This window comes from Coregonus clupeaformis, chromosome 7 (genome assembly GCF_020615455.1).
Source record: "Coregonus clupeaformis isolate EN_2021a chromosome 7, ASM2061545v1, whole genome shotgun sequence".
NCBI lineage: Eukaryota > Metazoa > Chordata > Actinopteri > Salmoniformes > Salmonidae > Coregonus > Coregonus clupeaformis.
In genome coordinates, this window is record NC_059198.1 from 37,280,675 (window position 1) to 37,423,971 (window position 143,297).

Sequence of the window (143,297 nt, forward strand, 5' to 3'; positions counted from 1 at the left end):
AATCCCAGTGGGGGTCCAGTGGGAGAAAAGTCCTCCCAGCCTCAAAATGTACCCTGAAATCAACACCCCTACATCCCTTGGTAGTACCCCGAACCCCTCTTCCAGACAGCTCTCCGTACAAACCAGCAACGCCCCAACATCCCTCAGTAGCCACAGACCCTTCTATAGTTCCTGCTCACTCAATACCACCAGCTCTATGAACCAAACCTCCCACAACACCCCAAAATCTCCACCCCCAGTTGTCAGAAGCCAGATCCCCATCGTGCAAAACACCCACACCCCCACATCCCAACTGCTGTCCCCTAAAACCGCCTACACCCCTACCACAATCCCTCAACAACTCATACTTAAATCCAGCTACGTCCCCAGTATCCCCACCCCCTACACCCGACAGTTGTCCCCAGCCAGCTACACCCTCACATCTCGCAGCTGCACCCCAATATCCCTGAGTATGACCACCACCCAGGACCCACCTACTCCTCCCCTCACCCCACTCAGCGCACCCCCTCTTGGGAAGAGCACGTTCACAGGCAGCCTGGCCCGCTCCCCTAAGAAACACCAGTCCCCGGTGGAAGAGAGGGTTACAGCACATAGAGCATTGCAGGAGTCTCTGGAGCCACAATGCTCTGAGGAAACTAGTAGGAGGCTGTCACAGTCTCTTTCACATCAGAGCCCAGCTGACCTGACCATCTCTACGGCCCCAACCAGGCCCCTCCGTAGTGTAGGGTGTCCCGCCATCTTCTCCTCCCTGAGATTGGGGAGCCCCACCGGGGCTATGTCACCTCTGTCTCCCCCAACCCCCAGGACCACCAAACCACAAGTCTGGAGGGGAGACTCAATGCATAACTTATCCATAATGTCTAATACAATGGTGAAGGAGGGAGGGCAAGCTCTCTCGCGTGTTGGCGACCACACTTCACGGTTCACATTCGACCATACAGGAACAGACTCGACCGCACTAGGACCACAGAGGAAGACCTTTGCCCCTCTCTCCCTTCCTGATTTTGGGAGCTTTTACAAGCCTCGGTTTAGCTCCCCACCCTACACCACCCTCAAGTCTTCACGCAAAACACTGGGTGAGGTCACACATACAACCTCACCCCAAACCCCTCTCTCACCCTCTACCTCACCCCAACGCTACCCCTTCTACAGCCATCGCAGGACTGGGTCACAGGACAGTTCAATGGTTGTGGCCTTGGAAACTGATAGTGTCAACAACAACTCCAAACAGACCAGTCAAGACAATGTTGAGACACTTGTGTACAGGATTTCTCAGGTCGATTCCTCCGCCATATTGGACAGTATTAGGCCTGCACAGCCCCGTTTTCCTCAACACACTCCAGACTCACGAGTCGTCACAGATATCAAGTCAAATGAACTCTCCCGTCTCACCTCTGACCTCTCACAATCATCACAACACAGCCAGGTGATAGGAAGTCCCAGCTGTGAATCATACCAAAGCTCCAATGACAGTGGAGCATTAGACACTGAGAAAGTTGTGTGTAAAATCGAGAGTTTCCCTAAGAGCGCAGTGGCCCCATTACAAACTCAGAGCCCAAAGAAAGTGGCAGAGAAGGGGCAGAAGGGAGGTAACAAAATTGACCTGGTGCTGAGTCGACTCCGGCAGACCTTCAGAGTCAACCGTCTCGATGACGAGAGGAGGAAGAGAACATCCCAGCCTCCCTCTGTCAGCACACCAAGTGACATTAGTGGTCTCACTGACAGTAGCGAATCTAGCGACCGAGCAGAGGAGGACAGAAAGGAGAGATGGAGGGAGAATGGTGGGGTTCTCAAACCTTCAAACTCTTTCTGGGCCGGCAGTGAGCGCACATCAGATACGACTAAGGACAATGTTAGACATGAACACTCACAGGGTTTTAAAGACAATAAAGAGGCTAGAAACAGAGACCAGCCTCATTTTATGGACCTTCCTCAATTTAAGGCTTACAAAGACAAAAGCGTCACTGAACCCAGAAACCAACCTTCTCGTCGAGAGATCAGCCCAACAAGGCGACAGTTTGAAGCTTACAAAGAGGGGAGGATCAGTAGAGCCAGAAACCAACCTCCTCAGAGAGACTTCAGCCCCGTTAGGCATCAACCCTGGGACCCCAGCCACTCTGCAAGCCTCCCTGCCTACAGAACCTCCTCAGGCAGCCCGAGGAACACTTTCTCCATCTTCCACTTCAGCCATGAGGACTCCAAGAACGACAATGTCTTCCACTTCAACCACGAGGACTCCAAGAACAACAACATGTTACTCAGCCCCAGGCTTCCTCAGAGGAAGAAGACCACCTTTCACTGTGAGCCAGGGGAAGGAGGGTTTGGTTCCAGGGTGGGTCAGCGTGGCAGTGAGGGACGTCTGGCCTCCTTCTCCCCCTGTGCTGATCTCAAATACGGTCTGGAGGCCGGACGTTCCATCTCTGTGAGCTCCGTGCTCTCCAGCCGACCTTCTGGTCCTGGACGCATCTCCACCGGCCCCAGGGTCAGCAGTGTCAGTGACCTCACTGACCACGCTCTGACCTTTGGAGAAGAAGTCATGACTTGGGATGACCTCAGGGTCAAAGGTAATTGGATAATACCAACGTGGGACTCACACACAACCACTAGCCACAAAACCACTGGTGACAGCCAAGCTGTAAAAACCCCAGGTGACAGCCAAGCTGGAAATGACTGGTCCGTCATTAGTGACCAGACATCCAAAAATGAGCGCAAAACAATCACAGCTAACTTTATAGCTAACAAGTCTAGATCCAAATCCTTACCCAGAAATGTATCCTGGGGTTCAGAGGTCACTGGCCCATCTCCAACCACCACCTCCACCACCACCAGCCGCATGTGGAATCCCGGCAGCCTGGAGACCTCTCACTTCCTGTGGGATACAGAGGGTCCTGCAACCCCCTCTCCATCCCCTCTCTGGTCCCCAGCCTCCAGACGCATATCTCGCCCCCCCAGCTCCTCCTCCTCTGCCTCCCCCACCCCCACAGACCGCAGGCTGTCACAGGACAGTTTGTCCCCCAGGGGATGCCTACCCTCCAGGGGATACGTCTCTAGCCTGGCTGCCTTCGAGGAGTCAGACTCAGACTCAGCCTCTGACATGGACTCTGACACAACCACAGACGATGAATACTGCCTGGCAGGTGACGGAGGTGAGCAGGAGACAGAGCTGTGAGAGGAGACACTGTATGAGATAACTCTCAATAGTCTAAAGTGGATCTGTATGGCTCCTTTTGGTCTCACCAAATAGAAAGGATACCTATTAAACTACCTATTTGATTCAGAGGTTGAATGCATTCAGTTGTGCAACTGACTAGGTCTCTACCTTTCCTTTCCCTATTTATGCTCAGTAAAAACAGACTTCATTTGGTGTCCATGGCTGACAGTAAATAAGACGGCACTGTCAGAATGAACATGACATCATATCACAGGTTAAATGTCATCGGGCTCTTATCCTGGGATTCAAAAAAAGCAGCTTATCACATGAACTCACCACTTCCAAGACCATGACACTTTGTTTGTTTTGTCATGATGTCACAGGTTGCTTAGATATTGGCCTCTCACTTGACTTTCTGATGTACTGATATTCGGGAAGTGTACACTGAGTATACAAAACATTAAGAACACTTTCCCAATACTTTGTTGCCCCCCCCCCCCCTTTTCCCTCACCTGGTCAGTCTATGTCATGGAAAGAGTGTTCATAATGTTTTGTACACTCATTGTATATGCTGGGTTGACTGTACTACTGCTACACAGAATGAGTTAACAAAGGGCCCTGTAAAGCTATCCTAACTTGTTCTGACCAGAGCCTGTATTCACAAAGTATCTCAGAGTAGGAGTGCTGATCTAGGGTCAGGTCCCCCCGGGTACATATGATCATATTCATTGTGATCTGAAAGCCAAAACGGATCCTAGATCAACACTCCTTAACAGACTCCCTGTGAATACAGGCCCTTTTGTGGTAGAGCCCTGCACCTGGTGAAAGGTACACCTGCCATACTCAGTATGGGCGGCGTCACATTTAATTGCTGCTTATCAACAGGCTTTAAGACAACATCCTATATGATATACAGGGTAAATATCTTTGATGTTTTAGTTGTAACGGGAATGATTGTCTGTGCTTCTAGTTTGGTTATACTTGAAGGCTTTTCGTGAAATGCATGTGTGTGCATTATAAACAGATCATTGTTATTCAACTTTTGTGAATTACTTTTTGTATATGGTTAGCGGCAGTGTAAAGTAACTAAGTAAAAATACTTTAAAGTACTTCAGTAGTTTTTTGGGGTATCTGTACTTTATTTTACTATTTATATTTTCGATTACTTTTACTTTTACTACACTACATTCCTAGAGCAAATATGTACTTTTTACTCCATACATTTTCCCAGACACCCAAAAGTACTCGTTACCTTTCTAATGCTCAATCAAGACAGCAATATAACACGCTGCCATCGCTACTGCCTCTGATCTGGTGGGCTCATTAAACACAAATACTGTGCTTGTAAGTGTTGGAGTGTGCCCCTGGCTGTCTGTAAATAAATAAAAACAAGAAATGTGTGCCGTCTGGTTTGCTTAATATAAGGAATTTCATATATAGTATTTACTTGTACTTTTTACTTTTACTCAGGTATGACAATTTAGTACTTTTCCCACCACTGTACTTAAGTACATTTGAAACCAGATACTTTTAGACTTTTACTCAAGTAATATTTTACTGGGTGACTTTAACTTTTAATTGAGTTATTTTCTTTACACAGTCATTTACTTAGTCAATTACTCAGTAATTATATTTCCTTTTACTTATGTATGACAATTGAGTACTGTTTCCATCACTGATCATTAGTTAAGGTATTATGTGGATTAACAATAAACCATTTCTAATTGAGTATCTGCCCAATGTATGATATTTATATCAAACTCAATTAGTATGTCCAACAAGATATTTATATCAAACTGTTATGTCCAACAAGATATTTATATCAAACTGTTATGTCCAACAAGATATTTATATCAAACAGTTATATCCAACAAGATATTTATATCAAACTGTTATATCCAACAAGATATTTATATCAAACTGTTATGTCCAACAAGATATTTATATCAAACTGTTATGTCAAACAAGATATTTATATCAAACAGTTATATCCAACAAGATATTTATATCAAACTGTTATATCCAACAAGATATTTATATCAAACTGTTATATCCAACAAGATATTTATATCAAACTGTTATATCCAACAAGATATTTATATCAAACTGTTATATCCAACAAGATATTTATATCAAACTGTTACTGTATGCTCAACAAGAATGTGTGCTGTGACAGTAGTAGTTTGTTTTGACTTTCCCCTTGCATACAACAAGAGCAGGCGTACCAAACCACATTCCAGCTATGATAATGGACCTAGACTAACAATATCGAACACAAAGCCTCACCACATACTTGCTGCTTTAAATAGTGCCTTTAATGAGTGCAGGAGGGTCTATTTAACTGTATTGTACTAAAGAGGGTGTTTTTCTCTGTATTCCAGTTACATGGATGCTGCCTTATGCTGTGATGCAGCTGTTTGTCTGTGTGGATAGGTTAGACAGATTATAGAATGCAGCTAGTCACAGTTCCCTCTGGCCATTTTCTATGATGTCACTTGGGAAGGGACACACATGGCTGCACACCCAGAGCAATGTGTGCAAGCTGTAATGGTTTTGTCATGCATTAGTCATCTTGACTGCAGAACAGAAGAGTCAAGACAAACCCCCGAGGTCCATATTGAAAAGGGCTTTGTCTTCATTTTGTCTTCAATGTGTCTCTTCAAAGCCTGCCTGTTTGTGTCTGTTTCTATAGTGTTTTGCACAGTAATTATTAATAAATCATGCAATGTTATGAAAGTATGGCTCTCGGGCGTCGTTACATAAATATTCAGTGGGTGTAGGTGCTATCAACAGTACTCATGCCGTTTCATACATGCACCTGCTTGTCTTTGTCTCTACACTTTGAAGGACTTCTCCCCACTGCAGTTCAACCTGTCAACACAACATTCGAATGGGTGTCTTCTAATAGTTATTGCATAATGATGGGTTATTTAAAATGTCAATAAAAATTGTCATTTATCAAATCTGATCTTGTCAGTAATGGGCTTGAACATTTTGGCAGAGTTTTGGACTTGAGTGCTGCCATGGTTAGGCCTTCCCTTCCCATCCTCCCTTTCCATCTACCTCACACCCTGGCAAGGTTTCTCTCTCTTTCTCTCTCTGTCTCTCTTTCTCTCTCTGTCTCTCTTTCTCTCTCTCTCTCTCCGGGCGTATCCCCAGAGGTAGGTGGGCATATGCATGGCCACCACTACACCTGCACCACTGGGTGAGATTTGAAGCTGGCAGTGTTGACAGTGACACTACATATACAGTATAGACAGGCACAACACTGCTGTCCTTCCCTGCCTTGTGTGCATTGCTCTGTATATACTAGAGTATAATGACATACAGTATTTTCCTATTTTTCTAGAGAGGGACAGGGGCAGTGTGTAACGTGTGATTACGTAAATTGACTTTGTATTTGTATAGAATCTTCATTCTCCATAGAGAAGCTGGATGCAGAGATCCAGTGTTACGTGAATTATTTAACAAACTATTTTAGTGTCTCTGTGCGTCTCCCAAAAGGTTGTAAGTCTTTTGGGATTTAAGTAACGGCCAGAGTCCCGGTCTGCATAGTCAGAGATATTTATTCATTGAGAATTCTGCCATCACAATTTCAGAGTCCATCTTTTATACTCATACGTCATACAAAAATAAATCCCTTCCCTCTGTAGGCGGCCTGTAGTTTTCCACTCTAAAACTGCTCTACTGACCTTCAGTTCACACACACACACACACATGCATACACACATACATACACACACACACACATATCCTACTCCCTGCTTTACTCAGTTATTGCCGTTCTCACAATATTCTGCACCATGTTTTCATAACAGTTTCTCCCCTCCCTAAATTGGGAGGCCTCTTTATCTTAGTTTCTCAGTTGTCTTTGTTGTCTGGCCTAACTCTTACTCACATTGCTAAATAGTGGCTCAATGCCATAGCCTTTACTGGTCCTACACTCACACATTTCTAACACATTATACACAGTTTCAGGGTGTAATAATTAGTCATTAATAATTAATCTATCAATTCCACCCTTTGACTAAATATTACACACATACAAAATATATGTTGTTATAGAAATGAATCACACTCATTGAAGTATATAAGTTGGTTTGCATATTAAAACATTACAGGTTCATCAGTGTTACCCCATGATTAAAAGCATAACGTTACTTTTTTAGCAATGGTAACTAGTACATCATACTTAAAATGAGACTTTAATACACAAAAGATCATTACAATAACTTTTAAACTAGAGATTTATAGTTCTAGGAAAACATCCAGTCTCAAATTATCTGGATCGCCGTCGTCCTCCACCAAGCCTGGTAGGTCATATCCTTCAGTCGGAGTCCGGGATTGGGCCGTATCTCACCATCTGTTGGGAAACCGCCTTGCTCACCAACCCTCAGACACAGGGAATAAGACAACATCCACAAAGAACAAGTATACCCATAGAAGCTATAACTTCACCCAGAATAGTTACAACAATAGTTTTCCATTTACCAAATATGTTATCAAACTAACCGTTTATGGAGCTATCAATACAAGAGTTCTCAGCCAGTTCGTTCGCCAGCGTGGTGAGTCCCTGAAGCGCTTTGGTCACGGACCCGTCCGGTGCTGTATTGTTTGGGGATGAAAGTACAGCACATAGATCCAAACAGAACACAAACCCCGTCCCGCTCAGCCAAAAGCATATCTAAAGCTATTCTATTCTGCCATGCTATTAAGCTAGTTGCCGCTGTCTGCTCAACTAATCCCTTTATTGCATCACGAGTGTGGTTTATAAATCTTTGCTGGTTATAGTAAATATCATTCATCCAATCTACGTTTTTATTAATTGTTGACCACCAGAAAAGACTTGATTCAAACCCAGCTGCGATCTGATTCCTAGCTTTGAATTGTTCTGGAACCCCTCGAGGTACTCCTATCCCATCAATATATATATATATCCTTTCATCAAAGGATCCCGGGAGGAGGTTCTACTTTCTACGTGACAACTCACCAGTCTCTGACACGTTTGATTGTTTGCGTATGTAGGTGAGTTCACAATCAGTTATCACCACACAACCATCAGATGTCAGCACGGGCCTGGTTTTGGTTCCTAAAATCCTCTGGCTGCAACAAAGAGGAGAGATTAGTCATGGTCTCTTTTAGTTGTGATATTCTCTGTGTGGGAGCAGGAGCTAAGAGGCCCTACCCTGTATCCTATCTTACTAGTCCTAGAAAAACAATTAGAATCCCCTGTGATTTCAAACTGAGGCAACCCAGGTCGGGATGACTTTGTTATCGGGGGAAACAGATAGTGCAAGTTACCATAAGACTCTTTCACCACATTCCCAGGTGGCTTGCATGGAGGATAAACCTGACACAGAGTTAAAGCCTGTCAAGGGGAACAGAGTAGTTGTTAACCTTGGTTTGGCTGTCCTACAGGCATAACAGTCCTCTTTAGACCGTATACTGAATCCATTCCAACCACAGGTTAAAATCTATTTACTCCGTCTCCATCTGTACTACTTCCTTCAGGTCTATAGTTTGCACTGTCTCACTACCTCCCTCAGAGAGGTTTACTCTATAGGGTGCCCCAGTTGAAGAAGATATCTCACTTGTCAGGTCTGTAATCTGTTTTAGCATAATTCAGACTTTCAGACAGTACCTACCCTCATATGGGTCGCACTGCCATTTCTGATAATTCCCTACTTTCACAATACTACACCTGTCCCTAAACTGTGTATGGAGATTGACATATCCCCCCCCGCTTGGTATAAGCAACTACATAGTCCCAGGATGTACATGGTGACATACATATGGTGATGTCCTTCCCTAAAGTCCCTAGTATTTCCCCTTTCTAGCTGTCTCCTATGCCTTTTCAACTTGTGTTAGGTTAACTACCACTTCTGGCTGAAACAGGAGGGTCCGTGTGTGTTAGGAATATGGCCCCCACAATCAGACAGCTACCTACCGTCGGGAGACCTGTGAATCCCCACCCTCGCCCTGAGAACATGTCAGACGCCAGAGGCCAACCTATTGCTTCACCTTCTATCGAACTCACACAGGGATGATCAGAAAGGGTAAGGGAATCTTCGTTAAGGAGCCAACCCCCGAGCCCTAGTGATGATCGGTTCTTTCTCCTAACTCTGTGTTTGTTCGTCAGGTGTAGCTGGGTTTACCTTTTTGCAGTGAGTGACATGCACCCAGATGGATCTCTCAGCTATTCTGCTGGCAAAGGCAGTACTTGGTAGGGCCCTTCCTGCCAGGCCTGCTTCAGTCTCCTGGTTAGATAGAGTGGGTCACCTTTTCCTTTAGTTCACCTGTGGGGCACAAAACCTCTGACATACAGGTGTGGTTAATAAACTACCTTCTCACGTGTTCTGCTAGGGTGCTCTCTAGTTCTATGTCTGCCTGTCTGGTCCTGCCAACTGTGGCATTCTGTAAGGTCTTCCAAACACTTTCTCAAAGGGGGATAACCCATCTTTATCTGGGGTTACTCTAAATTTCTTCCCTTCACTCCGTGATAACTCTATAAAATCCATTTCCAATTGCTGGAAAGGGTACTTAGCCGGAGGATACTCACCCTGAGGTGCCCTTTGTCTGCCCTGGTGATTATTTTGAGCACAGATAACACATCTTGAACATTTTTTATTTTATATACAGTGGGGAAAAAAGTATTTAGTCAGTCACCAATTGTGCAAGTTCTCCCACTTAAAAAGATGAGAGAGGCCTGTAATTTTCATCATAGGTACACGTCAACTATGACAGACAAAATGAGAAGAAAAAAAATCCAGAAAATCACATTGTAGGATTTTTTATGAATTTATTTGCAAATTATGGTGGAAAATAAGTATTTGGTCAATAACAAAAGTTTCTCAATACTTTGTTATATACCCTTTGTTGGCAATGACACAGGTCAAACGTTTTCTGTAAGTCTTCACAAGGTTTTCACACACTGTTGCTGGTATTTTGGCCCATTCCTCCATGCAGATCTCCTCTAGAGCAGTGATGTTTTGGGGCTGTCGCTGGGCAACACAGACTTTCAACTCCCTCCAAAGATTTTCTATGGGGTTGAGATCTGGAGACTCCAGGACCTTGAAATGCTTCTTACGAAGCCACTCCTTCATTGCCCGGGCGGTGTGTTTGGGATCATTGTCATGCTGAAAGACCCAGCCACGTTTCATCTTCAATGCCCTTGCTGATGGAAGGAGGTTTTCACTCAAAATCTCACGATACATGGCCCCATTCATTCTTTCCTTTACACGGATCAGTCGTCCTGGTCCCTTTGCAGAAAAACAGCCCCAAAGTATGATGTTTTCACTCCCATGCTTCACAGTAGGTATGGTGTTCTTTGGATGCAACTCAGCATTCTTTGTCCTCCAAACACGACGAGTTGAGTTTTTACCAAAAAGTTATATTTTGGTTTCATCTGACCATATGACATTCTCCCAATCCTCTTCTGGATGCACTCTAGCAAACTTCAGACGGGCCTGGACATGTACTGGCTTAAGCAGGGGGACACGTCTAGCACTGCAGGATTTGAGTCCCTGGCGGCGTAGTGTGTTACTGATGGTAGGCTTTGTTACTTTGGTCCCAGCTCTCTGCAGGTCATTCACTAGGTCCCCCGTGTGGTTCTGGGATTTTTGCTCACCGTTCTTGTGATCATTTTGACCCCACGGGGTGAGATCTTGCGTGGAGCCCCAGATCGAGGGAGATTATCAGTGGTCTTGTTTGTCTTCCATTTCCTAATAATTGCTCTCACAGTTGATTTCTTCAAACCAAGCTGCTTACCCATTGCAGATTCAGTCTTCCCAGCCTGGTGCAGGTCTACAATTTTGTTTCTGGTGTCCTTTGACAGCTCTTTGGTCTTGGCCATAGTGGAGTTTGGAGTGTGACTGTTTGAGGTTGTGGACAGGTGTCTTTTATACTGATAACAAGTTCAAACAGGTGCCATTAATACAGGTAACGAGTGGAGGACAGAGGAGCTTCTTAAATAAGAAGTTACAGGTCTGTGAGAGCCAGAAATCTTGCTTGTTTGTAGGTGACCAAATACTTATTTTCCACCATAATTTGCAGATAAATTCATTAAAAATCCTACAATGTGATTTTCTGGATTTTTTTTTCTCAATTTGTCTGTCATAGTTGACGTGTACCTATGATGAAAATGACAGGCCTCTCTCATCTTTTTAAGTGGGAGAACATGCATAATTGGTGGCTGACTAAATACTTTTTTTCCCCACTGTATATATTTTTTTATAATGAGTAATCCCATATGCCACAAAGTGTTGTCTAATTTTTTTATAATGAGTAATCCCATATGCCACAAAGTGTTGTCTAATCTGTTCTACCATCCATCCCTCCTTTTGACACATGTCACTGCCCATGTGTCAATATTATCACCTACCTAACAATCACTTAGGTAATATTGGTAATTTATCATCCAATTGCCATCCCTTATTTTTATTTATTGGTAAAATAAACTATCTTAAAGTCCTCCTCTCATGCCTTTAGAATTTACCAGTGTGGATGATTAATTAACACCAGAAAGTTAAAACAGAGTTCAGAGGCAATTGAAATTCCATCCCATAGTATACCAAACATTACCATTATTCTAAGTATTTAATAAATGTTACTTATCCCAAGTGTTCATTAATCCTCATGACATTCATTCTCATAAGAAATCATATATACCCCAAACTCAGTCAACACCGAAAACTCCATAAAATTCACTGTGCGTGCTCCTCCAAGACCTATCACCCTTGACCTGCTGAAAACCCCCCAAAATTGTAACAACAAGACTTTATAAACATCATACTAGGTGTGTTGTTTTTTCTTTGAAAAACCCCATTTAAAAAACAACAACCAAACAGCCAGGTCATGAGGACTCCTGATTTCTCTCTTCCCCTTCTGCCTACAGTTTCTTAACTGGTGCCCTTTCCTTGCACAGTAACTACACGGTTCCTCACATTCTCTAGCAAAATGTCCCGTTTTGTCACAATTGTAACACTTCCACTCACTCCTGTCTCCACTATTACCATTTCCTTCTTGTCTGTCTTTGCTACCGTAACCTCTCTTCTCTCCTAGGTATTGACTAATAGTCTCACTGTCTCTAATTCAACCCAAAACCCCATCATCCAATGCACTCCCAGCAGAACTGAAAAAAAAAAAAAACAGACTGTGATTTCCAGGACACTGCACCTTTGTTTCTGGCCTCACTATCTCCCCGGGAATTGGCCCTCCCTCAAGGTCCCTCCCAATCTGCTCTTGGTAAACTGCAAACCTTTTATTGCTTCTGGTTTCATAGGGTATTGCTTCTGATATGGCCTATGATTAGATTTGGGTATCACCTGTACTGGAATTACCCCTTTTATTAATCCTACGTCTGCTGGACCCCGGGACCACAAATGCTCTGGAACTTCTTTTAAGTCTGACTCCTGTTGTTCTGTCAACAGGTATTCCTCTCCTCAGCATCTGCTATTCTCATGTACTATCTGTGGATGGGCTGTGTTGATCGCCACTCACAATATTGACCCAATCAGTGATCCTCTTACCCTTGGATACCCACTGGCCCATGTCTTTCCAGTCCTCTGCTGGCTCCTTTGCTAGGGACACATGTGGGCTCCATATGTCCCTGAACAGTCTCTGACTTTGGGGCCCTATTTCCACCTCCACTACTGCGTGGGTGTTGTTATAGTGAAACCATTTCAAGGCTATAGTCCTTTCTGTGGTTTTAAATAATGCTTTCTCATAGATTGCATCTGGACCTGGGTGTTTGTTATACCAGAGAGTACAGTGTAGGTCATCGGGGGACATTTTAGTGGGGCCTGGTACTACATCATCAGCAAGTTCCATCAAGGTTCGGGGAATATCAGTTATTCCCCCCCTAAACAAATCTTGCCTATACCAATAACATGGCTCCCCTTCCCCACAGACCACCATATTGTCTCTGACTATGTGTACTTTCATTCCCCTCTCAGCGGAAATGACAGCCACATTCAATTTAGTCATTACATCACGTCCTAGTAAATTTACCCGACACAGCTTAGATATCAGGATGGGTATGGTTGCCTCTCATCCTGATTGGTCATGTTTTAGGGTTATTGGGGCTGATAACCTTTCAATAAATTGATGACCAGAGGCAGATCGCCTCTGATTTTCTCCCCATCAATCCTGACTCCATCTGGCTTGTCTGTTGCACAGGTTGCTGTCCTGCAGGCTCCCGTATCACAAAGGAATTTAATTTTCATACCCATTACTGTCAATGTCAAATAAGGTTTATGTTCCTGTTGAAGTGCTAAGTCAATAGTAGCCAATTCAAACACCTCACAATTTGGATCAAAGGGTTCCTTAGTCTTCCCCCCACTAGAGTCTACTATTTTTCCCTCAAGGACTAGTCACGCCTTATCTTCCTCTTCCTCACGCTCAAAGCTGGGGGATGGACTTCTCTCTCTCTCTTCTCTCTTTTCTCTCCTGTCTGACTTTATCTGCCCTTGTCCTGTACTCCTCTATCTCTGGCTCTTCCTCACCTTCATCTTCCCTTCCTCCTCCAGCCCCTTCTTCCTCATAGGGAGGTGGGGCCGGTGGGGGCAACATTATTCCCCTGCACTCTCCTTCTCCTCCCTACGTATTCATCATCTGGATTTTCTCTCCATGCCTGGTCTGCCAAGTTTGGATATAACCTTTCTGCCCTCTGCTCTGGGGGAGGCACGGAGACCTCAACCTTCACTTCTCTTTCCCTCTCACTCACTTCTCTTTTCTTCCTGCCTTCTTTCTTGGCTCTGTCCTGTCTGTTATTCTGCTCATGATGGATTGCATGTCTCTCTGAGGCTATTACACAATTCAGTTATTTTCCCAACATACTCTCCGTGATCGGCCCATGGCAAAAGTGTCCTCTGGGCATCCCCTGAAACCCACTGCCCTCTAACGGCAGCCCAAACCTTACTATTCCTGTTTTGGGGTGGGTCATTCCTTCTACCGCTCTGGCCACGTCCTCTGTGTTCATGGCCTGTCTGCTAAATGGCATTATTATTATTACTGTATACATCTAAGGTTGCTGGGGCCCCTTTCATTCCCCGCCAATAGATTGGGTAAGGCTATCAGTGGGTACTGGCCCCCTCCTACTCTCTCTCTCTCTCACTGCTTATTTCTCCTTTACACACCTTATGTATCTGTTTAAGCATGGATTCGAGTTTATCTGCGTCTAGACGTCCCTCAAAACCATACCTCTCCCTCCACCTGGTTACATAATGGAGATTTCTTCTATCCCTGGATTCCATTTTAATTACATCAAGCATTTCTCGTCCCCAGTAAATTCTGGGACCTCTTGTGAGGATTTGCCCCCCATGGTTGGTACTGTTAAAAATCCCTTAGCCACCTCTTCTATATAACAAGTCAATTTAACAAGTAATTCAAAATAGCTTCACACAACAACACCTTGAATCACCCCTTCCTGTATATGTAATCTTGACTAGTCCCCCAGAATTATCTCATACTTTTACAGAGGGATTGATCCCCACAATGTAATCTTGATAATTCCTGACAGTCTCATACAACAGGAATGGGTTCTCCCTCCTCTATACAACCACCCGGAATTATTCATGTGACTTTTGAGCAAACATTAGGTCTCACACGTATACAACCTTACATGATTATTGGTGTTGTATCGGTAACCTGGAGTTTATAAGGCTCCAGAACGGATAGAGTTACAGCAAAATCTACAGTTGTTTGTGACTTTTGACTTTACTAATATTCTATTTCTCACACATGCTACTTTAATTCCTTCTGGTGTACTTTTTGTATTTGTTTAACCCGGATTATTTGTTGACTGTTCAATAATCTCTTACAGGTTACATCCCATAGGTGTACTTTTAATAGTTCCTTCTATTTCAACACCGGGTAGTTTCTTTTGGTAATGGCCTATTACCGTGAATCATTACGGACCCACCACCAGGTTGACTAGTCCCCCAGAATTATCTCATACTTTACGGAGGAGTCTATCCTCACAATGTAATCTTGATAATTCCTGACAGTCAACCCCACATTTCACTTAAAATGGCTACGCATTGATCAATTTGCTACTTTTCAATATTTTAGCAAGTCCTCAAATCAATTTCACCAAGTTAATGAATAAAGACTACTGACCTTATCCTTGCAGCCGAGATTCAATGTAGGTTTGGATTCCGTCACCGTCTCTGTCATTAATCAGGTGTCCTCTGGCCTGTTTTAACCCTTAATGTCAAAGGGCAGGACTTTCTATTTACGAATGTATCATTCGCCCGTCGACGGTTTTCAGAGTTACCTGGAATGACAGAAACAGGGTATTGGAGTCCGGCTCAGAAGGACCAAGCTGTTACGTGAATTATTTAACAAACTATTTTAGTGTCTCTGTGCGTCTCCCAAAAGGTTGTAAGTCTTTTGGGATTTAAGTAACGGCCAGAGTCCCGGTCTGCATAGTCAGAGATATTTATTCATTGAGAATTCTGCCATCACAATTTCAGAGTCCATCTTTTATACTCATACGTCATACAAAAATAAATCCCTTCCCTCGGTAGGCGGCCTGTAGTTTTCCACTCTAAAACTGCTCTACTGACCTTCAGTTCACACACACACACACACACACACATGCATACACACATACATACACACACACACACACACACACACACATATCCTACTCCCTGCTTTACTCAGTTATTGCCGTTCTCACAATATTCTGCACCATGTTTTCATAACAGTTTCTCCCCTCCCTAAATTGGGAGGCCTCTTTATCTTAGTTTCTCAGTTGTCTTTGTTGTCTGGCCTAACTCTTACTCACATTGCTAAATAGTGGCTCAATGCCATAGCCTTTACTGGTCCTACACTCACACATTTCTAACACATTATACACAGTTTCAGGGTGTAATAATTAGTCATTAATAATTAATCTATCATCCAGTCCCTTACAATCCTACACATTAAGGTTGAGGTACTGCCTTACCTCCATAACTTGCTACATTTGCACACACTGTATATATATTTTCTGTTGTATTTTTTTGACTTTATGTTTTTTTTACCCCATATGTAACTCAGTGTTGTTGTTTTTATCGCACTACTTTGCTTTATCTTGGCCAGGTCGCAGTTGTAAATGAGAACTTGTTCTCGACTGGCTTACCTGGTTAAATAAAGGTGAAATAAAAAATAAATAAAAAAATGAAGTAGAGAAGAACATCCATAGACATGGAGCTGCTGCTGCAGTAGACAGACCACTTCCTGGACCACATGGTCATAACAGAAAGGCTTCAAGTCTGCACAGATAATCTTATTAGCTTTATTTATGTTTATTTGTGTGTGTGTGTGTGTGTGTGTGTGTGTGTGTGTGTGTGTGTGTGTGTGTGTGTGTGTGTGTGTGTGTGTGTGTGTGTGTGTGTGTGTGTGTGTGTGTGTGTGTGTGTGTGTGTGTGTGTGTGTGTGTGTGTGTGTGTGTTTGTCAGTTGTTTTAGTCTGCCCTACTCATAATCCTCATAAAAGTGTGAATGTGTGTTTTCTTGTGACAGATAAGTGTGTTCATTGTTCTATGAAGTTGATGTGTTCTCAGTTGTGTTTGATTTAATCTCGTTCCCAGACACTTCCGCCCAAATGCGCGAAGAGTCTGGTGGGCCAATGCCTCAAACTTGGCCTTCATTAGCCAATACAGCGTGCAGGGAGAATCTCACGGTGGATAGGCATTGGTTTAATCAGCTAAATCTACCAACCAATCATCTTCCACAACACCTTCCCCCTAACCCTCCCCTGTACGCTAGCACACCACAAGCAAAAAGGCATGCCTTGCAGTCATGTTTTTAAGTTATGTACCCAGTAGGTCCCTCAAGTCCTCTGGCACTGGCCCTTTAACTATCCCAAAGCCTAGGACCAAGAGGCATGGGAAGGCAGCTTTTAGTTACTGTGCCCACAGCCTCTGGAATAGTCTGCCAGAGAACCCGAGGGGGTCCGAAACTGTGGACATTTTTAGAAGAGATCTTAAAACACACCTTTTTAGCTTTGCTTTTCCTCAGGGTGCTTTTTAGTCGTTCAGTTTTTATTATTATTCTGTTTTTTATCCTCTTATGTTTTGTTGTGTAGTAAATGTTTTCGATTTTATTTTCATAGTTTATTTTATTTTCTCCTGTGAAGCACATTGTGTTGCATTCCATGTCTGAAGATGAATGGGGAAAGAATACGGTTTTGGGATAAATGCCAAAAATAAAGTCTGAGGTTAACACAAGTTTAGGAGATCTTGTATGGGGGTGCTAAAATGCCAGGGCATCATTTTTGTCCCAGTCCGCCCATGGGTGAAGGTGCAAGGTGATGAGCTTGATGCTCCTTTCCAATAAATATCGAGGGGTCTTATTCTGGTGACATGATCATCGATGCTTGGCTGCGTTTGACAAATACAATTAATCTAGCTTTTTTGTCAATAGTAATCTCATCATGTAGGCTATACCCGCACTATATCGGCTAGCTGTTGGCTAGAGCGCACGTACCAATACCAGAGTGGGCAAACTCGCTTTATAACGCAACATTTTTTGTCAGAAAACCTTCAATAGAGTTGAAAATACGATGGAAACCCATTTAACTTGTCTTTTTTTTATTCGGTACATGGGAATTTAACCGCAAATTTTATTTGTATGTGCACTACGTCATCACGCACATACTTTTTTATCCACAACAAAGTATATTTGATGGAAACACATCTGTGGTAGGAAGTAGAGCATTTTGTTTTTATGCGAATTTTTGCGTATTCGCGTGAAAAAATATGTCGCCAATTGGATGGAAACCTAGCTAATGACACGCTCTGCATGTTGCTTGGTAACCAAATGGCGTTTGCGCAAACAGGAAAATCCTGACATGGATTCACTAACTGTTACCTATATATCAAAGGGCCAGCGTTCTGTTTTGAACAGACACATTTAGGGTAAGTTCTGTGCGTAATTGGAATAGGTGGATCATCATAGTGCGACGAGGGTAGACAGTTCGTTTTCCTGCGCAGTTGCTGGCCGAGTCACTTGTCTGTGTCTGTCTTTTGCCAGTGTTTTTTTTAACGCATATCTGTGTTCTGTTTTGCTGCATAGTGTCTCTGTCCGTTGTGACCATTGCATAACAACAGTTCTTTAATGTTCTTTGTATTTACAGGCACAGGTCCAGTTCATAAGCATGGAGAAGAAAATTGACAATTACGCAATAGAAAGGTTAGCAGAAGTTTATTCTCAAACTCAACATTAAATGGATATATAGGCCTCCACCACCTAACACCTAAAGTTACCATGCCTCAGTATTTTAGAGCAGGTATAAGAGAGGTGCCACCACTCCAGCAGTAAACGTGAAGGTTCATAGTACCAGTCGCACCACCCCACTTCAACCACTGATCTCAGCCCACCATAGGGACCCCTTTAAACTTTAACCCCCCCCTTCCAGTGCCCCTTCATCCCCCCTAGTGGAGAATATGGTGGAGCTGGACGGCCGGCAGCAGAGAGTCTACCACAGGGCTGCCAGGATGATACAGAGGACATGGAGGAGACATGTGGTGGGTGGAACCACAACACAACACACACACACACACACACACTAGCATGCACAGACTGTGTAACTTCTCTATCTCCTATGTGTAGGATACACGCGTGTTCCAGTACTTCAAGAACCTTGTGAGGTTCCGTAACCAGGGAGACCCTCGACTCCTGCTCAAATACGTCAACCCCAGAGAGGTTAGACACCTTACACACACACACATACATACACACACACACACACAGACACACACATTGACCATAATGAATGTTACTATGGTTGTTGCAGGCAGATATTCTGGATGCTGCGGCAGGAGTCCACATCAGATTCAGACTGGGAGGGGTAAGTTCATTTTGTCAGTGCTAAAATGCAGATTATAAACTGGGTGGTTCAAGCCCCGAATGCTGATTGGCTGACAGCCGTGTTATATCAGAGCTTCTGAAAAAGAACAGGAGAGCCTCTCACTTTAGGAGCTCAGATGCGATCATTTAATAACCAACGTTTGGACAGACAAGCTGTCTTCATCAGACCGTATACCATGGGTATGACAAAAAAATCATTGGTATTGCTCTAATTATGTTGGTAACCAGTTTTCAATAGCAATAAGGCACCTCGGGGGTTTGTGGTATGTGGCCAATATACCACGGCTAAGGGCTGTATCCAGGCACACTGCGTTGCATCGTGCATAAGAACAGCCTTAGCCGTGGTATATTGGCCATATACCCCCCCGAGCCCTATTGCTTAAATAAACACCCATCACTCGCAATACTAATACCTGAATTTATTTCAAAACCTATCTGCGATGATTTATGCAATACAAATAGATGTGTGCATGCTAATGTGAGATTTGTTTTTCTCTCCCCTCATAGACCACCTTTCCACCGAGCATCTACTATAAGATCTACACCCACCGACCCATCGTGGACATGTGTGCCAACAGCCCCAAGGACTACACCCACCCCAGGCAGAAGAGGCCCGTCCCCAGGCAGATACACAATGGGAAGCCCCAGGTGCAGGACGACCATGCTGGCTGGTACCGCCGCGTGGAGAACAACGGCTGGAGACTGCTGTCTGGGAAGGTGGTGCAGAAGTTCTAAATCCATGATATCACACTGTATCAGATGTGGGTTCAGTATGATATGGTTGGAACCGCGAACAGAGATACTTTGTTGCCTTCGTTGCTTTAGTGCAGGACTCAGCGACTCTGTGAAAGAAGAATCATTTGAGAAGCGCTGTGCTCTCTCTCTCTGTATTGGTTCAGGCTGCTCTGTTAGGTGACATCATCACGTTGGAGACCAATGGCAGGAAGGTGGAGTTTCACCATTCCAAACTGCAGCGTCGTCAGGACGTGGACAGGAGGAAGAAGAGGAGGAAGATGGAATGGCTGAAGCAGATGTGAGTTAGTGTGCGTCCTTACCTGCAACAGCACTACTCACCTGTCCCCTCACCTGTATGCTCAAACTGCATCATTATTGCTAACCTCTAATAGCCTCACCTGTCCCTCTACCTGTCCGCCTCACCCTCACCTGTCCCTCTACCTACTGTCTGCAGGTATGACCTTGGCTGTCTGCATGCGCGTACAGAGTATAGTGAGACAGCCATGCTGGTGGAGCGGTCAGCCCAGGGCATGATGGACGCCATGGAGCAGCTGGGACCCAACCACATCGTAGAGTGGGAGGTGGACGAACTACTGGAGTGGACCAACGCTCTCAACTTTGACGAGTAACTAACCACCATAATATGTATATTTTTTTATGATCCTTTATTATAACAGGTGATCCCATTGAGACAGTTGGAATACGGTGTTACCCAAAGCAACAATGTTTTTTAAATATTTCTGCAGGTATATTAATGACTGGAGGGATGTGGGCACCAGTAATTCCTCTGAGTCTTGTAAAGGTAAAATGATTTATTCCTTGACCTGACTCAGCACATAATAACCACACCAACAACATCAGTGGGATTATAGCACCCCCTCTGGTCAAAGGGAGTAATAAGTCTCTTTCACTCTATTTCTCCTTCTGCCAAGATAAGAGGCTGGTACCGTCCAAGCTGGAGCCTTGTGTTGAGTTCACTGTGCTGGGGCAGGAGGACAGCCAGGTGGACACTTACAGCAGTATCCTCCACCCTTTGGTCTCCAGCCTCATCAAGTCAGAACACTCCAAGGCCAATTTCTCTGACTGACTGACTGACTGACTGACTGACTGACTGGCTGGCTGACTGCATTGAATCGCTGACCACACCAGAAAAGTACAATACCGACCATTAGACACTACTACTATGACACTATGCATTGAGATTCAATTTTAATGTGATGAGCAATAAAGCAAAGTGGTGAATGTAACTTTATGTTGATAATACATATTTATATATATTGTTGTAGCTAAGCGTAGGAGTGTTTTTTCGAACCTGTGATGGGCCTAATGACACCAGATGTAGGCAAGCCAGATACAATGTGCTTCTAAAGATTATACCTATTGATGTTCAAACATGATCACACAAAATGAGGGGGCACCCGGATTTGAACCGGGGACCTCTTGATCTGCAGTCAAATGCTCTACCACTGAGCTATACCCCCGTACTCCTAATACATGAAAATTATTTGCTATATAAATCTTCAACCAAGTGTATTGTACATATAATATTAGTATGATAAACGATATATGATTCGGAAGTGTCGTCAAACAGTAAGAGAGAGTCGGAGGTCGGAAATGCCCGCGTGTAGTGCGGACGAAATGGAGAAAAGGCTGGTGAAGCAACAGCTGTGTTGGAATGCGAACCATATGGGGGTCAGTTCTGATGGTATGCTGCGATAGGATGAGGGTCATGGACCAGAAAGGTCGGTAGTGGAAAGACATAGGAAGAAGAGAGATCATGATACAGAAAGCAGTGGAGCGTCTAGTATAGAAAGCATAAAGAGGGCCAAGGTAGGAATCAAGAGTAGTGATGTATTGGAGTGGAAAGTGGTGATAGTGTTTGATGAGACCACAGGGCCTCACTTACACCCTATCCGACTAACTAATGACATAGAGAAAGAGGTAGTTTGGTTCATTGGAAAAGGAAGATTGTTAATATTGTGTGGTAGCCAGGCTCAACAAGAGAAGATTCTGAAAATGGAAAAGCTTAATGGGAAGAAGATTAAAAGCCATGTCCCTGGTGCTTAAACTAGATTGAGGGGAGTCATCACTGGGGTCCACAGATGATAAAGAAAATGTGAAGGGAGGCAGAGTGATTGAGGCCAAAAGGTTGATAAGAGGGTCAAAGTGAAAAGCTTATCAGTGATGTTGAGGTTTGAGAAAGTCTTGCTGGGAAAAGCACAGATAGGATTCCTTAGTTTCAATGTTAGAGAATTTGTCCCATATGCATTGTGGTGTATTAAATGCCAAAGAATGGGACATGTACAGTGGGGGAAAAAAGTATTTAGTCAGCCACCAACTGTGCAAGTTCTCCCACTTAAAAAGATGAGAGAGGCCTGTAATTTTCATCATAGGTAGGTCAACTATGACAGACAAAATTAGATTTTTTTTCTCCAGAAAATCACATTGTAGGATTTTTAATGAGTTTATTTGCAAATTATGGTGGAAAATAAGTATTTGGTCAATAACAAAAGTTTCTCAATACTTTGTTATATACCCTTTGTTGGCAATGACACAGGTCAAACGTTTTCTGTAAGTCTTCACAAGGTTTTCACACACTGTTGCAGGTATTTTGGCCCATTCCTCCATGCAGATCTCCTCTAGAGCAGTGATTTTTTGGGGCTGTCGCTGGGCAACACGGACTTTCAACTCCCTCCAAAGATGTTCTATGGGGTTGAGATCTGGAGACTGGCTAGGCCACTCCAGGACCTTGAAATGCTTCTTACGAGGGGGGGGGGGGGGTAGAAGGATTACTTTATCCTATCCCAGGTATTCCTTAAAGAGGTGGGGTTTCAAATGTCTCCGGAAGGTGGTGAGTGACTCCGCTGTCCTGGCGTCTTGAGGGAGCTTGTTCCACCATTGGGGTGCCAGAACAGCGAACAGTTTTGACTGGGCTGAGCGGGAACTATGCTTCCGCAGAGGAAGGGGAGCCAGCAGGCCAGAGGTGGATGAACGCAATGCCCTCGTTTGGGTGTAGGGATCAGAGCCTGAAGGTACGGAGGTGCCGTTCCCGTTTCATCTTCAATGCCCTTGCTGATGGAAGGAGGTTTCACTCAAAATCTTACGATACATGGCCCCATTCATTCTTTCCTTTACACGGATCAGTCGTCCTGGTCCCTTTGCAGAAAAACAGCCCCAAAGCATGATGTTTCCACCCCCATACTTCACAGTAGGTATGGTGTTCTTTGGATGCAACTCAGCATTCTTTGTCCTCCAAACACGACGAGAGTTGAGTTTTTACCAAAAAGTTCTATTTTGGTTTCATCTGACCATATGACATTCTCCCAATCCTCTTCTGGATCATCCAAATGCACTCTAGCAAACTTCAGACGGGCCTGGACATGTACTGGCTTAAACAGGGGGACGCGTCTGGCACTGCAGGATTTGAGTCCCTGGCGGCGTAGTGTGTTACTGATGGTAGGCTTTGTTACTTTGGTCCCAGCTCTCTGCAGGTCATTCACTAGGTCCCCCCGTGTGGTTCTGGGATTTTTGCTCACCGTTCTTGTGATCATTTTGACCCCACGGGGTGAGATCTTGCGTGGAGCCCCAGATCGAGGGAGATTATCAGTGGTCTTGTATGTCTTCCATTTCCTAATAATTGCTCCCACAGTTGATTTATTCAAACCAAGCTGCTTACCTATTGCAGATGCAGTCTTCCCAGCCTGGTGCAGGTCTACAATTTTGTTTCTGGTGTCCTTTGACAGCTCTTTGGTCTTGGCCATAGTGGAGTTTGGAGTGTGACTGTTTGAGGTTGTGGACAGGTGTCTTTTATACTGATAACAAGTTCAAACAGGTGCCATTAATACAGGTAACGAGTGGAGGACAGAGGAGCCTCTTAAAGAAGAGGTTACAGGTCTGTGAGAGCCAGAAATCTTGCTTGTTTGTAGGTGACCAAATACTTATTTCCACCATAATTTGCAAATAAATTCATTAAACTTTTTTTTTTCTCATTTTGTCTGTCATAGTTGAGGTGTACCTATGATGAAAATTACAGGCCTCTCTCATCTTTTTAAGTGGGAGAACTTGCACAATTAGTGGCTGACTAAATACTTTTTCCCCACTATAGCTGCTCAGTGTAAAGGAAAGAAAAGATGTGCCAAGTGTAGAGGGGCACATGATTACGGTGAATGGGAAGCAATGTGAAGGTTAAGTGCTGTAATTGTGGGGGAGAACACAGTGCAGCATTTGGCGGATGCCAGGTACAGAGAGAGGCTCAGAGATATAGGATCAGTCATGATGTATGTTATGCAGAGGCCGTAAAACAGATTAGTAGAACTACAGTGCGGACTGATGGAGCTTCCTGTAGTAAGTGGACCTACTGTCGGGGCTGGTGCTTCTGATGGTTCTGGCATGGTTTCGAGGCCTATTCAGAGATCTTGTGCTCATGAATGTGCGGTGTCAAAGGACACTTTGATAATGAATAAAGTTGACTTCATAGCTGTTATTGGTAAGGTTATCAATATGACTCGGGTTGTGGAAAGCAGAAATGCCAGGTTGAAGGTTATTGTGGAGACGGCAAAATAGATATATTGGGTAACAACAGATGTTACTGTTGAAATGGTTGTTGAGATGCGGAACAATCCTAATGGTGGAGTGTTTCAGCGTGATATAGATCAAGTTTGATGGGGTTGGGGAGTTTTTTGGGGGGGACGGTGCGGTAGAATTTAGGGATTTTTTTGGTTTTTAATGTTATTTTAATGGTAGTACAGAATTGGGAAAATCATGGTTGATCGTACATTCCAGCACAGTAGGTGGCGGCATGCACTGTAAACGTTTGTTTGTGGACCGCCATGACATCATAGAAGAAGATGAAAAATAAGAAGTGTCGTCAAACTAACGCGACCCTGACCGGAAGTTTTGTACTAAGAGTGGAAACAGCCGCATCACAGCGACAATGGTAGCTATCAAATTACCAACATTTGTTGTTTAATTCATACATTAAATGTGTGTTTGATAGATAACTATGTTGTCTATACGAAATACCAATGAATCGTGCGGTTTTGTTAATTTATTGCTTGCTGTATTTGTAGAGATGTTTGGATTTTGATTAGTCACTCATGCCAGTGAGCTAGCGCTAATCAGCAGTGAAGATGTAGCCAACGTTAGTTCTAACTAGCTATTTGTGTTGGTTTGTGTCAGTCAGTTTGGTTAATTAATCTAAGTTGGCGCCAATCATCTTGCCTACCTTTTGTTTCGTGCCAGCTAGGTAGTTAACAATGTAGCAGTTAGCTGAAGTTAGTTCGGCTTTTTGGGATGCAGAAATGTGTTAGCTAGTAGGTATTCATCATGCCTCTACTATAATGTTAGCTAATTGAGTTGTGTTCTTTTGTTCGTTTCCAGAATACTCGTGGACTCCGATCACAGCTAAAGGACAGTGTACCGGTGACGGGCATGGGTCCACAGGTTGGGGCTTATGGCGTTCAGGACACACTCAGGAGCGGGTGAGAGAACAGTCTCTGCTGGTCACTCATTCAACTCAAAGTATATAACAGTTTGTGAGACATAACTGATATTTGAACTCTTCCCTCTCTCAGGTTCAGCAGTGTGAAAAATGAGCTGCTCCCCAGCCATGCGTTGGAGCTGTCAGAAAAGAATGTGAGTGACACAAGACGCTGTTGTTCTGAGCTAAAGGCATATGTTCTGGAAGTTAAAACAAGTCTTCAGGTCTCATACAACTTCTTTCTTCTAACCACTTCTGCTACTTTAGCTCCAACATTGCATTTTGTCCTCCCCTTGCAGTTTCAGCTGAACCAGGACAAGATGAACTTCTCCACCCTCAGAAACATCCAGGGCCTCCACGCTCCCCTGAAACTACAGATGGAGTACAGGGCAGCCAGACAGGTAGACGCATGTCTCTCTGATCTTCATTGAAAACAAAGAATAGTGTCGGAGAAAATGCAATAAGCAACTTTCCCACTTATCCCTTATCTCTCTCCCTTCTCAGATCCAGCGCCTTCCTTTCCTGCAGAGCTCACACCTGGCCCTGGACACTCTCAAAGGGAATGATGAGAGCATCAGCTTTGAGGACATCCTCAATGGTAAGAGACACTGTATACAGAGGAGACAACAGCAGAAAGAACACAGTTGAAGTTAAACTAATGTGAACTTAGCACTATTTTGTGTCTATCTCCCTGCAGACCCAGCCCAAAGTGAGATGGTGGGTGAGCCCCACATCATGGTGGAGTATAAGCTGGGCCTGATGTGAGAGCCATCAGACCCCAGGATGTTTGTGTTTACCCTCTGTTCACTTCCTCATGAGACAGCACTCAAGACTTTCGTATTGTTGGATTCCTTTGTTTCTAATAAATCCTATAACTCAACCGTGTTGTTGCTGTATTACAGGTGTGTGGTAGTGTTTTTGGTGTATGCTTGCTTGCTTCATTGAATTTCTAGAAACAAGATGCATTACAACTATTTTTATTTTTCAAACAAAGATAACATTTGTGTTTAGGTTTAACTCTTATGATGCTTATCCATCATGACCACACATAAATATGTCTGTCAGATGCCCCTGACAGTAGGTATTCTCCCTTTTGGTCAAAAACAACGCTGCGCCAGGTCCTCGTGATTCAGCACACACGCCACTTGCGAGTACGCCCAATCCACCACTCTCACCTCGTCCCCAGCAACTGCCAGCGTCCGGCCCGACGGGCTGAAAGCCATCCGGTTGCTAGGCTGCGGCCCCGTCTCCACAGTGAACACGTCTGCTGCCCTCCTGAAGTCCCACAGCATGACAGCGCCACGGGAATCGCAGGACGCGATGAGGTCACCAGTGGGGCTGAGTGAGGCGTGGTTGATGGCGCTGCGGTGGCCGTAGATTGTCTGGGCAAACGGCGGTCCGGGTGTCCCACAGGGACAGGGTATTTTCAGCCAAGGAGGTGAGCAGGGTAGTGTAGAAGGGGGGAACTCTACACTGTTGAGAGAACCGGGGTGGCCGTGTAGTCACCTCTCACTCTGCAGGTCCCACACCTTTTATAAATGGATAATCATGATGTCTACAAATATGATGGCACACTACCTCAGTCAGAGTATGTTTGGCAGGAGAACAGGAAATATTGATTTCCTAACTAACCTTGACCGTGTCATCCAAGGAGCAGGAGGCCACAAAGTCTCCGCCAGAGTGGAAGGAGCAGCTCCAGTGTGGCCCTCCAGGGTCCGCACACAGCAGCCCTCAGAAAGGTCCCATATCTGGACGCTGGTGGCCCCCAGCTTAGCCCCGTCAGGGTGAAGGCTATCCCCAGAGAGCCAGTCGCTGTGCCCCTGGCCTGTAGCAATTAGCACTCCTTCAGGAAGCCTCCAGAGCTGGTCATCACTAGCTGAGGCAACCACTAGTTTGCTTCGGTGAAGAGCCAGGAAGCTGACAGGCAGGGTGTGGGCCTAGATATGTTTTATTGTGAAAAAATAAAGAACAGTAACCATGATAACATACAATAACTTTTAGTAGTTTGAGTTGCTATTAGGGAAATAAAATGCCTTGATATATAAAGGGTGAGCAGGGTATTCATCACAACATCTTACCTTGAGGGTGTTGGTGAGGCGGAAGATGGCTACCTTGAAGGACCCTGAGCAGACAGACATTTTCCCTCTGTGGGCCAGCTGGGGGTTAACACAAGTGTCTGGGGGAAACTGGGTCTTTGGAGGGGGTGTAAAGACTGACCCCATCCCCCTGGTGCTTGTGGTTACCCCTGTCTTGTTTGGGGTGAGGCTACACTCAGAGGTGGGGTGGGGAGGTTGAGAAGGAAGGGTGTTGTGTAATGTGACATCTAGGCTGTGGGCTTGCCCTAACGCCTTGTCCCTCTCCAAGCTGACCAGCATTTTCTGCTTCAGAGCTGCCTGGTATTTCTCGTTCATCTGTTTCAATGCTGGATCATAGGAAGCGCCGTGTGTCTTCAGCTTTCTAATGTCTTCTATCAGTCTTTTCTTCTCCTGGCCCACTCGCTTGTGGAAATCTCTAGCTTTTCGGAGCTTGACCAGAGTCTGTCCCGCTGCTGAGGCTGTTTGCCTGTATTCTCCCCTCTCCCTCTGCGCGTTTTTCAGCTCGCTGCTAAGAAAATGCTTTTGCGTGTACACATCTGGAACTAGCCCCACATCCTCCGCATTAAACAGACATTTGTGCGCCATCTCATTCCACTCCGTTTGAAAGCAGTTCAGCGTTTTGTCCATGCCCATGCTGACGAGGAAGTTGCGTGGAAAGTCGTTCACCACTTCGGCTATGCGATAAACCGTTTTCGATTGGAGCTTCGCGGTAGTGAAAGCCATAATCGGAGTCTGTGGGTATTGTAACAGACTAGAGGTAAAATATATCGGATGCTGGTTGTTGTCTTTGTGGACATTTTTAAGCACTCAAAAGATGACAGTCCCGTGTGGAATGCTTCGTGTTGCCATGGGCAACTAGACTGCTGGAAGAGAACGTGATACTTTGGTAATCTAATGACGTTGTCTGTCTCTACCGTCATTGGTCTGTACTCACAAACATGGCGGACTACCGCGAAGCGCCCTTGGTCACTCGGCCAAAAACGCTGGACCCAGCTGAATATTTCAACCTTTCGCTGGACCAGAGACGTGCGGAGGAAGAGAGGGCTGGTTTAAGGGCCCAGCTGAAGAGACAATATCAGATGCAGCTAAACAACCCGCACAGAAAAGAGCTTATAGTAAGTAGAGTGAGCTAACATGCTAACGCTAGCTAGCTTGCTAATGTCAGACCCACAGTTCACCCAGGGGTAATGCTATTGATGGGTTTTGCTAACGTTACTTTTGTTGATGTGACCTTGATGTTACAATTTCATAGTAATTTTGCTATTTAAACTAATTTGTGATGCATTGTTGTATTCAGTTAAATGTATTCTGGGGGGACATGACTGTTTCTGCATTCAACCGTTTTTGCCACGATAGTAGTTGACTGCAATAAGACTGACAAAGACTGGCACCAACTCTCAAAAATTGGCCATCATTATTGACATGCTGTTTTTTGTATTTACAGGAAGACCCTGCCTTGACACGCTGGGTGTACGCACGCACCAACCCCTACAACTACTTCAGAGCCACCAAGAAGACGTCGCTGCTAGGTGGGCTCTTTGGAGTGGTTCCCCTCTTCGTCCTGTACTATGTACTGAAGACGGACAGGGTATGGATGAGATGACACAAACCCTTTATCCTACTCATTCCCTGACATTAGGGGTCTATTCCAAATCCACCCTAGCCTCTATACCAGTGGTCCCCTGTAGCTCAGTTGGTAGAGCATGGCGCTTGCAACGCCAGGGTTGTGGGTTCGTTTCCCATGGGGGGCCAGTATGAAAATATATGCACTCACTAACTGTAAGTCGCTCTGGATAAGAGCATCTGCTAAATGACTAAAATGTAAAAATGTCACCAACCTTTTCTGAGTCAAGATCACTTTGAGTCAAAATGCAAACCGAGATCTACCGCTCAGGGTTTTTTAAAAACATGACTTAAACGTAAGCCTTTGCAACATTAACCAATTAAAAACAGTTCTGTAGCAATGAGGTTTGTGCAGTAGGCTATAGGCCACATACATTATCACTGTATATTGCTATGCCTGAATTACCCTGCTAATGTTGTTCTTCTTGGACCATTTACAATATATATGTTTTAATGTAGGTATATGATTACACTGGTAATAGATCATTTGTTGTATTACTTGTAAGGCACAGCTGAGTGGGCATAAAATATATATATATATCTTCTTTTTTTTACTGGACAGATGGCCTGCACCTGAGGGGAGGGAGGGAGCAGAGGTGAGGCTGCCTCTCACCTGACTCACCGTCCCTCCTCGCTGCCTCCCTCCTCTGAGAAAAGGGGACACAGTCTTCCAGCTGATGGCGAAACTCAAGTCGCACTGCATTATTTCTGTCTCATTCACCAATTCATGTTGTCACTGCTATGACCAGAGAACGTGAAGAAATATTCCTAGATTATAACCCCCCCCCACACACACACACATATAAAAAAAAAAAAGAATAAAAACAACAAGCTTATCGGAACACTTTGCTATACTCCTTCAGTGCAGCAGCAGTGCTGGTTGTAGCGTGAGTGGAAGTAGGGAGAACGCACATTTTATGGCTTAAAGTGTTGACAGTGCTGAATAACAACTTAAACATGAACTTACTCATAAAAACAGCAGCTCTTTGCTGTATACGTTTAGTCTCTAGTCATGGTTTAGACATTTCACAGTATCAACTTTGCTGTGCGTTCAAGGTTTCTTTTTACAGTCTATGGCTTGTGCAGACACGGTGATCTGAGCTATCTGATTGGCTTATAGGTGCACTTGATTTGCACTCTGGGCCTGCTGGTTAGGCAGAGTTTTACTTTCAGACACTAGGGATGCTGAATCAAGTGCACCTACCGCCAACAGTGCTAGGGGTGCTGAATCAAGTGCACCTACCACCAACAGTGCTAGGGGTGCTGAATCAAGTGCACCTACCACCAACAGTGCTAGGGGTGCTGAATCAAGTGCACCTACCGCCAACAGTGCTAGGGGTGCTGAATCAAGTGCACCTACCACCAACAGTGCTAGGGGTGCTGAATCAAGTGCACCTACCGCCAACAGTGCTAGGGGTGCTGAATCAAGTGCACCTACCGCCAACAGTGCTAGGGGTGCTGAATCAAGTGCACCTACCGCCAACAGTGCTAGGGGTGCTGAATCAAGTGCACCTACCGCCAACAGTGCTAGGGGTGCTGAATCAAGTGCACCTACCACCAACAGTGCTAGGGGTGCTGAATCAAGTGCACCTATAAGCCAACAGTGCTAGGGGTGCTGAATCAAGTGCACCTACCACCAACAGTGCTAGGGGTGCTGAATCAAGTGCACCTACCACCAACAGTGCTAGGGGTGCTGAATCAAGTGCACCTACCACCAACAGTGCTAGGGGTGCTGAATCAAGTGCACCTACCACCAACAGTGCTAGGGGTGCTGAATCAAGTGCACCTACCGCCAACAGTGCTAGGGGTGCTGAATCAAGTGCACCTACCGCCAACAGTGCTAGGGGTGCTGAATCAAGTGCACCTACCGCCAACAGCGTGTGCAAATGAATAGGAACGCAGGGCTTTATCGTTGGGTTTTTTACAGAAATGTTTGGTGATCGACCAGTCAATCGCGATCAACCGGTTGGTGACCACTGCTCTATACTAAGGCCCTTTGTTTAGATATGAAGGGATTGGGTGATCTGGTGGACATTCTTCCCATCAGAGGGCTTGTGAAGTTATTGCCATATTGATCATACTGAAGTAGTCCTTTGCCTTGGTGTAGGGGTTAGGGATTGATTTGTAACTGTTGTGTAGTGTGCGGAAGATGAATCGTACATCAAACATGTACATCTACACTGAGTGGACAAAACATTAAGAACTCTTTCATGACAGACTGACCAGGTGAAAGCTATGACACATTAAAGATTTTTCAACCTTGAGACATGGATTGAGTATGTGTGCCATTTAGAGGGTGAATGGGCAAGACAAAATATTTGTTCCTTTGAACAGGGTATTGTAGTAGGTGCCAGGCGCACCGGTTTGTGTCAAGAACTGCAACACTGCTGGGTTTTTCACGCTCAACATTTTCCCGTGTGTATCAAGAACGGCCCACCACCCAAGCATTGGAGTCAACATGGGCCAGCATAATAATATAATAATAATAATATGCCATTTAGCAGACGCTTTTATCCAAAGCGACTTACAGTCATATCCCTGTGGAACGCTTTCAACACCTTGTAGAGTCCATGCCCCAACGAATTGAGGATGTTCTGAGGGCAAAAGGGGGTGAAACGAAATATTAGGAAGGTGCTCCTAATGTTTTGTACACTCAGTGTATCTATGATATGAAGGTACATTCGTACAGGGCCACCATACTGTGCCCACTAAGGTCATCCATTGAACTTAGACACAAATGCAGTCTAAGACAGCATTGATGGGTGTATGAGCCCTCAGACAGAGCCAGTATTAAGTCTCAGTTCATTCATCTTAGCTCATCGACATGGTGAAATTACCAATTTGCATTATGGGAAGAAAATCCACTTTGATGCTTTTGTCTGACTCAATAATAGTTGAGGTTTCTGCCAAATGTTTTTTGTGAGAAACTAAAGTCAGGGGGAAGAACATGCGCAATGCTATCTAAGCTCATCTTCTACTGTAGTGTCTCAGTGACAGTCTACATGGCAGCCTGTCGTTCTCCCTCCATTGTTATTGAATCAGAGAGAGCTGTCGCAGACCTGGGTACAGAGGCTCACACTGTGCTGTAACTCCTCTCTGCTGTTTCTCCACTGAGAGGAAGAAAAACCAACCTGGATTTATTAATGAGACGTTAGTTCATATTATAAATGTATTGATGGATGAGGAGTCCCCTGTAGCTCAGTTGGTAGAGCGTGGCGCTTGCAAAGCCAGGGTTGTGGGTTCGTTTCCCACGGGGGGCCAGTATGAAAATTTATGCACTCACTAACTGTAAGTCGCTCTGGATAAGAGCGTCTGCTAAATGACTAAACTGTAATGAGGTTGCTTACAGCAGGGCTTCCCAAACTCAGTCCCCCCACCGGGTGCACGTTTAGGTTTTTACCCAAGCACTACACTGCTGATTCAAATAACCAACTCATTATCAAGCTTTGATTATTTGAATCAGCTGTGTAGTGTTAGGGCAAAAACCAAAACGTCAACCAGAACAGAGTTTGGGAAACCCTGGCTTAGGTGACGATGCTGTCTCTCTGTTGCCTCGTGACCTCATTAACCCCCCCTCTCTCTCTGTCTGCAGGACAAGAAGGAGGAGCAGATCAAAGCTGGGACCTACGACCGCAAGTTCAAGCTTGCTTACTGACTTTGCTCGTCACAGACTTCCATTGTAAAGTGTTGTAGAGAAAATGTCAGAGTGTGTCTATTATTGAGAACTGAATAAAACTTCCTTTATTGTTGAAAAGCAGTTGAGTGTCTGCCTGTCATTACACATTCAAGGGCTGTGAATGGATGAAAACATGCTAATAAGTCTTCCAGGGGATTTTTATTCATTCACTTTTGTCCAGTACATTTTTTTTTTAAATCAATGAACTGGTCAGTCAAAGAAAAACAAGCATGGACCAATTAGAATGTATTGAGCCACGGTATAGTATATTACACCGAAGAGGTCCAGGATGTTGACTTCGTGGGCCTTTGCGCCACGCCTTGAAAGTGATCTAGGGGAAGCAATGACTGTGTTCTGACTCTCTGCTCTACTGTTTGCTCGGTCTCCAGTTGGGGTCGAAGTGTTTGCGGAGCGGCTCCCAGCACTGGTAGTAGTTCTTATCCAGTCTCTTACACGTCTCCAGGCCCCACTTAGTTACCGCCATGCTGAACGACGACTCAAACATGAAGGCCTGAGAGAGAGGGATGTTACTTGACGGCTCACTCTGATATTTGCAGTTGTTTTTATAATTTCATCACGTGTGTGCTCCCATATGTTACCATGGTCCCCTCGGCCACCCTCTCTGGTTTGAGGGGAGCGGTGCTGCTCTTCTCGAAGCAGTCTCTGTCAGGGCCATGAGGGGTCATCATGCTGTGGAGACTGCCCCCTCCTGGCTGGAAGCCCTCCTCCTTGGCCTCATAGTGGCCCTTGATCAGCCCCATGAACTCACTCATACAGTTCCCTGGAACACAGACAGGGGGAGCTCTGACACAACACACACACTACTGCAAAACACTTTACAGAGAGACCCGGGACAGGTTAGGGTAGTCACTAGATGGCCATGCTAGAAAGGACAAAGGTCTCGGTAACATCAGAACTGAAGACGAGCAAGTACTTGAGTTATTTGTTCTTAGGGTAAGGGTTAGAGGTGTGTGTGCTGTCATACTGTGGTAGTAAGGGTTAGAAGTGTGTGTGCTGTCATACTGTGGTAGTAAGGGTTAGAAGTGTGTGTGCTGTCATACTGTGGTAGTAAAGGTTAGAAGTGTGTGTGCTGTCATACTGTGGTAGTAAGGGTTAGAAGTGTGTGTGCTGTCATACTGTGGTAGTAAGGGTTAGAAGTGTGTGTGCTGTCATACTGTGGTAGTAAAGGTTAGAAGTGTGTGTGCTGTCATACTGTGGTAGTAAGGGTTAGAAGTGTGTGTGCTGTCATACTGTGGTAGTAAAGGTTAGAAGTGTGTGTGCTGTCATACTGTGGTAGTAAAGGTTAGAAGTGTGTGTGCTGTCATACTGTGGTAGTAAGGGTTAGAAGTGTGTGTGCTGTCATACTGTGGTAGTAAGGGTTAGAAGTGTGTGTGCTGTCATACTGTGGTAGTAAGGGTTAGAAGTGTGTGTGCTGTCATACTGTGGTAGTAAGGGTTAGAAGTGTGTGTGCTGTCATACTGTGGTAGTAAGGGTTAGAAGTGTGTGTGCTGTCATACTGTGGTAGTAAGGGTTAGAAGTGTGTGTGCTGTCATACTGTGGTAGTAAGGGTTAGAAGTGTGTGTGCTGTCATACTGTGGTAGTAAGGGTTAGAAGTGTGTGTGCTGTCATACTGTGGTAGTAAGGGTTAGAAGTGTGTGTGCTGTCATACTGTGGTAGTAAAGGTTAGAAGTGTGTGTGCTGTCATACTGTGGTAGTAAAGGTTAGAAGTGTGTGTGCTGTCATACTGTGGTAGTAAAGGTTAGAAGTGTGTGTGCTGTCATACTGTGGTAGTAAGGGTTAGAAGTGTGTGTGCTGTCATACTGTGGTAGTAAGGGTTAGAAGTGTGTGTGCTGTCATACTGTGGTAGTAAGGGTTAGAAGTGTGTGTGCTGTCATACTGTGGTAGTAAAGGTTAGAAGTGTGTGTGCTGTCATACTGTGGTAGTAAGGGTTAGAAGTGTGTGTGCTGTCATACTGTGGTAGTAAGGGTTAGAAGTGTGTGTGCTGTCATACTGTGGTAGTAAGGGTTAGAAGTGTGTGTGCTGTCATACTGTGGTAGTAAGGGTTAGAAGTGTGTGTGCTGTCATACTGTGGTAGTAAAGGTTAGAAGTGTGTGTGCTGTCATACTGTGGTAGTAAGGGTTAGAAGTGTGTGTGCTGTCATACTGTGGTAGTAAGGGTTAGAAGTGTGTGTGCTGTCATACTGTGGTAGTAAGGGTTAGAAGTGTGTGTGCTGTCATACTGTGGTAGTAAGGGTTAGAAGTGTGTGTGCTGTCATACTGTGGTAGTAAGGGTTAGAAGTGTGTGTGCTGTCATACTGTGGTAGTAAAGGTTAGAAGTGTGTGTGCTGTCATACTGTGGTAGTAAAGGTTAGAAGTGTGTGTGCTGTCATACTGTGGTAGTAAAGGTTAGAAGTGTGTGTGCTGTCATACTGTGGTAGTAAGGGTTAGAAGTGTGTGTGCTGTCATACTGTGGTAGTAAGGGTTAGAAGTGTGTGTGCTGTCATACTGTGGTAGTAAGGGTTAGAAGTGTGTGTGCTGTCATACTGTGGTAGTAAAGGTTAGAAGTGTGTGTGCTGTCATACTGTGGTAGTAAGGGTTAGAAGTGTGTGTGCTGTCATACTGTGGTAGTAAAGGTTAGAAGTGTGTGTGCTGTCATACTGTGGTAGTAAAGGTTAGAAGTGTGTGTGCTGTCATACTGTGGTAGTAAGGGTTAGAAGTGTGTGTGCTGTCATACTGTGGTAGTAAGGGTTAGAAGTGTGTGTGCTGTCATACTGTGGTAGTAAGGGTTAGAAGTGTGTGTGCTGTCATACTGTGGTAGTAAGGGTTAGAAGTGTGTGTGCTGTCATACTGTGGTAGTAAGGGTTAGAAGTGTGTGTGCTGTCATACTGTGGTAGTAAGGGTTAGAAGTGTGTGTGCTGTCATACTGTGGTAGTAAGGGTTAGAAGTGTGTGTGCTGTCATACTGTGGTAGTAAAGGTTAGAAGTGTGTGTGCTGTCATACTGTGGTAGTAAGGGGGTCTGAAGGTGTGGTCAGCCACTCCCCAGCGCGGGGGGAAGATGACAAAGTCAGCCATGGCAACTCCTGGACGAGTGGACTTGGCCGTCAACACTGTGAAGATGGAAGGATCCTGGTGCACAGATGGAGGAAAGGAAGGGTTAGGGTGTGTGTGTGTGCTTGTGTGTGTGTGCACATGCATGCATTTGTGCGTGTGTGAGGTTCTCACCGCATGATCGAAGGCCACACAGTTGATGACCATGAAGTTCTCCAGGTTGTATTTGTATGGTGTGTAGTTTCCATGCCATGCCACCACATTGAAGGGAGAGAAATCCTGCCATCACACACACAAGAAGAAATTGAATAATGTTCAAATATATAGTAGGGGTGAGGCAGGTGGCAGCACCCCCTGGCCCACCGCACCTGTTCAAATATATAGTAGGTCTGCTAAATGACGTAAATGGGTGAGGCAGGTGGCAGCACCCCCTGGCCCACCGCACCTGTTCAAATGTATAGTAGGTCTGCTAAATGACGTAAATGGGTGAGGCAGGTGGCAGCACCCCCTGGCCCACCACACCTGTTCAAATGTATAGTAGGTCTGCTAAATGACGTAAATGGGTGAGGCAGGTGGCAGCACCCCCTGGCCCACTGCACCTTTGAACTTGAGATATAGCCGTACCTCAAGCCAATTTTCATTTTAGGGAAGAGGGCCCTTTGGTATTCAGAATTGAAAAACACGTAGAGCAGCATACAAATAAAAAAGAAAGAACTCAAGAGGATGAGGGCTGATTCTGAACGGTGTTCCTCCTTTCATCCTCTGCTCTTGTTTTCATTCACCCCATTCTTTGTGATCTTCAGCTTCAGGTATTATGCAGTAATTGGTTTCACAATCAAACTTTTCCAAACTTCCAGCGCCCTCGGCTCGGAGAGAGATGGGGGGAGAGGGAGAGAGACGGAGACGGTGTAGAGATATTTCTTCATCTTGATTGTTAAAACCACAGCAATTTTATATAGCAGTGCTTTTCTGATAACTTCACTGTGAAAGAGACATTCAATGGTAGTTCTAAAATCAATATAATTCATTACAGCTAAAGCTGTCTTCAGGACTGACCCATGTACCCTGTCACACACGTGCGCAAGCACACATACATTCTCCCACACACACACATATTCTCCAATTCCCACAGACATACACCATAAAAGACACACTAACATACTTGCATACAGTGCAAGCACACACAGAAACACACACATACACAGTCACCAGGGGGTCTGAGTACCCCAAGGCAGGTAATCTCTTGGGCATTTACAGTTCCTGTGATAACTCTGCCAGACTCGATTAAAAACAGAGCGCAAGAAAAAAACACACAACACAAACATATTGGCCCAGTCAAGCAAATAATAAGTTAATTTGAGCAATTTCATCTCTCTGCAGGGGGACCAAACAGCAGGACGGGACTGAGGTGGAGATGGAACCTGCCCCCCCCACTTACAATATGTGTGTCACACACACACACACACACACACACACACACTCCCTCCAGTTTCAGGTTAGGTGGGGGGAGAGAAAGTGCAAGATGGAGACGGAGAGAAAGAGAGGGGTGGATGGAGAGGTAGAGCGAGATTAACGAAAGAAAGAGTGGACCGATGTATATCCCATGCATATACCGTGCATTCACAAAGTATTCAGACCCCTTAACTTTTTCCACATTTTGTTACATTACAGACTTTTTCTAAAATTGATTAAATTAATGTTTTTCCTCTTTATTCTACACACAATACCCCTTAGTGACAAAGCGAAAACAGATTTTTTTTTTATAATACCTGATTTACACAAGTATTCAGCCCCTTTGCTATGAGACTCGAAATTGAGGTCAGGTGCATCCTGTTTCCATTGATCATCCTTGAGATGTTTCTACAACTTGATTGGAGTCCAACTGTGGTAAATTCAATTGATTGGACATGATTTGGAAAGGCACACACCTGTCTATATAAGGTCCCACAGTTGACAGTGCATGTCAGAGCAAAAACCAAGCCATGAGGGCCTTGGTCAGGGAGGTGACAGAGCTCTAGTTCCTCTGTGGAGATAAGAGAACCTTCCAGAAGGACAACCATCTCTGCAGCAATCCACCAATCAGGCCTTTATGGTAGAGTATCCAGACGGAAGCCACTCCTCAGTAAAAGGCACATGACAGCCCAGTTGGAGTTTGCCAAAAGGCACCTAAAGGACTCTCAGACCATGAGAAATAAGATTCTCTGGTCTGATTAAACCAAGACTGAACTCTTTGGCCTAAATTCCAAGCGTCACGTCTGCAGGAAACCTGGCACCATCCCTACGGTGAAGCATGGTGGTGGCAGCATCATGCTGTGGGGATGTTTTTCAGCGGCAGGGACTGGGAGACTAGTCAGGATCGAGTGGAAAGATGAACGGAGCAAAGTACAGAGATCCTTGATGAAAACCTGCTACACAGTGCCCAGGACCTCAGACTGGGGCGAAGGTTCACCTTCCAACAGGACAATGACCATAAGCACACAGCCAAGACAACGCAGGAGTGGCTACGGGACAAGTCTCTGAATGTCCTTGAGTGGCCCAGCCAGAACCCAGACTTGAACCCGATTTAACATCTCTGGAGAGACCTGAAAATAGCTGTGCAGCGACGCTCCCCATCCAACCTGACAGAGCTTGAGAGGATCTAAATGGGAGAAACTCCCCAAATACAGGTGTGCCAAGCTTGTAGCGTCATACCCAAGACGACTCGAGGCTGTAATCGCTGCCAAAGGTGCTTCAACAAAGTATTGAGTAAAGGGTCAGAATACTTATGTAAATGTGATATCAGTTTTTTATTTGTAATACATTTTTTTTTTAAATCTAAAAACCTGTTTTTGCTTTGTCATTATTTACATTTACATTTACATTTACGTCAATTAGCAGACGCTCTTATCCAGAGCGACTTACAAATTGGTGCATTCACCTTATAGCCAGTGGGATAACCACTTTACAATGCGGGGGTAGAAGGATTACTTTATCCTATCCCAGGTATTCCTTAAAGAGGTGGGGTTTCAAATGTCTCCGGAAGGTGGTGAGTGACTCCGCTGTCCTGGCGTCGTGAGGGAGCTTGTTCTACCATTGGGGTGCCAGAGCAGCGTGTTCCACCATTGGGGTGGTATTGTGCGTAGATTGATGAGGGAAATTTTTTTTAAAATACATTTTAGAATAAGGCTGTAAGGTAACAATGTGGAAAAAGGTGAAGGGGTCTGAATACTTTCCCAATGCACTGTATCCCCTCTAACACAGGTGTTTCCACGGTTACCTCCCTCACACACACACACAAAGACACACACCCTCTGTCCTCCCCTTCCCTGTCTCTTTAAAATCCCCTCCTGTCAGACAATATGAGTCGATCCAATTACCTGCTCGACAGGATGCTTTCAGAGCGGGGCAGGAAATCATTCCCCGGTAAAATATGCTGAAATTAATACTTAACTCGAGCTAGGTTTTCGCCCCTTCTGAAAGGACAGGTAGGTATCTGGCGGAAACTCCAGGACGCGTTAACTAATTATGATTAAGGCTGGTAAGTAAGCCGAGACGGGAGCCTGCTGATCAGAACAGTCAGGCGTTTTACATTAAATCATCGGGGAGGGCAGTTCAATGTTAACGTGCAGCTAACTGCTAATAGACTTCACTCTAATACTGTGCATCCAGCTATTCTCAGTGTTGGGACGGCTAGATAGCTAAACGCTAACATTAGTGGTGTCTCATGTATATATTACAAGCTACTATCATGAATTATAATGCTGTGTATGGTAATGTCTGTGACAGAACATGTACATATGCACCCAAAGACACACACACACACACACGCACAGACATACACGTACACACCTGTTGGCTGGAGAACAGTTTGCCCTGATACTTGTTGATGACGGTATAGCCTGTGGCCACCTCACGGTCCTCATACCACGCCACCGGAGTCAGGAAGTCCCTGGGATTGGCCAGTCCGTTGGCCCCTAGGAAGATGATTGGTTCACAAATGTTATGGTGTTGAAAGGTGGGAGGGTCAAGGGGTGTCATGTGGTGGAGGAGGAAAGGTGTCACACGCACCTATGGGTCCCAGGTCGGGAAGCTCAAAGTGGGCTCCGTACACCTCCAACACGTAACCTCTGGTCTCCCCGAACACATCCACACTGAAACGCATCCCTTGCTGCAACACACAAGGGACATACAGATATAGGCGAGGGGACAGGTGAAGGTTGAAAGTTACAGGTGAAGGTTGACAGTTACAGGTGAAGGTTGAAAGTTGCAGGTGAAAGTTGAAAGTTGCAGGTGAAGGTTGACCGTTACAGGTGAAGGTTGAAAGTTGCAGGTGAAGGTTGACAGTTACAGGTGAAGGTTGAAAGTTGCAGGTGAAGCTTGACAGTTACAGGTGAAGAATTGACAGTTACAGGTGAAGGTTGAAAATGACAGGTGTAGGTTAAAAGTTACAGGTGAAGCTTGACAATGAGAGCTGTCAAGATTGACAGGCTTAAGTTCTCTGGTGCTGCCATCTCACCTGGATGACACAGATCTCGTTGGGTTCCACCATCATCCTCCCAAACTCTGTAGTGACCAGAATCTCACCATGCTGGGGCACTGAGAGAGAGTATGGGGGGGGGGGGGTACTTACTTACTGCTTATTAACTTAATATGTTTAACTTTACTTAAAAAAATCTGCATATTGGACTGACCAATGAGGAAATCTCCATCTGAATTGTTGAAACACCTGAAAAGCAGAGACCACATAAAAAAGTTGACATGTGGCCCAGAGTTGTAAAGCTCAATTATGGGAGAGATGATGTCAAATCTACACACACACAAACACACACACACACACCTGTCAACCATGGAGGTGTTGCAGGTGAACATGTGGATGCCGATCCCATTGCGGGACTTGGTGTCTCCTGCTCCACATAGGGTGTGCAGACCCTATGATTGACAGATGGGAGAACCAATCAGACCCAGGACAGATGACAGGCTATGCAGCAGAAACAGCTATTTTCTACCAAGTTAACCAGAGGACTGAGTGATGGAGGGATGATGTTTTACCATCACAAAGTCCACTTTCTTCTCTGAGGATTTGGGGATGGTGAATGGCAGCCATCGGAGCTACGAAAAGGAAACATTAAAAAATGTTTACACTTAATCTCTCTGTTTATCTTCTCTCTCTCTCTCTTTCTCTCTCTGTACCTGGTTAGGGTCAGGTTCCACTTCGTCCCATTTCTCTGTTAGGTTCCCACAGTGCATTGCAGTGAAGGGCTTGTGGCGGACGGACGGCAGGATACGGTATAACCAGCTGTAGAACCGAGGAAAGAAAGTTACGAAAGAGAGTGTGTTTGTCTGTGTGCATGTGTATGAAAATGTACATGAAATTGCTTTGCTGTACACGTGCAATCTGAGGACCATTGAAAGGAGGATACATTCCTGTCAATCACTATTAAATGACTGGATACCTCCTCTTATTGGTTGCCCGTGGGCAGGTGAAGGCGGAGCCGGAGAGTTGTTCAGCGTAGAGGCCATAGGGACACACCTGAGGGTTGTTCTGGAGAGACAACAGAGCTGAGTTCAACATCCCAGAGGGGGTAACGTGGGCGTGAGGGGTGTTGTACAGGTGTGGTTTGAGGGGTGTTGTTGGATAACAGGTGAGGTGTAGGCCTAGTGTGGAACGTTACCTGTCCTTCAGGTAAGGACCCTGGGCAGCGAGGGTCTTCAGAGGAGAACTCGTTCCCAAACCCACTCAGATACTGGAGAAGACAGAGAGAGATGCTGATACTTTACATCTGGCTTCAGTATCGGATTATATTATGACATCATCATGTCTGTGTTGCTTTTGATTCGATTGGTTCGATTGTTGTTTAGTCCTTATACACTGAACAAAAATATAAATGCAACATGCAGTTCATATAAGGAAATCAATCAATTGAAATAAAATCATTAGGCCCCTATTCTATGGATTTCACATGACTGGGAATAAAGATATGCATCTGTTGGTCACAGATACCTTTTTTAAAAAAGGTAGGTGTTTGGATCAGAAAACCAGTCAGTATCTGGTGTGACTACCATTTGGCTCATGCAGCGCAACACATCTCCTTCGCATAGAGTTGATCAGGCTGTTGATTGTTGCCTGTGGAAACTTGTCCCACTCCTCTTCAATGGCTGTGCAAAGTTGCTGGATTTTGGCGTGAACTGGAGCACGCTGTCATACCTGTCTATCCAGAGCATCCCAAACATGCTCAATGGGTGACATGTCTGGTGAGTATGCAGGCCATGGAAGAACTGGGACATTTTCAGCTTCCAGGAATTGTGTACAGATCCTTGCGACATGTGGCCATGTATCATGTTTATGGAACATTTCTGGGATCTTTTATTTCAGCTCATGAAACATGTGACCAACATTTTACATAAAATGTTGTGTTTATAATTTTGCTCAGTGTACTTGTGTCATCTGTTTGCATACTTGGCACACAATGCAAACCTACGTGACTTTTCTGATGTTGCCATGCAACACCACAGCAGCACGACCCCTTTTACTCTCTTTCTCCTCTCACAGTAGCCTACGCTCAGAACGCACGCACAAACCAAAGAAATGGTGCTGAGTCATCGCGGGTCTGCAAAAGCGTACGGGTCTTTTTCCAGTAATGCGCACGCTCACGTGATTACATTCCTTGCAGTGTAGTTTACTTGGTGTGGATGAAGGATGCCCAAATTCTCAATAAACGACAGTGGCTGAATGAAACACGAGTGTCACAAAGGCTGTCAACTGATTAAAGTGTTAACCGTGATCAGAACTCTGCGTTCCACAAGCGGCTCGGGCGCATCTGGGCAGCTGCTGAATCCAGCGCGCTGATTGGACATAAGGGAACTCCCCTTCAGCACACCGCTTGACTGCGGCAGTAGGCTCCAGATTTATAAAACACAGTTTAGTCTTACATTGCATATCATAAGATTTCGGACATTTGTTGATGCGATTGATAGCTCTGTGACATAACGTATAACATTCCTAATGCTTCTCGTTCCCATATGTCAGCATTTCCTATTTTAAATTAAGAACAATTTATGAAAAATAACAGCCCTCTGCAAAAATATAACCTGAACTTTGATTCATCATACATGGAAGTAATTTATACTGAAGTTATTCCTCCTTAGTTCTTACCTTGAGCCCAGCCATTGTGCTTCCTTATGAAACTTTCCAACTGAAGAAAATACGTTTTCAATGTCCAACAGGCTGGTTAAAACGTAACTATTTCTCTCCAGTGCCTCAGTCTGCGATCCCTAACCAATATGCCACACAACCCCCACGTCCCGAGATGGAGAGAGTGAAAAAAAAGAGGAGAGAGGAGGGCTGGATTTATGCTCTTTCTCAATATGGCTTTAATTAAGACCAGGCCGATCCGTGACGTATGGGGGGGTGGAGGTTCTCTCTGGGAGAAAGGGGTGGATATGCATAGAAAAATAGAGGCTGAGGTCGGGTGGCCCAAAAGTGAGCAAACAAGGACCCAAGCCAAAGCAAATACAACCCCAAGCCACCTTTTAGATACAACATGGGTCCAATGGCCATGACGCGTCAAGTTTGACCTTCCATCAACATTGACAGCTATGGATGCACTGCGCTGATGGTGAAGCCCCAAGAAATTGAATGAATAGTGATGCACAGCAGCGCACTGAAACCATAGAGATCTTATTCAATTACCATTCTATTTCCCAATTCTATGACTAAAACCAATGAGATGATGACTCCATTACTTAGCTGGCCATGTTGGAAAGGACAACTGCAGCAATATAGTCAGGCCTGTTGAGCATGTGGTATACTTAAGCAATAAGGCCCAAGGGGGTGTGGTATATGGCCAGTATACCACGGCTAAGGGCTGTTTGTACACAAGATGCAATGCAGAGTGCCTGGATATATATTGGTCATATACCACAAACCCCCGAGGTGCCTTATTGCTATTATAAACTGATTACCAATGTAATTAGAGCAGTAAAAATAAATGTTTTGTCATACCCGTGGTATACAGTGTGATATACCACGGCTGTCAGCCAATCAACATTCAGTGCTCAAACCATCCAGTTTATAAAGGCCTATGAATGATTGAGCTTGGCATAGGACCTAATCTATGAATCACACGTATAGGCCTATATCATTGTGGATAAAATCGAAAGGATAGACCAATCTGTGGGATAGAGATTAAGAAATGATTTCTTATTTGTTTTATCTGCTTTGATTTGCTTTAAACCACTTTTTTTTTAATTCAGAATAAAATTAAATAAATATTAAACATTTAATCGAATTTTCATCTGAACAAAGGACGAAGAATATATACACTATAGGCCAAATTTATTCAGTTCATTTTGTCAAAAGGAGAGGACCAAACTGGGCGCACCTAATGTCCCAGCAGTATCAAAAATAATCAATTTCCTTTCTCATTCTTCCTCCCAATTTCCTCTCTTCTGTATTTCTTTTCTTTTAGAGAGGTGTTGGGCTAAGGTAAATGATGGCAATTCTCATAGCGAGGAGCAAATAAACTCGTCCCGACAGAAGTAACTGTTCTCTAGCGGTGCCCCGCTGTGAGGCAGTTGGGTGCTGCATTGCAGACGAGAAAGCCCAATGGCGAAAAATATCGCGACCCTGTGTGCGGAAATTGATCTTCTCCTTGGAATGAGAAAGAAATTAGTGATTTTAATATCGCCTCCGAGTTTGATGATAGAATTCTAGAGTATTTGTCCCCTCTCCGGGTAGTGTTTTAGGAGGGGCTGAAAGACTGAAGAATGGAGGAAAGTAACCTATTGCATCCGCAGTTGTATCTATGCATGAGTAAGTGGGTAGTAAATGATTTGTTCTTAGTGGCCTGCTGGACTCAATGGCCTGATGGAAAATGGCATGTATATCTTAACTCACCTGCTACAAACCCCAATCCACCCACCCAGCACACATCCAGTGTAAGGACCAGTCTGCATTTGAACCTGCATGGTTGAAACAGTGAAAATATTGAAACACATTATTGAAACACATTTCCTTGTTGTCTGTCACCGTTATATGGCGTAAATCGCTCTGGATAAGAGTGTCTGCTAAATGACTAAAATGTCAACGTAAAATACAAAATGTGATCACAACAAAACAATTGTGTTGAGAGAAGGCCTTGCCATAGGCTATACCAAAGACAGGATCTCTTCTATTCTGTATGCAGAAAACATCCACAGCTGTACACACACACACAACACAATACACCAATCCACAAATATCTTCTGATGTATATAATTGGTAAATCCGCGGATTAACCAGCAGCACGAGTTGTCCATTGTACACACACACACACACACACACACACACACAGCCACACCCTGCAGCTCCACTTAACGCTGATTAGATTTGCAAGGACATCCAGAATACCCTCTCTGTCTCTCCTGCTCTGAAATCAACTCTCTCTCTCTCTCTCTCTCTCTCTCTCTCTCTCTCTCTCTCTCTCTCTCTCTCTCTCTCTCTCTCTCTCTCTCTCTCTCTCTCTCTCTCTCTCTCTCTCTCTCTCTCTCTCTCTGTCTGTCTGTCTGTCTCTCTCAATTCAATTCAATTTGCTTTATTGGCATGACGTGGGCGGCAGGTAGCTTAGTGGTTAAGAGTGTTGTGCCAGTAACCGAAAGGTCGCTGGTTCTAATCCCCGAGCCGACTAGGTGAAAAATCTGTCGATGTGCCCTTGAGCAAGGCACTTAACCCTAATTGCTCATGTAAATCGCTCTGGATAAGAGCGTCTGCTAAATGACTAAAATGTAAATGACGTAACAATGTACATATTCCCAAAGCTTACTTTGGATATTTACACTATCAAATCAAATGTTATTGGCCACATGCGCCGAATACAACAGGTGCAGACATTACAGTGAAATGCTTATTTACAGCCCTTAACCAACAGTGCATTTATTTTTAATTATTTTTAATAAAAAAAGTAGAATAAAACAAAAAAGTGTTGAGAAAAAAAGAGCAGAAGTAAAATAAAATAACAGTAGGGAGGCTATATATACAGGGGGGTACCGGTGCAGAGTCAATGTGCGGGGGCACCGGCTAGTTGAGGTAGTTGAAGTAATATGTACATGTGAGTAGAGTTAAAGTGACTATGCATAAATAATTAACAGAGTAGCAGCAGCGTAAAAAGATGGGGTGGGGGGGTGCAGTGGTTGCACAGCCTTTCCTCTACAGGGAGCCAGGTTTCCCTGTGTCTACCTTCTCTATGGCAAGGCTGTGCTCACTAAGCCTGTACTTTGTCAAGGTTTTTCTAAGGTTTTGATCAGTAACCATGGTCAAATAGTTAGCCACGGCGTACTGTCGATTTAGGGCCAGAAAGCACTGCATTTTACTTTGTGCTTGTGCTTGTGTTTCCCAATAAGCAATGTAGTTTTGTTTTGACTGTGTTGTAATTTGGTTTATTCTGATTGATTGGATGTTCTGGTCCTGAGGCTTCAGTGTGTTAGTAGAACAGGTTCGTGAACTCAGCCCCAGGACCAGCTGGATGAGGGGACTCTTTTCTTTGCTCAGCTCTTGGCATTGCAGGGCTTGGTAATGATATGAGAGAGGGTCACTGTATTTTAGATGTTTCTAAAACTTAATTGCTCTTTTTTGAGTTTTTGTTATTAGTGGATATTGGCCTAATTCTGCCCTGCATGCATTGTTTGTAGTCTGGACATGTAGGTAAATCTTACAGAACTCTGCATGCAGGGTTTCAATGGGATGTTTGTCCCATTTGGTGAAATCTTGTTTTGCAAGTGGACCCCACACCTCGCTGCCATAAAGTGCAATTGGTTCAATGACACATTCAATTAGTTTTAGCCAAATTTTAATAGGTATTTCAATTTCAATTTGTTTTTTAATGGCGTAGAATGCCCTGCGTGCTTTCTTTCTCAGTTCATTCACTGCATCATTAAGGTGTCCAGTTGAGCTTATTTTTAAACCTAAGTAATTATAGTGTGTTCAGTACTCTATATATTTTGTACCAATTGAGAACTTTGGTCTAATTCCCTGAAATCTTGATCTTCTCTGGAAAATCATTATTTTAGTCTTTTTGGGGTTTACTGCCAGGGCCCAGGTCTGGCAGTACTGCTCTAGCAGATCCATGTGCTGTGGGTGACAGCAGGCACAGGTCATCTGCGAAGAGCAGGCATTTAACCTCTGAATTGTGGAGACTAACACCAGGGGCTGGTGATTTTTCTAGAATAGTGGCCAATTCGTTGATGTAAATATTGAGGGCTCAGATTGCAACCCTGGTGAAGACCCCGCCCCTGGTTAAAGAATTCTGTTATTTTCTTGCCAATTATGATGCTGCTCCTATTGCCAGTATACATTGATTTAATTATGTCATATGTTTTACCCCCTACACCACTTTCAATAACTTTGTAGAACAGTCCTGTGTGCCAAATAGAATCAAATGCTTTTTGGGAGTCAATAAAGCAAGGGTACATTTTGGTATTATTTTGGTGGACATGTTTATCTATCAGGGTGTGTAGAGTGTAAATATGATAGTCATACGATGTTTTGGTATAAATCCAATTAGGCTTTTACCCAATACATTGTGCTTACTAAGGAAGTTTAGAACTCTTACATTTATAATACTACGGAAAACCTTCCCCAGGTTACTGTTCACACAAATGCCTCTGTAATTGTTAGGGTCAAATTTGTCTCCATTCTTAAAGATTGGGGTTATGAGTCCTTGATTCCAGATGTCAGGGAAATAACCTACACTCAGGATCAAATTAAACAGTTTTAATATATTGACATTTTGCACGAGTGAATTTGAGCATGTCATTTAGGATGCCATCAGGTCTGCATGCTTTTTTTATTTTGATTTGAGGGCCTGAAGTTTCTTATAGAGCTCCTGGTCAGTAATTGGGGAGTCCAATGGATTTTGATTGTCCTTTATAGCTTTTTCTAATCCATTCAACTTCTCATGAATTTGGCATTGTTCTGCGTTTGTGTCAATTTGAACGGTGTTGTAGTTTGTTTTAAAATGGGTTGTCCACATGTCACCATTTTGTATCGCTAATTTCTCTTGTTTTGATTTTTTTAGTTTTTTCAAATTTTGCCAGAAGTTGTTTGTGTTTATGGACCCCTCAATCAGTGTCAGCTGCTTGCTGTTGTACTGTGCTTTCTTAGTTCTGAGTGGATGTTTATAGAGTTTTAAAGTCTCACAGTAATGAAGGTGTAATTCACCATTATTTGGGTCACTGTGCTTTTGGTTTGATATTGTTCTAAGTTTTTTCCTTATAATTTTACAATCTGCATCAAACCAGTTGTCATCTGTGGTCTGTTTTGTTTTACATTTCAGTTGTGCTTCTTTTGCCGTTTGCCTGAATATATAGTTGATGTTTTTTACTGCTAGATTGATGCCTTCTTTACTGTGAGTGAATGTGGTATCCAGAAAGTTATCTAAGAGTGTTTGGATATTTTGGTTACTGGTTGCTTTCTGGTATTCTTCTGTGCTATTTTGGGCCCATCTGTATGAATTTCTTATGTTGTACAGCTTACTGGGCTGTGAATGTGTGGTTGTTTCCATGTCTGTTCTTTTGAGGAACAACGCAATTTGGCTGTGATCAGACAGAGGTGTTAGTGGCTTGACGGTGAATGAGCTGAGAAAGAAAGAGTCTGTAATCATATAGTCTACTGTGCTGTGGCCAAGAGGTGAGCTGTAATGAACCAATGTAATGAAACAGGCAGGGAGCAGGTCTCGAACCCTCAACCTTCTAGCCCGAAGACCAGCGCGCCCTCGACTGTGCCCCAAAAGCATTCTCTCTCTCTGAGTTGAGTCTACTCCACTAATGTTATGCAAATGGTTTAATATGACGATAAAGACTGTTGCCGTGCGTTACTCTCCTGGTTCATGCCCTCAGGTTTCCACAACGATAGTTCTAACGAGCAGCGAATTATTCAGGAGTCATTAAACGGTGCCCTCTCTGAGACACCCACACACACTTAAAAGCACCTCTACCCTGCGATGGCCATTACAGCTCCTTACACACACACACACACACACACACACACACACACTCTACAGACGCCTTTTAGCACCGGCTCCCAGTTTCTAACACATCACAGTGTCACAGTATCGAAAATTACACTCTCCACACACAGAGAAAATTGCTTTGGAATTGCTTGGTTGTAAAGATGTGCTTGAAAAAAAGACAAGTAATGCAACAAAAACACAACCGACTTTAGTGCTCTGTGGACAACTTGTGCTGCTGGTTAATCAGTGGATTTACCAATTATTTCTATCAGAAGATCTTTGTGGATTGGTACAGTATGTTGTATGTTGTGTAGGTGTGTCCGTGAGTGTGGGGGTGTACAGTTGAAGTCGGAAGTTTACATACACTTAGGTTGGAGGCATTAAAACTCATTTTTCAATTGTGAAAAACTGAGTTTAAATGTATTTGGCTAAGGTGTATGTGAACTTCCGACTTCAACAGTACATTTAAACTCAGTTTTTCACAATTCCTGACATTTAATCCTAGTAAAAAGTCCCTGTCTTAGGTCAGTTAGGATCACCACTTTATTTTAAGAATGTGAAATGTCAGAATAATAGTAGAGAGAATGATTTATTTCAGCTTTTATTTCTTTCATCACTTTCCCAGTGGGTCAGAAGTTTACATACACTCAATTAGTATTTGGTAGCATTGCCTTTAAATTGTTTAACTTGGGTCAAACGTTTTGGGTAGCCTTCCACAAGCTTCCCACAATAAGTTGGGTGAATTGTGGCCCATTCCTCCTGACAGAGCTGGTGTAACGGAGTCAGGTTTGTAGGCCTCCTTGCTCGCACACATTTTCTATAGGATTGAGGTCAGGGCTTTGTGATGGCCACTCCAATACGTTGACTTTGTTGTCCTTAAGCCATTTTGCCACAACTTTGGAAGTATGTTTGGGGTCATTGTCCATTTGGAAGACCCATTTGCGACCAAGCTTTAACTTCCTGACTGATGTCTTGAGATGTTGCTTCAATATATCCACATAATTTCCCTTCCTCATGATGCCATCTATTTTGTGAAGTACACCAGATCCTCCTGCAGCAAAGCACCCCCACAGCATGATGCTGCCACCCCCGTGCTTCACGGTTGGGATGGTGTTCTTCGGCTTGCAAGCAACCCCCTTTTTCCTCCAAACATAACGATGGTCATTATTGCCAAACAGTTCTATTTTTGTTTCATCAGACCAGAGGACATTTCTCCAAAAAGTACGATCTTTGTCCCCATGTGCAGTTGCAAACCGTAGTCTGGCTTTTTTATGGCGGTTTTGGAGCAGTGGCTTCTTCCTTGCTGAACGGCCTTACAGGTTATGTCGATATAGGACTCGTTTTACTGTGGATATAGATACTTTTGTACCGGTTTCCTCCAGCATCTTCAGAAGGTCCTTTGCTGTTGTTCTTGGATTGATTTTCACTTTTCGCACCAAAGTACGTTCATCTCTGGGAGACAGAACACGTCTCCTTCCTGAGCGGTATGACAGCTGCGTGGTCCCATGGTGTTTATACTTGCGTACTATTGTTAGTACAGATGAACGTGGTACCTTCAGGTGTTTGGAAATTGCTCCCAAGGATGAACCAGACTTGTGGAGGTCAACAATTCTTTTTCTGAGGTCTTGGCTGATTTCTTTAGATTTTCCCATGATGTCAGGCAAAGAGGCACTGAGTTTGAAGGTAGGCCTTGAGATACATCCACAGGTACACCTCCAATTGACTCAAATGATGTCAATTAGCCTATCAGAAGCTTCTAAAGCCATGACATCATTTCCTGGAATTTTCCAAGCTGTTTAAAGGCACAGTCAATTTAGTGTATGTAAACTTCTGACCCACTGGAATTGTGATACAGTGAATTATAAGTCAAATAATCTGTCTGTAAACAATTGTTGGAAAAAGGACTTGTGTCATGCACAAAGTAGATGTCCTAACCGACTTGCCAAAACTATAATTTGTTAACAAGAAATTTGTGGAGTGGTTGAAAAACAAGTTTTAATGACTCCAACCTAAGTGTACTTAAACTTCCGACTTCCAACTGTAGGTAGAGTTAAAGTGACTATGTATAGATAATAAACAGAGAGTAGCAGCAGCGTAAAGGGGGGGGGGAATGCATATAGTCCGGGTAGCCATTTGATTAGCTGTTCAGGGGTCTTATGGCTTGGGGGTAGAAGCTGTTAAGAAGCCTTTTGGACCTAGACTTGGTGCTCCGGTAACGCTTGCCATGCAGTAGCAGAGAGAACAGTCTATGACTAGGGTGGCTGGAGTCTTTGAACATTTTTAGGGGCTTCCTCTGACACCGCTTGGTATAGAGGTCCTGGATGGCAGGAAGCTTGGCCCCAGTGATGTACTGGGCTGTACGCACTACCCTTTGTAGTGCCTTGTGGTCGGAGGCCGAGCAGTTGCCATACCAGGCAGTGATGCAACCAGTCAGAATGCTCTCAATGGTGCAGCTGTAGAACTTTTTGAGGATCTGAGGACCCATGCCAAATCTTTTCAGTCTCCTGAGGGGGAATAGGCTTTGTCGTGCCCTCTTCACAACTTGGTGTGTTTGAACCATGATAGTTTGTTGGTGATGTGGACACCAAGGAACTTGAAGCTCTCAACCTGCTCCACTACAGCCCCGTCGATGAGAATTGGGGCGTGCTCAGTCCTCTTTTATCTGTAGTCCACAATCATCTCCTTTGTCTTGATCACATTGAGGGAGAGGTTGTTATCCTGGCACCACACGGCCAGGTCTCTGACCTCCTCCCTATAGGCTGTCTCATCGTTGTCGGTGATCAGGCCTACCACTGTTGTGTCGTCGGCAAACTTAATGATGGTGTTGGAGTCGTGCCTGGCCATGCAGTCATGGGAGTACAGAAGGGGACTGAGCACGCACCCCTGAGGGGCCCCTGTGTTGAGGATCAGCGTGGCAGATGTGTTGTTACCTACCTTGTTTTTTTGTTTTTTTTTACTAACGACATGCCACTGGCTTTGAGTAAAGCGGATGACTCAACACTATACACGTCAGCTACTACAGCAACTGAAATAACTGCAACACTTAACAAAGAGTTGCAGTTAGTTTCGGAATGGGTGGCAAGGAATAAGTTAGTCCTGAATATTTCCAAAACTAAAAGTATTGTATTTGGGTCAAATCATTCACTAAACCCTAAACCTCAACTACATCTTGTAATGAATTGTGGAAATTGAGCAAGTTGAGGTGACTAAACTGCTTGGAGTAACCCTGGATTGTAGACTGTCATGGTCAAAGTATATTGATACAACAGTAGCTAAGATGGGGAGAAGTATGTCCATAATTAAGCGCTGCTCTGCCTTCTTAACAACACTATCAACAAGGCAGGTCCTACAGGCCCTAGTTTTGTCGTACCTAGACTACTGTTCAGTAGTGTGGTCAGGTGCCACAAAGAGGGACTTGGGAAAACTGCAGTTGGCTCAGAACAGGGCAGCATGGCTGGCCCTTAAAAGTACACGTAGAGATAACATTAATGACATGCATGTCAGTCTCTCCTGGCTCAGAGTGGAAGACTTCATCACTGCTTGTTTTTGTGAGAGGTGTCGACGAGCTGAATGTACCGAGCTGTCTGTTTGGAATACTGGGACACAGCTCGGACACCCATGCATATGCCACAAGACATGCCACCAGAGGTCTCTTCACAGTCCCCAAGTCCAGAACGGACTATGGGAGGCGCACGGTACTACATAGAGCCATGACTACATGGAACTCTATTCCACATCAGGTAACTGATGCAAGCAGTAGAATCAGATATAAAAAAAACAGGTAAAAATACACCTTGTGGAACAGCGGGGACTGTGAAGAGACACACACACAGGTACATACACACATACATATAGACACTCACTCTACACACACATACACATGGATGTTGTATTGCAAATATGTGATAGTGGAGTAGTGGCCTGACGGAACACACTAAATGTATTGGGTAAAGTGTTATGAAATATAATGTAATGTAATATTTTAAATTGTATATAACTGCCTTAATGTTGCAGAACCCCAGGAAGAGTAGCTGCTGCCTTGGCAGCAGCTAATGGGGATCCTTAATAAACACAAATACAAATACCTTTACCACCTGGGGGCAGCCCGTCAAGACGTCCAGGATCTTAGCGATGAGCTTTGAGGGCACTATGGTGTTGAACGCTGAGCTGTAGTCAATGAATAGCATTCTCACGTAGGTGTTCCTTTTGTCCAACTGGAACGAATTGCAAAAATCTCTGAAGCTGGAGACTCTTATGTCCCTCACTAACTTTAAGCATCAGTTGTCAGAGCACCTTACTGATCACTGCACCTGTACACAGCCCATCTGAAATTAGCCCACCCAACTACCTCATCCCCATATTGTTATTTATTTTGCTCATTTGCACCCCAGTATCTCTATTTGCACATCATCTCTTGCACATCTATCATTCCAGTGTTAATACTAATTGTAATGATTTTGCACTATGGCCTATTTATTGCCTTACCTCCATAACTTGCTACATTTGCACACACTGTATATATATTTTCTGTTGTATTTTTGACTTTATGTTTTGTTTTACCCCATATGTAACTATGTGTTGTTGTTTTTATCGCACTGCTTTGCTTTATCTTGGCCAGGTCGCAGTTGTAAATGAGAACTTGTTCTCAACTGGCTTACCTGGTTAAATAAAGGTGAAATAAGAAATACAATTTAAAAAAGGGTAGTGTCGAGACCAATAGAGATTGCATCATCTGTGGATCTTTTGGGGCGATATGAAATTGGAGTGGGTCTAAGGTTTCTGGGATAACGGTGTTGATGTGAGCCATGATCAGCCTTTCAAAGCACTTCATGGCTACAGACGTGAGTGATACGGGTCGGTAGTCATTTAGGCAGGTTACCTTAGTGTTCTTGGGCACAGTCACGCCCCCAGGGATCCTCCAGGAACCTGTTTCTACATTGAACCGTTGAAGGTTCCTCCAAGAACCCCTCAACTAATCGAAGGTTCAAATATGAACCATTGACTAGAAACGGTTCCTTGAGGGACTATAGGGTTCCTGGGGTAACCACTAATTCTAAAAATGTATGATTAGCCATTTTCTTATAAAATGATTTTTTATCAGATTATAGTGCAATTTATCCTATCACACCAATTGTTTCTATAATTTACATAAAACTCAGACAAGGTCAGATAGCAGTGAGGTCCTTAATTTGTCCTAATCAAATCAACCATAATTTGCATCACGCCATCCACATGAGTTGTTGCCGCTAACTGAATAAATGGGCTTCTTCAGACTGGAGAGGGCAGGAACGTTTTGATAAGCTCGTGAGGTAATTAATTTGCATACATTACTTTGATTATCTCATTAAGGGGAGAGGTGATTCTTCCGCTGAATTTTTTGGCAATCTTGCTTGCACGCAGTCGAATTAACCAACGCCCGCAAAGGTGCAATCAATAAAAGGGCAAATGTGCACAAGCTCGTGAGTTCAGTCACCCGTGTCCCCCGATTCGAGCTTGCCTCATAGTAGAGAGACTAAAATATCAGTAAACAATGTTTATGGACTTACACTGAATGGTCCTCTGTAGCTCAGCTGGTAGAGCATGGCACTTGTAACGCCAGGGTAGTGGGTTCGATCCCTGGGACCACCCATACGTAAAAATGTATGCGCACATGACTGTAAGTCGCTTTGGATAAAAGCGTCTGCTAAATGGCATATTATTATTAAGGACACCTGCTCTTTCCATGACATAGACTGACAGGTGAATCCAGATGAAATCTATGATCCCTTATTGATGTCACTTGTTAAATCCACTTCAATCAGTGTAGATGAAGGGGAGGAGACAGGTTAAAGCAGGATTTTTAAGCCTTGAGAAAATTGAGACATGGATTGCGTACAGTGGGGAAAAAAAGTATTTAGTCAGCCACCAACTGTGCAAGTTCTCCCACTTAAAAAGATGAGAGAGGCCTGTAATTTTCATCATAGGTACACGTCAACTATGACAGACAAAATGAGATTTTTTTTCTCCAGAAAATCACATTGTAGGATTTTTAATGAATTTATTTGCAAATTATGGTGGAAAATAAGTATTTGGTCAATAACAAAAGTTTCTCAATACTTTGTTATATACCCTTTGTTGGCAATGACACAGGTCAAACGTTTTCTGTAAGTCTTCACAAGGTTTTCACACACTGTTGCTGGTATTTTGGCCCATTCCTCCATGCAGATCTCCTCTAGAGCAGTGATGTTTTGGGGCTGTCGCTGGGCAACACGGACTTTCAACTCCCTCCAAAGATTTTCTATGGGGTTGAGATCTGGAGACTGGCTAGGCCACTCCAGGACCTTGAAATGCTTCTTACGAAGCCACTCCTTCGTTGCCCGGGCGGTGTGTTTGGGATCATTGTCATGCTGAAAGACCCAGCCACGTTTCATCTTCAATGCCCTTGCTGATGGAAGGAGGTTTTCACTCAAAATCTCACGATACATGGCCCCATTCATTCTTTCCTTTACACGGATCAGTCGTCCTGGTCCCTTTGCAGAAAAACAGCCCCAAAGCATGATGTTTCCACCCCCATGCTCCACAGTAGGTATGGTGTTCTTTGGATGCAACTCAGCATTCTTTGTCCTCCAAACACGACGAGTTGAGTTTTTACCAAAAAGTTCCATTTTGGTTTCATCTGACCATATGACATTCTCCCAATCCTCTTCTGGATTATCCAAATGCACTCTAGCAAACTTCAGACGGGCCTGGACATGTACTGGCTTAAGCAGGGGGACACGTCTGGCACTGCAGGATTTGAGTCCCTGGCGGCGTAGTGTGTTACTGATGGTAGGCTTTGTTACTTTGGTCCCAGCTCTCTGCAGGTCATTCACTAGGTCCCCCCGTGTGGTTCTGGGATTTTGACCCCACGGGGTGAGATCTTGCGTGGAGCCCCAGATCGAGGGAGATTATCAGTGGTCTTGTATGTCTTCCATTTCCTAATAATTGCTCCCACAGTTGATTTCTTCAAACCAAGCTGCTTACCTATTGCAGATTCAGTCTTCCCAGCCTGGTGCAGGTCTACAATTTTGTTTCTGGTGTCCTTTGACAGCTCTTTGGTGTTGGCCATAGTGGAGTTTGGAGTGTGACTGTTTGAGGTTGTGGACAGGTGTCTTTTATACTGATAACAAGTTCAAACAGGTGCCATTAATACAGGTAACGAGTGGAGGACAGAGGAGCCTCTTAAAGAAGAAGTTACAGGTCTGTGAGAGCCAGAAATCTTGCTTGTTTGTAGGTGACCAAATACTTATTTTCCACCATAATTTGCAAATAAATTCATTAAAAATCCTACAATGTGATTTTCTGAAGAAAACATTTCTCAATTTGTCTGTCATAGTTGACGTGTACCTATGATAAAAATTATAGGCCTCTCTCATCTTTTTAAGTGGGAGAACTTGCACAATTGGTGGCAGACTAAATACTTTTTTCCCCCACTGTATGTGTGCCATTCAGAGAGTGAATGGGAAGACAAAATATTTAAGTGCCTTTGAACGGGGTATGGTAGTATGTGCCAGGTGCACCGGTTTGTGTCAGGAACTGCAATGCTGCTGGGTTTTTGACGCTCAACCGTTTCCGATGTGTATCAAGAATGGTCCACCACCCAAAGGACATATAGCCAACTTGACATAACTGCGGGAAGCATTGGAGTCAACATGAGCCAGCATCCCTGTGTAAATCTTTCTGTAGAGTCCATGGCCCAACTAATTGAGGCAATATTAGGAAGATGACCTTAATGTTCTGTACACTCAGTGTATTTTGGCAAGTGGCTCGAGCCTCTTGGCCTTGATTCATGCTATCAAAGCAGCAATCAATGGAGTGGAGACAAAGATTGCTGATGCTCAAGTGTCTGACCTATCCCCCGGCAGTGGATTTAACAGCAGGCCATTTCACGGCTCTAGTTCATTTAAAATTCCTTGGAATCGATAGGAATACACCATAGTGCCCTCAAAGCTCATCACTAAGCTAAGGATCCTGGGACTAAACACCTCCCTCTGCAACTGGATCCTGGACTTCCTGACGGGCCGCCCCCAGGTGGTAAGGGTAGGTAACAACACATCTGCCACACTGATCCTCAACACGGGGGCCCCTCAGGGGTGCGTGCTCAGTCCCCTCCTGTACTCCCTGTTCACCCATGACTGCATGGCCAGGCACGACTCCAACACCATCATTAAGTTTGCCGACGACACAACAGTGGTAGGCCTGATCACCAACAACGATGAGACAGCCTATAGGGAGGAGGTCAGAGACCTGGCCGTGTGGTGCCAGGATAACAACCTCTCCCTCAACGTGACCAAGACAAAGGAGATGATTGTGGACTACAGGAAAAAAGAGGACTGAGCACGCCCCCATTCTCATCGACGGGGCTGTAGTGGAACAGGTTGAGAGCTTCAAGTTCCTTGGTGTCCACATCACCAACGAACTATCATGGTCCAAACACACAAAGACAGTCGTGAAGAGGGCACGACAAAGCCTATTCCCCTTCAGGAGACTGAAAAGATTTGGCATGGGTCCTCAGATCCTCAAAAAATTATACAGCTGCACCATCGAGAGCATCCTGACTGGTTGCATCACCGCCTAGTATGGCAACTGCTTGGCCTCTGACCGCAAGGCACTACAGAGGGTAGTGCGTACGGCCCAGTACATCACTGGGGCCAAGCTTCCTGCCATCCAGGACCTCTATACCAGTCGGTGTCAGAGGAAGGCACTCAAAATTGTCAAAGACTCCAGCCACCCTAGTCATAGACTGTTCTCTCTGCTACCGCACGGCAAGCGGTACCGGAGTGCCAAGTCTAGGTCCAAAAGACTTCTCAACAGCTTCTACCCCCAAGCCATAAGACTCCTGAACAGCTAATCATGGCTACCCGGACTATTTGCACTGCCCCCCCACCCCATCCTTTTACGCTGCTGCTACTCTGTTAATTATTTATGCATAGTCACTTTAACTCTACCCACATGTACATATTACTTCAACTACCTCAACTAGCCGGTGCCCCCGCACATTGACTCTGCACCGGTACCCCCCTGTATATATAGCCTCCCTACTGTTATTTAATTTTACTTCTGCTCTTTTTTTCTCAACACTTTTTTTGTTGTTGTTTTATTTTTTAAATGCACTGTTGGTTAAGGGCTGTAAGTAAGCATTTCACTGTAATGTCTGCACCTGTTGTATTCGGCGCATGTGGCCAATAAAAATTGATTTGATTTGAATGGAAACTTGTGTTGACCCCACGGACATCTTTCCTCCTGCTCATCTGTAGGATCCCTTAGGATTGCGCCAAAGTTTCCTGCATAAATTCGTGATACTTTAGGCTTGAAACAAGCAGTAAAATGCCAGAGGAGGAAGTGACTCTGATGCACATGGGGATATATTTGGTTTATCTCTATGGCATTCAGAAACGGAGATGTGACCTTCTAAATTCGAGGAGTCAAAGAAATTGGACTTTGCTTGGGAAGTAATCATTAAATGTGTGACTGTCGGTATTAATTTATTCTATACACTTTCTGTAAAAGAGAATATGTATAATTAAATTGAGGGTTCAAATCAATTAAAATAATAAAACAGGCCTATTTGGTAGCAGGCCAGCACCACGCCTAAACAGGTGTTCTACTCCGCTAGCCAACACCTCTCCTAAACAGGTGTTCTACTCCGCTAGCCAGCACCTCTCCTAAACAGGTGTTCTACTCTGCTAGCCAACACCTCTCCTAAACAGGTGTTCTACTCCGCTAGCCAACACCTCTCCTAAACAGGTGTTCTACTCCGCTAGCCAGCACCACGCCTAAACAGGTGTTCTACTCCGCTAGCCAACACCTCTCCTAAACAGGTGTTCTACTCCGCTAGCCAACACCTCTCCTAAACAGGTGTTCTACTCCGCTAGCTAGCTCCTCTCCTAAACAGGTGTTCTACTCCGCTAGCCAGCACCTCGCCTAAACAGGTGTTCTACTCCGCTAGCCAACACCTCTCCTAAACAGGTGTTCTACTCCGCTAGCCAGCACCACGCCTAAACAGGTGTTCTACTCTGCTAGCCAGCACCACGCCTAAACAGGTGTTCTACTCCGCTAGCCAACACCTCTCCTAAACAGGTGTTCTACTCCGCTAGCCAACACCTCTCCTAACCAGGTGTTCTACTCCGCTAGCCAGCACCTCTCCTAAACAGGTGTTCTACTCCGCTAGCCGGCACCTCTCCTAAACAGGTGTTCTACTCCGCTAGCCAACACCTCTCCTAAACAGGTGTTCTACTCCGCTAGCCAACACCTCTCCTAAACAGGTGTTCTACTCCGCTAGCCAGCACCACGCCTAAACAGGTGTTCTACTCCGCTAGCCAACACCTCTCCTAAACAGGTGTTCTACTCCGCTAGCCAACACCTCTCCTAAACAGGTGTTCTACTCCGCTAGCCAGCACCTCTCCTAAACAGGTGTTCTACTCCGCTAGCCAGCACCTCTCCTAAACAGGTGTTCTACTCCGCTAGCCAACACCTCTCCTAAACAGGTGTTCTACTCCGCTAGCTAGCTCCTCTCCTAAACAGGTGTTCTACTCCGCTAGCCAACACCTCTCCTAAACAGGTGTTCTACTCCGCTAGCCAACACCTCTCCTAAACAGGTGTTCTACTCCGCTAGCCAGCACCACGCCTAAACAGGTGTTCTACTCCGCTAGCCAACACCTCTCCTAAACAGGTGTTCTACTCCGCTAGCCAGCTCCTCTCCTAAACAGGTGTTCTACTCCGCTAGCCAGCACCTCTCCTAAACAGGTGTTCTACTCCGCTAGCCAGCACCACGCCTAAACAGGTGTTCTACTCCGCTAGCCAACACCTCTCCTAAACAGGTGTTCTACTCCGCTAGCCAGCACCACGCCTAAACAGGTGTTCTACTCCGCTAGCCAACACCTCTCCTAAACAGGTGTTCTACTCCGCTAGCCAGCACCTCTCCTAAACAGGTGTTCTACTCCGCTAGCCAGCACCACGCCTAAACAGGTGTTCTACTCCGCTAGCCAACACCTCTCCTAAACAGGTGTTCTACTCCGCTAGCCAACACCTCTCCTAAACAGGTGTTCTACTCCGCTAGCCAGCACCTCTCCTAAACAGGTGTTCTACTCCGCTAGCCAGCACCACGCCTAAACAGGTGTTCTACTCCGCTAGCCAGCACCACGCCTAAACAGGTGTTCTACTCCGCTAGCCAGCACCTCTCCTAAACAGGTGTTCTACTCCGCTAGCCAGCACCTCTCCTAAACAGGTGTTCTACTCCGCTAGCCATCACCTCTCCTAAACAGGTGTTCTACTCCGCTAGCCAACACCTCTCCTAAACAGGTGTTCTACTCCGCTAGCCAGCACCACGCCTAAACAGGTGTTCTACTCTGCTAGCCAACACCTCTCCTAAACAGGTGTTCTACTCTGCTAGCCAACACCTCTCCTAAACAGGTGTTCTACTCCGCTAGCCAGCACCTCTCCTAAACAGGTGTTCTACTCTGCTACCCAGCACCACGCCTAAACAGGTGTTCTACTCCGCTAGCCATCACCTCTCCTAAACAGGTGTTCTACTCCGCTAGCCATCACCTCTCCTAAACAGGTGTTCTACTCCGCTAGCCAACACCTCTCCTAAACAGGTGTTCTACTCCGCTAGCCAGCACCACGCCTAAACAGGTGTTCTACTCCGCTAGCCATCACCTCTCCTAAACAGGTGTTCTACTCCGCTAGCCAACACCTCTCCTAAACAGGTGTTCTACTCCGCTAGCCAGCACCTCTCCTAAACAGGTGTTCTACTCCGCTAGCCAACACCTCTCCTAAACAGGTGTTCTACTCCGCTAGCCAACACCTCTCCTAAACAGGTGTTCTACTCCGCTAGCCAACACCTCTCCTAAACAGGTGTTCTACTCCGCTAGCCAACACCTCTCCTAAACAGGTGTTCTACTCCGCTAGCCAGCACCACGCCTAAACAGGTGTGCATTTCTTTCGCATCCAGATACACATGCAGGCCAAAGCAGATCTGCAACGAATAAAGGCCACAATGCATGGACACCTCTTTAGGAAATACAGCTAACAGGCTTTTCTTTGATGGGCCCTGGGTGTATTTTTACTTAATTATTGAGGAGAATGAAGCCTAATCTTGGGTTTGAAATATTTTTCATCAATTATTGGGACAAATGATCCAGTCAGTTGAGTGAAATTAGCGCCCTTAGTTTTTTATCAGACTGCATTATGGCTGGGATTTGGCCTGCTAATCTGACTGCGTGCGCCGCCGCCTTTGTTGTTTCCATCATCGCCTGTAGTTCTGAACCAACAAAGTCATTAAATTGACTCCCTCGCGCTCTCAATATGCGGGGATGTTAATAACCGCTAATTAACTTTGCTTACGAGCGCCTTTAAAAGCCCCCTCCTTATCGCTCGCTCTCTCTTTCTCTACTCCTGCTAGCCTTCCCAGGCGGAGCAGCATCCAATTATGCCAGCGAAAGGATGAAGACAAACCACCGGCAGCTGGGCCACGAGACTGGAACCTCCGTTAACGGCTCATATTCTGTAAGATTAAATCTGAACACAGGTCAAAGTCAGGATTCAAACAATCAATTAGGCCTAATCAGTCAGTCAGTCAACTAAGAGGGCGAGCGAGAGAGAGAGCGAGAGAGCGAGAGAGCGAGAGAGCGAGAGAGAGAGAGAGAGAGAGAGAGAGAGAGAGAGAGAGAGAGAGAGAGAGAGAGATTAGACCCAACCAAAACAAAAATATAATTACTTGACACATTGTAAAGAATTAACAAAAAGAACTGAGCAAACTAGAATGCTATTTGGTCCTAAACGGAGAGTACACAGTGGCAGAATACCTGACCACTGTGACTGACCCAAACTTAAAGAAAGCTTTGACTATGTACAGACTCAATGATCATAGCCTTGCTATTGAGAATAGGCAGACCTGGCTCTCAAGAGAAGACAGGCTATGTGCACACTGCCCACAAAATTTGGTGCAAACTGAGCTGCACTTCCTAACCTCTTGCCAAATGTATGACCATATTACATTTAGAGACATATGTCCCTCAGATTACACAGACCCACAAAGAATTTGAAAAAAAATCCTACTTTGATAAACTCCCATATCTATTGGGTGAAATACCACAGTACAATCACAGCAGCAATATTTGTGACCTGTTGCCACAAGAAAAGGGCAACCAGTGAAGAACAAACACCATTGTAAATAAAAACCCATATTTATGTTTAATAATTTTCCCTTTTGTACTTTAACTATTTGCACATCGTTACAACACTGTATATAGCCATAATATGACATTTGAAATGTCTTTATTCTTTTGGAAATTTTGTGAGTGTAATGTTTACTGTTAATCTTTTAATGTTTATTTCACTTTTGTTTATTATCTATTTCACTTGCTTTGGCAATGTTAACATACGTTTTCCATGCCAATAAAGCCCCTTGAATTTAATTTAATTTCAGAGAAAGAGAGAGAGAGAGAGAGAGATGTTGGTTGGTTACAATGGTGCTGTGACCTGATAGAACTGAGATTGTGTTGGATCCTTGGCTTTAGCCATTGAAGTCCTCATGGCTAGAAGGGATCCAGCTTTTGTCAAATGAAAGGAAGATTTTACTTTTCGTAGCAGGTTAGGAGAATTAACGTTGCAGGTTAGGATCATTAGTTTAAGGTTAGGAAAAGGGTTAGGGTTAGCTAAAATGCAAAAAAATATATACTTTTGGCCTTAATTTGACAAAAGCTGGATCCCTTTTAGCCATGACCACTGAAGTAAACATGGCTTGCTTGGACATGCAAACAATTTGAGCATATAGGCTATACACAAAATATCCATGTAAAACTGTAAAACTTGGGCCTATATCCCAGATAGTCACAGTGCATACAATGAACATGAGACCTGCATCGCATACATTATACAATCATTCTTCCCCAACATAGCATTCGTAGAAGGCGACATGAATCATCACGCGATGTGATGGCAGAAGATAAACCACATTAACTCTCAAGGAAAACACTCACCAGATCGACTTGTTGATTAATTATGCAATTATGCGTAATTTTCGAAAAAATCAGCCTTAACCAACGGAATAAAATATGTTAATTAACTAAAATCGAGACGTAAACCCTCACATTCCGTAATGAGCACTTGCCAGTTAAATGTTACTCCAGTTCATAGTCTCTGATTATTATTAATGGGTTATTAGGCAGATCTCTCTCTCCCTCCCTTCAGATGCAATGACAAACAGGTTGTTTAGTCCAGAAGATGGCGCCCGGGAATGGATGGAAATAATATGGAGATGGTTGGTCCAACCTTTTACTCATCTGTGCGGACGACACAGTACGGCTAGGTTATAGACACAGTACGGCTAGGTTATAGACACAGTACGGCTAGGTTATAGACACAGTACGGCTAGGTTATAGACACAGTACGGCTAGGTTATAGACACAGTACGGCTAGGTTATAGACACAGTACGGCTAGGTTATAGACACAGTACGGCTAGGTTATAGACACAGTACGGCTAGGTTATAGACACAGTATGGCTAGGTTATAGACACAGTACGGCTAGGTTATAGACACAGTACGGCTAGGTTATAGACACAGTACGGCTAGGTTATAGACACAGTACGGCTAGGTTATAGACACATGACTAAGCGGTGACCCATGGAACCCTGGCTGGAAACGTTCCAACATCTAATCATTTTGAACCGCACACCTGGTTAGGCCATGTCCTTAACCACTGCCCCGGGACCTATTGCTGTTTAACTCATACTAGAGATGGGGTGTGGAAGAACTGGCCCTAAATCAGTAGTCTGCTGAAAGTGACCCGAATACTTGTATAGTCTGCATTATGCCAACACACAGAGAAATGGTCTTGAAAATGACCCTGTGGCGAAAAATGGTTTCTAGTACGTACAGTGAGGGAAAAAAGTATTTGATCCCCTGCTGATTTTGTACGTTTGCCCACTGACAAAGACATGATCAGTCTATAATTTTAATGGTAGGTTTATTTGAACAGTGAGAGACAGAATAACAACCAAAAAATCCAGAAAAACGCATGTCAAAAATGTTATAAATTGATTTGCATTTTAATGAGGGAAATAAGTATTTGACCCCCTCTCAATCAGAAAGATTTCTGGCTCCCAGGTGTCTTTTATACAGGTAATGAGCTGAGATTAGGAGCACACTCTTAAAGGGAATGCTCCTAATCTCAGCTTGTTACCTGTATAAAAGACACCTGTCCACAGAAGCAATAAATCAATCAGATTCCAAACTTTCCACCATGGCCAAGACCAAAGAGCTCTCCAAGGATGTCAGGGACAAGATTGTAGACCTACACAAGGCTGGAATGGGCTACAAGACCACCACCAAGCAGCTTGGTGAGAAGGTGACAACAGTTGGTGCGATTATTCGCAAATGGAAGAAACACAAAATAACTGTAAATCTCCCTCGGCCTGGGGCTCCATGCAAGATCTCACCTCGTGGAGTTGCAATGATCATGAGAACGGTGAGGAATCAGCCCAGAACTACACGGGAGGATCTTATCAATGATCTCAAGGCAGCTGGGACCATAGTCACCAAGAAAACAATTGGTAACACACTACGCCGTGAAGGACTGAAATCCTGCAGCGCCCGCAAGGTCCCCCTGCTCAAGAAAGCACATATACAGGGCCGTCTGAAGTTTGCCAATGAACAGCTGAATGATTCAGAGGAGAACTGGGTGAAAGTGTGGTCAGATGAGACCAAAATCGAGCTCTTTGGCATCAACTCAACTCGCCTTGTTTGGAGGAGGAGGAATGCTGCCTATGACCCCAAGAACATCATCCCCACCATCAAACATGGAGGTGGAAACATTATGCTTTGGGGGTGTTTTTCTGCTAAGGGGACAGGACAACTTCACCGCATCAAAGGGATGATGGACGGGGCCATGTACCGTCAAATCTTGGGTGAGAACCTCCTTCCCTCAGCCAGGACATTGAAAATGGGTCGTGGATGGGTATTCCAGCATGACAATGACCCAAAACACACGGCCAAGGCAACAAAATAGTGGCTCAAGAAGAAGCACGTTAAGGTCCTGGAGTGGCCTAGCCAGTCTCCAGACCTTAATCCCATAGAAAATCTGTGGAGGGAGCTGAAGGTTCGAGTTGCCAAACATCAGCCTCGAAACCTTAATGACTTGGAGAAGATCTGCAAAGAGGAGTAGAACAAAATCCCTCCTGAGATGTGTGCAAACCTGGTGGCCAACTACAAGAAAGTCTGACCTCTATGATTGCCAACAAGGGTTTTGCCACCAAGTACTAAGTCATGTTTTGCAGAGGGGTCAAATACTTATTTCCCTCATTAAAATGCAAATCAATTTATAACATTTTTGACATGCGTTTTTCTGGATTTTTTTGTTGTTATTCTGTCTCTCACTGTTCAAATAAACCTACCATTAAAATTATAGACTGATCATGTCTTTGTCAGTGGGCAAACGTACAAAATCAGCAGGGGATCAAATACTTTTTTCCCTCACTGTATTGTGTTGCACTTTTGGCTACACCTGTACGAATTCCAATTGGGACTATAACTGTAAAACAACACAATTGACAAGTGCATGGGGGTGTAGAAATGATCAAGTTAGGGTGTTATGAAAATACAACGACACTGTGATGGAGGAACGGAAAGAGCACGAGCCACCGTCGGGCACTGCCTCCGCTCCTCCCCCAACTTCTGCAACCCGCATGCGACGCGCTTAAAGGAGGGAAAATTGAAAAGGTGAAAATTGCGCTTTATTTCTTCCCTCGCTAATGTGTGCTGGCGTAATTAGTGCGTTTAAACAAATCGCGGATGTCCTGCTGGCTCAAATGGCGACTGACATCTCTCTTTTCACGGGTTAATAACAGAGCGCGGATAAATGAATCAAATTTTGCCCCCCAAATTACATAGCAACCCTAAATACCCGTCTGTATTACGAGCATCTGTTTGTGACGCGCAGGAGAAAAAACAGAACATTTTATATTGTTATTAAATCTCATTACTGTGTTGATCTGAGAGCAGAAAACGAGGCCAGGAGTTTCTGATTCAACAAACGCGGTGAATTGTTGGTAGCCTAATTGTAAGTAAGGGGCATTTGGCTAGAGCCCTTTGGTTACGGCCACGCGTCAGAGGCCTGATAAGAATGAATTAATAATATGCTGCCTGCAATTTGCACCAAGATGATTGAATCGTTTTGAAATAGCCTAAGATTAGGCCTACAAATAATGTAATCCTGAATTGTATTCAATTCAATTAATTCAATATAGCCTATTGAAGATTGTCTTATGACAGAACTGAGTCTTGGGCAACCTTGCCCATGGATCTACCGTGCGCCCTCAACATGCTCTCACAGTATCACAGTATCAGAATTAGACATTTCAAAGTGTGTGTGTTGCTCCTGCTGCTCATTAGCGTTCCATTTCTCCAAACATCAAATTTAGAAGTTAAGGGTTAAGTTTAGGAACTCATTCCGAATGGTTAAGGTAATGGTTAAGGTTTGGGATAGGGTTAAAACATTATGTTTAGGAACTCATTCCGAATGGTTAAGGTAATGGTTAAGGTTTGGGATAGGGTTAAAACATTATGTTTATAAACTCATTCCGAATGGTTAAGTTAATGGTTAAGGTTTGGGATAGGGTTAAAACATTATGTTTAGAAACTCATTCCGAATGGTTAAGTTAATGGTTAAGGTTTGGGATAGGGTTAAAATATTATGTTTAGGAACTCATTCCGAATGGTTAAGGTAATGGTTAAGGTTTGGGATAGGGTTAAAATATTATGTTTAGGAACTCATTCCGAATGGTTAAGGTAATGGTTAAGGTTTGGTATGGAACAAGGATTGTCCACCAGGGTTGAACATGTAAACTTCTGAACCAGAGACATGTGATTACGCCCATCAGCCATCCCGGTCCACACCATTCTAGCAAAACCCAAGCCTACTTGATGGCAATAGAGCTAATTTCCCGAAGTCCTCAGGACATGGATAGACGTCCAATTTCGACGTGAATCTTGATCGATCACCCTGGCGCCCTAAACAGAGAACCACATTCCTTTTATTTTCACGAAAGATCAATGCCGTTCTTGGAAATCCATGACCGAGAGCTCAAACTATAGCCTGTCACTTTTAAAACGTTTTGAAACATTTGTGAAGTTATGTTTTATTGTTATTTTTCATGTTCTGCTGAGTCTTAGTAACTGGGCAGCCATATAAAGGGAGAAAAGCAGCATCAGACGAAAGTGTAAATTGCAGCTTGTTGAAGTTTTGGGATTGAATTCTGAAAATGAACCTTTTAACAGTGATGTGCTCGCGAGGCGAAGGATGGGGTCACGCCATTCGCAGCAGGTTAAATAGACTTTCATTTAAAATTACATTCTCGAGCCATCTGCTCCTCTCTGGAGCGAGCCTGCATGGCGTCCCGGCTCCCAACGCGCCTTCTCATCATCGCCACCTTCACTTTTTAAGTCAATCATCCGGCGCACGGACCATCTGAACGTCTCTGCAATTGCCAGAGAGCCAGGCAATTAGTGTTCCGTGTTCGCCTGTTGCAGAGTGTGTGTGTGTGTGTGTGTGTGTGTGTGTGTGTGTGTGTGTGTGTGTGTGTGCGTGCGTGCGTGCGTGCGTGCGTGCGTGCGTGCGTGCGTGCGTGTGTTTGTGGAGAGCGAGAGATGGAAGGTGACAGGGCTTACAGAAGTCTTTGAGAGCGTTTTGGGGTAAATCAATAGCAATCAAATTATCAAATTGTTATGATAATTCTGGTAGTTATTGCAGTGATCGTTTGGTCCTATTTACAGCTAATCTAAGGCAATTATTCGTTGAAGGGGATAGTTTAGTCCTATAAAAAGACATTCTGTAAAAAGCCTTATTCTATTACAGAACATCTATAGTTTGTCCCGTGTTTTTTTTTCTTCCAGTTGTCATGGGAATACACAACATTAAACTCTTAGTTTACATTCATCCTTATATACGGGATAAAATGTGTCACTATTATTCGGAATAAGATTACATACATAGGCACAGACACATGAATTCACACACACGATAACACACTATACACACGTACACATGGATTTTGTATTGTAGATATGTGGTAGTGGTGGAGTAGGGGCCTGAGGGCACATAGTGTGTTGTGAAATATTTTATACCATTTTTAAAAATGGTATAACCGCCTTCATTTTGCTGGGCTCCAGGAAGAGTAGCTGCTGCCATCTGGGGAAAGGTTTGCTGCCTTGGCAGCAGCTAATGGGGATCCATAATAAACACAAATAAATACAAATACATCTGGGTTATATTTATTTTCTCTTGTTATTAGATATTGATCCGAGGACTTGATGGAGTTAAAGTAGTATACGATGAGGGTGCTGAAGTTTACAGATGTATAGAAAAGGCTCCCTGAAGTTTACAGATGTATAGAAAATGCTCCCTGAAGTTTACAGATGTATAGAAAATGCTCCCTGAAGTTTACAGATGTATAGAAAAGGCTCACAGTAAACTATGGACTAGATTTGAGATTGCCAAACGGGTTCCACTTAACTGAAGGGCTGAATTATGATGCATGATTATTTAACTCAACAAAATAATCCATATTTCAAAACATTGTATTTATTATTATTACGCTATTATTATTTTTATTATTGTTGTTGTTATCAATATTATTATTATTTATTATTAGCAGTCTAGTATTTGTAGGCCTACTGTATAGGCCATACTTGCAAAGCCTACTATCCTTTTGAAATCCAAAAGGAAAATCCTAAATGAGTTCAGTCCATGGGAGCAGGGTTCCATCCCGGTTTCTCCAAAATTACCTTAATATACTAAAATATATGAAGCTGCTCTTTCCCCCACACGAGCCAATCAGGGGCGCTATAACACACGTCAATGCGAGCAATCAGATAGCGGAGCTTGAGTGCCAGCCAACGGTGTCTGTCATTAAAGGTTGGGTAGGGAGAGGGAGAGCGAGAGAGAGAGAGGAACGATCTCGGAACGACAGAGAGAGAGAGAGAAGAAAAAAGAGAGCGAGTGAGAGAGAGAGAGGAACGATCTCGGAACGACAGAGAGAGAGAGAGAAGAAAAAAGAGAGCGAGAGAGAGAGGGGGTGAGTGAGCGAGTGAGAAACACATTTATGCTATTGCCGTTCTCCTTTCAAATAAGCGCTTCACTAAACGGATCAAAATGACTAGTCAGTTCGAAGAAGATATCCACGACCGGGGAGAATGTACGAGTAAACCCCCCACTCTGCTCTCCTCCTACTGTATAGACAGTATTCTGGGCCGACGGAGCCCCTGTAAAGTCAGGGTGATAGGGGCACAAAGTTTGACAGCTCTACCCGGGAGACGGGAGCACGACAAGCAGACCGAAGGTAAGTCAAGCACCGCGAAAAGCTCATGAAAACACGCATGGCTTTCCATCTGGGGAAAGGTTTGCTGCATGATCCGGGAAAACGTTTTGGTGTTGAATACAGGCAAGACGGTGTGTGCCTATAACATGATAATGACCCATCAACAGCATTGGGCTGATTGCAGAATGGAAGTAAAAGTTTGCAAATAGTGGTCCATCAGAACCAAAAGTGTGACTGTGTTGAAAATAGGATATGTCCCTTTTAAGCACTTTTTCAGAGACCAAAAGTCAACTTTATCGTCGATCCGATAGATACACATATTCTAAGGTGCAGAAATAATAAATCTTCAAGTCTATTCGAACATTATCGATGATGCCTTGTGCGAAGCTTTGCGTTGAACTATGCGCCTTGTTGCACTCCATTAGCCTTTAGTTTTTTCGTTACACATGTCGCTTCAACCTATCCATACTTCTGTCACCCTCCCCATAGGCTCAACTAAAGACCCCCTATCACTAGACACAGACATGCACCTTCCACCAAAGCTGCGCCGGCTCTACGGACCAGGGGCGAAGTACCTGAACCACGGCCGGGGTTTAGTTCACGACCTCGAGGAGAAATTGGATAGGGAGAGGCTTCTGGTGGACCAAGCCTGCGAGAGCCTCAAAATCAACCAGGCTCCACAGGTGAGCATCAGCCGCAGCAAGTCATACCGGGAGAACGCGTCCCTAAGCCGAGGAGAGGGAGGCCAGAGCCCCGCTGGAGGGCCGGAGGATGGGCTGAGGCTGGGCGAGTCAGGGCCAATGAAGTTCGAGGACGCGGCGAAAGAGGAGGAGAGCTGCGGGGAGGCGATGGGTCTCTCCCGGAAGGACGAGGAGAGGGAGAGCCTCCATGCAGGGGATGGAGATGTGCGGGACGGGGAGGACAGCTTGTGTCTGTCGGCAGGCAGTGACTCGGACGAAGGGATGCTAAAACGCAAGCAAAGAAGATACAGGACTACATTCACCAGCTACCAGCTGGAGGAGCTGGAGAGAGCTTTCCAGAAGACGCACTACCCCGACGTCTTCACCAGGTACAGTTACAGTCCCAGATCTGTTTGTGTTTTTGCCTACTCCATTGTCATTGTCAAGCCAAACAGGTAGGAGTGGGCAAGAGAACAGAAACAGATCTGGCACCCAGGCTACAGCACAAACTCAATTATTCATATGCAACGTGTCTAATATTAACAACATCGTTCAATTAACATTCCTACAACAACGTAACCCAACCAAGTCTCATAAAAATTCGTTAAATACACGTTCTGGATAGATATTTCTATTTCACCTTACGATTTTTCCTGAAGGCTACGCTACATTAGTTGTACGCTACATAAACGAACAACAAGTAGCAGTAGGCTGTAGTAATAGTAATAATAATAATGGAAATAATAATAATAATAATTCAAGTTAGTAAAAATAACATTATTTTATCTTTACAGAGACTGAGATACAAATACCAGAGGCAAACAAATAACTCCGAAAATTATGAAAGAATGTCACAAATCTGGTGTATATGACTTTTTGTACAAATTTGCACGAATTGAGTGTGAGATTGTGTTGGACATGAGGTCAAACATGCATAGGCCTGGCCTAAAAGTTCTAATTTCTGATGCATATTTTAATCTATATGTCTGGGGTAACAACATTAAAAACCCTTTATCATCATACCATTTATGTTAGGTTTATTTATTTATTTTTAAAGTAGAAAACAGTCAATTGTTTATCCACTTATAATGTCATTCAGCCGGTCTATAATTTGACACTGGCGCATTGACAGCTATACCGTGTAGCTCAGTTGGTAGAGCATGGCGCTTGCAATGCCAGGGTTGTGGGTTCGATTCCCACGGGGGACCAGTATGAAAAAAATATATGTATGCACTCACTAACTGTAAGTCGCTCTGGATAAGAGCGTCTGCAAAATGTAAAATGTAGCTGAGCCCATAAGGCAGCACACCAGCTCGAAGTGGGAACACCAACCCGTTTTGTCACATTTACATCGTCTCATTGTTATTGGCGATATGGATATTATTCTCATAGGGAAAATAAATTGGTTGCAGCTCGATTTACCTTGTGCATAATGCTGTTCTATTCAACGCAAATGTGGTTTCTGGGCCTGCACAAGCTCAAGGGTGTAACACACGCACGCACACACACGCACACGCACGGTGACGCGCACCTCAACTCCTTTGTTTCATCCATTAGCTGGTGTAGGAGGGAAATGAGAAAGAACACTATATCAGTCTACGCAAATCCACCTGTTACTGACTTTCATGCAAAGGCAAATCCTTTTTGTGAATGAAGCTTTATGAAGAACTGTGAGTGAGTCACTGCTAAGGCAGGTCTAGATAAGTTTTTTATGTGGACATTTTTAATAAATGAGTTGGTGCTATTTATTTTTGATGCAATTTAGGCTACAAAATGTATAGAGGAGAATTTCAAATATAAGTATTTTTTTCAACCAAACATGAAAGCCTAATATTATTCGAAAAACAAATCTATTTGGCTAGCCTATATGTTTTCAGGACCCCCTGCACATGTCGATTTGAATATTTAGACTTGAGATTACATTTCTCTTATAATTGTATTCTATTTTACTATTACAGTATGGAATATTAGTATTACGAAATGGAATATGACATCTACAAAATGGAATATTACAATGCAGTCGTGAATTTACAACAGGATTCAGAATGTCATACACAATTATTTGCCATGCATATATATATATACATCAGACAGACTTGTGGATTCTGTTAGCCTTATCGCTTTCAGCAAAGTAAATCATCTACAGGACACATTTAAGATAGTGAATAGAATATATGACGTTTTAAACAACGGGGTAATTAATTTTACAAATATTATTTAACACTGGCATCATGAACCAAATAATACATAGGCTATTGTTGATCGATGTTGTTTTTGTATCGATGTGCGTTCATTATTTTTAAGGCGACTATTGTGGTAATCAATTTGTGCAGCCTATAGACTTCTCTTTCAGCCAAGCGCTCGATGGCTTTGTAATAGTTTGGATGGCATTATTTCCACTGACTCTAAAGAAAAGCCGTTGTATAAGGGAGCTATTATGGCGAAGAAAGGAAAGATTACAATACAATCACCCTGACAATTTCTCTCAAACCTTCGCAGGGAAAATAGCACAAAGGACCTTCATTTCGCTGTGGGTTTTCCGTGTCTGAAAAATAACACTTTTCTTGTATTGTTACCGGTGCGGGTAGGAGAGAAAAAAAAACAGCCCAGTTCTCGGTCACAAAAGGTAACCTCTTTTCCTGCCTTTTCAGAGAGGAGCTTGCGATGCGGCTGGATCTGACCGAGGCGCGCGTGCAAGTAAGTGGCCTTTTAACGTTTTATTGCTGCAATTATGGCTGTCTGTCGCTTTCAACTAAAACGACTTAACACTTACACATTTCAAATGAGTAATTGAAATATATAGGCTACCAAATTAGTAAAGAATAATAAAGGCCAGTACCACTTAGATTAAGATGTAATGAAATAATTCCCAATTTATTATTAGGCTATTCTAGTTCATGTTATAATAATTACAATAAAACATCCAATGCATATTTATACAATGTAGGCCTAGCATAATTTCAAAGCATCTTCAGATTTACACACCTTCATAGGCTATAGAATAATAATTTTACAAAGTCTATCATTATTTTTATTTCCAATATGCTTACGTTATTATTTATATTTTTTTGTTGACATGATGCATACACCAAACCAGGCAACAATTCAGGCCTTTCCAGACAGTAGCCGGAGAAAAGTATTTATCAGAGTCTGAGTGATTTATTACCCCGAGATGTGTTAAATGATCCCAATCGCTGCGTAGCGAATCTCCTTCCTGTTATTGGAAGTTATTACATGCCCCAAGGGACGTTTTAACGGCAATTAAGCGGATGCGGAGGATTCATAAATGTGCACTTAGCATGAGAGCAAACATGGGCTATTCTCAGGGAGAAAATGGTGTTTGAATTCCCATTGCCGGAATGAGAGAGGGGAGAGGGAGAGTAAGAGAGAGTGAAAATGAGAGAGAAAGAGGAGGTATAAGAGGTGAGGAGGGAGTGAGAGAAAGGGAGGGGGGAGATGGAGAGAGAGAGGAGAGGGGAGGAGGGTGGCTGGGATAATGCTATTTGATTTCCCATTTTGTGATTGCAATAGAGACGCATTGAACCGATGCTTTGCACTTGGAGCCAATGAGAGAGACCATTAAAGGTGTTTGCTCCTCCCCCCCCCCCTCTCTCTCTCTCTTATTCCATCTCTCCATTGAGAGCGTGGCTTGCATGATTTAGCCCGGGGCTCATAACCAAAGAGACAGTTCAAACACGGCGATGCTCCGTCCGGGGTGATAGCCGGTATAAAACAACAGATGTCCCCTCGCAGAACCGTCGGTGAACAAGGCACTTAATGGGTGCATCGGGAGGTGATAAAAACTCATAAAATTCCCGAGGGGCCACGTAACGCTAAACGGCTTTCAACGGAAATAGCGCGTGCGTGTGTGTGTGCAGGGCTAATATCGTTCACTTTCTCTTACTGTTTACATTTTCTCCAATTGTAGAGCCCCTGTTTCACACTAGGCAAGGGGGGAGGGCGTGGGAAAGTTAAATAGTCTTTGGAAATGACTTGTTCTACATTTTGAAGAATTTAATTTAAAGCGCATTAGTCTAATTGTTATTGGACTCTGTTCAGCCTTCATTCTCCTCAACTTTTGTGAACACCATTCTTAATTATCGTGCGCCACACCGATCTCAGTCTCTGTTAGACTGCAGGGGGAACGGATTTTAATTAGCTAACTTTAAACCAAATGACCGTGAGGGCGCGCGGGTTTTAGTGCACGTGTAATTACCGCTGACTTTCCGCCTGTTTGTCACCTCATCAACTGGAGGATGGGATCTTCCGTTTACACAGGAGCTTGCGCTGGAGCAGGCCCAGTGTGTCAGAGGGTTTCCCTGCATTCCAAACAGTATGTCACTATATACGCTACATGGCCAAAAGTATATGGACACATGCTCGTCGAACATCTCATTCCAAAATCACGGGCATAGATATGGAGTTGGTCCCCCCTTTGCTGCTATAACAGCCTCCACTCTTCTGGGAAGGCTTTCCACTAGATGTTGGAACATTGCTGCGGGGACTTGCTTCCATTCAGCCACAAGAGCATTAGTTCAAGTTCTTGCACAACGATCTCGACAAACCAGAAAGGGCCAAGTGACTCACTGTCTGTAGCAGCGATCCATTTTCGTGAACGGGGTGGTGTACCTAATAAATACAAATACAAATACCTAATAAACTGCACTGTAAAGCAAAATTACAGTATTAAGCTGGCAACTCCGGCGCCAGTATAATGCTGTAAATTTACAAGGAAAAGTTTTACAGTGTATTCTATGCTATTCACTCAATCTAACTAAACCTACATAGTTAAATGTAGCCTATATGTTCTATCTAACCTCTGACCTCTCTCCCACTCTCTATCCAGGTGTGGTTTCAGAATCGTCGTGCTAAGTGGCGTAAGCGTGAGAAGGCAGGTGTCCAGACACACCCCTCTGGCCTCCCTTTCCCCGGCCCCCTTTCGGCCACCCACCCCCTCAGCCACTATCTGGATGGGGGTCCCTTCTCCCCACACCCCCACCCCGCCCTGGAGTCTGCCTGGACCGCCGCATTTCCTGGTCTAGCTCCTCACCGTAGCAACCACTCGGGCCAGCACCTAGGGACACCGCTGGGCCTTGGAACATTCCTGGGTACAGCCGCCATGTTCCGTCACCCCACCTTCATCGGGCCCACCTTCAGCAGGTGAGATAATAGGTACCTCTACTTACATAACCCTGTATACCCATAGATATAGACAGAGGACTCTAGTACCCAAAAGCCAGTTTTAGCATGGGCAGCGCCATTGAGGACTTTCACCATTTATAATAATAATAATAATAATTGGGTGGGGCTTCCTATGGCTTAAGGAAGGATCACATAATTCCATCCAGGTCACCAGGAATTATACTCTACTTATAACACCACCTCACACCTGTACTGTCTTCTACCTAACACACCACCTCACACCTGTACTGTCTTCTACCTAACACACCACCTCACACCTGTACTGTTTTCTACCTAACATACCACCTCACACCTGTACTGTCTTCTACCTAACACACCACCTCACACCTGTACTGTCTTCTACCTATAACTCCACCTCACACCTGTACTGTCCTCTACCTAACACACCACCTCACACCTGTACTGTCCTCTACCTAACACACCACCTCACACCTGTACTGTCCTCTACCTAACACACCACCTCACACCTGTACTGTCCTCTACCTATAACACCACCTCACACCTGTACTGTCCTCTACCTATAACACCACCTCACACCTGTACTGTCTTCTACCTATAACACCACCTCACACCTGTACTGTCCTCTACCTATAACACCACCTCACACCTGTACTGTCCTCTACCTAACACACCACCTCACACCTGTACTGTCTTCTACCTAACACACCACCTCACACCTGTACTGTCTTCTACCTAACACACCACCTCACACCTGTACTGTCTTCTACCTAACACACCACCTCACACCTGTACTGTCTTCTACCTAACACACCACCTCACACCTGTACTGTCCTCTACCTATAACTCCACCTCACACCTGTACTGTCCTCTACCTATAACACCACCTCACACCTGTACTGTCTTCTACCTAACACACCACCTCACACCTGTACTGTCTTCTACCTAACACACCACCTCACACCTGTACTGTCTTCTACCTAACACACCACCTCACACCTGCACTGTCCTCTACCTAACACACCACCTCACACCTGTACTGTCTTCTACCTAACACACCACCTCACACCTGTACTGTCCTCTACCTAACACACCACCTCACACCTGTACTGTCTTCTACCTATAACTCCACCTCACACCTGTACTGTCCTCTACCTAACACACCACCTCACACCTGTACTGTCTTCTACCTAACACACCACCTCACACCTGTACTGTCCTCTACCTAACACACCACCTCACACCTGTACTGTCTTCTACCTAACACACCACCTCACACCTGTACTGTCTTCTACCTATAACACCACCTCACACCTGTACTGTCCTCTACCTATAACTCCACCTCACACCTGTACTGTCCTCTACCTATAACACCACCTCACACCTGTACTGTCTTCTACCTAACACACCACCTCACACCTGTACTGTCCTCTACCTAACACACCACCTCACACCTGTACTGTCTTCTACCTAACACACCACCTCACACCTGTACTGTCCTCTACCTATAACTCCACCTCACACCTGTACTGTCCTCTACCTATAACACCACCTCACACCTGTACTGTCCTCTACCTAACACACCACCTCACACCTGTACTGTCCTCTACCTAACACACCACCTCACACCTGTACTGTCCTCTACCTATAACACCACCTCACACCTGTACTGTCCTCTACCTAACACACCACCTCACACCTGTACTGTCCTCTACCTAACATACCACCTCACACCTGTACTGTCCTCTACCTAACACACCACCTCACACCTGTACTGTCCTCTACCTATAACACCACCTCACACCTGTACTGTCCTCTACCTAACACACCACCTCACACCTGTACTGTCCTCTACCTAACACACCACCTCACACCTGTACTGTCTTCTACCTAACACACCACCTCACACCTGTACTGTCCTCTACCTAACACACCACCTCACACCTGTACTGTCCTCTACCTAACACACCACCTCACACCTGTACTGTCCTCTACCTAACATACCACCTCACACCTGTACTGTCCTCTACCTATAACACCACCTCACACCTGTACTGTCTTCTACCTAACACACCACCTCACACCTGTACTGTCCTCTACCTATAACACCACCTCACACCTGTGACCATCAGCATCCATCATCATCCTTACTATACCACTTTGAGGAAAACAACATAGAGCCACTGACGCAGTCCCCCGCTGCTCACGAGGACTGTGTACCTATGTAAGAATGCTGTTCATCGGCTACAGCTCAGCCTTCAACACCATAGTGCCCTCCAAGCTCATCACTAAGCTCAGGGCCCTGGGTCTGAACCCTGCCCTGTGCAACTGGGTCCTGGACTTCCTGACGGGCCGCCCCCAGGTGGTGAAGGTAGGCAACAACACCTCCACCATGCTGATCCTCAACACGGGGCCCCACAAAGGTGCATGCTCAGCCCCCTCCTGTACTCCCTGTTCACCCATGACTGCTTGGCCACGCACTCCTCAAACTCAATCATCAACTTTGCAGATGACACAACAGTGGTAGGCCTGATTACCAACAACGACGAGACAGCCTACAGGGAGGAGGTGAAAGCGCTGGCGGAGGTGCCAGGAAAATAACCTCTCCCTCAATGTCAACAAAATGAAGGAGCTGATGGTGGACTTCAGGAGACAGCAGAGAGAGCACGCCCCCATCCACATCAACGTGGCCGCAGTGGAAAGGGTCAAAAGCTTCAAGTTCGTCAGCGTGCACATCACTGAGGCAGGGTTCTACACTAAGTTTTCCCACTGGTGGCACCAGCACATGATTTGGTCGCACACATTTACTTATAAAAAAAAAAAGAAGATCATTGATAATGACCTGGCCTATGTCCCATAATGTGGCTCCATTCCATACAGAACCAGGCTAATAATGACTAGCCATCTTTTAAATTAGCATGCCCTTGTGTTCTTACATTGATTTTGACAGATTTACTGTAACAGCAAAGAAAAGAGACTATTAAAATAATGTGCAAAATCTACTTATGCAGATTTCAAAGTGCAACGTGTTATTTTCTGCTAAATCCTCTAGAGGGCAGAATTTGAAAAAATTAAACGAGTTTGTTTATTTTTGGTCAATTGCACATTACCATTGGAATAAATCCTGATACGAATTTTTTTTACGAAAATTGTGAAACTAATGTGACCAGGTAAAACAATTTCACTGGCACCCTTGCAACCAATAAAACATGTGTTGCACTGCCAAGTCAAACGGTCGCAAATGCGACTGTTTTGGTTGCAGTATCGTACCCTGCTGAGGACCTGAAATGGTCCCTCCACACCGGCAGCGTGGTGAAGAAGGCTGAAGAAATTCGGCTTGGCCCCTAAGACCCTCACAAACTTCTACAGACGCACCATCGAGAGCATTCTGTTAGGCTGCATCACCGCCTGGTACGGCAACTGCACCGCCCGCAAGCGTAGGGCTCTCCAGAAGATGGTGCGGTCAGCCTAACGTATCACCGGGGGCACACTGCCTGCCCTCCAGGACATCTACAGCACCCGATGTCACAGGAAGGCCAAGCAGATCATCAAAGACCTCAGCCACCCGAGCGACGGCCTGTTCACCCAGCTACCATCTAGATGGCGGAGACAGTACAGGTGCATCAAAGCTCGGACTGAGAGACTGATAAACAGCTTCTATCTCCAGGCCATCAGACTGTTAAACAGTACCAATAGCCGGCCTCCGCCCAGTACCCTGCCCTGAACCTTATTCAGTTACTAGCCGGCTACCACCCGGTACTCTACCCTGCACCTTAGAGACTGCTGCCCTATGTACATAGAGTCATTGAACACTGGTCAGTTTAATAATGTTTTACCCACTTTATATGTACAGTGCCTTCAGAAAGTATTCATACCCCTTGACTTATTCCACATTTTGTTGTGTTACAGGTTGAATTCAAAACCATTTTCAGATCATTCCATAGATTTTCAAGCAGATTTAAGTCAAAACTGTAACTCGGCCACTCTGGAACATTCCCTGTCTTCTTGGTAAGCAACTACAGTGTAGATTTGGCTTTGTGTTTTAGGTTATTGCACTACTGAAATGTGAATTAGTCTCCCAGTGTATGGTGGAAAGTAGACTGAACCAGGTTTTCCTCTAGGATTTTGCCTGTGCTTAGCTCCATTCCGTTTTTTTAAATCCTGAAAAACTCCCCAGTCCTTATCAATTACAAGCATACCCATAACATGATGCAGCCACCACTATGCTTGAAAATATGGAGAGTGGTACACAGTTGTGTGTTATATTGCCCCAAACATAACACTTTGTATTCAGGACAAAAAGTGAATTGCTTTGCCACATTTTTTGCAGTATTACTTTAGTGCCTTGTTGCAAACAGTATGCATGTTTTGGAATAATAGCTATCCTTATGTTCACTCTGTCAATTAGGTTAGTATTGTGGAGTAACTACAATGTTGTTGATCCATCCTCGGTTTTCTCCTACCACAGCCATTCAACTCTTTAACTGTTTTAAAGTCACCATTGTCCTCATGGTGAAATCGCGGAGCGGTTTCCTTCCTCTCCGGCAACTGAGTTAGGAAGGATGCCTGTATCTTTGTAGTGACTGGGTGTATTGATACACCATCCAAAGTGTAATTAATAACTTCACCATGCTCAAAGGGATATTCAATGTCTGCTTTATTTGATTTTTACCCATCTACCAAAAGGTGCCCTTCTTTGCAAGGCATTGGAAAACCTCCCTGGTGTTTGTGGTTGAATCTGTGTTTGAAATTCACTGCTCGACTGAGGGACCTTATAATTGTATGTGTGGGGTACAGAGATGAAGTAGTCATTCAAAAATCATGTTAAACATTATTATTGCACACAGAGTGAGTCTGTGCAACTTATGTGACTTGTTAACACAATTTTACTCCTGAACTTATTTAGCCTTGCCATAACAAAGTGGTTGAATACTTATTGACTCAAAACATTTCAGCTTTTCATTTTTTATTGATTTGTAAACATTTAGAAAAACATAATTCGCCTTTGACACTATTGGGGTACTGTGTGTTTAAATTCAAGCTGCAACACAACAAAATGTGGAAAAAGTCAAGGGGTGTGAATACTTTCTGAAGGCACTGTATATACTGTATTCTAGTCACTTTAATAATGTTTACATACTGTTTTACCCACTTTATACAGTGGGGAAAAAAAGTATTTAGTCAGCCACCAATTTTGCAAGTTCTCCCATTTAAAAAGATGAGAGATGCCTGTAATTTTCATCATAGGTACACGTCAACTATGACAGACAAATTGAGAAAATAAAATCCAGAAAATCACATTGTAGGATTTTTTATGAATTTATTTGCAAATTATGGTGGAAAATAAGTATTTGGTCACCTACAAACAAGCAAGATTTCTGGCTCTCACAGACCTGTAACTTCTTCTTAAAGAGGCTCCTCTGTCCTCCCCTCGTTACCTGTATTAATGGCACCTGTTTGAACTTGTTATCAGTATAAAAGACACCTGTCCACAACCTCAAACAGTCACACTCCAAACTCCACTATGGCCAAGACCAAAGAGCTGTCAAAGGACACCAGAAACAACATTGTAGACCTGCACCAGGCTGGGAAGACTGAATCTGCAATAGGTAAGCAGCTTGGTTTGAAGAAATCAACTGTGGGAGCAATTATTAGGAAATGGAAGACATACAACACCACTGATAATCTCCCTCGATCTGGGGCTCCATGCAAGATCTCACCCCGTGGGGTCAAAATGATCACAAGAACGGTGAGCAAAAATCCCAGAACCACACGGGGGGACCTAGTGAATGACCTGCAGAGAGCTGGGACCAAAGTAACAAAGCCTACCATCAGTAACATACTACGCCGCCAGGGACTCAAATCCTGCTGTGTCCCCCTGCTTAAGCCAGTACATGTCCAGACCCGTCTGAAGTTTGCTAGAGTGCATTTGGATGATCCAGAAGAGGATTGGGAGAATGTCATATGGTCAGATGAAACCAAAATAGAACTTTTTGGTAAAAACTCAACTTGTCGTATTTGGAGGACAAAGAATGCTGAGTTGCATCCAAAGAACACCATACCTACTGTGAAGCATGGGGGTGGAAACATCATGCTTTGGGGCTGTTTTTCTGCAAAGGGACCAGGACGACTGATCCGTGTAAAGGAAAGAATGAATGGGGCCATGTATCGTGAGATTTTGAGTGAAAACCTCCTTCCATCAGCAAGGGCATTGAAGATGAAACGTGGCTGGGTCTTTCAGCATGACAATGATCCCAAACACACCGCCCGGGCAATGAAGGAGTGGCTTCGTAAGAAGCATTTCAAGGTCCTGGAGTGGCCTAGCCAGTCTCCAGATCTCAACCCCATAGAAAATCTTTGGAGGGAGTTGAAAATCCGTGTTGCCCAGCGACAGCCCCAAAACATCACTGCTCTAGAGGAGATCTGCATGGAGGAATGGGCCAAAATACCAGCAACAGTGTGTGAAAACCTTGTGAAGACTTACAGAAAACGTTTGACCTGTGTCACTGCCAACAAAGGGTATATAACAAAGTATTGAGAAACTTTTGTTATTGACCAAATACTTATTTTCCACCATAATTTGCAAATAAATTCATTAAAAATCCTACAATGTGATTTTCTGGCATTTTTTCTCATTTTGTCTGTCATAGTTGACGTGTACCTATGATGAAAATTACAGGCCTCTCTCATCTTTTTAAGTGGGAGAACTTGCACAATTGGTGGCTGACTAAATACTTTTTTCCCCCACTGTATGTATATACTGTATTCTAGTCAAGGCTCATCCTATATAACTACTGCTGTACACACCTTCCCTAATCATGTACTGTCTATACACACCATTATATATATATATTTTTTTTTTTATTCCTGACTGACATTGCTCGTTCTGATATTTCTTAATTTAGTTTTTAACTTGTTGGATTATGTGTGTATTGTTTTGTATTGATATTGTATTACTGCACTGTTGGAGCACAAACACAAGCATTTCACTGCACCTGGGATAACATCTGCAAAATCTGTGTACGCCACCAATAAACTTTGATTTGATTTGACAGAGCAGGCTCCCCTGACGTCTCCCTTTGTTGGTTTCAGTAAGATGGAAGTGTTCTAGTTTACAGCCCTTAAATGTTGCTTGGGGTGTTTTGCTCATGAGAATATTTTTGTGTATATACAGTGAGGGAAAAAAGTATTTGATCCCCTGCTGATTTTGTACGTTTGCCCACTGACAAAGACATGATCAGTCTATAATTTTAATGGTAGGTTTATTTGAACAGTGAGAGACAGAATAACAACAACAAAATCCAGAAAAATGCATGTCAGAAATGTTATAAATTGATTTGCATTTTAATGAGGGAAATAAGTATTTGACCCCTCTGCAAAACATGACTTAGTACTTGGTGGCAAAACCCTTGTTGGCAATCACAGAGGTCAGACGTTTCTTGTAGTTGGCCACCAGGTTTGCACACATCTCAGGAGGGATTTTGTTCCACTCCTCTTTGCAGATCTTCTCCAAGTCATTAAGGTTTCGAGGCTGACGTTTGGCAACTCGAACCTTCAGCTCCCCTCCACAGATTTTCTATGGGATTAAGGTCTGGAGACTGGCTAGGCCACTCCAGGACCTTAATGTGCTTCTTCTTGAGCCACTCCTTTGTTGCCTTGGCCGTGTGTTTTGGGTCATTGTCATGCTGGAATACCCATCCACGACCCATTTTCAATGCCCTGGCTGAGGGAAGGAGGTTCTCACCGAAGATTTGACGGTACATGGCCCGGTCCATCGTCCCTTTGATGCGGTGAAGTTGTCCTGTCCCCTTAGCAGAAAAACATCCCCAAAGCATAATGTTTCGACCTCCATGTTTGACGGTGGGGATGGTGTTCTTGGGGTCATAGGCAGCATTCCTCCTCCTCCAAACACGGCGAGTTGAGTTGATGCCAAAGAGCTCGATTTTGGTCTCATCTGACCACAACACTTTCACCCAGTTCTCCTCTGAATCATTCAGATGTTCATTGGCAAACTTCAGACGGCCCTGTATATGTGCTTTCTTGAGCAGGGGGACCTTGCAGGCGCTGCAGGATTTCAGTCCTTCACGGCGTAATGTGTTACCAATTGTTTTCTTGGTGACTATGGTCCCAGCTGCCTTGAATTAATTGACAAGATCCTCCCGTGTAGTTCTGGGCTGATTCCTCACCGTTCTCATGATCATTGCAACTCCACGAGGTGAGATCTTGCATGGAGCCCCAGGCCAAGTTATTTTGTGTTTCTTCCATTTGCGAATAATCGCACCAACTGTTGTCACCTTCTCACCAAGCTGCTTGGTGATGGTCTTGTAGCCCATTCCAGCCTTGTGTAGGTCTACAATCTTGTCCCTGACATCCTTGGAGAGCTCTTTGGTCTTGGCCATGGTGGAGAGTTTGGAATCTGATTGATTGATTGCTTCTGTGGACAGGTGTCTTTTATACAGGTAACAAACTGAGATTAGGAGCACTTTAAGAGTGTGCTCCTAATCTCAGCTCGTTACCTGTATAAAAGACACCTGGGAGCCAGAAATCTTTCTGATTGAGAGGGGGTCAAATACTTATTTCCCTCATTAAAATGCAAATCAATTTATAACATTTTTGACATGCGTTTTTCTGGATTTTTGTTGTTGTTATTCTGTCTCTCACTGTTCAAATAAACCTACCATTAAAATTATAGACTGATCATTTCTTTGTCAGTGGGCAAACGTACAAAATCAGCAGGGGATCAAATACTTTTTTCCCTCACTGTACATGGTATCAGACACATTATCACTCTGCCTGCTCAGTGTTGACAGTAATTAGCTGAGTGTGATGTTGATACACAAGCTGTTAGCTGAGGTGCCAAAACAGACACACACCCCAAACACGTGTACCTAAATAGGTTAAAGCGTCTTCCTCTCCTTATCACCTTATGTATTGATTTGCGCTGGTGTGAAACTGCAGGTGATTACAATACCTGGTGAAGCCATTCACAATCTGGTCTAAAAGTCTCTCCTCTCTCATCCCCCCTCACTCTCTCTTTCGCTCTCTCTCTCTCAGGCTCTTCTCCAGTATGGGCTCTCTGACCAGTGGTCCCACCACTGCAGCACTCCTCCGCCAGCCTGCCCCGCCCATCGAGACTCCCTCCATCCCTCCCCCGGTCCTCTCCGACCCTTTCTCCTCCCCATCGCCCTCCTCCTCGGCTGCAGCAGACCGCAGGGCCTCCAGTATTGCAGCTCTAAGGCTGAAGGCTAAAGAGCACTCTGATCAGCTCACACAGCTCCACATCCTGCCCAGTGGAGCTCCAGGGAAGGAGGTGTGCTGAACAGCTGTTATCCCAGCCCTCTCTCTCCTGGGCTTCTGTCCCTCACCTGTCCCCTCTTTTACCTCTCATACGTCTGGAGATCTGGGAAAGAAGTGGTGTGGTGGGTGGATCCAACCCTGACCTCTGACCTCTACCCTCTGACCCTCTGACCTTCTAACTGCTCCACCCCACCCCTTCCCCATACCCCCAAACAAAAAGCACGACCAAATTCAAAGAGCACTGGCAAACCTGAGCACTGTGTGTGTGAGAGAGCATCGTCATCACCCCCACCCCTCCAGGTCTCCTGAATGAACTTAATCCGAAGCTATAGACCCATTTCGTCCAGAATCCTCCTGACACACACACACCAACGTACCTCCATATTGTGTTAACCCCTCTCTAGCTCATGCTTCCTGTTTCACTAAGTCCACTTTTTTGTGACAGATATAAACTACGAACTCAGGGGGGTCAACTCCACGACACCTGCTGCTTGGACACACATACACATGCTTTCTCGAATCTAGAGAGAGAGAGCGAAAGAACCAGAACTAAAAAAAACAGTTGATTCAGTGGACCACATGAACCCAGTGCCAAAGCAGAGTCTGAGGTCTCCATCCAAGCCAAAGCAACCTGTCCACAGACCTTCCTGTCCTACTCTGCAACCCAACCTGAACCTACTGGCTCAATCTAACCTGCATCAAGTTAGTTCTCCTGTCTTCATTTTCAGTTCCCAACATCACTAAGCAGCTCGATTGATCATTTTGGAGTAAGAATTAAAAAAAACTAAATATAATTTTCAGGCTTTCAGCTAATTGAGTTTGACTTGAGGACAAATTACGTGAATTTTAGATTATATCCTCTGTCTCTTATGGCTGAACTGTGTGAGAAAGAAAAATCAACTGGTGTAAATATTATTGTAAAAAATTAGGGGGGGAAACTAAGAAAAAAAATTATACTTTTTCGAAACAGAGCCTTGTATATTTGAAAAGAGACCATGTTTGAGAAGTTGCACTTGGTGTAGTGTTTTATGGGCATAGATGTGGCCCTGTGTAGAATTCCCCAGTGGTGATGAGCTATCATAGGTTTTTACATTATCATTTATGTCGAAACTGTTCCCCAACAGATTGAGTGCAGGGTGTCATGTAAAATGTTTCCCAGAGTGAAAATGTTCCCAACAGGGCAGGATTCTTTTTTTTTTTTATTGTTAAATTGATTGTAAATTTCCTGGTTTAATAATAGATAGAAAAAAACATAATTTAATAAATGAGTGGTGAAATTAAATATTCCTTAGATTATTATTTCAACCCATTATAGAACTGACAAAAGCCAGGAATTTTAAACATGTGAAATAGAATTATAGAACTATTAATAAAATTGTTATGAAGAAACTGATGTTTTATGTCTAATTTAGAAATTATATAGGCCTAGGCTAATGAATGCTTCAAATCAAAATAATTGTATGATTCCGTTCTATGCTTGGATATGAATTGTACAGTTATAGCATAAAGAGTGGCTCTAATGGTTGTTTTTACGATTTAACGTGGAATTGCATTTTTGATAACGTTTAATTTTTAGATTAATATTCTGACCCACTAGCATTTCATATCGAATTAACCTTTATTATAAGTGATTCATTATCTACTTGAGGACTTAGTTGAATTATGTTAATAGTATTTAACATTCACGTCAAATTTGAAAAGTAGTTTGGAATTAGGTCCAAAATGCATCTTAATTGTTTTCCAAATGAATTTAAAAAGAGAGGCTCACCAGAGGGGAATTCAGTTGTGAGTGTGAGGAGCTGAGAAAAGGAGTATAGTGCTACCGGTATATTTTGTGTGGTGGCTGGCCACACTGAACAGGCGAACTGAAAGAGAAAATAGATTAGCTGCAGTAATGACGGATATAATTCTAGGCCGCTGTGTGCGTCTGTTCTCTCCAGCCGAGTTGACGAAATACAGACCCATATATTCATGAGCAAATTCCCCACATGTGAAACGGGCGACAAAGGCGAGGGGTTTTCAATTAGATCGCCCACTTTATCCGGGGACCTCTTTACAAAACGCGTTTTAAAGGCGCTAAATTGGTGTTAACATCTGTAATGCCATGTCGATGGAAGCGAGTCCCTTTGTCATTAATGAAGTAACAAATACTTTATCATAAAGACTTGCTCTAAAGCCCCCCTCCCTCCCTCCCTCCCTCCCTCTCTCTATCCACGACTTAATTCCCAAAATCCCTATAAAGGGTCTTATTACGCGCCATCAATGCGCTTCCTTTCACCGAAGTAATTCTCGTTCGTTTGACCCGTCCATGGTATCGGACCAAAGCGCGTGAAATTACCTCTCGGATTAATTTAGTCCGCTTTTATAGTCTCGCTCTGGTGAAAACCTTTCTTTCTCCAGCCTTGTTTTATACACCTGCTAATCCGAGACAGAATGACATCAGATCACATGGATGCGAATAATAAAGCAATCAAATATGGAGATGGTGTGTGTGTGTGTGTGGGGGGGAGAGATAGCTAGAGGGAGAGAGAGAACTAGAGAGGGAGAGGGAGTGAGCGAGAGAGGGAGAGAGAGAAATTCTCTCAACTTTCTCCAGCTGGATCAGTCCTAATTCGACACTTAATATTCCCATACCGTGCGCTAAGGACACCCCTTGGCACCCGCCAGCATTACGCGCCGTCTCACTTGCCAAGCACGCATGACAACCTCACACTCGTTCTCTGCGTTCAAAGGAACATTATGCAAAAGAAAGACTGAAAAAAAACTAAGAAACCAATTTTCTCCTGTGTGCCCAAACCCTCCCCTTCTACGTGAACTCTGAGTGTTTTAACAATTCTCCTTCTATGGAAAAAATGATTTTATATGAGATTGTCCGGGGCGCTTTAATCTTATTGTGAACATTACTAATGAATGGCAAACCAATTTGCCCCTAATATCTCGGGAATGCCTGGGGCTTTGCAGGAGGCGGGTAACCCGCTGCGCTCGAGGCTTTCACTTTCTTATCAGAGCGACAATATTGAAATGAGTTGTCGTGGCCACGGGCGCGCGCGTTCTGGGTGCTATGAATTCTCACTTGTTGTTGGGTGCGCGCACAATAAGTTGTAGCCTTGGCATAGCCTGATGGCCTGTAGATTGGAAATAGGGCATAGGCTCTGAGATTCAAACGACTTTGAATTGGCCAAAGGCTAGGTCTACAAATCGCATACTGAAAATTCCCTTTGAAGATAGGTCTATGAATAGTGTCTGAATATAATTAATTTACATTTTCAAATAGAGGCAATTTCTTTGAGTGAAAAAAGAGACTATAGACATGACCACAATCTTCTTATAAAGGTTGCCTATTAGATGTCTAAAATTGCTCTCCACAATGACGCACCCATTTTCATCACCCTGCTCTCTCCGCAGGACTGATTTGACCGCTGATTTCCGCTTCTCCAGGACATCCATATCCCAGCGAGCCCTTCCGAGAGAATAGCTCCAATCACTCCTCTCCTCACCCGGCTCACTTCGTCCCCGGGAGAGGCTCTCTTAAAGCCCCTTTGATGAAGCCACCTCGCCTCCCCCTCGGACTAGCGACGCAGACTGATGAGAGGAGGTTGGGAGAGAGATGAGATGGAGGTGAATAAAAGGAGTGAATAGCGAGGCCTCTGGCACTGGTTCCTTTCCCCTTAATTCCCTCCGCTCTCCTTCGCTCTCATCCAATTAGCCGGCTGTATTAAGCGGTTTATCATCTCATAGCCACCCTTTCAGGCCGAACAAGGGGGATACTCTGCAATAGGACCGGTTCTCCTTTTGACACCCTTCCTGGTACTTACATGTTCCACCGCGCTATGAATAATAGGGACAGAATAGGCCGCTAATTCCCTCATCAAAGAAGGCCTTGTGCGACGCTTTGCTCAGCGCCGCCATTCTGGTCAAGGAGGACAGGCAATAAAGCTTAACATCACACACACAATAGCCTACAAGGACTCGTTCGCTCTTTATTAGCTTATGACGAGGTCAAATTAAAACTCAGCCTCGTTCGGGAGGTGATTTGAGAATCAAGGCCTTATTGAAAAACCAAGTTCTTTGCTCACGAACGCACGCGGATAGACGTGCACGTCGCTGCTGCTTTTAGCTCCCCCAGGGTTTTGAGGAATGTAATGTATAAATAAATATGCCAAACCATACGACTCTCGCGCCACTTATTATTTAATCTGGTAAAAATAGAATTAAACAAGTCCTGTTATACTGCCTCCATTATGTGATTTTATACATATACAAATGTAATGCCACCACACACACTCTAAGGGTAGGAAATGGTGGTTTAAGTGTTGAGCCCACTTAAGGTTTGTTCTGAGTGAGGCTGGCGTGGAAAGTAATTTTTGGAGTGGCATTTATGGAAATAGAATGTAGTAAAAATGATCAGCCTGTCATTATTAACAACTAGTGAAGGATGGAGAACACAGCATATATTCTCTAGAACAGTGTTTCCCAAACTCGATCCAGGGACCCCCAGGGGTGCAAGTTTCGGTTTTTGCCATAGCACTACACAGCTGATACTAATAATCAAAGCTTGATGAGGAGTTGATTATTTGAATCAGCTGTGTAGTGCTAGGGCAAAAACCAAAACGTGCACCACTTGGGGTCCCCAGGACCGAGTTTGGGAAATCCTGCTCTAGACTATAGGATCCCTTAGACCAGTGCTGCTCAACCCTCTTCCTGGAGATCTACTGTCCTGTAGGTTTTCAGTCCAACCCTCTTCCTGGAGATCTACTGTCCTGTAGGTTTTCAGTCCAACCCTCTTCCTGGAGATCTACTGTCCTGTAGGTTTTCAGTCCAACCCTCTTCCTGGAGATCTACTGTCCTGTAGGTTTTCAGTCCAACCCTCTTCCTGGAGATCTACTGTCCTGTAGGTTTTCAGTCCAACCCTCTTCCTGGAGATCTACTGTCCTGTAGGTTTTCAGTCCAACCCTCTTCCTGGAGATCTACTGTCCTGTAGGTTTTCAGTCCAACCCTCTTCCTGGAGATCTACTGTCCTGTAGGTTTTCAGTCCAACCCTCTTCCTGGAGATCTACTGTCCTGTAGGTTTTCAGTCCAACCCTCTTCCTGGAGATCTACTGTCCTGTAGGTTTTCAGTCCAACCCTCTTCCTGGAGATCTACCGTCCTGTAGGTTTTCAGTCCAACCCTCTTCCTGGAGAACTACTGTCCTGTAGGTTTTCAGTCCAACCCTCTTCCTGGAGATCTACTGTCCTGTAGGTTTTCAGTCCAACCCTCTTCCTGGAGATCTACTGTCCTGTAGGTTTTCAGTCCAACCCTCTTCCTGGAGAACTACTGTCCTGTAGGTTTTCAGTCCAACCCTAACTTAGCGTATCTGATTCAGCTAGTTAAGGTCTTGTTGAGCAGCTAATAAGTAGAATCAGGTGTGTTAAATTAGGGTTGGACTGAAAACCCACAGGACGGTAGATCTCCAGGAAGAGGGTTGGGAAGCCTTAGACACACTAGAAAACACACACATCCTACCGCCAGACACAAATTGGAGGCACACACCTCTAAGCCAGGGTTTCCCAAACTTGGTCCTAATTAAATCACTACTGGCCAATGAGGAGTGTGATGGAGGTGTTGAGACGGGGTTTACTTGAGGCAAGTCAAGGCTTGGAAGAGTTTGGACAGGTTGACCTCCGAGTAACTGCTGGCAAGTAGGGCGCAGTCGGGAACATCTTTCAACTTCCTGTAGACATCGAATCTCTGCCTTCCATCCAGTCTTAAACATCCCTGGAGTGGGGTATGAGAGAAAGAGAGGAGAAGAGAGAGAAAGGATTGAAGAACATTGTCAGTCTTGAAGACAGCGTTCAGAAGCACATGTCAAATTCTGCACTGTATGACAGCATACACTAAGTAAAGTGGGGGAAAAGTATTTAGTCAGCCACCAATTGTGCAAGTTCTCCCACTTAAAAAGATGAGAGAGGCCTGTAATTTTCATCATAGGTACACGTCAACTATGACAGACAAAATAAGAATTTTTTTTCCAGAATATCACATTGTAGGATTTTTTATGAATTTATTTGCAAATTAAGGTGGAAAATAAGTATTTGGTCAATAACAAAAGTTTCTCAATACTTTGTTATATACCCTTTGTTGGCAATGACACAGGTCAAACGTTTTCTGTAAGTCTTCACAAGGTTTTCACACACTGTTGCTGGTATTTTGGCCCATTCCTCCATGCAGATCTCCTCTAGAGCAGTGATGTTTTGGGGCTGTCGCTGGGCAACACGGACTTTCAACTCCCTCCAAAGATTTTCTATGGGGTTGAGATCTGGAGACTGGCTAGGCCACTCCAGGACCTTGAAATGATTCTTACGAAGCCACTCCTTCGTTGCCCGGGGGGTGTGTTTGGGATCATTGTCATGCTGAAAGACCCAGCCACGTTTCATCTTCAACGCCCTTGCTGATGGAAGGAGGTTTTCACTCAAAATCTCACGATACATGGCCCCATTCATTCTTTCCTTTACACGGATCAGTCGTCCTGGTCCCTTTGCAGAAAAACAGCCCCAAAGCATGATGTTTCCACCCCCATGCTTCACAGTAGGTATGGTGTTCTTTGGATGCAACTCAGCATTCTTTGTCCTCCAAATACGACAAGTTGAGTTTTTACCAAAAAGTTCTATTTTGGTTTCATCTGACCATATGACATTCTCCCAAACCTCTTCTGGATCATCCAAATGCACTCTAGCAAACTTCAGACGGGCCTGGACATGTACTGGCTTAAGCAGGGGGACACGTCTGGCACTGCAGGATTTAGTCCCTGGCGGCGTAGTGTGTTACTGATGGTAGGCTTTGTTACTTTGGTCCCAGCTCTCTGCAGGTCATTCACTAGGTCCCCCCGTGTGGTTCTGGGATTTTTGCTCACTGTTCTTGTGACCATTTTGACCCCACGGGGTGAGATCTTGCGTGGAGCCCCAGATCGAGGGAGATTATCAGTGGTCTTGTATGTCTTCCATTTCCTAATAATTGCTCCCACAGTTGATTTCTTCAAACCAAGCTGCTTACCTATTGCAGATGCAGTCTTCCCAGCCTGGTGCAGGTCTACAATTTTGTTTCTGGTGTCCTTTGACAGCTCTTTGGTCTTGGCCATAGTGGAGTTTGGAGTGTGACTGTTTGAGGTTGTGGACAGGTGTATTTTATACTGATAAGTTCAAACAGGTGCCATTAATACAGGTAACGAGTGGAGGACAGAGGAGCCTCTTAAAGAAGAAGTTACAGGTCTGTGAGAGCCAGAAATCTTGCTTGTTTGTAGGTGACCAAATACTTATTTTCCACCATAATTTGCAAATAAATTCATAAAAAATCCTACAATGTGATTTTCTGGATTTTCTTTCCTCAATTTGTCTGTCATAGTTGACGTGTACCTATGATGCAAATTACAGGCCTCTCTCATCTTTTTAAGTGGGAGAACTTGCACAATTGGTGGCTGACTAAATACTTTTTCCCCCCACTGTATCCCAAACATCAGGAACACCTTCCTAATATTGAGTTGCGAGTTGTGGTTTCCATGTGTTTGATATGTTCCATTTACAATGAGCCCGCCCTGCTATAGCTCCTCCAACCAGCCTCCTCGGTGTATATTCTCTCTGGTAGAAATACAAGCTCTGGGGTTTATATCACACTTAACTGGAGAGTTGAGGGATCTATAGTGGAGCAGTGACTCTACCACTTCAAGTTGGGCCACAGGGTCGATACACACACACAGCTGTCCTCTCTGTTATCTCCTCAGGAGGGCCTAAGAAGGCCAGAGCACTACTTCTTCTCTCTGTCAGGCTCTGGGCTACTGTCTACCCTAGAGCTCCCTCTGTGTGTGTGTGTGTGTGTGTGTGTTCCTTAATGTCAGTGTCTAATCTCCAATGAAGCCTTTCTCTCTACCCATATCACAACATACAATAAACATATGAACAGTAGATACACAGATAAACAATAAGTGTAGGAGGGAGGGAGGGAGGAAGGGAGGGAGAGAGCGAGGGAGAGAGGGAGGGAGGGAGGGAGGGAGAGAGGGAGAGGGAGAGAGGAAGGGAGAGAGGAGGGAGGAAGGGAGAGAGGGGGGAGGGAGGGAGAAAGGGAGAGAGAGGGGATAGAGAGGGTTCAATAGAGAGTGGTCAATAAACAGGGGGGAATAGAAAGAAGATGATGCATGATCAAGCTAAATCAATCATGTCATCATTTCTGAAAGGCCTTCTCCTGCTTTTCTTCATTCTTTCTCAACCACTGGAATGGATAAAATAATGACTTGAGAGTTAGAAAGAGAGGGAAGGAGGGAGGTAGAGAAAGATGCAGAGCCCAGTGCTCAGTAGGGACTGCAGTTCAAATAAATGGCCTCCCTTTAAGAGAGGGAGCGAGGGGAAGGGGGAAAAGGAAGGAGGGAGAGAAAGGGAGGAATGGAAGAGAAAGGGAGGAATGGAAGAGAAAGCAAAAGGAGAAACGGAATAAAAGACAAGAACAGTCAGTAGAAAGAGAGACACACACACACACACCACCATCCCAAAGCCGGCCTGTCTGCAGTGCATCAGGGCTGTGCGCTGTGCTGCTCTAACTAGCTGTAAATACAATAACAAGGGTATAATTAAGTGTGCATGATGAAGTTAATGGAGATGGGCCAAAGCGATCCCGGCGCTAACGTGATGAACGTTAATGGAGCCGGGCCATGGCGTTCACTAACGCTAGCATGAATATTCTATCAGTGGATGACTGTTAGCAGCTAGCGTAGCGGGCAGCTGGGACAGCAGTTCATTTAAATCACCCGTCGGAGCATGGTGGAGCACGGTTAGGAAGGGGAAACTTCTTTGTGTGAGAGTAATTGCACAGAAATAATAATTGATTTGACAATCACACACAGATTTACTGTCCTTATATGGACTGGTAGGGAGGGAGGGATAAGGGAGAGAGGGAGGAGAAAAGAGTGAGAGAGAAGAGAGAGGGAAAGAGAGAGAGTGAGGATGCAAGAGAGAGAGAGGGAGGGGCTGGAGAGAGAGAGGAGGGAGCGAAAGAGAGTGAAAGGAGGGGGTAAAGGGGCAGAGCACAATTTTAATCTGATCATTGCAGAGAGATGACATTATGGTCATACCGCCTACACTACAAACAGACAGAGGAGAGAGAGATGGAGAGAGAGAAAGCTGAAGTGTGCCACTAAATGCTGTGGAAGTCATTAATATGAGATGTATAATTTCTGCCAAAAACATGGGGGAACACTGCTGGCAGCAAGGTAGTGTATGTATGCATGTATGTATGTATGCATGCATGCATGCATGCATGCATGTATGTATGTATGTATGTATGTATGTATGTATGTATGTGTGTGTGTGTGTGTGTGTGTGTATGTGTGCGTATATGTGTGTGTGCGTGTGTGCATATTCTATTAGAGATCTCCTGCCGGGGCTGAAATTAGCTCCATGTTTAACTCAGTCACAGCAAGCAGGCGCAGTGTATTTGTAGATCAGACAGACAGACAGAGAGATACACGCCTAACATCAAGTAACATAAAGTTAGTCGCTGCAGCAAACAAACCATACAGGCCTATTGAGGATCTGAGGGATATATATATCAAAGGCAGGGATTCTTCTGCCATTGAAATCATTGAGCGTGCCGCCTAAGCGTTCTTTCGGGTTGCTCAAGTCCAAACAGTGTAAAAAAAAAAAAAAGATATGTTTTATTAATTTTCAGGATGGAAAACACTTTCAGTGTAAAATTAACACTACAAATAGCACTGTTGGGAGACTTGGAAAGCCATAGTCAACCAACCAATCAACAATATAAGAATATTTTTAGTAAAAATATATTTAACCGTGTAGCTCAGTTGGTAGAGCATGTGGTTTGCAACGCCAGGGTTGTGGGTTCGTTTCCCACGGGGGACCAGTATGAAAAAAAGAATGTACGCACTCACTATCTGTAAGTCGCTCTGGATAATAGCGTCTGCTAAATGACAAAAAATTAATTAAAAAAATAACTTGCAATCTGTAGATACTATGAGATTACAAAGGTTCAGAATTTATGTGAAACATCACAGCACAGTAGAAATATACATGGCACATGGAAATCATAAGAGGGCGGTTTACTCAGGTAGGTGGGATGGACTGAGAGTAGCTGAGGGGTGGGTTTAAAAGCTCATGTTCTATAATACAGTGGCTTGTGAAAGTATTCACCCCCTTGGCATTTTCCCGATTTTGTATCCTTACAACCTGGAGGGTTTGTATCATTTGATTTACACAACATGCCTACCACTTTGAAAATGCAAAATATTTTTTTTGTGTGAAACAAACAAGAAATAACACAAAAAAACAGAAAACTTGAGCGTGCATACAGTGAGGGAAAAAAGTATTTGATCCCCTGCTGATTTTCTACGTTTGCCCACTGACAAAGACATGATCAGTCTATAATTTTAATGGTAGGTTTATTTGAACCGTGAGAGACAGAATAACAACAACAAAAATCCAGAAGAACGCATGTCAAAAATGTTATAAATTGATTTGCATTTTAATGAGGGAAATAAGTATTTGACCCCCTCTCAATCAGAAAGATTTCTGGCTCCCAGGTGTCTTTTATACAGGTAACGAGCTGAGATTAGGAGCACACTCTTAAAGGGAGTGCTCCTAATCTCAGCTTGTTACCTGTATAAAAGACACCTGTCCACAGAAGCAATCAATCAATCAGATTCCAAACTCTCCACCATGGCCAAGACCAAAGAGCTCTCCAAGGATGTCAGGGACAAGATTGTAGACCTACACAAGGCTGGAATGGGCTACAAGACCATCGCCAAGCACCTTGGTGAGGTGACAAGAGTTGGTGTGATTATTCGCAAATGGAAGAAACACAAAATAACTGTCAATCTCCCTCGGCCTGGGGCTCCATGCAAGATCTCACCTCGTGGAGTTGCAATGATCATGAGAACGGTGAGGAATCAACCCAGAACTACACGGGAGGATCTTGTCAATGATCTCAAGGCAGCTGGGACCATAGTCACCAAGAAAACAATTGGTAACACTACGCCGTGAAGGACTGAAATCCTGCAGCGTCCGCAAGGTCTCCCTGCTCAAGAAAGCACATATACAAGGCCATCTGAAGTTTGCCAATGAACATCTGAATGATTCAGAGGAGAACTGGGTGAAACTGTTGTGGTCAGATGAGACCAAAATCGAGCTCTTTGGCATCAACTCAACTCGCCGTGTTTGGATGAGGAGGAATGCTGCCTATGACCCCAAGAACACCATCCCCACCGTCAAACATGGAGGTGGAAACATTATGCTTTGGGGGTGTTTTTCTGCTAAAGGGACAGGACAACTTCACCGCATCAAAGAGACGATGGATGGGGCCATGTACTGTCAAATCTTGGGTGAGAACCTCCTTCCCTCAGCCAGGGCATTGAAAATGTGTCATGGATGGGTATTCCTGCATGACAATGACCCAAAACACACGTCCAAGGCAACAAAGGAGTGGCTCAAGAAGAAGCACATTAAGGTCCTGGAGTGGCCTAGCCAGTTTCCAGACCTTAATCCCATAGAAAATCTGTGGAGGGAGCTGAAGGTTCGAGTTGCCAAACGTCAGCCTCAAAACCTAATGACTTGGAGAAGATCTGCAAAGAGGAGTGGAACAAAATCTCTCCTGAGATGTGTGCAAACCTGGTGGCCAACTACAAGAAACATCTGACCTCTGTGATTGCCAACAAGGGTTTTGCCACCAAGTACTAAGTCATGTTTTGCAGAGGGGTCAAATACTTATTTCCCTCATTAAAATGCAAATCAATTTATAACATTTTTGACATGCGTTTTTCTGGATTTTGTTGTTGTTATTCTGCCTCTCACTGTTCAAATAAACCTACCATTAAAATTATAGACTGATCATGTCTTTGTCAGTGGGCAAACGTACAAAATCAGCAGGGGATCAAATACTTTTTTCCCTCACAGTGGTCCTATGGACCATTGCAGCTCCTTCAGGGTTATCTTTGGTCTCTTTGTTGCCTCTCTGATTAATGCCCTCCTTGCCTGGTCCGTGAGTTTTGGTGGGCAGCCCTCTCTAGGCAGGTTTGTTGTGGTGCCATATTCTTTCCATTTATTAATAATGGATTTAATGGTGCTCCGTGGGATGTTCAAAGTTTCAGATATTTTTTTATAACCCAACCCTGATCTGTACTTCTCCACAACTTTGTCCCTGACCTGTTTGGAGAGCTCCTTGGTCTTCATGGTGCCGTTTGCTTGGTGGTCCCCCTTGCTCAGTGGTGTTGCAGACTCTGGGGCCTTTCAGAACAGGTGTATATATACTGAGATCATGTGACAGATCATGTGACACTTAGATTGCACACAGGTGGGCTTTATTTAACTAATTATGTGACTTCTGAAGGTAATTGGTTGCACCAGATCTTATTTAGGGGATTCATAGCAAAGGGGGTGAATACATATGCATTCACCACTTTTCCGTTATTTATTTTTTAGAATTGTTTGAAACAAGTTATATTTTTCATTTCACTTCACCAATTTGGACTATTTTGTGTATGTCCATTACATGAAATCCAAATAAAAATCAATTTAAATTACAGGTTGTATGTGACACTCTGGCTCCATGGACTTTGATATTTGAGCCAGGGTTGTTCACTTTCTTTTGTTTGGGTGTATTTCATTTGGTGGTGTTGGGGATGGGTGAGTTTCATTTTGTTTGTGTCTATGGTGATTGGTCTATGACTCCCAATCGGAGGTAAGGAGTGTCAGCTGTCGGCTCGTTATCTCTGATTGGGAGCCATATATATTCTGTGTGTTTTCTCCTTTGTTTTGTGGGTTATTGTTTCCGTGTTCCTGTTTAGTCTATGTACTGTTGGACTTCACGTTTCGTCATTTTGTTTTGTAGTTACGTGCTTTGATTATTAAAGTCATCATGTTCACTCGCAACGCTGCGCATTGGTCTCCTCCTTCAGACGATCGTGACAGAATAACCCACCACAAGAGGACCAAGCGGCGTAACAAGCGGCAACAGGACCTACCTACACAGGATGTATGGACGCCTCCAAAAGATTCATGGACATGGGAGGAGATACGGGCTGGAAAGGGTCCTTGGGCACAACCGGAGGAATATCACCGCCCTCGTGAAGAGCTGGAGGCAGCTGCAGCCGAGAGGAGGTGGTATGAGGAGGAATATCACCGCCCTCGTGAAGAGCTGGAGGCAGCTGCAGCCGAGAGGAGGTGGTATGAAGAGGAAGCGCGGAGTCGAGGCTGGAAGCCCGTGGTTACTCCCCCAAAAATTTTTTGGGGGGGGCACATGGCTTGGGCGCCTGGGCAGCAGGAGGCTGCCACAGGGAGAGCTGGAGAGAAGGCTATCGGATTACGGGAGCCATTGGCGAGTAGAGGGAGGGAAGTTGTTGTGGCACGGCATGAGAGACTGAAGTGTGTTACCAGTCCGGTCCGGCCCGTTCCTGATCCCCAGTTAAGGCCAGTGGTGTGTGTTCCCGGTACGGACCGGCCTGTTCCTGCTCCAAGCACGTATCCTACGGGGTGCGTCACCAGCCCAGCCCGGCCTGTTCCTTCAGAGCCGTCCGCCAGACCGGAGCCGCTAGAGCCTTCCGCCAGACAGAATCATACACCTGCTATGGAATCAGCAGGAGCCGACGCAGCCTATGCTGGACTGGAGGCTCGGGTTCGTGACGGGCAGGAGCGGCTCATGCGGATGGGAGCCGCCCTGCTGGAGGTGATGACTGCAATCCGAGGCTGGGGTCCGCCTCCACCGCTTAGCCGCCCAGCCAGCACCATCAGCCAGCCATGAGCAGCCAGACCCGTCAGCCAGCCATGAGCAGCCAGATCCGTCAGCCAGCCATGAGCAGCCAGATCCGTCAACCAGCCACGAGCAGCCAGATCCGTCAGCCAGCCATGAGCAGCCAGATCCGTCAGCCAGCCATGAGCAGCCAGATCCGTCAGCCAGCCATGAGCAGCCAGATCCGTCAGCCAGCCATGAGCAGCCAGATCCGTCAGCCAGCCACGAGCAGCCAGACCCGTCAGCCAGCCATGAGCAGCCAGATCCGTCAGCCAGCCATGAGCAGCCAGATCCGTCAGCTAGCCATGAGCAGCCAGATCCGTCAGCCAGCCATGAGCAGCCAGATCCGTCAGCCAGCCATGAGCAGCCAGACCCGTCAGCCAGCCATGAGCAGCCAGATCCGTCAGCCAGCCATGAGCAGCCAGATCCGTCAGCTAGCCATGAGCAGCCAGATCCGTCAGCCAGCCATGAGCAGCCAGATCCGTCAGCCAGCCATGAGCAGCCAGATCCGTCAGCCAGCCATGAGCAGCCAGATCCGTTAGCCAGCCATGAGCCGTCCAGCCAGGATCCGCCAGAGCCGTCCAGCCAGGATCCGCCAGAGCCAGCCAGCCGGGATCCGCCAGAGCCGTCCAGCCGGGATCCGCCAGAGCCGTCCAGCCGGGATCCGCCAGAGCCGTCCAGCCGGGATCCGCCAGAGCCGTCCAGCCGGGATCCGCCAGAGCCGTCCAGCCGGGATCCGCCAGAGCCGTCCAGCCGGGATCCGCCAGAGCCGTCCAGCCGGGATCCGCCAGAGCCGTCCAGCCGGGATCCGCCAGAGCCGTCCAGCCGGGATCCGCCAGAGCCGTCCAGCCGGGATCCGCCAGAGCCGTCCAGCCGGGACCCGCCAGAGCCGTCCAGCCGGGACCCGCCAGAGCCGTCCAGCCGGGGATCCGCCAGAGCCGTCCAGCCGGGATCCGCCAGAGCCGTCCAGCCGGGATCCGCCAGAGCCGTCCCAGCCGGGATCCGCCAGAGCCAGCCAGCCGGGATCCGCCAGAGCCGTCCAGCCGGGATCCGCCAGAGCCGTCCAGCCGGGGATCCGCCAGAGCCGTCCAGCCGGGATCCGCCAGAGCCGTCCAGCCGGGATCCGCCAGAGTCGTCCAGCCGGGACCCGCCAGAGCCGTCCAGCCGGGACCCGCCAGTGCCGTCCCAGCCGGGACCCGCCAGAGCCGTCCAGCCGGGATCCGCCAGAGCCGTCCAGCCGGGATCCGCCAGAGCCGTCCAGCCGGGGATCCGCCAGAGCCGTCCAGCCGGGATCCGCCAGAGCCGTCCAGCCGGGATCCGCCAGAACCGTCCAGCCGGGATCCGCCAGAGCCGACCAGCCGGGAGCCACCAGAGCCGTCCAGCCAGTATCCGCCATTCAGCCTGGTACTGCCCCTTAGTCCGGTACTGCCCCTTAGTCCGGTACTGCCCCTTAGTCCGGTACTGCCCCTTAGCCCGGTGCTGCTCCTTAGCCCGGTGCTGCCCCTTAGCCCGGTGCTGCCCCTTAGTCCGGTGCTGCCCCTTAGGCCGGTGCTGCCCCTTATCCCGGTGCTGCCCCTTATCCCGGTGCTGCCCCTTAGGCCGATGCTGCCCCTTAGTCCGGTGTTGCCCCTTAGTCCAGGTGGGGTTAGTTGGAGGGTGGTCATTGGGAGGAGGCTACCGAAGCAGGTTGTGACTGTGGTGGGGTGGGGATCACGACCGGGGCCAGAGCCGCCACCGTGGACAGACGCCCACCCAGACCCTCCCCTAGTCCTGATGTTGGTGCGCCCGGAGTTCGCACCTTTAGGGGGGGGTACTGTGACACTCTGGCTCCATGGACTTTGATATTTGAGCCAGGGTTGTTCACTTTCTTTTGTTTGGGTGTATTTCATTTGGTGGTGTTGGGGATGGGTGAGTTTCATTTTGTTTGTGTCTATGGTGATTGGTCTATGACTCCCAATCGGAGGTAACGAGTGTCAGCTGTCGGCTCGTTATCTCTGATTGGGAGCCTATATATTCTGTGTGTTTTCTCCTTTGTTTTGTGGGTTATTGTTTCCGTGTTCCTGTTTAGTCTATGTACTGTTGGACTTCACGTTTCGTCATTTTGTTTTGTAGTTACGTGCTTTGATTATTAAAGTCATCATGTTCACTCGCAACGCTGCGCATTGGTCTCCTCCTTCAGACGATCGTGACATTGTAATGCAACAAAATAGGAAAAACGCCAGGGGGGATGAATTATTTTGCAAGGCACTGTAGTTATGACTTAAAACACAATGTATAATGTATAATTACTATCTATCCAGATGTAATGTATATCAAATTACTTTATTCTAGCTATGTAACTACTGTAGTAAAAAAAAAAAAGCCATGTATGCAAAATGTGTAGAAATACATGTAAGAACAAAAGAAAAGGCTGTAAAAGCCATGTTTATTTTTGTCGTCTGAAGAGGATGGCCCAAAAAATAAATAAATAAATAAGATAATGGACCTACATATTTTTTTATAATATAATCTTTGAGAACTATCAATCACCAAAATAAAAGCTAGACAGTCAGGGAGAATTGAAAATTTTAAAAACAATGAATTTAGCAGTATTGATTTTGTTATTGTGTTTAAGCAAAAGAACACAGCATTAGCCATTGCAAAACGCATAGAATTGAAGGAAATTTGCTTTAAAACGGCAACATTCTCTCTCAGCTCCATGGCAGAATATGTAGAATTAAAGATAATTTGCTTTTAAAACTGCAGCATTTTCTCTCGGCTGCATGGCAAAATGTGTAGAAAAGCAGAAAATTGGCTTAATGCAAAATCACCAACAAGATGAGAGCCTCTAAAATGTTCTCTAAAATTCAGCGGCGCCGACCATGCCCTTGCCACGTCCCCTGCCATGCCCATCACCCAAGTCCCCTTTAGATCTAGAAAAAACACTGAAAAAGGTTAAGGAGATTAAAGTAGGTTAAAGTGTGGTAACCCTACCCCCCAGCCGGTAAGGAGTGTGTGAGGCCACGGTGTTCCGTCTGGCCCTGTAATCCTAGCAGAGTTTCCCCAGGGAGTGTAATACAGTAATGTGTGGTATTACTGCCCCGGGACCAGGGGATAACACACACAACATATACTTTACAGATGCACGGGTCTGTGTGTGTGGGAGTGAGAGAGAGACATCCCAGTTCACTAATCCAGTCACACCTACAGGTCTCCCAGGCTGAGCGAAGCGAGGGTGTGTTGTCATATAATGTCTTACTTTAAGTAGTGTGTATGTTTAGGACTGGGAAGTGCTATATACGTTTCAGAATAGTGTCAACACTTGGTGTGTAGTTGGAAACAATACAATAGTTTACCAAACATAAAACCTGACAAGGCCAAGCCGACCAAACATAGAACCTGACAAGGCCGAGCCGACCAAACATAGAACCTGACAAGGCCGAGCCAACCAAACATAGAACCTGACAAGGCCGAGCCGACCAAACATAGAACCTGACAAGGCCGAGCCGACCAAACATAGAACCTGACAAGGCCGAGCCGACCAAACATAGAACCTGACAAGGCCGAGCCGACCAAACATAGAACCTGACAAGGCCGAGCCGACCAAACATAGAACCTGACAAGGCCAAGTTTACCAAACATAGAACCTGACAAGGCCAAGTTGACCAAACATAGAACCTGACAAGGCCAAGTTGACCAAACATAGAACCTGACAAGGCCAAGCTGACCAAACATAGAACCTGACAAGGCCAAGCCGACCAAACATAGAACCTGACAAGGCCGAGCCGACCAAACATAGAACCTGACAAGGCCGAGCCAACCAAACATAGAACCTGACAAGGCCAAGCCGACCAAACATAGAACCTGACAAGGCCGAGCCGACCAAACATAGAACCTGACAAGGCCGAGCCAACCAAACATAGAACCTGACAAGGCCGAGCCGACCAAACATAGAACCTGACAAGGCCGAGCCGACCAAACATAGAACCTGTCAAGGCCGAGCCGACCAAACATAGAACCTGACAAGGCCGAGCCGACCAAACATAGAACCTGACAAGGCCGAGCCGACCAAACATAGAACCTGACAAGGCCAAGTTTACCAAACATAGAACCCGACAAGGCCAAGTTGACCAAACATAGAACCTGACAAGGCCAAGTTGACCAAACATAGAACCTGACAAGGCCAAGCTGACCAAACATAGAACCTGACAAGGCCAAGTTGACCAAACATAGAACCTGACAAGGCTGAGCTGACCAACATAGAACCTGACAAGGCCAAGTTTACCAAACATAGAACCTGACAAGGCCAAGTTGACCAAACATAGAACCTGACAAGGCCAAGTTTACCAAACATAGAACCTGACAAGGCCAAGTTGACCAAACATAGAACCTGACAAGGCCAAGTTGACCAAACATAGAACCTGACAAGGCCAAGCTGACCAAACATAGAACCTGACAAGGCCAAGTTGACCAAACATAGAACCTGACAAGGCCAAGCTGACCAAACATAGAACCTGACAAGGCTGAGCTGACCAACATAGAACCTGACAAGGCCAAGTTTACCAAACATAGAACCTGACAAGGCCAAGCTGACCAAACGTAGAACCTGACAAGGCCAAGTTGACCAAACATAGAACCTGACAAGGCCGAGCCAACCAAACATAGAACCTGACAAGGCCGAGCCAACCAAACATAGAACCTGACAAGGCCGAGCCAACCAAACATAGAACCTGACAAGGCCAAGTTGACCAAACATAGAACCTGACAAGGCCAATAGCTAACAGAGGAAATAATGAAAGAAGAGGGGAGGGAAAGAAAGGATGGACGTTGATTTCTCACATCAAAAAAAGAGGGGGAACAAAATTAAAGAGGCTTTAATCATGTTAGCCCTCTCTCTTCCGCCACCTCTCCTCCATCCTCACCTCCCCATTCCTGCTCCTTCCGTCTCTAGACTATTGATCACACCTGATATTTACCTGCCTCGCTCATTCAGGCCCTCGCTTACACACACACACACACACTTAATCAAATTAATGTATTCGCAGAGCAGCTCTTTCTAATCAAGTGACATCAGAGAGGACTGTGGGTAAGGGGCCTACTGAGCGCGTCAGAGTGCGGTGCTTCACAGCTAAATGGGTCCGGGTGGAAATATACGCTCCATGTCCTATTAAGGCAGAAGGGCTATATCCTTTCATCAGCACGTCTATTACTCCCCCTATCATTTCCCCAAATCTAAAACCCTGTTTTCAATCAACACTAGCAAACAAGTGGCTGTCGGAGAGAGGGAGAGAGATGAAGAGAAAGCAATGGAGATCTCTTTCCCTCTTTCTCTCTGCGATTGGAGCAATTGAACCGTTTTGCATTCTGTGTGTGTGTGATTGTGTGAGTGTGTGTGTGATTGAATCAGTCTCCGAAATGAGGGCTGTTAACTCGAGAAGCTGAGTGTTCTTAACCAAACCCCCCATACCCATCCACCAACTCCTGTGTTCACACATTTACTACAATAAACTGTATGTGTCTTTATACATACAGTATCTCACAAAAGTGAGTACACCCCTCACATTTTTGTAAATATTTGAGTATATCTTTTCATGTGACAACACTGAAGAAATGACACTTTGCTACAATGTAAAGTAGTGAGTGTACAGCTTGTATAACAGTGTAAATTTGCTGTCCCCTCAAAATAACACAACACACAGCCATTAATGTCTAAACCACTGGCAACAAAAGTGAGTACACCCCTAAGTGAAATTGTCCAAATTGGGCCCAAAGTGTCAATATTTTGTGTGGCCACCATCATTTTCCAGCACTGCCTTAACCTTCTTGGGCATGGAGTTCACCAGAGCTTCGCAGGTTGCCACTGGAGTCCTCTTCCACTCCTCCATGACGACATCATGGAGCTGGTGGATGTTAGAGACCTTGCACTCCTCCACCTTCCGTTTGAGGTTGCCCCACAAATGCTCAATAGGGTTTAGGTCTGGAGACATGCTTGGCCAGTCCATCACCTTTACCCTCAGCTTCTTTAGCAAGGCAGTGGTCGTCTTGGAGGTGTGTTTGGGGTCGTTATCATGTTGGAATACTGCCCTGCGGCCCAGTCTCCGAAGGGAGGGCATCATGCTCTGCTTCAGTATGTCACAGTACATGTTGGCATTCATGGTTCCCTCAATGAACTGTAGCTCCCCAGTGCCGGCAGCACTCATGCAGCCCCAGACCATGACACTCCCACCACCATGCTTGACTGTAGGCAAGACACACTTGTCTTTGTACTCCTCACCTGGTTGCCGCCACACACGCTTGACACCATCTGAACCAAATAAGTTTCTTGGTCTCCAGTAATCTATGTCCTTAGTCTGCTTGTCTTCAGCAAACTGTTTGCGGGCTTTCTTGTGCATCATCTTTAGAAGATGCTTCCTTCTGGGACGACAGCCATGCAGACCAATTTGATGCAGTGTGCGGCATATGGTCTGAGCACTGACAGGCTGACCCCCCTCCCCTTCAACCTCTGCAGCAATGCTGGCAGCACTCATACGTCTATTTCCCAAAGACAACCTCTGGATATGACGCTGAACACGTGCACTCAACTTCTTTGGTCGACCATGGCGAGGCCTGTTCTGAGTGGAACCTGTCCTGTTAAACCGCTGTATGGTCTTGGCCACCGTGCTGCAGCTCAGTTTCAGGGTCTGGGCAATCTTCTTATAGCCCAGGCCATCTTTATGTAGAGCAACAATTCTTTTTTTCAGATCCTCAGAGAGTTCTTTGCCATGAGGTGCCATGTTTAACTTCCAGTAACCAGTATGAGGGAGTGTGAGAGTGATGACACCAAATTGAACACATCTGCTCCCCATTCACACCTGAGACCTTGTAACACTAACGAGTCACATGACACCGGGGAGGGAAAATGGCTAATTGGGACCAATTTGGACATTTTCACTTAGGGGTGTACTCACTTTTGTTGCCAGCGGTTTAGACATTAATGGCTGTGTGTTGAGTTATTTTGAGGGGACAGCAAATTTACACTGTTATACAAGCTGTACACTCACTACTTTACATTGTAGCAAAGTGTCATTTCTTCAGTGTTGTCACATGAAAATATATACTCAAATATTAACAAAAATGTGAGGGTGTACTCACTTTTGTGAGATACTGTATGTCTATGTAAGATGTATGTAAGTGGGTGTCAATTCAATGGTAATATTGATTGAACGCTAGTGTGTGTGTGTGTGTGTGTGTGTGTGTGTGTGTGTGTGGAGAGAGAGGTAGAGAGAGATAGAGGTAGAGAGAGAGGTAGAGAGGGGGGGAAAGAACATACGACATTATAAAATGCATGTACACAAACAAGTGTGCGGTTAAAATTGGCAAAATACAAAAACATATCTTTCCACAGGGCCGTGGGGTGAGACAGGGATGCAGCTTAAGCCCCACCCTCTTCAACATATACAGTTGAAGTCGGAAGTTTACATACACCTTAGCCAAATACATTTAAACTCAGTTTTTCACAATTCCTGACATTTAATCCTAGTAAAAATTCCCTGTTTTAGGTCAGTTAGGATCACCACTTTATTTTAAGAATGTGAAATGTCAGAATAATAGTAGAGAGAATGATTTATTTCAGCTTTTATTTCTTTCATCACATTCCCAGTGGATCAGAAGTTTACATACACTCAATTAATATTTGGTAGCATTGCCTTTAAATTGTTTAACTTGGGTCAAACATTTTGGGTAGCCTTCCACAATAAGTTGGGTGAATTTTGGCCCATTCCTCCTGACAGACCTGGTGTAACTGAGTCAGGTTTGTAGGCCTCCTTGCTCGCACACGCTTTTTCTGTTCTGCCCACACATTTTCTATAGGATTGAGGTCAGGGCTTTGTGATGGCCACTCCAATACCTTGACTTTGATGTCCTTAAGCCATTTTGCCACAACTTTGGAAGTATGCTTGGGGTCATTGTCCATTTGGAAGACCCATTTGCGACCAAGCTTTAACTTCCTGACTGATGTCTTGAGATGTTGCTTCAATATATCCACATAATTTTCCTTCCTCATGATGCCATCTATTTTGTGAAGTGCACCAGTCCCTCCTGCAGCAAAGCACCCCCACCGCATGAGGCTGCCACCCCCGTGCTTCACGGTTGGGATGGTGTTCCTTGGCTTGCAAGTACCCCCTTTTTCCTCCAAACATAACGATGGTCATTATGGCCAAACAGTTCTATTTTTGTTTCATCAGACCAGAGGACATTTCTCCAAAAAGTACGATCTTTGTCCCCATGTGCAGTTGCAAACCGTAGTCTGGCTTTTTTATGGCGGTTTTGGAGCAGTGGCTTCTTCCTTGCTGAGCAGCCTTTCAGGTTATGTCGATATAGGACTTGTTTTACTGTGGATATAGATACTTTTGTACCTGTTTCCTCCAGCATCTTCACAAGGTCCTTTGCTGTTGTTCTGGGATTGATTTTCACTTTTCGCACCAAAGTACGTTCATCTCTAGGAGACAGAACGCGTCTCTTTCCTGAGCGGTATGATGAATGCGTGGTCCCATGGTGTTTATACTTGCGTACTATTGTTTGTACAGATGAACCTGGTACCTTCAGGCGTTTGGAAATTGCTCCCAAGGACGAACCAGACTTGTGGAGGTCTACAAAAATTTTTCTGAGGTCTTGGCTGATTTCTTTTCATTTTCCCATGATGTCAAGCAAAGAGGCACTGAGTTTGAAGGTAGGCCTTGAAGTACATCCACAGGTACACCTCCAATTGACTCAAATTATGTCAATTAGCCTATCAGAAGCTTCTAAAGTCACGACATCATTTTCTGGAATTTTCCAAGCTGTTTAAAAGCACAGTCAATTTAGTGTATGTAAACTTCTGACCCACTGGAATTGTGATACAGTGAATTATAATAAGTGAAATAATCTGTCTGTGTCATGAGCCTCTCACTCCACCGGGTTACCACCTTAATTTTCTTCCACTCTGCTCACCACTCTCTCTACTCAGCCTAACTAGCTCCACCTGTCCCTGCTCTGCTCGGCTCTAATTACTCTGCCAGCTGCGCTGCATTACCCACTAACCTCTCCCAGTATTTATAGCCCTGTCTTTCAGCTCTCCTTTGTCAGATCGTCTGCAAAGCTCACACCCGGAACCTGTTTGCTCGCGCTTCTGGCTCACCCTGGTTTTGTGACCCCGGACCTGCCTGGTTTTTGGATACTCTTCTGCCTCAGGAGATCCAGACCTGCTTCTGCCATTACGACTCCTGACTACTCTTCAATCCCGGTAACTCTGACCAGCCTTCTGCCTTGCTACTACGTATTTTGGATTTCCCTTGAACTGTACTGCTGCCTGGTTTCATTCCGCCCCGTTGTGTCTGTGTTTCCTCCCCCCCCCAGGACTTCTGGACCACCAACCACCGGCGTCATCGGACGCATCGCTGCCACTGGGGGGAGGCACAGACCCAGCACATCGGACGGGATAACCCCTGGAGCCTTCACTCACTCCCTACATCCCTTTCCCCTTAAGTTTAAATAAACTTTCTGGTGTGACGCAATTGTGGTCCTCTTGTCGTCTGTCTGAATCGTGACAGTCTGTAAACAATTGTTGGGAAATTACTTGTGTCATGCACAAAGTAGATGTCCTAACCGTCTTGCCAAAACTATAGTTTGTTAACAAGAAATTGGTGGAGTGGTTGAAAAACTAGTTTTAATGACTCCAACCTAAGAGTATGTAAACTTCCGACTTCAACTGTATATCAACGAATTGGCAAGGGCACCCTACTAGAATCTGAAGTCAAATGTCTACTGTTTGCTGATGATCTGGTGCTTCTGTCCCCAACCAAGGAGGGCCAACAGCAGCACCTAGATCTTCTGCACAGATTCTGTCAGACATGGGCCCTGTCAGTAAATCTCAATAAAATAAAAATAATGGTGTTCCAAAAAAGGTCCAGTTGTCAGGACCACCAAATTCCATCTAGACACCGTTGCCCTAGAGCACACAAAAAAGGATACATACAGTACCAGTGAAAAGTTTGTACACACCTACTCATTCAAGGGTTTTTCTTTATTTTTGCTATTTCTTACATTGTAGAATAATAGTGAAGACATCAAAACTATGAAATAACACATACAGTGAGGGAAAAAAGTATTTGATCCCCTGCTTATTTTGTACGTTTGCCCACTGACAAAGAAATGATCAGTCTATCATTTTAATGGTAGGTTTATTTGAACAGTGAGAGACAGAATAACAACAACAAAATCCAGAAAAACGCATGTCAAAAATGTTATAAATTGATTTTAATTTTAATGAGGGAAATAAGTATTTGATCCCCTCTCAATAAGAAAGATTTCTGGCTCCCAGGTGTCTTTTATACAGGTAACGAGCTGAGATTAGGAGCACACTCTTAAAGGGAGTGCTCCTAATCTCAGCTCGTTACCTGTATAAAAGAGACCTGTCCACAGAAGCAATCAATCAATCAGATTCCAAACTCTACACCATGGCCAAGACCAAAGAGCTCTTCAAGGATGTCAGGGACAAGATTGTAGACCTACACAAGGCTGGAATGGGCTACAAGACCATCGCCAAGCAGCTTGGTGAGAAGGTGACAACAGTTGGTGCAATTATTCGCAAATGGAAGAAACACAAAATAACTGTCAATCTCCCTCGGCCTGGGGCTCCATGCAAGATCTCACCTCGTGGAGTTGCAATGATCATGAGAACGGTGAGGAATCAGCCCAGAACTACACAGGAGGATCTTGTCAATGATCTCAAGGCAGCTGGGACCATAGTCACCTAGAAAACAATTGGTAACACACTACGCCGTAAAGGACTGAAATCCTGCAGCACCCGCAAGGTCCCCCTGCTCAAGAAAGCACATATACAGGCCCGTCTGAAGTTTGCCAATGAACATCTGAATGATTCAGAGGAGAACTGGGGGAAAGTGTTGTGGTCAGATGAGACCAAAATCAAGCTCTTTGGCATCAACTCAACTCGCCGTGTTTGGAGGAGGAGGAATGCTGCCTATGACCCCAAGAACACCATCCCCACCGTCAAACATGGAGGTGGAAACATTATGCTTTGGGGGGTTTATTTCTGCGAAGGGGACAGGACAACTTCACTGCATCAAAGGGACGATGGACGGCGCCATGTACCGTCAAATCTTGGGTGAGAACCTCCTTCCCTCAGCCAGGGCATTGAAAATGGGTCGTGGATGGGTATTCCAGCATGACAATGACCCAAAACACATGGCCAAGGCAACAAAGGAGTGGCTCAAGAAGAAGCACATTAAGGTCCTGGAGTGGCCTAGCCAGTCTCCAGACCTTAATCCCATAGAAAATCTGTGGAGGGAGCTGAAGGTTCGAGTTGCCAAATGTCAGCCTCGAAACCTGACTTGGAGAAGATCTGCAAAGAGGAGTTGGACAGTATCCCTCCTGAGATGTGTGCAAACCTGGTGGCCAACTACAAGAAACGTCTGACCTCTGTGATTGCCAACAAGGGTTTTGCCACCAAATACTAAGTCATGTTTTGCAGAGGGGTCAAATACTTATTTCCTTCATTAAAATGCAAATCAATTTATAACATTTTTGACATGCGTTTTTCTGGATTTTTTTGTTGTTATTCTGTCTCTCACTGTTCAAATAAACCTACCATTAAAATTATAGACTGATCATTTCTTTGTCAGTGGGCAAACGTACAAAATCAGCAGGGGATCAAATACTTTTTTCCCTCACTGTATGGAATCATGTAGTAACCAAAAAGTGTTAAACAAATCAAAATATATTTGAGATTCTTCAAATAGCCACCCTTTGCCTTGATGACAGCTTTGCACACTCTTGGCATTCTCTCAACCAGCTTCACCTGGAATGCTTTTCCAACAGTCTTGAAGGAGTTCCCATATATGCTGAGCACTTGTTGGCTGCTTTTCCTTCACTCTGCCGTCCGACTCATCCCAAACCATCTCAATTGGGTTGAGGTCGGGGGATTGTGGAGGCAAACCCAATTTTGATAAACTCCCTTATCTACTGGGTGAAATACCACAGTGTGCAATCACAGCAGCAAGATGTGTGACCTGTTGCCACAAGAAAAGGGCAACCAGTGAAGAACAAGCACCATTGTAAATACAACCTATATTTATGTTTATTTATTTTCCCCTTTGTACTTTTACTATTTGCACATCATTACAACACTGTATATATACATAATATGACACTTGGAAATGTCTTTATTCTTTTGGAACTTGTCGGAGTGTAATATTTACTGTTCACTTTTTATTGTTTATTTCACTTGTTTTGGCAATGTAAACATATGTTTCCCATGCCAATAAAGCCCTTAAATTGAATTGAATTGAGAGAGAGGCAGAGAAGGATGATGTGTAAATCCCCTGGTTGATAATAGTTTGTTGTGATAAGGTCTGAGAGGAAAGGAGAGGCAGCTGAACAACACAGGCTGTCAATATGATTAGTCATTATACTGCATGATAGCATTATCACAACGCTAATTACACTAACTGTTACACTCAGCTAGAGACATTATTTTACATTATAGTCATTTAGCAGACGCTCTTATCCAGAGCGACTTACAGGAGCAATTAGGGTTAAGTGCCTTGCTCAAGGGCACATTGATTTTTTTTTCTCCACCTAGTCGGCTCGGGGATTCAAACCAGCAACCTTTCGGTTACTGGCCCAATGCTCTTAGCCACTAGGCTACCTGCCTAATTACATTATGACAACGCTAATTACACTGACTGTTATACTCAGCTTGAGACGCAACGCTACATCCCCCAGCGACTGGCGTCAGGTGTATGTAGCATGTTGTTATGATGATGATGCGTATATGACAGCATAAGCATCTGTCTCAATGTGTGTGTGATGTATAGGGTGTTAGCGTATGGGTTGAGTCTTCAATGTCTATTAATGGACGTGTGCAGTGTTTGATGTGTGTGTGTGTGTGAGGGTGTGTGTGTGTGTGTGTGTAATTGGCCCTCTATGGCCATGTGATGCACACAGCTGTTGACCCACGATGCTCTGCCTTGGTCAACTACCAACCACGCATCCCTCGGTTAACGTTGCCAACGCAACACACACATACACACCGGACTTGACTGACAGGTGTCGAAGAGGCGTGGCTAACGGTGTTACAGGTAGTTATTGAATTTACAGCGCTCACACACTCCCACACATGTACGCACGCCTTATCATTCGGCTCAGTGCTTTGTTCCTCTACTGACACAATTTCAATTTGCACTACAAATCTGCTGCTTTTTCAGCCTGGCTGCCGAAAGAGCAAACCAGCTGTGAAATTGCCTCTCTGGGAGCGAACAACCTCCCTGCCCCCCGCCCTCCACATACGCACCCCCCCCTCGCTAACTAGCCCCCTCACCAGATCTGCACACACACCACCATAGGGTAGGTGCACTTCCCTTTGCTATGCAAGTGAACCTGAAAAGTATGGTGAGAGAGAGAGAGAAATAATGGGAGCAAAGAGAGAGGGAGGGAGTGGAGACTGGAGAGTGAAAAAGGATGAAAGAGAGAGAGCGAAAAAGAAAGAGAAAGACTAAAAATTAGTCTAAATCACTAAACCACAGCCAACAGTCTAAATCACTAAACCACAGCCAACAGTCTAAATCACTAAACCACAGCCAACAGTCTAAATCACTAAACCACAGCCAACAGTCTAAATCACTAAACCACAGCCAACAGTCTAAATCACTAAACCACAGCCAACAGTCTAAATCACTAAACCACAGCCAACAGTCTAAATCACTAAACCACAGCCAACAGTCTAAATCACTAAACCACAGCCAACAGTCTAAATCACTAAACCACAGCCAACAGTCTAAATCACTAAACCACAGCCAACAGTCTAAATCACTAAACCACAGCCAACAGTCTAAATCCCTAAACCACAGCCAACAGTCTAAATCACTAAACCACAGCCAACAGTCTAAATCACTAAACCACAGCCAACAGTCTAAATCACTAAACCACAGCCAACAGTCTAAATCACTAAACCACAGCCAACAGTCTAAATCACTAAACCACAGCCAACAGTCTAAATCACTAAACCACAGCCAACAGTCTAAATCACTAAACCACAGCCAACAGTCTAAAACGGGCCACAGAAAAACCTAAATGACTCCTAGAAATGCCTCTGAAATTAGTATTATATTCAGACAGGTACTGAGATGTCAATGACTATATGGATTACTACATGACAAGACAAGTGTGTGTGTGTATGTGTGACTGTTAGTCTCATTCTGATAGTATCTGCTGTGCTACAGGCCTACAGTATAGACTGCAGTCAGCCATCACTACTAATCCATAACCACTGGAGCTACATCGAAAGGTTGCATGCTATATACTCCCCCTAGACACTGCTAAGCTACAGATTCAGTCGCCCCCTTACACACACACACACACACACACACACACACACTGCAGCTGTGAATGAGAGAAGAGAGAGAGAGAGAAATCCCTGTGCTGCTGTGTGATGTGATATCTGATATGGTTTAACGCGGATGTTGTAGCGTTGGGTTGAATCCTCCAGGCGATCGTCTTCACAAGCCTCCATAATGAGTCAATATATGTAAATCTTTATTAGCCAAACACTGCAGGAAACAAAGACTTTTAACTGGCTCCACTGCTCGCTAGCGCAGCCCTGCACCAATGGGTAATTTCTCCCCATTCACAAGGCATAATTGCCTGCTATTTAAAGATATTCATGCTCAATTTTTGAAATTAATTTCAATTGGGTGAAAATGTAGAAATGTCAGCTTCAGTGAAAAGGATTTGATTTCAATTATCCTCGCTCAAAGGCCCTGTGATTTCCAAATACACTTAAGCGAAATTATGACAAGAATTTTTGTTCAGTGAATTTCAGTGTTTAAAGAGCGATTAGGCGATAATGGGGCGGCTTTGAGCCAGGAGTGAATGCAGCCGTCTCCCTTTGAAAGGCACTCAATTATCTCTGATTGCTCCAGCTATAATTTATCAAATAGAGATACCTGCTATTGCCGTAATTTGTGTGAAAATTTACATGCTGCAATTTCCACTAGAGAGGAAAAAATTGCTTTAATGGGCGCATCAATGAAACAGAGGGCGTGAGAGAGAGAGAAGGAGGGAGAGAGAGGAGGGAGAGAGAGAAAGAGAGACGGAGAGAGAAGGAGGGAGAGAGAGAGAGGGAGAGAGAGAGAGAGAGAGAGAGAGAGAGAGAGAGAGAGAGAGAGAGAGAGAGAGAGAGAGAGAGAGAGAGAGAGAGAGAGGGGGAAGGGGAGAGGGAATGAGGGAAGGAGAGAGGGGGAAGGAGAGAGAGAGAGAGAGGGAAGGAAAGAGGGGGAAGGAGGGGGGAATGAGGGAGGGTGGGAGAGAAAGAGAGGGAGAGGACTCAGCACATCTGATGAACTGAAAAAAAAGAAGTAAAAATGAGAAAATTAGAGAGAGAGAAACAGCACATCAGATATAAAACTAAAGAGAGGGAGAGTGTTAAAGAAGGAGAGAGAAAGAGAGAAATGTAATTTAATGAAAATATTACAAATTTCACCTGTGCATAACTCCCTCAAATTACTAACCAATCAACAAGAGTGGCTATTACTCCTCTATTACATGGAGATCAGAGCGAGAGAGAGAGAGAGAGAGAGAGAGAGAGAGAGAGAGAGAGAGAGAGAGAGAGGAAGAGAAAGAGGGAGTAGGGAGAGAGACTGGGGGGTGGGGTGAGCAAGCGAGGAAGAGAGAGAGAAAGAGAGGGAGGGATTGAGAGAGGGGGAGAGAGCAGGAGGAAGGGAGAGGAAAACATCACTGAAAATACCATCACTTTATACCATCACGAGGCGATGGTATAAAGAGGAAGAAGAAAGGAAGCAGAAATAAAAGAATAGAAGGATCAGAAAATAAAGGGAGAGGGGAGAAAGAGGGATGACTGATAATGAGATAGAGAACGAGAAAATAAGGGAGGAATAAAAGAGAATGGAGAGGTGGAAGCGAGCGGGCGAGGAGAGAAAGGAGGGAGCAGGGGAGAACATGCTGGATGGGGGGAGTGGAGGAGAGGAAAGGTGGGTTAAGGGTAGAGCGGTGAGTTAAATGTTTTATTCAGCCAGCAGTTTAACGTTGCAGGGCCCTCAGGCACAGAGAAGGACGCCTAAGTGGCCGTGGTGACAAGACAAATTGGCCTTTTGGGTTTCAACCTGTCGCCACACAACTCTACACACTGCTAGAGAGGGAGAGAGAGGGGGAGAGAAGGGAAGAGAGAGGAGTGAGGGGAAGAGAGAGAAGTCAGGGGAAGAGAGAGGAGTGAGGGCAAGAGAGGAGAAGACAGGGGAAGAGAGGAGAAAACAGGGGAAGAGAGGAGAAGACAGGGGAAGACAGGGGAAGACAGGGGAAGAGAGGAGAAGACAGGGGAAGAGAGGAGAAGACAGGGGAAGAGAGGGGAAGACAGGGGAAGAGAGGAGAAGACAGGGGAAGAGAGGAGAAGACAGGGGAAGACACATGGGAAGAGAGGAGAAGACAGGGGAAGAGAGGAGAAGACAGGGGAAGAGAGGAGAAGACATGGGAAGACAGGGGAAGAGAGGAGAAGACAGGGGAAGAGAGGAGAAGACAGGGGAAGACAGGGGAAGAGAGGAGAAGACAGGGGAAGAGAGGAGAAGACAGGGGAAGACAGGGGAAGACAGGGGAAGAGAGGAGAAAACAGGGGAAGAGAGGGGAAGAGAGGGGAAGACAGGAGAAAGGGAGCTTGGAGGGAAGGTGGGAGAAAGAGGGGAGGGAGAGAACTACAGGAGAAAAATAAATTGAAACGTCTGCCATAAAATGAGAGGGAGAGAAACATCAGATGAAGAGAAGGAAAAGACAGAAATAAATACAAAATTCACCCTTCAGGCTAACTTGGTCTTCATAAAGGAGATAAGTTTTAAACTAACAGTGAACCTCCTACGGACACACACACGGCTGTAACAGGCCCGTGCAGAGAACAGAGGATACTCTTAACAGTGTGTGTATGTTGTACTTCTACATTCAGTACAAGAGAGTGTGTGTGTGTGTGTGTGTGTGTGTGTGTGTGTGTGTGTGTGTGTGTCTGTGTGTCTGTGTGTGTGTGTGTGTGTGTGTGTGTGTGTGTGGTGTGTTTTGGGGGAGAACTATGTAAGAATGTTCAATCTCATTAAAGTAGGAACAAGGACAGGATGGGATGGAGGGAGAGTGAAAGGAGAAAGATAGAGGGGGAAGGTAAATCGATAAGGAGAGCAAAAACAACGGAAAGTGACGAGAGAAGAGAAGAGGACGAGAGAAGAGGACGAGAGAAGAGGACGAGAGAAGAAGACGAGAGAATAGGACGAGAGAAGAGGACGAGAGAAGAGGACGAGAGAAGAGGACGAGAGAAGAGGACAGGATGAGAGAAGAGGATGAGAGAAGAGGATGAGAGAAGAGGACGAGAGAAGAGGACGAGAGAAGAGAGAAGGATGAGAGAAGAGGACAGGATGAGAGAAGAGAAGAGAAGAGGATGAGAGAAGAGGACGAGAGAAGAGGACAGGATGAGAGAAGAGAAGAGAAGAGAAGAGGATGAGAGAAGAGGACGAGAGAAGAGGACAGGATGAGAGAAGAGAAGAGAAGAGGATGAGAGAAGAGGACGAGAGAAGAGGACGAGAGAAGAGAAGCGGATGAGAGAAGAGGATAAGAGAAGAGAAGAGGACGAGAGAAGAGAAGAGGACGAGAGAAGAGGACGAGAAGAGGACGAGAGAAGAGAAGAGGACGAGAGAAGAGAAGAGGATGAGAGAAGAGGACGAGAGAAGAGGATGAGAGAAGAGGACGAGAGAAAAGAAGAAGACGAGAGAAGAGGACGAGAGAAGAGAAGAGGCGAGAGAAGAGAAGAGGATGAGAGAAGAGGATGAGAGAAGAGGACGAGAGAAGAGGAAGAGAGAAGAGGATGAGAGAAGAGAAGAGGATGAGAGAAGAGGATAAGAGAAGAAGACGAGAGAAGAGGACGAGAGAAGATGACGAGAGAAGAGGACGAGAGAAGGGAAGAGGACGAGAGAAGAGGATGAGAGAAGAGAAGAGGACGAGAGAAGAGGACGAGAGAAGAGGACGAGAGAAGAGAAGAGGACGTGAGAAGAGGATGAGAGAAGAGAAGAGAAGAGGATGAGAGAAGAGGACGAGAGAAGAGGACGAGAGAAGAGAAGCGGATGAGAGAAGAGGATAAGAGAAGAGAAGAGGACGAGAGAAGAGAAGAGGACGAGAGAAGAGGACGAGAAGAGGACGAGAGAAGAGAAGAGGACGAGAGAAGAGAAGAGGATGAGAGAAGAGGACGAGAGAAGAGGATGAGAGAAGAGGACGAGAGAAAAGAAGAAGACGAGAGAAGAGGACGAGAGAAGAGAAGAGGCGAGAGAAGAGAAGAGGATGAGAGAAGAGGATGAGAGAAGAGGACGAGAGAAGAGGAAGAGAGAAGAGGATGAGAGAAGAGAAGAGGATAAGAGAAGAGGATAAGAGAAGAAGACGAGAGAAGAGGACGAGAGAAGATGACGAGAGAAGAGGACGAGAGAAGGGAAGAGGACGAGAGAAAAGGATGAGAGAAGAGAAGAGGACGAGAGAAGAGGACGAGAGAAGAGGACGAGAGAAGAGAAGAGGACGTGAGAAGAGGATGAGAGAAGAGAAGAGGATGAGAGAAGAGAGAAGGATGAGAGAAGAGGATGAGAGAAGAGGACGAGTGAAGAGAAGAGGATGAGAGAAGAGAAGAGGACGAGAGAAGAGAAGAGGACGACATAAGAGGATGAGAGAAGAGAAGAGGACGAGAGAAGAGGATGAGAGAAGAGGAGAGGATGAGAGAAGAGGACGAGAGAAGAGAAGAGGATGAGAGAAGAGGATGAGAGAAGGGAAGAGGACGAGAGAATAGGATGAGAGAAGAGAAGAGGATAAGAGAAGAGGATAAGAGAAGAGGACGAGAGAAGAGGACGAGAGAAGAGGATGAGAGAAGGGAAGAGGACGAGAGAAGAGGATGAGAGAAGAGAAGAGGATAAGAGAAGAGAACGAGAGAAGAGGACGAGAGAAGAGGACGAGAGAAGAGGACGAGAGAAGAGGACGAGAGAAGAGGACGAGAGAAGAGAAGAGGACGTGAGAAGTGGATGAGATAAGAGGACGAGAGAAGAGAAGAGGATGAGAGAAGAGGATGAGTGAAGAGAGAAGGATGAGAGAAGAGGACGAGAGAAGTGGATGAGAGAAGAGAAGAGGATGAGAGAAGAGGATGAGAGAAGAGAAGAGAAGAGGACGAGAGAATAGGACAAGAGAAGAGGATGAGAGAAGAGAAGAGGACGAGAGAAGAGGACGAGAGAAGAGAAGAGGACGAGAGAAGAGAAGAGGATGAAAGAAGAGAAGAGGATAAGAGAAGAGGATGAGAGAAGCGGATGAGCAAAGAGAAGAAGATGAGAGAAGAGGACGAGAGAAGAGGATGAGAGAAGAGAAGAGGACGAGAGAAGAGGACGAGAGAAGATGACGAGAGAAGAGGACGAGAGAAGAGAAGAGGACGAGAGAAGAGGACGAGAGAAGAGAAGAGGACGAGAGAAGAGGACGAGAGAAGAGGACGAGAGAAGAGGATGAGAGAAGAGGACGAGAGAAGAGAAGAGGACGAGAGAAGAGAATAGGATGAGAGAAGAGGCCGAGAAAAGAGGATGAGAGAAGAGGACGAGAGAAGAGGATGAGAGAAAAGGACGAGAGAAAAGAAGAAGACGAGAGAAGAGGACGAGAGAAGAGAAGAGGACGAGAGAAGAGAAGAGGATGAGAGAAGAGGATGAGAGAAGAGGCCGAGAGAAGTGGACGAGAGAAGAGGATGAGAGAAGAGGATGAGAGAAGAGAAGAGGACGAGAGAAGAGGATGAGAGAAGAGAAGAGGATGAGAGAAGAGGATGAGAGAAGAGGACGAGAGAAGAGAAGAGGATGAGAGAAGAGGATGAGAGAAGAGGACGAGAGAAGAGAAGAGGACGAGAGAAGAGGACGAGAGAAGAGGACGAGAGAAGAGGACGAGAGAAGAGAAGAGGATGAGAGAAGAGGATGAGAGAAGGGAAGAGGACGAGAGAAGAGGATGAGAGAAGAGAAGAGGATAAGAGAAGAGGATAAGAGAAGAGGACGAGAGAAGAGGACGAGAGAAGATGACGAGAGAAGAGGACGAGAGAAGAGGATAAGAGAAGGGAAGAGGACGAGAGAAGAGGATGAGAGAAGAGAAGAGGACGAGAGAAGAGGACGAGAGAAGAGGACGAGAGAAGAGAAGAGGACGTGAGAAGAGGATGAGAGAAGAGAAGAGGATGAGAGAAGAGAGAAGGATGAGAGAAGAGGATGAGAGAAGAGGACGAGTGAAGAGAAGAGGACAAGAGAAGAGGACGAGAAGAGGACGAGAGAAGAGAAGAGGACGACATAAGAGGATGAGAGAAGAGAAGAGGACGAGAGAAGAGGACGAGAGAAGAGGATGAGAGAAGAGGACGAGAGAAGAGAAGAGGACGACATAAGAGGATGAGAGAAGAGAAGAGGACGAGAGAAGAGGACGAGAGAAGAGGATGAGAGAAGAGGAGGGGACGAGAGAAGAGGACGAGAGAAGAGAAGAGGATGAGAGAAGAGAGAAGGATGAGAGAAGAGGATGAGAGAAGAGGACGAGTGAAGAGAAGAGGACAAGAGAAGAGGACGAGAAGAGGACGAGAGAAGAGAAGAGGACGACATAAGAGGATGAGAGAAGAGAAGAGGGACGAGAGAAGAGGACGAGAGAAGAGGATGAGAGAAGAGGACGAGAGAAGAGAAGAGGACGACATAAGAGGATGAGAGAAGAGAAGAGGACGAGAGAAGAGGACGAGAGAAGAGGATGAGAGAAGAGGACGAGAGAAGAGAAGAGGACGACATAAGAGGATGAGAGAAGAGAAGAGGACGAGAGAAGAGGACGAGAGAAGAGGATGAGAGAAGAGGAGGGGACGAGAGAAGAGGACGAGAGAAGAGAAGAGGATGAGAGAAGAGGATGAGAGAAGGGAAGAGGACGAGAGAAGAGAAGAGGATAAGAGAAGAGGATAAGAGAAGAGGACGAGAGAAGAGGATGAGAGAAGAGGATGAGAGAAGGGAAGAGGACGAGAGAAGAGGACGAGAAGAGGACGAGAGAAGAGAAGAGGACGACATAAGAGGATGAGAGAAGAGAAGAGGACGAGAGAAGAGAAGAGGACGTGAGAAGAGGATGAGAGAAGAGAAGAGGATGAGAGAAGAGAGAAGGATGAGAGAAGAGGATGAGAGAAGAGGACGAGTGAAGAGAAGAGGACAAGAGAAGAGGACGAGAAGAGGACGAGAGAAGAGAAGAGGACGACATAAGAGGATGAGAGAAGAGAAGAGGACGAGAGAAGAGGACGAGAGAAGAGGATGAGAGAAGAGGACGAGAGAAGAGAAGAGGACGACATAAGAGGATGAGAGAAGAGAAGAGGACGAGAGAAGAGGACGAGAGAAGAGGATGAGAGAAGAGGAGGGGACGAGAGAAGAGGACGAGAGAAGAGAAGAGGATGAGAGAAGAGGATGAGAGAAGGGAAGAGGACGAGAGAAGAGAAGAGGATAAGAGAAGAGGATAAGAGAAGAGGACGAGAGAAGAGGATGAGAGAAGAGGATGAGAGAAGGGAAGAGGACGAGAGAAGAGGATGAGAGAAGAGAAGAGGATAAGAGAAGAGAACGAGAGAAGAGGACGAGAGAAGAGGATGAGAGAAGAGGACGAGAGAAGAGAAGAGGACGTGAGAAGGGGATGAGATAAGAGGACGAGAGAAGAGAAGAGGATGAGAGAAGAGGATGAGTGAAGAGAGAAGGATGAGAGAAGAGGACGAGAGAAGAGGACGAGAGAAGAGGACGAGAGAAGTGGATGAGAGAAGAGAAGAGGATGAGAGAAGAGGATGAGAGAAGAGAAGAGGACGAGAGAAGAGGACAAGAGAAGAGGATGAGAGAAGAGGACGAGAGAAGAGGACGAGAGAAGAGAAGAGGACGAGAGAAGAGAAGAGGTTGAAAGAAGAGAAGAGGATAAGAGAAGAGGATGAGAGAAGCGGATGAGAGAAGAAGAAGATGAGAGAAGAGGACGAGAGAAGAGGATGAGAGAAGAGAAGAGGAAGAGAGAAGAGGACGAGAGAAGAGGACGAGAGAAGAGAAGAGGACGAGAGAAGAGGACGAGAGAAGAGGACGAGAGAAGAGAAGAGGATGAGAGAAGAGGACGAGAGAAGAGAAGAGGACGAGAGAAGGGGATGAGAGAAGAGAAGAGGACGAGAGAAGAGGACGAGAGAAGAGGACGAGAGAAGAGAAGAGGATGAGAGAAGAGGACAAGAGAAGCGAGGAAAAGAGCTCAGTAGCTTTTAAATGACTCTACAGCACCATCACCTGGACAAACCATCCAACAGTCAACAGCGAGCGCGTATGTGTGTGCGAGCGGTGTGTTCCTGCGTGTATGTGTGTGTGTGTTACCTCTGATCTGAGTGCAGAGCGGGTGCAGGCAGGCCAGATAGGTCCAGATCTGGAAAAGGTGATAGGAAGACTCCTGGTTCTGTTCTGACAGGCCTGGCCGTCACACACTAACCAACCCTGATATGGAGTGATGGAGGGACATATGGAGGGTGGAGATGGAGGGATAAAGTACAGAGGGAGGTGGGTGGGTGTGCGGAGGAAAGAGAGAAAGGGGGGAGGGAGAGAGAGGGGTGGAGGGAGAGAGAGGTATGGAAAGGCCTCCTGTAGCTCAGTTGGTAGAGCATGGCGCTTGCAACGCCAGTGTTGTGGGTTCGATTCCCACGGGGGGCCAGTATGAAAAATGTATCCATTCACTAACTGTAAGTCGCTCTGGATAAGAGCGTCTGCTAAATCACTAAAATGTAAAATGAAAGAGAGGAAGGTCGAGAGAGAGGAAGGGATGGGGAGAGAGAAGTAAAGGAAAATAAAATTATTCACATAAATTGTATTCATATCAAGGACACTTTCAATCAGGCTTTTTACTATCCCAAGTGCAAACTGCTGAAAACAATGACATAAGTACCTGCCAAAACACAACACACAGATCAACTTTCTACCTCTTTCTCTCTGCCTCCTTGCTAAAATGTGATATTTTCTAATTATCCAAGTCAACCTCTCTGTCTGAAGAAGGCACATGCCTGAGCCTGGGGTCCTTCCTTTTTCAGACAGGCAGAGCAGAGGGCAGCCGTGGTTAGGACCTCTGGGGTGAGTCAGTTGCCTTGGACAGGTGCAGCTCCAACCCCCCTCTGTTCCCCTCCTCCTCCTCCTCCTCCTCCCTAATCTAACATTAGAGCCCCAATATGCCCTGTCATTACATGGGGGGCTTTGGTGTGTGTGTGTTGGCGGTAATACCCAACTAATGACAGTTCTCAGGCCATCCCCAACCCCTCACTACACACTGCACCTGTCCTAGCATTAAACACAGCAAATCACCACACACACTAAGGAACAGCCACACCCCTATGCACCCTTCACCCCTAAAACTCCTAGATATACTGGGCCACAGAAAAGGAGGAAATACGGAGAGGTCTCTGTCTCGTCTCTGTGTCTCAATCATACAGTCAACTGATAAACTGAAGGGTCTCATTAACCTGCAACCGACCACACACACACACCATTGTGTTGAATATCAAAGCCAATAAAGCGGTTTAATGTCCCAAGATCCTTGTGTCTTTGTGTGCGGCGGCAGGCGATGTTTAGATAATCAGCTCTGGCCCAGGGGGTTGTGGGTAACACTGTGAACTCTGGGAGATTGTAATTGAATTGGGACCTGTGTGTGTTTGGTTTTCATTTTGAGGAGATTGGAGGGACGCGGTGTGTGTGTGTTCATTAGGGATGTTATTGCATGAGTGTTTGATCCCAGTCTTTGTGCTCCTGGGGACAAGACTAAACACACAGCACCTTTCCCATGAGCTGGACATAGACACACACAGTCTTGTTTAACAAACATTGTGGGGGGACACAATTGATTCTCATTCAAAATCCTATTTTCCCTAACCATAAACCTAACCCTAACTTTTCTTTACCCCTAACTCTAATTCTAACCTTAACCCCCTAAAAATATAATTTTTCCTTGTGGGGACTAACAAAATGTCCCCAGTTGGTCAACTTTTTGTTTATTTACTATTCTTGAGGGGACTTCTGGTCCCCCAGAAGTGTATTTAAACACGTCCACACCAGGGTTTCGGTTAGCCGGTAATAGCCGGCTTTAGTCCCCAAATAATATAGAAAAGCCAATAAATAAAATTGCCGCTGGCTGGGAGAAGAAGAAACAATCCCATTGCGAAATAATTTTAGCCTATTCATTGATGGAAATACCAGTCGATGGAAATAAATTTGACTGGTCATGCTTATTGGTCTATAGGTTAATTTGTATAATTTAGTATTCCTTATGCATCTTATTTATCACACGCCTACAGCATACAGATACAGAGCCTTGGAGTGGAAAATCTGTCAGACAGAGAGAGCTGCTGCAGCATCTTGTAGTGCTTTCAGGACAACTGGGAACCCTTTAAAATACGAGGTCAAATCATGACGTCATTGATGTGCAGGTCTGAAAGTCTGAGCTCTAGAAAGAGGCCCGAGTTCCCGAGTTGGAATTCCGAGTTGTATGACCGTTTTTTTCTCAGTTCCCAGTTGTCTTGAACGCACTGAAGTCGGAGATCTCCGAGTTCCAAATTGTTATGAACTAAGCATCAAACGGCAACGGAAGGCAGGCTTCATCAGCGCGTCACACGCCACTTTGCAATGAGCTGGAGGTAGTACGCATTTTGAAAACAAATACTTAATTGTTTGAAACCTCGATGTTTTAATACATATGAGGCATGTCTTGCCTTGCTTCAAAGTCGCCTATTAGATGTTCTCTCTTTTTAAATTTCTAACGGATATTTTCATCTCGGTCGCATCTGCAGTGCCCTTTTGACAATGGTGTTTTCCTGCTAATTGCATTATGGAACAAACATTCGCGCGTAGCCTACTGCTTTGTGAAATTGGTGTTGTTATAATGTGGAGATATAATAGTTTATCAACATTTTAAGCTAAACATTCTGATCTGTTGCATCAGACTCATGTAGCCTAGGCCTACTGGTTGGATGAATTTGGGATCAATCATCCCACAACTGTCCCAGAGTCTGTTTGGAATAGGCTATTTATTTTTCGACAAGCTGACCAATAGAATAGGTAGCCTAACTGTTCTACTTCTAGGCTAGTGATTTTGCTGTTCGTTACTTGTCTTGTTGGCTGAGGAAAAGTAAATGTGCACAGTTATTCTAACATCTTCAAAGTGCACATCAGAATTAGGTTAGAAGGACCGCACATCGTTGCATCATCGACTTGCATGTTCTGTTAATATGAATGAACATATTCTAAATGTGATGTCTGTCATTCTGAGCACCGTGGGTGGACGTCCTAATCAGGTTAAGCACTGCATATGGGTCCGGTACATTTCTCAAATGTCCGGTAAATTAAAATGTTGCCAGTCAAATGTCCACCGCCACATTTTTCTAACGGAAACCCCACAAAGATGAGGAAATAACTAATCATCATGCGTTCCCCTTCTGCCCAGTGACCCTGAATATCTCACTCCAAAAGCACACACACTGGCTTGACACACACACACCCGGTGCCAGGATAAAGTGACTAAGGGGGCAGTTGAAACCTGCGAGAGGGCAAACATTTTTGGGGTTCTTACATTTGCATTATATTGCGCTATACTAGGGCTGGGCGATATGGACCAAATAGCATCTCACAATATTTTTTTTACATTTTTGACGGTATGACGTATTTGACAGTATTTTATGTTTTTTAATAATAAAAGTTCTAAATATGCTTTATGAGTAGTTCATGACCCTAGGGTGGCAACGCAAATTATAAGTGATTTCAATGGGTCTTTCTCCATTTATAGTGTTCAATCCAACTCCAAACAAAAATAATTTCCATCAATTTCTGCATTTCCTGCACTTTTATTATAATTTCCACGCTGTGCCAGGCAGCATGATATGGGCTAAAAATATAGGCCTAGTTAATTGGTGAACTGTTGGAATCATGGAAATATAATGATTCTTCTAATTCTAGTTGGAATATAGTGGGCAGCAGCTTGAAATGCATTATTGTTTGACATGACAACAAATGAATAAACCAGGAAGGAATTATTGACAGGGTAGGAACCATTAGTGTTGGTTAGTGTTATCAGGTGACCCTAATTAGATGCTACATTACATGTTTCTTACTTCATGTAGCTTGCTAGCTAGCCAACATATCCGTGCTTCGCCTAGTCCTCTCTGATAAGATACCGTTGCACAAAAACACGCTTATCTAGTCCTACACCAGCACTGGTAACAGGCAGTATTAGCTAGCTAGCTAAGTCTGCTCTGACTCTTAGTACATTTAGCAAGCTAGCTAGCCAGCTACTTAGCGATTAGCATTAGCAGCTAACACAAATTATTTTAGCAACACCTTGCTAAGAAAAGATAAACTAGCAGACAGTAGTTTGCAGACAGTAAGATACACAAACGAATAGTGCCACCATAGAACGCTTGTGGAAAGCAACATGTCACCAACATTATTCCATCCATCTGACAATGCAGAGTCAACGGAAGGAAAGTGCTCCTGACTCCGCGGTGGAGCAACTGCTCTCTCCTTGAGTGATAGGGGGGCAGGGGCTTGGTGTGGTTAGCGGCATGCAGAAGGAGGAGATGGAGGGGCGATGACTCAAGTAGAAAAAATAGCAAACTATCAAATCGGACATTATACGCGTCGGAGTTGCGTATCACATTAAAAATATAATTAAAATTAAATACCGTTATAGAAGGTAAAGTACAAACTCAAACCGGTCTGTGCATCAATACCGGTATATAGTAAAATACGGTATACCGCTCAGCCCTACGCTATACCACTATAAACATAAGGTTCAAATGCGAGACTCTGAGATCATTGAGTGCTTTTGAAGTGACAGGTAGGCTACAGTTTTCATGCTAATCTCCGTTACACTGTATCAGCACAATGGACAGCGCCCTTCACACTAAAGCATAGGCTACAAGATAGATAAGGTAATTCACCTACTATAAACAGCCTATGTGAATGCAGCCGTACCCACAGCTGTTTTACCATAATAATGCAAACGAAATGCTAAAAGTAGCATCCTAGTTACTCATGCACGCAAACAAAAATACTGAATAGCAGTTTTCTTAGAATACAGACAACTGCAAATGCGAACGAATGCCTGTGAACAGAACAAAACAGCGGTACCAAGTAGGCCTAGTAAACAAAATATCAGACCGATAGATAGTGTCATTATAGAACGCTGAGTGTACAAAACATTAGGAACACTTTCCTAAAATATTGAGTTGCACCCCCTCAGAACAGCCTCAATTCGTCAGGGCATGGACTCTACAAGGTGTCGAAAGTGTTCCACAGGGATGCTGGCCCATGTTGACTCCAATGCTTCCCACAGTTGTGTCAGGTTGGCTGGATGTCCTTTGGGTGGTGGACCATTCTTGATACACACGGGAAACTGTTGAGCGTGAAAAACCCAGCAGAGTTGCAGTTCTTGAGATACTCAAACCGGTGCACCTGGTACCTTCTACCATACCCCGTTCATTCACATTTTACATTTTAGTCATTTAGCAGACGCTCTTATCCAGAGCGATTTACAGTTAGTGAGTGCATACATTATTTCATTTTTTTCATGTCTCACACAATCAATGTCTCAATTGTCTCAAGTATTAAAAATCATTCTGTAACATGTCTCTCCTCCCCTTCATCTACACTGATTGAAGTGGATTTAACAAGTGACAGCAATAAGGGATCATCGTTTTCACCTGGTGAGTTTAAGTCATGGAAAGAGTAAACAAAAAGCAAATATCCAAAACACAACGTAGTACAGTGAGATGCACCCTACACATACAGATAACTGTAAGGTCCCTCAGTCAAGCAGTGAATTTCAAACACAGATTCAACCACAACGACCAGGGAGGTTTTCCAATGCCTCACAAAGGGCACCTATTGGTAGATGGGTTAAAAAACCCAAAAAAGAACTAAAACAGACATTGAATATCCCTTTGAGCATGGTGAAGTAATTCATGACACTTTGGATGGTGTATCAATACACCCAGCATCACAGAGGTGTGAATACTTATGCAAATGAGATATTTCTGTATTTCATTTTCAATAAATTTGCAAAAATGTTTACTTTGTCATTATGGGGTAGTGTGTAGATTGGTGAGAGAAAAACATATATTTAATCCATTTTTAATTCAGGCTGTATCAACAAAATGTGGAATAAGTCAAGGGGTATGAATCATTTCTGAAGGCACATACAGTGGGGAAAAAAAGTATTTAGTCAACCACCAATTGTGCAAGTTCTCCCACTTAAAAAGATGAGAGAGGCCTGTAATTTTCATCATAGGTACACGTCAACTATGACAGACAAAATGAGAAAAAAAAATCCAGAAAATCACATTGTAGGATTATTTATGACTTTTTTTGCAAATTATGGTGGAAAATAAGTATTTGGTCAATAACAAAAGTTTCTCAATACTATGTTATATACCCTTTGTTGGCAATGACACAGGTCAAACATTTTCTGTAAGTCTTCACAAGGTTTTCACACACTGTTGCTGGCCCAATTTTGGCCCATTCCTCCATGCAGATCTCCTCTAGAGCAGTGATGTTTTGGGGCTGTCGCTGGGCAACACGGACTTTCAACTCCCTCCAAAGATTTTCTATGGGGTTGAGATCTGGAGACTGGCTAGGCCACTCCAGGACCTTGAAATGCTTCTTACGAAGCCACTCCTTCGTTGCCCGGGCGGTGTGTTTGGGATCATTGTCATGCTGAAAGACCCAGCCACGTTTCATCTTCAATGCCCTTGCTGATGGAAGGAGGTTTTCACTTAAAAATTCACGATATATGGCCCCATTCATTCTTTCCTTTACACGGATCAGTCGTCCTGGTCCCTTTGCAGAAAAAACAGCCCCAAAGCATGATGTTTCCATCCCCATACTTCACAGTAGGTATGGTGTTCTTTGGATGCAACTCAGCATTCTTTGTCCTCCAAACACGACGAGTTGAGTTTTTACCAAAAAGTTATATTTTGGTTTCATCTGACCATATGACATTCTCCCAATCCTCTTCTGGATCATCCAAATGCACTCTAGCACACTTCAGACGGGCCTGGACATGTACTGGCTTAAGCAGGGGGACACGTCTGGCGCAGCAGGATTTGAGTCCCTGGCGGCGTAGTGTGTTACTGATGGTAGGCTTTGTTACTTTTGTCCCAGCTCTCTGCAGGTCATTCACTAGGTCCCCCGTGTGGTTCTGGGATTTTGATCACCGTTCTTGTGATCATTTTGACCCCACGGGGTGAGATCTTGCGTGGAGCCTCAGATCGAGGGAGATTATCAGTGGTCTTGTATGTCTTCCATTTCCTAATAATTGCTCCCACAGTTGATTTCTTCAAACCAAGCTGCTTACCTATTGCAGATTCAGTCTTCCCAGCCTGTTGCAGGTCTACAATTTTGTTTCTGGTGTCCTTTGACAGCTCTTTGGTCTTGGCCATAGTGGAGTTTGGAGTGTGACTGTTTGAGGTTGTGGACAGGTGTCTTTTATACTGATAACAAGTTCAAACAGGTGCCATTAATACAGGTAAAGAGTGGAGGACAGAGGAGCCTCTTAAAGAAGAAGTTACAGGTCTGTGAGAGCCAGAAATCTTGCTTGTTTGTAGGTGACCAAATACTTATTTTCCACCATAATTTGCAAATAAATTCATAAAAAATCCTACAATGTGATTTTCTGGATTTTGTTTTCTAAATTTGTCTGTCATAGTTGACGTGTACCTATGATGAAAATTACAGGCCTCTCTCATCTTTTTAAGTGGGAGAACTTGCACAATTGGTGGCTGACTAAATACTTTTTTTCCCCACTGTAGGCCTGCTTAAAACATGGAAAATCATGCCGCTCATGAGTTCAGCAACACGTTGTGACATGTCACAATACACTTCTGTGAAACAAATTCGAACACGTTTCCAATACATACAGTTCCATTTACAGCCACGAAAACCAATAGGCTACCAAGAAAACCATAAACAGAATGTATCCATCTCTATGATGAAACACACCGATATGTAGCTAAACCACCCAGGGGCGTCAATTGGGTTCTTGCATTAGAATTATATTGAATTCTGCTTATATAACGCTATACCACAATAAACATAAAAGTTCTAATACTTTTGACCAAGAAGTTGGCGCGAAATCTCCGATGCACTCTACCAGCACCATGGACAGTGCCCTAAACACTAAAGCAAGATTTTGATAAAAAAACAACCAGCTAGATTGTTTCTTAAAATTTCAGAAGAGCCACATTTACATGTCCTTAACACCAGCCTATAACTAATTACAAAAAACACTATTCCTTGTGAAAAACCTTATAGCCTATTGTTTTATTGGTTTTTACTTTCCTAACACAATAGGCTAATTGTCCACCTCACGGTTCTACTGTCAGAGATTTGAGCACTAAATGCATCAGGGCATTGCATGCATAGGCCCACTATATTAATATATATTTTTTTAATGATAGGAAAGGGAAGAGAATCTAAAGCCTATCCCCAGAGAGAGAGAGAGCTATGCCGGCGGCATGCTATGAAACCAACATGAATTTCTTTATACTTGTCAGATAGGCTACTGTGTCTGCTGCAGAAGGAGGCTAATTAATTCATTTTCAATTCTAATATTTTTTTATAAAGATAAGCATTATATTGTTAGATTATAGGAGTAACTCTGGTAGGCCTAAAACATTCAAGCTCCCGCACCTCAAGTTCAACTGTCCGAGTCATTTGGAGCCCCTGTGCGCACTGCCTTCATACCATAGCCCTGCAGTAGAATAGTCTAATATCCACACCATACCTTCACAAAAGTTTCTAAACCATACACAACAAATGACAGCAATAGTATAATCATTTTTATTTTACAACAGGCCTACTTATAACCCATCTTAAACTAAATACGGAACACACATATAAAAAGACCGATCAAAACTTAATTTAGCCAACGAAAATATCTCAACAGAATGAAACAAAAGACGTTTAGCATATTTAAATAACTGGTTTTGGATTAATAAATAGGCCTACAATAATAACAATGATATACAATAATAAAACAAATGATTATAAATATGAAAAAATGTATAAATTAAAGTTCCAAAATTGCATCCTACCAGAATAGCGAGTTGCACAATAGCCTGCTTCAACCGCGCCAACATTCTTCTCATCTATGTCCACTACAATATTACACATTTTCTATACGGAGGACACTAACATTTTCAGTTGGTGGCACCAGCCCATGATTTGGTCGCACCAAATGTTTTTTGCGGCATCTCGCAATAGAAAAACTGTGTAGGTTTATCATCTTATAAAAAGTAATCCATAGTGCTTCATTACAAAGTGTAATAGACTACTGAGATGGTATTGAAGAAATAAATATGTTGTGATTCGAAGTATTTTAATGTGCAACCTAATCCAGTGATTGTCATGCATTGTGGGTAAGACACTTAGGCTGTTGTTGTTATATTTTACTGTTAAAAAATATTTTTATTTTTTATTCAATAGAGATGAATTTGCCTGCATCTTAATGTGCACTAATATCACATGCTGATTTATTTGGGGCTAATTCACCACCTGAGGAAGTGGAAACTCAAAACACATTAGCTAGATCACCAACTAAAGATAGCCACTCATAGTAGCCATGTATTAATCTAACAGTACATTTAATGTCTCAAAAAACATTGCAGTTGTAGCCTACCGTCCAATGAGGCTTATGCACTCGCAATGGCCAATGCACATTTCATGCGCTCCACATCTCAAAGACATATCAAATATCTTTGTAAAATAGTTGCTATTGAGCTCATAATTGAGAAATAAAAAGTATACCTACAGAAAGCTGAGAACATCCTCTCTCCATCTGTAACAAGATAGCTGTGTTTTCCCAGCAATTAGATTTCAAAATGTTATACAAATCAGAACACTTTTCTTTCTCCCAGAGAGAGAGACTGGCTCGCTCGACACCGCAGCAGGCCCCAGCGAAACATGTACAGTGGCAGGCAGACACTTTCATTGGAGGAATCATGAGGATAATATACTTTACTGTTTGACCAAATCATGGTTTTAGCCTCCTAAAAAAAATAGGTTGTGAGTGAGGTGAATGAATGTGTAGCCCGCACTGATTCAACCAATATATTTTAAGTCCCACCGCCATTGTGTCAATGGGTCACAAAATGCGACTAAATGGACAGCGTTTGGAGCCCTGCCTTGTAGGCTTTTCACTATAGGCTCTCTAACTTTCGTTTGACTTCAATGAAAAAGGGCCTCCATCTTCACAATCAACAGTAGCCTAATGCCAAGGCTCCTCTCTTGCTTTCTCTCCCTACTCAGCAGCAGGGCAGCCCCGGACAATTTGGCCGGTTACAATTGTATTTATCGGCTTTTCATTTATTTTATGGTCCGAAAGTCGGCAATTACCTGCTAACGGAAACCATGAGCCCCAGTGGCATTCCATAGCCCCTCCACAGACACACCGCGGCACGCTCTGTCCATTGTGCTGAGACAGCGCAGCGGAGATTCCGTTTTTGAGCCAACCTGACACTCAATCATTTGAACTTTTTAGCTATTTTTATATAGGGACATAAACCAAACTGAGGGGGCGAAGTCCCTCTTTGCCCCAGTGGAGCCGGGTACACTACACAAACATGAGGGAATGGGTAGGTTAACTGAGAAAGTCCAGCCGGAGAGAAAGTGAGAGAGGGAGATGGGGGGGAGCAGTAGCTACATGACACATTGCATCCAGCCAGCAGATTACTTCCCAAGATTTAACTAAACACATTCAACTGCAGTGAGGCAACACACACAGAAACTAAACTCCTCTTCCTCCTCTCTCCATCCTCCTTCCTTAGTCCTCACTCTCTCCTCCTCTCCTCCTCTCTCCATCCTCCTTCCCTAGACCTCACCCTCTCCTCTCTCCATCCTCCTTCCCTAGTCCTCACTCTTTCCTCTCCATCCTCCTTCCCTAGTCCTCACTCTCCTCTCTCCATCCTCCTTCCCTAGTCCTCACTCTCCTCTCTCCATCCTCCTTCACTAGTCCTCACTCTCTCCTCCTTTCCCTCCCTCTCTCCTCTCCTCTCCCCTCCCTCTCTCCACCCAGGGTCAGTGATAATGAGGCAGATAATTGACTCTGGAGGGTTCCTGTTTCACAAACTGATCTCAGACCAGTGGAACTCAACACATAGGAATCCACATGCGTCTACAGACACACACTTCATTTTGACTGGTGGTTCTCAGAGAGAGAAGAGAACCACACAGGTTCTAGCTCGTAAGGTAATTAACCCAGCCAGCTCTAGAGTTGAATAGGCTTTTGTAGACACAAAGCACCCAAAGGACGCACACAGAAACACACACCACTCTCTCTGTCTTTCTCTCTGAATAGGGTTGAAACCAGTCCACTTTGTACATCCTCCGCTTAATCAAAGCTGCTCCATTCAGCAATTTGACCTTTTGTTCAAAATAGGATTATCACCTTCTCTTGTATTTATTCTCTCCCTCCCTCCATCAGTCAGTTTCCAGGGGCGACCCACATGATGAGCGTAATTGCAATAATTTGTTAAACGCCATGGCAACGGGTTTTAGAATCGGGTAAATGAGAGGGGAGACAACAGAACAAACTAACGACGGTCTGAAGAGAGAGAGAGAGAGGGCAGCAGAGCAGATTTTTCACCTATTCAGCTCGGGGATTCGAACCAGGCGACCTTTTGGTTACTGGCCCAACCGTCTTAACCGCTAGGCTACCTGTCGCACCAGGAACACACACAGGCCAGGGCTTTCAGTCTATCAGGCCTGACAAACATTTGAGCTCTCCCTTTGTCTGAAAGGAATCCTTAATTACACAATATTACTACTCTTCATCGCCCCCCTCTGTGTGTGTGTGTGTGTGTGTCTACTGAAATTCAGCCTGAGCTGGTGTGTGTGTGTGTGCGTGTTAGTATTCAGTGGCAGCAGCTGTTTCACACGTCGTTACAAAGGGGGTGAGGGCCTCCTACCCTGAGAGAGAGCGAGAGTGTGTGTGCATGTATGTGTGTGAAGGGGGAGGGAGGGCCGGCACATTCACCCCACTAATTGATTTCTGTTCAGCACTGTGGGAGAGTAACATCCCCCCCCGCTCCCCTCCCCACACCCGCACTATCCTAACCTCCAGAACCTTAAAAGACTAGCAGGCCGCTCCACTCCAAAATACCACTGCATTCCACAACCCTGAAGACAGCATCAGTGCTAGTTCTAGAAAACATACAAGGTGTTCAACAACACAAACATACACTGAGTATAAGAACCAATACATAGTTCCAAAACAGTTCTAGAGCCCACTCTAACTGAAGAGTTCCAGACGCAAGCCCCAGTCAGAGCCCCAGTCAGAGCCCCAGTCAGAGCCCCAGTCAGAGCCCCAGTCAGAGCCCCAGTCAGAGCCCCAGTCAGAGCCCCAGTCAGGGCCCCAGTCAGAGCCCCAGTCAGGGCCCCAGTCAGAGCCCCAGTCAGAGCCCCAGTCAGAGCCCCAGTCAGAGCCCCAGTCAGGGCCCCAGTCAGGGCCCCAGTCAGGGCCCCAGTCAGGGCCCCAGTCAGAGCCCCAGTCAGGGCCCCAGTCAGGGCCCCAGTCAGAGCCCCAGTCAGAGCCCCAGTCAGAGCCCCAGTCAGAGCCCCAGTCAGGGCCCCAGTCAGAGCCCCAGTCAGAGCCCCAGTCAGGGCCCCAGTCAGAGCCCCAGTCAGAGCCCCAGTCAGAGCCCCAGTCAGGGCCCCAGTCAGGGCCCCAGTCAGGGCCCCAGTCAGAGCCCCAGTCAGGGCCCCAGTCAGAGCCCCAGTCAGGGCCCCAGTCAGGGCCCCAGTCAGGGCCCCAGTCAGAGCCCCAGTCAGAGCCCCAGTCAGGGCCCCAGTCAGGGCCCCAGTCAGGGCCCCAGTCAGGGCCCCAGTCAGAGCCCCAGTCAGGGCCCCAGTCAGAGCCCCAGTCAGAGCCCCAGTCAGAGCCCCAGTCAGAGCCCCAGTCAGGGCCCCAGTCAGAGCCCCAGTCAGGGCCCCAGTCAGGGCCCCAGTCAGAGCCCCAGTCAGAGCCCCAGTCAGAGCCCACCTACAGTGACTAGAGAGTGTAGAGTATTCTAGAAAGTCTAATATTGGCCAGCTGGCCTTATTTTCCCTGCTCAGCCTACAGTCACTGCACAACAGCACTGCAGGTGGGTGAGGTGTGTGTGTGTGTGTGTGTGTGTGTGTGTAGCAGAGGGAAAGGCCAGTGTTTGGCATTCAGTAGAGAACTGCAATAACCCAACAGTAGATCTGAGCTGAACAAAACAGGACAAAACTGCCTGCAGGGTCGTTCCACCTCAAAAAGCACCAGAAATAGGATTTCGACACCCACAATCTCAGATTGTTCAGAAATTGTTAGAAAAAAATAAGATTAGCAATCCTGCATCCCAGCTATTTCATTGCTGCCAAATTGGCAATTTCAAAAATATATTTCTAGCAATGAGTTAGACATGAGGAATCCAAAGAAATGGTCAAGCGCCACCCACGAACCCGCCACACCCCACACCAATCCCACCCCAACAATGAGTATATAGTATCAACTCTCTATGTATGACAAGTAGTATGGAGCTGCGGCTGGGAGTATTGTTTCTTCATCCTATGTAATGTATTCTTTTTTTTCCCCTGTTCAGAGAAATGTGTCATTGAAAATGTTAGGATTATGTCCCATCCAACATCCTGATATTACCAGGTTCTGACCACTAGATGGTTCTGTTCCTGCTATTAGGTGAAAAAAGTTAACCTCCTAGAGTAACCCCCTAGAGTACAAGTCCGCCCCCCTGTGGAAATCGAATTAGTATAAATAAATAAAATCCCATCCAAATCCATCAGTTTAAGCTAGAGATATATATTTTTTTGCATGGGCTGCGTCTCAATCCTCCGCCGATGTCACCCTTCCGCATCTGCGGTGAAAGGTGGCAGAGCTAGAGCGGTGTTTGTCAGACCATGAGACATCTGGAAAATCGGTATTCTCATGAAAACGTCTGTAGCGTCCGAACGGTTTGGCCTACAGCTATTATGACCCCTCTATGGAAAGATGATTCTCACGAACACGATGGTGTTCTCCAATTTGCTCTACAACCCCCACAAGCGTCACGGGGCTCATCTGAACTCGGTACAACCGATTGGCCTACAAGCCTCACAAGTCTGAAGGTAGCTCGGGACCAGTTAAAACATTTTATGGAAGTACAGTGCCTTCAGAAAGTATTCACACCCCATGACTTTTTCCACATTCTGTTGTGTTACAGCCTGAATTTAAAATTGATTAAATGTAGATTTTTTTTGTTACTGGCCTACACACAACACCCAATAACGTCAAAGTGGAATTATGTTTTTTGAAATTTATACAAATTGATTTAAAATGAAAAGCTGAAAAGTCTTGCATCAAATGTAAATACGTTTTCAACCTCTGTTATAGAAAGCCTAAATAAGTTTCATAATAAGCTTCAGAACTCACTGTGTGCAATAATAGTGTTTAACTTGATTTTTGAACGACTACCTCATCTCTGTATCCCACACATACAATTATCTGTAAGGTCCCTCAGTGGAGCAGTGAATTTCAAACACAGATTCAACCACAAAGACCAGGGAGGTTTTCCAATGCCTCACAAAGAAGGGCACCTATTGGTAGATGGTTAAAGGACTGGGGAGTTTTTCAGGATAAAAAAAATTAATGGAATGGAGCTAAGCACAGGCAAAATCCTAGAGGAAAACCTGGTTCAATCTGCTTTCCACCAGACACTGGGAGATGAATTCACCATTCAGGAGGACAATAACCTGAAACACAAGGACAAGTCTACACTGGCATTGCTTACCAAGAAGACAGAATGTTCCTGAGTGGCCGAGTTACAGTTTTGAGTTCAGTCTACTTGAAAATCTATGGCAAGATCTGAAAATGGTTGTCTAGCAATGATCAACAACACATTTCACAGTGCTTCAATAACTTTGAAAAGAATAATGGACAAATTCTGCACAATCCAGGTGTGGAAATCCCTTAGACACTTACCCAGAAAGACTCACAGATGTAATCGCTGTCAACGGTGCTTCTACAAAGTATTGACTCAGGGGTGTGAATACGTATGTAAAGGAGATATCTGTAATTCATTTTCAATACATTTGTAAAACATTCTAAAAACACGTTTTCACTTTGTCATTATGGGTTATTGTGTGTAGATGGGTTAGGAAAAAATTGATGTAATCAATTTTGAATTCAGGCTGTAACAACAAAATGTGTAATAAGTCAAGGGGTGTGAATACTTTCTGAAAGCACTGTATATATGAAGATAGTTTAGTGCCTAAAATAAGGGGTTAAATACATGTAAAAAAAAATATATATATACAGTGCCAGTCAAAAGTTTGGACACACCTACTCATTCAAGGGTTTTTCTTTATTTGTACTATTTTCTACATTGTAGAATAATAGTGAAGACATCAAAACTATGAAGTAACACATACAGTAACCAAAAAAGTGTAGTAACCAAAAAAGTGTTAAACAAATCAAAATATATTTTATATTTGAGATTCTTCAAAGTAGCCACCCTTTACCTTGAAAGCTTTGCACACTTTTGGCATTCTCTCAACCAGCTTCACCTGGAATGCTTTTCCAACAGTCTTGAAGGAGTTCCCACATATGCTGAGCACTTGTTGGCTGCTTTTCCTTCACTCTGCGGTCCAACTCATCCCAAACCATCTCAATCTGGTTGAGGTCGGGGGATTGTGGAGGCCAGGCACTCTCACTCTCCTTCTTGGTCAAATAGCCCTTACACAGCCTGGAGGTGTGTTGGGTCATTGTCCTGTTGAAAAACAAATGATAGTCCCACTAAGTGCAAGCCAGATGGGATGGCGTATCGCTGCAGAATGCTGTGGTAGCCATGCTGGTTAAGTGAGCCTTGAATTCTAAATATATCACCGACAGTGTCACCAGCAAAGCACTCCCAGACCATCACACCACCTCCTCCATGCGTCACGGTGGGAACCACACATGCGGAGATCATCCTTTCACCTACTCTGCGTCTCACAAAGACACAGAGGTTGGAACCAAAAATCTCAAATTTGGACTCATCAGACCAAAGGACAGATTTCCACCGGTCTAATGTCCATTGCTTGTCTCTTCTTCTTATTGGTGTCCTTTAGTAGTGGTTTCTTTGCAGCAATTCGACCATGAAGGCCTGATTCACGCAGTCTCCTCTGAACAGTTCATATTGAGATGTGTCTGTTACTTGAACTCTGTGAAGCATTTATTTGGCCTGTAATTTCTGGGGCTGGTAACTCTAATGAACTTATCCTTTGCAGCAGAGTCTGGGTCTTCCTTTCCTGTGGCAGTCCTCATTAGAGCCAGTTTCATCATAGCGATTGATGGTTTTTGCGACTGCACTTGAAGAAACTTTAAAAGTTCTTGAAATGTTCCAGATTGACTGACCTTCATGTCTTAAAGTAATGATGGACTGTTGTTTCTCTTTGCTTATTTGAGCTGTTCTTGCTATAATATGGACTTGGTCTTTTACCAAATAGGGCCATCTTCTGTATACCAACCCTACCTTGTTACAACACAACTGATTGTCTCAAACGCATTAAGAAGGAAAGAAATTCCACAAATTAACTTTTAACAAGGCACACCTGTTAATTGAAATGCATTCCAGGTGACTACCTCATGAAGCTGGTTGAGAGAATGCCAAGAGTGTGCAAAGCTGTCATCAAGGCAAAGGGTGGCTACTTTGAAGAATCTCAAATATAAAATATATTTTGATTTGTTGAACACTTTTTTGGTTACTACATGATTCCATATGTGTTATTTCATAGTTTTGATGTCTTCACTATTATTCTATAATGTAGAAAATAGTCAAAATAAAGAAAAACCCTTGAATGAGTAGGTGTGTCCAAACTTTTGACTGGCACTGTATATATATATATATATATTTTTTTTTCTTTCTTTTTTTACTGGACTGATGGCCTGCATCTGATGGTCAGTCTGAGGGGAGGGAGGGAGCAGCGGTGAGGCTGCCTCTCACCTGACTCACCGTCCCTCCGCTCTCCCTTCCCTCTGCTGAGAAAAGGGGACAGTCTTCCACCTGACGGCAAAACTCAAGTGGCACTGCATTATTTCGGCCTCATGCACCAATTCAGGTTGTTACTCCTATGAACAGAGAAAGTTAAATATTCCTCGATATTAAACAACGCAAGCTTATCGGACCACTTGGGTTATAAATGTTTTGAACAAAGTGTTGACAGTGCTGAATAACAACTTGAACTTACTCATTAAAAAACAGCAGCTCTATGCTGTATTTCGTTGAGTCTCTCTTTAGTAATGGTTTTAAAAGTTTAGAAATCTCACACTATCAACTTTGCTGTGCGTTCGAGGCTTCTTTTTACAGTCTATGGCTCGAGGAAACTGTGCAGACACGGTGATCTGAGCTATCTGATTGGCCAGTTTCTAGGCACACATGACTTGCTCTCTGGGCCTGCCGGGTAGGCATAGTTCTAACTTCAAACATATGAAATGGTTCAAAATGGGAACACTTTGCCTTCCCGGCGATAGGGCTGCTGAATCAAGTGCACCTACGCGAAACAAAACAAACAAAAAAAAAGGGTAATTGGGTTTTTTACAGAAATGTTTGGCGATCAACTAGGAATGCCTTGGAGATCGACAGACCAGTCGATCGTGATCAACCGGTTGGTGACCACTGCATTAGGGCGTCCACCCACGGTGCTCGGAATGACAGAAGTCACATTTAAATTATGGTAATTAATTTTAACAGAACATGCTCTCTCCTGTAATGAAGCAGACAATAAAACGTAATTTTTAACATTTCACAAAATGCAATTAGCGGGAAAACACCATTCTAAACAACTCAACCTGATGCCAGCAGTATATGACAGAGATGAAAATCTATCTTAGAAACTCAGAAACAGGGTGAATACAAAGATGCAACAAAACTAGGAATGGGGTTGCTAATATGACGAGGATTGTGCCTTTGGCTTCTGGACAACTAAAGAAAGTTGATATGAAAAACCAACAGACCAGGAGAGAAATGGCATATGAGGAAGTCTTTCATAGGCAGCGTGAGATAAAAGGCCTAGCTGATTATTGAGTTGCCACTGTCAGTGAAAAGCATCTCAAATATGTGTGAAGATAATGTGTCTTGAGTCTCATTTAAAATGTTGAGACAAGAAGAAGGGGAGGGGTGAGTGGCAACGATAGCCTATGGGTGTCTCTCTCTCCAGAATGCATGCGCTCAGCTCTCCAGAATGCATGCGCTCAGCTCTCCAGAATGCATGCGCTCAGCTCTCCAGAATGCATGCGCTCAGCTCTCCAGAATGCATGCGCTCAGCTCTCCAGAATGCATGCGCTCAGCTCTCCAGAATGCATGCGCTCAGCTCTCCAGAATGCATGCGCTCAGCTCTCCAGAATGCATGCGCTCAGCTCTCCAGAATGCATGCGCTCAGCTCTCCAGAATGCATGCGCTCAGCTCTCCAGAATGCATGCGCTCAGCTCTCCAGAATGCATGCGCTCAGCTCTCCAGAATGCATGCGCTCAGCTCTCCAGAATGCATGCGCTCAGCTCTCCAGAATGCACTCAGCTGTCTCCCACCAATTCTTGCACATTCATTGTTTCATTGTGTGAATTGGTTGCTCCTTTGTTTATGTGTATCAACTCCCCATTACATAAGTCACCAGTAGTAAATGTACCCTTAATCCTCGTCATTTGGTTAAATTAATCAATGTTAATGCATTGTGTTACTAATTAGGCCTACTGTCATTTACCGTTTCTCATTCTCGGAGTGGAAACGTTGTTTGCAGAGTTCCCACCCTGCTTTTTTTCTCCATTGTCTTTTGTTTGGAGCGCTTCCATGTGAGCAATGACCATGGGTCTGGTTTCTCTGTCTTGTTAATGTTGAGGGAGCGCTCACTCATAGAAGTAGCCTAACTGGTCTGCTGCACGCAAATGTAGGAATGTGCCCATTTGGGGATGTATGATTTCTGATTGTCTTAACTCACCACGTCCGTCACTAATAAGCTGAGCTTCTCAGGAATTGTTGTCTTCACAAAGTCCGTAGGCCTACTTGAACTATATTTCCAACAAACTCCCCCTCGAAAATCACCAAGCCTCGGTGTGAAAGAGCAAAATCCTCATCAATCTACACACAATACCCCATAATGACAAAGCAACAGCAGGTTTTTAGACATTTGAGAAAATGTATAAACAAAAAACAGATACCTTATTTACATAAGTATTCAGACCTTTTGCTATGAGACTCGAAATTGAGCTCAGGTGCATCCTGTTTCCATTGATCATCCTTGAGATGTTGCTACAACTTGATTGGAGTCCACCTGTTGTAAATTCAATTGATTGGACGTGATTTGGAAAGGCACACACCTGTCTATATAAGGTCTCACAGTTGACAGTGCATGTCAGAGCAAAAACCAAGCCATGAGGTCGAAGGAATTGTCCGTAGAAGTCAGACAGGATTGTGTCGAGGCACAGATCTGGGGAAGGGTACCAAAACATTTCTGCAGCATTGTAGGTCCCAAAGAACACAGTGGCCTCCATCATTCTTAAATGGAAGAAGTTTGGAACCACCAAGACTCTTCCTTGAGCTGGCCGCCCAGCCAAACTGAGCAATTGGGGGAGTAGGGCCATGGTCAGGGAGGTGACCAAGAACCTGATGGTCACTCTGACAGAGCTCCAGAGTTCCTCTGTGGAGATGGTAGAACCTTCCAGAAGGACAACCATCTCTGCAGCACTCCACCAATCAGGCCTTTATGGTAGAGTGACCAGACAGAAGCCACTCGTCAGTAAAAGGCACATGACAGCCCACTTGGAGTTGGCCAAAAGGCACCTAAATGACTCTCAGACCATGAGAAACAAGATTCTCTGGTCTTTTAAAACCAAGATCGAACTCTTTGGCCTGAATGCTAAGCGTCATGTCTGGAGGAAACCCGGCACCATCCCTACGCTGAAGCATGGTGGTGGCAGTGTCATGCTGTGGGGATGTTTTTCAGCTGCAGGGACTGGGAGACTAGTCCGGATCGAGGGAAAGATTAACGGAGCAAAGTACAGAGAGATCCTCGATTAAAACCTGCACCAGAGCGCTCAGGACCTCAGGCTGGGGTGAAGGTTCACCTTCCAACAGGACAACAACCCTAACCACACAGCCAAGACAACGCAGAAGTGGCTTCAGGACAAGTCTCTGAATGTCCTTCAGTGGCCCATCCAGAGTCCGGACTTGAACCCGATCAAACATCTCTGGAGAGACCTGAAAATAGCTGTGCAGCGACGCTCCCCATCCAACCTGACAGAGCTTGAGAGGATCTGCAGAGAAGAATGGGAGAAACAGAAGACTGGAGGCTGTTATAGCAGCAAAGTGGGACCAACTCCATATTAATGCTCATGATTTTGGAATGAGATTTTCGCCGAGCAGGTGTCCACATACTTTTGGTCATGTAGTGTATATACACTGAACAAATATATAATATATGACAAATATATAAATGCAACATGCAACAATTTCAAAGATTGTACTGAGTTACAGTTCATTTGAGGAAATCTGTCAATTGAAATACATTCATTAGGCCCTAATCTATGGATTTCACATGACTGGGAATACAGATATCTTAAAAGAAACGGGCCTCAGGATCTCGTCACGGTATTTCTGTGCATTAAAATTGCCATTGATAAAATGCAATTGTGTTCATTGTCCGTAGCTTATGCCTGCCCATACCATAACCCCACCGCCACCATGGGGCACTCTGTTCACAACGTTGACATCAGCAAACCGCTCGCCCACACGACGCCATACACGTGGTCTGCGGTTGTGAGGCCAGTTGGACTTACTGCCAAATTCTCTAAAACGACATTGGTAGAGAAATGTACATTAAATTCTATGGCAACAGCTCTGGTGGACATTCCTGCAGTCAGCATGCCAAGTGCACGCTCCCTCAAAACTTGAGACATCTGTGGCATTGTGTTGTGTGACAAAACTGAACATTTTAGAGAGGCCTTTTATTGTCCCCAGCACAAGGTGCACCTGTGTATTGATCATGCTGTTTAATCAGCTTCTTGATATGCCACACCGGTCAGGTGAATGGATTATCTTGGCAAAGGAGAAATACTCACTAACAGGTATGTAAACAAATTTGTGAACAACATTTCAGAGAAATAAGCTTTTTGTGCGTATGGAAAATTTCGGGGATATTTTACTTCAGCTCATGAAACCTGGGACCAACACTTCACGTTGCGTTTATATTTTTGTTCAGAGTAGAAAGAGAGGTAGAGTAGAGAGATGAATGTAGAATGAAAGAACCAGAATTTTCATCAGTATATTTTCTGCTGTTTTTAGTTGTCGGCTTTATGTATTTCTATAAGTTAGAGGCCAACGGCTGCATCTCTGAGTTCCATGCACTCATTTAGTATATTTAGTCGGTGTATCAATGTGTCCATATGGCAGAGGCTGGTGATCTCACTTTAGTCGAATTTTTACTTTTATATTTGAATAGTTTTTATTAAGATTTTTTTATGATTAACCATGTGACAATGATTGAGAAACGTTATTATTGAAATGAAACTGTTCCACGAAAAATGAGCATATGAAAATCATAACTGGCACGCAGATCGGTAGAAATGGTTGGATAAATTGTATGCTTCCCCAAACTTGAAACTCACGCGCGTGCCTTATGAAGTCTTTAGAAAATAATTGCCGGAAAAAAATATGGTCGGATTTTCAAGCAAGCTAAGACACACCTCATAACATGAAGTAAAATATTCAGGGTTCAAACAATGAGGTATGTCTTTGAAATGCTTACTGCCTCCAGCTCACACTGTAAAGCGGTGGATGATGCACTGATAGCCTGCCGTTGTTTTTCTCTCCCGGTCAATTTGGCCTATTTATCGGCTTTTCATTTTTTTTACTGGCCAAAAGCCAGCAATTACCGGCTAACGGAAACCATGGTGTGTGTGTTCAGAGTCATGGGAGGGGAGAGTCTCGATCAGCTTGATGAGTTTCTCCGTGATGAGAGTGAAGCTGTGTGTCTAATTCATTACAGAATGATAAAACTCCTCCCTTCCTCCAGTGACATCGGTTTTTAGGAATGGTTGTAGTTGTGGGGTGTTGGGAGTTTGGGGGGAGTGAGTGAGTGAGTATGTGAGAGTGTGTAGAGGGGGTTTAGGAAAGCCTTTTAAAAATGCAGGAGTGTAAACTATGCCAATGGAAACAGTGTGTGTATGAGACAGTCCTCTGTCTAAAAATAAGACATGAGCTACAACATTGGAGTATGCTTCACAGGAATTACCAAATGTGTGTGCGCGCGCATGTTAGTGTGTGTGTGTGTGTGCCTATACACGCGCACGTGTGTGTGTGTGTGCGTACATACCGCTCCCTCAAACACGTTGTCGTAGACGTTACCAGTGGTAGAGAGAGGACAGGTGAATGTGACGCGGTCACAGTCTTTATATTCCTACTCGTCAGTGAGTTGGACCGGAGCTCCTAGGAACCCATCTCCCTCCTCCTCTCTTCGCCTGCTGCTGGACCCGGAACTGACTGGGGTCCTGACCTGGGGAACAAACACACACAGTCAATCACAACATCTACATGACCAAAAGTATGTGGACACCTGCTCGTCGAACATCTCATTCCAAAGTCATGGGCATTACTATGGGGTTGGTCCCCCCCCCCCTTTGCTGCTATAACAGCCTCCACTCTTCTGGGAAGGCTTTCCACTAGATGTTGGAACATTGCTGCGGGGACTTGCTTCCATTCAGCCACAAGAGCATTAGTGAGGTCGGGCACTGATGTTGGGCGATTAGGCCTGGCTCGCAGTCGGACTGCCAGATGGTGAAGCGTGATTTATCACTCCAGAGAACATGTTTCCACTGCTCCAGAGTCCAATGGGGGCAAGCTTTACACCACTCCAGCCGACGCTTGGCATTGCCCATGGTGATCTTAGGCTTGTGTGCGGCTGCTCGGCCATGGAAACCCATTTCTTGAAGCTCACGACAAACAGTTTTTGTGCTGATGTTGCTTTCAGAGGCAGTGTGGAACTCGGTAGTGAGTGTTGCAACCGAGGACAGACGACTTTTACGCGTTCTGTGAGCTTGTGTGGCCTACCACTTCGCGGCTGAGCCGTTGTTGCTCCTAGATGTTTCCACTTCACAATAACAGCACTTACAGTTGACCGGGGCAGCTCTAGCAGGGCAGAAATTTGACGAACTGACTTGTTGGAAAGGTGGCAACCTATGACGGTGCCACGTTGAAAGTAACTGAACTCTTCAGTAAGGCCTTTCTACTGCCAGTGTTTGTCTATGGAGATTGCATGGCTGTGTGCTTGATTTTATACACCTGTCAGCAGCGTGTGCCGCTGAAAAAGCAGAATCCACTAATTTGAAGGTTGTCCATGTAGTGTATCTACACACAGAGT

General features: G+C 44.8%; 6 protein-coding genes, 1 non-coding gene and 1 pseudogene across 10 annotated transcripts; 5 read left to right on the top strand and 3 right to left on the bottom strand.

The window, feature by feature from the left end:
* The first annotated feature begins 17,967 nt into the window (after positions 1-17,967).
* Positions 17,968-20,990, top strand: c7h11orf65 (chromosome 7 C11orf65 homolog). The gene is made up of 10 exons (XM_041880220.2): positions 17,968-18,056; positions 18,275-18,330; positions 18,557-18,665; positions 18,751-18,843; positions 18,935-18,988; positions 19,516-19,725; positions 19,908-20,041; positions 20,198-20,368; positions 20,490-20,545; positions 20,676-20,990. The coding sequence occupies exons 2-10, from the start codon at positions 18,296-18,298 to the stop codon at positions 20,828-20,830; spliced, it is 1,017 nt and encodes a 338-aa protein (XP_041736154.2). The 5' UTR covers positions 17,968-18,056; positions 18,275-18,295; the 3' UTR covers positions 20,831-20,990.
* A 162-nt stretch (positions 20,991-21,152) lies between these two features.
* On the bottom strand, positions 21,153-21,224 carry trnac-gca. Its single transcript has one exon. It is a non-coding gene; the product is annotated as a tRNA-Cys (tRNA).
* Positions 21,225-24,573: 3,349 nt separating this feature from the next.
* LOC121569340 (proteasome maturation protein) lies at positions 24,574-26,102 on the top strand. The gene is made up of 6 exons (XM_041880217.2): positions 24,574-24,679; positions 25,123-25,223; positions 25,317-25,377; positions 25,522-25,623; positions 25,727-25,820; positions 25,920-26,102. The coding sequence occupies exons 1-6, from the start codon at positions 24,677-24,679 to the stop codon at positions 25,985-25,987; spliced, it is 429 nt and encodes a 142-aa protein (XP_041736151.1). The 5' UTR covers positions 24,574-24,676; the 3' UTR covers positions 25,988-26,102.
* An 81-nt stretch (positions 26,103-26,183) lies between these two features.
* LOC121569339 (sperm-associated antigen 16 protein-like) lies at positions 26,184-28,048 on the bottom strand. Of its 2 annotated transcripts, none has more exons than XM_045221392.1 (3): positions 27,301-28,048; positions 26,946-27,159; positions 26,184-26,728 (listed from the first exon to the last, which is right to left on the bottom strand). In XM_045221392.1, exons 1-3 carry the CDS (start codon positions 28,039-28,041, stop codon positions 26,691-26,693), a joined length of 993 nt encoding a protein of 330 aa, XP_045077327.1. In that variant the 5' UTR covers positions 28,042-28,048; the 3' UTR covers positions 26,184-26,690. The 2 variants fall into 2 exon arrangements, with proteins under 2 accessions (XP_045077327.1, XP_045077326.1); XM_045221391.1 differs by having other exon boundaries at positions 26,184-26,751; positions 26,855-27,159.
* A 103-nt stretch (positions 28,049-28,151) lies between these two features.
* On the top strand, positions 28,152-32,698 carry LOC121569341 (NADH dehydrogenase [ubiquinone] 1 beta subcomplex subunit 4). Of its 2 annotated transcripts, none has more exons than XM_041880218.2 (3): positions 28,152-28,433; positions 28,763-28,906; positions 32,534-32,698. In XM_041880218.2, exons 1-3 carry the CDS (start codon positions 28,257-28,259, stop codon positions 32,594-32,596), a joined length of 384 nt encoding a protein of 127 aa, XP_041736152.1. In that variant the 5' UTR covers positions 28,152-28,256; the 3' UTR covers positions 32,597-32,698. The 2 variants fall into 2 exon arrangements, with proteins under 2 accessions (XP_041736152.1, XP_041736153.1); XM_041880219.2 differs by having other exon boundaries at positions 28,763-28,847.
* Positions 32,699-32,757: 59 nt separating this feature from the next.
* On the bottom strand, positions 32,758-42,985 carry LOC121569338 (homogentisate 1,2-dioxygenase). The gene is made up of 14 exons (XM_041880216.2): positions 42,798-42,985; positions 41,317-41,388; positions 41,098-41,186; positions 40,835-40,940; positions 40,694-40,753; positions 40,482-40,573; positions 40,336-40,370; positions 40,161-40,240; positions 39,713-39,812; positions 39,494-39,618; positions 35,840-35,944; positions 35,617-35,743; positions 33,217-33,398; positions 32,758-33,128 (listed from the first exon to the last, which is right to left on the bottom strand). Exons 1-14 carry the CDS (start codon positions 42,810-42,812, stop codon positions 32,985-32,987), a joined length of 1,332 nt encoding a protein of 443 aa, XP_041736150.1. The 5' UTR covers positions 42,813-42,985; the 3' UTR covers positions 32,758-32,984.
* A 25,695-nt stretch (positions 42,986-68,680) lies between these two features.
* On the top strand, positions 68,681-86,138 carry LOC121569337 (aristaless-related homeobox protein-like). 2 transcript variants are annotated; one of them, XM_041880213.2, is made up of 5 exons: positions 68,681-68,982; positions 69,451-70,030; positions 72,293-72,338; positions 74,488-74,801; positions 83,856-86,138. In XM_041880213.2, exons 1-5 carry the CDS (start codon positions 68,796-68,798, stop codon positions 84,118-84,120), a joined length of 1,392 nt encoding a protein of 463 aa, XP_041736147.2. In that variant the 5' UTR covers positions 68,681-68,795; the 3' UTR covers positions 84,121-86,138. The 2 variants fall into 2 exon arrangements, with proteins under 2 accessions (XP_041736147.2, XP_041736149.2); XM_041880215.2 differs by having other exon boundaries at positions 74,488-74,813; positions 83,856-83,941.
* Positions 86,139-115,211: 29,073 nt separating this feature from the next.
* On the top strand, positions 115,212-132,949 carry LOC121570183 (annotated as a pseudogene).
* Positions 132,950-143,297: the final 10,348 nt, after the last annotated feature.

Excerpts from the sequence above, each read along its gene's own strand:
- LOC121569339 (XM_045221391.1), bottom strand. The coding sequence starts at position 28,041 with ATGGCTTTCACTACCGCGAAGCTCCAATCGAAAACGGTTTATCGCATA. Across the intron at positions 27,160-27,300 it reads GCCTCACCAACACCCTCAAG|GCCCACACCCTGCCTGTCAG; the intron begins GTAAGATGTTGT and ends AAACATATCTAG. Across the intron at positions 26,752-26,854 it reads CCTTGGATGACACGGTCAAG|GTGTGGGACCTGCAGAGTGA; the intron begins GTTAGTTAGGAA and ends CATTTATAAAAG.
- c7h11orf65 (XM_041880220.2), top strand. The coding sequence starts at position 18,296 with ATGGAGAAGAAAATTGACAATTACGCAATAGAAAG. Across the intron at positions 18,331-18,556 it reads GACAATTACGCAATAGAAAG|TGCCCCTTCATCCCCCCTAG; the intron begins GTTAGCAGAAGT and ends CCCCCCTTCCAG. Across the intron at positions 18,666-18,750 it reads GGACATGGAGGAGACATGTG|GATACACGCGTGTTCCAGTA; the intron begins GTGGGTGGAACC and ends TCCTATGTGTAG.
- LOC121569338 (XM_041880216.2), bottom strand. Across the intron at positions 40,371-40,481 it reads AACACCTCCATGGTTGACAG|GTGTTTCAACAATTCAGATG; the intron begins GTGTGTGTGTGT and ends TCTGCTTTTCAG. Across the intron at positions 33,129-33,216 it reads GGGTGGCCGAGGGGACCATG|GCCTTCATGTTTGAGTCGTC; the intron begins GTAACATATGGG and ends CCTCTCTCTCAG.
- LOC121569341 (XM_041880218.2), top strand. The coding sequence starts at position 28,257 with ATGGCGGACTACCGCGAAGCGCCCTTGGTCACTCGGCCAAAAACGCTG. Across the intron at positions 28,434-28,762 it reads CGCACAGAAAAGAGCTTATA|GAAGACCCTGCCTTGACACG; the intron begins GTAAGTAGAGTG and ends TTGTATTTACAG. Across the intron at positions 28,907-32,533 it reads ATGTACTGAAGACGGACAGG|GACAAGAAGGAGGAGCAGAT; the intron begins GTATGGATGAGA and ends CTCTGTCTGCAG.
- LOC121569340 (XM_041880217.2), top strand. Across the intron at positions 25,378-25,521 it reads TGGAGCTGTCAGAAAAGAAT|TTTCAGCTGAACCAGGACAA; the intron begins GTGAGTGACACA and ends CTCCCCTTGCAG. Across the intron at positions 25,624-25,726 it reads AGTACAGGGCAGCCAGACAG|ATCCAGCGCCTTCCTTTCCT; the intron begins GTAGACGCATGT and ends CTCCCTTCTCAG.
- LOC121569337 (XM_041880213.2), top strand. The coding sequence starts at position 68,796 with ATGACTAGTCAGTTCGAAGAAGATATCCACGACCGGGGAGAATGTACG. Across the intron at positions 68,983-69,450 it reads GCACGACAAGCAGACCGAAG|GCTCAACTAAAGACCCCCTA; the intron begins GTAAGTCAAGCA and ends CCCTCCCCATAG. Across the intron at positions 74,802-83,855 it reads ATCGGGCCCACCTTCAGCAG|GCTCTTCTCCAGTATGGGCT; the intron begins GTGAGATAATAG and ends TCTCTCTCTCAG.